Source organism: Cannabis sativa, chromosome 7 (genome assembly GCF_029168945.1).
Source record: "Cannabis sativa cultivar Pink pepper isolate KNU-18-1 chromosome 7, ASM2916894v1, whole genome shotgun sequence".
Lineage (NCBI taxonomy): Eukaryota > Viridiplantae > Streptophyta > Magnoliopsida > Rosales > Cannabaceae > Cannabis > Cannabis sativa.
The window spans coordinates 4,410,721-4,526,394 of NC_083607.1; the positions used below are offsets into that span (position 1 = coordinate 4,410,721).

Here is a 115,674-nt window from a genome sequence, read left to right on the forward strand (position 1 = left end):
GTTCTGCAGCTTGAATTAGATCGTCTCCTAGTATGCTCACCAGCACTTCTGTCTTTGTTGCTCTAGTTGTCTGCTCAAATATCGGGAAAATCCCACAAGATGGATAAAATAAGTAAGAAACAATGGATCGAGATGAACAAAATTCCATCAAAACATTTATCTGATTATCATTTCTCCAGTATGAAAACTACTCACCTGATTGTGATCCTTCTGAATCTGTTCCATAATATTAAATACTCGCTCGATTCCAAGACTTACACCAACTGCTGGAACTTGCTTTGTACCAAACATGCCTATTAAGTTGTCATAACGTCCTCCAGCCGCAATTGAACCAACCTAAGGACAATCAACAGATAGTTTTACATGAAAAATAAGGCCTTTTTCTTCAGAGTAAAGGCATCTGAAAGTTAAAAAAGGAAAAAGAAAAAGCTGAATTGCTTGCGTACAGTACATAAACAAGCTCACCTGTGCACCTCCTTTGAAAACAGCTTCATAAATTACTCCAGTATAATAATCGAGACCTCTGGCAAGACTCAAATCAAAAGTCACCTTGTTGATACACTTTGATTTATCCAAAGCTTTGAATAAAATCTCCAGATCATTCAAAGCATCAACCGATGCATTATTATTCAAGAATTCGCTCCCCTCGCTTTTAAGTTTACTTAACAATTCAAGAGGAGATCCCCTCTCTTTCACAAAATCACCAATTTTATCTGCTGCCTCTATAGTCAATCCCTTCTCTTCAACCTATCAAACATTCACCATGACAGATAGTAGGAAAAAACATTATAAAAGATCCACCAGATTAAATTACATCAAAAACATAAGGAGCATAGATAGCTTCTCTTTTCAACAAGCATTTTTCCTAACAATGTTTTGGGGTACAAGTAACAAATGCTACTTTAGTTCAACTATGTAGGACTCCATGATCATAAACATATCAGTAGATCTGCCTAATTATACTTACTCTTTCTATTGATTTATTTATTTATTTTGTTGTGTGGCCCTGGAAGCTCGACCAGGAGACCTCCCAGTGGCCCCAAGTTTTTGAGTCTTAGGGGGATTCAAACCTTGGAAATTTACCTATCAGCACTTTCCAGTATCTCCTTACCACTGGACCACCCCTTGGGATTGATAACTTGCTCTTTCAAATGAAGAGTAGTTATAAATACAGAAAATATTAACACAAATCAACCTTTCAAGATACATCACACAAATATACACCCCGAACAAAAGGAGCAAGAAATTGTTTTAACTCACACCAAATATACTTATGCGTGTGTCTGTGGAGAAGAGAGAGATTAAAGCACTCAAAATCAATTGCAGGTAAAGTAAAAAGATATATGCAATAAAAATGGCAACAAATGCAGCATCAAAACACCTGCATATGCATTGAGTTATATAAGAGCAACCTGCAACGCAAAAATATGTGCAGAAGTCCTTACCATTTCTGTCTTAATCTGGTCAAAGGGTTGCTTGTCTAACTTGTCAATGCTTGAACAAATAGTTCTAAACTTCTCAGGGGGAACTCCACAAATTTCTAACATTCCATCTAGTAACTTCCGATGATTCAATTTTATCTGTGATCATTAAGAAAGCAATAACAAGCATTCTAAGTAAAAATGTAAAAATGTAATTAAAAATTCCATGTAACAAGTCAGAGAATTTTTTTTAACAGAAATGCACAAGTATAGCAGTTAAAATTGATACTTTACCAAGATAAGGAGATTATTAATGGATTGGGACTAATATTCCATTTTACATTACACCAGAATTATTAAATATGTAGAAATGAAATTTAATTCATTACTGTCATGACTAAAGATAGGTAATGATATTCCATCACTAACAACATATTATGGTAACATCTACTATAAAACCTACCTTGACATGTTTGGCTATAAGATTTTTTTTATGTTGAATATAGAAAAAGCACTTTTGGAAGTGTTTTGGTGAAAAATAAAAAGACCTTTTTGATAAACTATGCCAAACAGAACCATTATTTATGGTTCAAACCCTGGGACAAGAACCTTGAGTAAGAATAGATAGCAAAATTCAAGCGTTTAAATATCAAGTAGTGCAATCCATAGAGAACACAAAATTGCTGATAGCGCGTACTAATCAAAAGTGGATAGAAGAACAGGAAGATAGGAATGAGAAGTTACCTCATATTTTCCAATTTCCAGTTCATCCAGTAATTCAGTCAAAATCTTAATAATTTCAAAATCTGGCCCCATTCTTTCATATTGACCAGCAATATCAAAATCGCATTGATAAAATTCACGATATCTTCCCTTAGATGGGTTGTCTCTTCTGTAAACCTTTGCTATTTGATACCTTTTGAAGGATGTTATGCCATTCATAGCCACAAATCTAGCAAAAGGAACAGTTAAGTCGTAGCGCAAAGAACAGAGCTCCCCACCCTGTCAACCAATTAGACCATTACAAAACCTCAGTTGTGACAAATTAGAAGCAATTAATTCATATTAAGTGTAATAAATGCAGAGGCAATAGACTTCATGGGAATAAAAATTTAGAAAACAGTTTGAAAGTTAATGTCATAAATCAGTGCAAACCTGGTCAGCAAGATCAAATATCAACTTCGAGTCTTCCCCATATTTTCCCATAAGAGTCTCTCTTAGTTCAAATACCGGAGTATCCAAGGCTGTAGCACCATGCCTCTCAAAAACATCCTCTATAATTGAAAATGCTTTTTTTCTTATAGCCATTTGTTCTTTTGCGAAATCACGAGTACCCTGAAATGTAACAGATATCCAAGTCAGAAATGTCATTCGATCAAATGACACCATTTTTTTTTCTTCTGTTAACTAAAATTGTACAATATATCTTTTTTTTTCTTTTCTTGAAGAACTAAAACAGAACTGCTCATTAAATGATGAAGAGTCAAATAACTCAAAAGTGTAGATCCATACAAACTTTATATATACATATATATATATATATTTATATATTAGGCAACATCACCAAATATCAATGACTACAAAATAGTAGAAATTTACAAAGGAATATAAAAATAATTAGTTTAAAAACCAAACAATACAATTGAAGAACCTCTAACATTTATACCAAAATAGAACACAGAATAGAATAAAAATAATCAGTGGCATTTAAAATAAGGATGTAAAGTTTATCAATAGACACAAAAATATAGATGGAAGTACGTTCTAAATAACATTGAAACTCTAGCTTTCCAAATAGAGAGAGGAAAGCAATAAAAAAATTTAGTCTAAAAGGTCAAAACCAAATGGAATTAGGTAAATTAATCTTTTTTGTTAAATCTAGTATGGAATATCACTGATGCTACCAGCTTCATGTTTTCAACTTTCAGCAGGGAGTATTTAGCGTAGTTATTTTGGGTTAGAATATTTTCAATAATTAGATAGTCTAGATACTCATAATGATGCCAAGTTGAACTATTTTGAATTTGTTTTTAGTAAATACTTGGCTTAGTTTTTGTTTGCAATTTTGAGTTGATACAAGTATGGAATTAATTCTCTACGTGCAATAGGTGCACTTTTAAATTTTTTAACACGTTGAACATCACAAGGCTTGGAAACTCAGTTACAGTGCTGATCTAATTGAATGCCAAAACAAATGTCAATGGAGGAGTAGTAAAATGAAAACAATAAAGAAAAAGAAACTAGTTAAGGAGAGCGAACTATTGACATCATTAAACTTATATAGTTTCCAATAACATAAATAACAAATGTAGTTGTCCTTTGAAGCAACAAACAATAAACAACCTGGAAAAGAACGAGAATAATATACTCTGCTACTATTACATAATCTAGCAAACAATAACTAAGTAGCAAAGTATTTATATATTACATCTTTTGATTTGATTATACTAAAACTGCAAAGGAGGCCGGTTATGCTTGTGAGTCTTTATTCCACAACACGCATTTTATCATACAGTTTGTATGCATTATAAATCTAAACATTTTTAGCATATAATTCAATCAAAATCATTCCCTCATCACTTACACCTACTTCCCAAAACAGAACCTATAATTATTAATAAAAGGAAACAAATTATATACAGAGTAATAAACTATCAAACAACTAAATATGATGTATATATTCAAGTAGGATATTTACCTTTGGAAGCTTGGGAAGTCTTCTAGTTTCATTGCTTTCCACAATCTCCTTCACTTTGATCAACAAACTATCAAACTCAATGTCCTTTGGATCCATAAAGGATAAAAGATCTTCAACCCATTTCTCCAATAACCCTGGACTGCCACAAGCATCTAACTTACTCAATCTACTCTTAATCAACTGGATCATAACACTGGTCCCTTTCCCCATAACCACCTTCTTTTTCTTCTCACTCTTCTTATCAACTTTCACTTTCTCTTCTCCATTGACCTCCACACTTTTACTTTCATTCAATTCAGCACCTTCAAGGGAAACATATGCAGTTATGGCCTCCCAAGCCACAATTTTCCACACAAGGCCCAGCAAAACATTCACTTGATGCGCTAATTTGTCATAATTCTCTTCCCCTTCGAAAACCAGTTCCGAGACCAGCTTAAACTCATTTTTCAAGGAATCATTACTCGGGCATTTCTTCTCAAACAAACTTCCCAAACTCGACCGCAAATCATTGCTACCCATTGAATCTAAATTTGATTTACAACGGTCAAAGCTACAAGTACCCAAGTCCCACAACACTGCAGCCAATGGCAATATCGTAGTCCGGACCATCCCGGCTGCCCCCGCAACGCTCCCAGGCCCTCCTCTGCCAGCTTTAACAGCAGAATTCAACTCAACCCGAGTCTTGGAATGAACCAATTTAGCTTGCTCCCTCAAACAGCCGTGAACTTTGGGGATTTTCGAAACTGCGTTAATCTCAACCTTCCCCGTCAACTTAGACCCATTCAGCAGTACCTTCATATCGCCAGAAACACCAATCTCATCCTTCGCAGTATAGCCATCCCCAGAATCCATCAAATTAAACCCTGTCACATCAGCTTTCAAAGCTTCACATGATATCGCCGCCACTGCATCAGCAATCGTCGAAAGCGCCGCCGTTTGGTGGTCCAAAAGAGCTAAAACTCCGTACAGAGAAGAGGTAAGCCCCAATGTTTCCAAAGTAGTAACCTCCTCTTCGGTCAAATCCAACGATTCAATCTCTAGCTTCTGCGAGTTCTTCGTGTTCAATGCTTCAGCAATTCGAACTGGGAGAACTGTACGGATGCTGGCCGAGCCGGAGATGATGAGAAGCTTGTTGAGGAGTACCGCGACAAAGGCCCTGGACTCTTCCGCGGTTAAGTGATTGGAGAATTTGAATTTGTAGTCCTTGATGGTCGGGGTACGGTTATCGAAGGCGGCAAGCCTGCTAAGCACCGAGGAGTCGATTCGTACTTGTGCAAAGCCATTGGCAATGGCATAGACGGAGGATGAGGACAGAGACGATCCCTTGCCCCCTAACGTGGTAACAAAGGCTTGGACTTTCTCCTCCGCCATTGCCGGAGCTCAGAGAGTGACAACGAAGGGGGTATTAGTTTTCCCTGCTCCTGATATTTTAGGGTTTCTGGTTTCTGAAGGAAACGACAACTTCTATTTCCACATGAAACGACTTGTCGTAAACTACTATGATGATCTTTCACACAATTTATCGAACACTTGCAATGAATTACTCACTAAAATTAATGGGGATTTAACACAATTATACAACAATATCTACTTAATTACAAAAACATGTTAGAAAAAATATTACAACATAATAATAAACTTTATTATGTATATACCTAATCTTTAAGATTTTTAACTTACATTCTCATCAAATTTATTCAAAAAAAAATTTGTAACTGACACCCTAAAAAATTTTAATAACAAACTAAATGTTATATTTAAATATATGATCATAATTAGTAGTTACTATAACTAAAAAAAGATATTGGCGGCTAAACCACCTGAATTTTACGGTTTGTAACACTTAACTACAAAAACTGAATTTTTGGCAGCTAAACTACCTAAACCCTGGTTTCGTTTTGCTCTACACACCTCCGTCCAAAAATCACCGTTAAGTGCCACAGTAGACTGTCCACGTGTACGCACTTGTACACGTGGCAAATTTTTAGTAGTCCACATAATTTTTAATTTTAAAAAATAATTATAAATATTTAAAAAAATTAAAAAAAAAAACAATTTATAAAAATTAAAAAAAAATCTTTTTTTTTTTTCTCTTTTTCTTTTCATTTCTCTTTCTCTATATCTTCATTCTCATTTCTCCTCGTTCTTTTACAATAAAAGTAGATGAAAAGAACAAAAAACACCAAAGATGTTAATGAAGTAAGAACAAGAATCAATTTGAGCATCAGGGTGTTCACCATTTTTGTTTTGTAAGAAGGAAAAAATCAATACTGATTGATTCTAATGAAGACCTAGATACAGATTGTTGTTACATAAGAGAAGGGAAGCTCATTTTTGGAGTTTGGAATAAACAGGGGAGAGAGAGAATATGGAATTAGTGTCAGTCAAGAGATCATGATGAGGATATAGGCTGGGAGAAGGGTAGGACCTGCTGGTGGTTTTGTACAGCGAGGTTAATCTCCTCATCGAAGGCAGCGGAAATGGGTTGACGAAGCTTTTTGAGCTCATCGATGAGCGCGGAGAGGTCCGTCAGAGACATATGCGAGGCCTCCATTATCGTGCTATGAAAGAGAGGATTTTATTTTTGGGGGGGATTGGGTTGATCGATTGGGAGCCCCACCAGATTAGGGTGGTGGCGGTGGTTGAGGTCGAATCAAGGGCTTTCGGTTTTGAGGGGTTTTGAATGAACATAGAGAGAGAGAGAGAGAGAGAGAGAGAGAGAGAGAGAGAGAGAGAGAGAAAGAGTGATGAGAGTGAGACTAAGTCGAGCTTGAGTGAGGAAGGTGCTCAAAATGTTTATAAAAATTAATCTTTTTTTTTTTTTCTGATTGTAGTAATGGCAGAAGAAGAAGAAGAAGAAGAAGAAGAAAGAGAAAGAAAAAGAAAAAGAGAAAAAAAAAAGAATTTTTTTTTTATTTTTTTAAATATTTATAATTATTTTTTAAAATTAAAATTACGTGGACCACTAAAAATTTGCCACGTGTACAATTGCGTACACGTGGACAGTCCACCGTGTCACTTAACGGTGATTTTTGGACGGAAGTGTGCAAAGCAAAACGGAACCAGGGTTTAGGTAGTTTAGCCGTCAAAAATTCGGTTTTTGTGGTTAAGTGTTACAAACCGTAAAGTTCAAGTGGTTTAGCCGCCAATATCCCACTAAAAAAATTATAAAAATGGAAAGAGCTTGGTTGGAATTTATACTCGGAGGTATTTATTAGTATTATTATTTTTCTTTTTTTTTTACTACAAATTCTAATTGAGTATATATTATATATTTATATTTTGAAGTATTAAATGACAACCTGATATTACATGAATATCATTATATACTATGACGTGTTATCTGTATATATTAATATGTATTAAGTTTTTTTTAATTATTTTTATTAACATATATTAGAAAAAGATTTTTATTTTAACCAAATAATTTAAAATGTATGCAATTTCTTATGGATATCCATTATAATATTATTGTTCAACTTGGTATTATATAAAAATATATTTTCATGTATAATTATTATTATTTTAAACCATTTATTTGAAAATTTTGCATTTATTATAATTTATAACACAATTAAATTAAGTTATAAACAAAATAAAAAATATAAAAAAATAAGGCTTTTTTCATAAATGTACAACAAAAATAAAATAATTACAAAAAATGTGCAAAAAAAAATTATTTTAAAAACTTATACATTTTGAAAACTTATTACATGAAATCATACATTTTAATCATTAAATAATAAAACATGTTTATTAAAACTCAAAATAAACAATTTAAACAGTCTTATAAAAATAAACAAATTAAATATTTTTTTTATTAAAAGATAAATATTTATTATTTATTTTAGTATGAATTATTATAATTTAATAATTTTTTTTAAATAAAATACAATATCAAAATTATAAACACTAATGTATATAAATATAATCAATACTTAAAATTACTAAAAATAAACATGACACATAGAGTGATATAATAAACATGTGTGAATATTATTATTTTGTTTATTAAATTAGTATGTTTAATAGATAGAAAACAAAATAAACATATATATACAAAGTATTTTATATTATTATTATGTTTATTATTATTGTAAACATAAAAATAGACATAACCAATTTATACTATATTAAAATAAGTATATTTTTTTTCTATTGTTTATATATATTGATTATTTTTTAATGAGTTAGTGAACGAATTTTCTATTGAAATATAATTCTTACATCAAAAAATAAATAAACAAACATAACTTTATAAACTCCAAAAATTATTTAATTAGAAAAAATAAACATGACACAATAAACAAAGAAAAAGATAAAGATAAACAATTTTTTTATATATATATTATTTATTTTTTAAAAAATTACTAGAAAATAAACATAACACACATAAAGTGATATAATAAACCTATGTGAATATTATTATTTTGTTTATTAAATTAGTATGTTTAATTAATAAAAAATAAAATAAACACATATATAAAATATTTTATATTATTGGTATGTTTATTATAATGATAAACATAAAAATAAACATAGCTAATATTACCATATATATAATAATCAATAATTATTACCATATATATTATAAAAAAAATTAAAAAAAAGTTTTTAGTTATATATAAAAATGTATGAGAAAATGATAATAAGTTTTTTTTGCACATATTTTGTAATTAATTAAAATAATGTATATAAAATAGTAATACTATAAAAATATAAATTAAAAATAAGAGAAAGTAATAATTAAGAGATTAATGTAATAGAGTTATATTATATGTACTAACATGAAATTTTTCCTTATTTTTTCCAACTATTGTGGAAAATAAATGGTGGTGGGTGATGAATTATTTGTAAGGAGGAGCGAATTATGTACATAAAGATGATTAGGATTTTTGTCAAGTCTTTGATCATATCTCGTCTTCAAGTTGGTTGACTGCATTGATTGTCATTAGACATGAATGCACATCAATGGCTCCCTACATGACTAAACCACACTACATCACTTGAAATGTGTATATTAGACCCAAGTGCTTATCAGTTTTATGACATGACATGTTATAATTTATTAATAATTTTTTATAATTTTTATTAAAATAAGTATAGTATCAATAGAAATATTACATCTCATAAAAGTGTTAGGCGCCATAATATACTTTAGTATTTCTTAAAATAGATATTTTTCTGAATTTTATATTAAGAATTTGTAAAAATATGTGCATTTAAGTTCTGCACTTTTTTTATTTAAATTATTGATTTTTATAAAATTTTAACTTCTTCAATGCCATTTGTCGTTTTTTTTTTAAGACATTGCTTCGGTCTATCACTTCATTTTACACAATCCTAAAGAAAACTTTAGTATATGTGCAATAAAAAATGCTTGTTACATAATGAATGATACTATCTACATACAAACATGTAAAAAATTTGAAGATCCAAGATTGTTCTTGGATTATATTAGCATTGTATTTAAGATTGTTCTTCAGTTGAATCAACCAAGATTGCTGATCACTAAGGCATTGACCTGAAACTACATCTTCATCAAGACTAAGTAATATCAAGCAAAAAGGGCATGAAGAAAAACCATGAAAACAGATGATTTCTCATTCAAAACAAAACAAAAACTTCATTCAAGTTGGGTCAAGCACTGAAGTGCTGTCACCAATATTATTGTAACATTTGTCTGACTTGGAATTTTTGATTTTGTGTTCTAAACGTAATTTATAAATTATAACTTAGAACAATATTTGAGTTTTATTATTGTTCTTTTTCTGTAGTTGAAAAGAGAGAGGAAAAAGATATTAGGGAGGAAAAAAGGGGCATTCCGAGAATCGAACTCGGGACCTCTCGCACCCAAAGCGAGAATCATACCACTAGACCAAATGCCCACATGGTTTTACTGATATAATTTAAATATTAGGAATAAATCAAATTATAATTGCTCATGCTATTAATACTGGTTTTTGTTAAAAGTTAAATAATTTCTAAGGTGTATGAAAAATAGCATCAACTATCTGTTTAAATTTTATAATTTAATTATTGAACTTCTATTTGCTTACAAATGTATAAACAGTATTATATTATAATTTAGGGATTAATACTAATAGTAGGAAACTAAAATAAAAAACAAAAAATGGGACAAAATAGTACTGAATACTTCAAGTCAATAAATGAAAATTTATTAATTTTGTTCAAGTCGACAGCTACCTAAGAGGTGGGCCAATGTAAAGGTTAAGCATACCCAAATAAGTCATAACACTTCATTTACTATTTTACTTCTTCCATATCCGACCTATGTTTTTAGACACTCAAAAAAAAAATCCATATTGATTTGTCAATACAATAATACCTTATAAATAATAATAATAAAAAAAATGAAACATATATCTCAAATTAGGGAAAGAGAAAAGAAAAATGAATCACTAGAAAATTTTGTAAAGTAAATGAAAATGCATAGGAAAATAGATAGATAGCTTTATAAGTTTGGTTCCTTGTCCCAATACAATAATAGATGGTATATCATGGTATGAAGATCAACAAAATGGGCCACCACATGAAACAAACATTTGGTAGTGACCCATGTTATAAATTATTATTAATTATTATCAGGAAAATTATAACTTAATATATACAAGAAAAAATGACAAATTTCTAAAAGAAAAGAAAAAAAAAAGAGAGAAAAGAATGAGAGAACACATGTTCTCATGTGGAAGCAAAATTAGCATCATTTACTCACTCACTCACTCTCACCTCTGCATAAATCCTCCACAACCCCCCTTCCCCTCCAAAAAGAATGATTTCCAATCAGGAGAGGTAATTAAAAAAAATAATCAATGTAATTTGCTTGAACAAAACTTCCTTTTATTTTCTTAAACTTGAAGTGATTTCTCTACTGCCCCCACCACCACCACCGGCAGAAACTTTCCTGTGCCGTCTGGAGCCAGACCTCCTATCTCTCCCACGCCGAGTTGTGACCCTTCGAACTGGTGCATTTACAACATTTTCATTTTGTGAGGGTGTTTCGAATAATGACATTGGTGGTTCATTGATTGGAGTAGGCGGTGGTGGCGGTGGCAGTGTTGGTGGCGGTGGCGGTGGCGGTGGCAGTACTGGTGTTGGTGGAGGAGGTGCATGAGCAGCCAATAGCTGCTCCATGACCTCTCTATGATATTTCTGCAAGAAGAAAATAAAAATGTCAAACCACTATTCCAGGTTGGACTTTTAACTATAAATCGAAGAGGCATGAATAATCGAATCACTAAGTTTGGGAAAGACAACCCCATATAACACAACAGAATGTTATGAAAGAAATTGAGCTTATATAATAAGGTTTATATTGTGATATAAATTCATGAAATCAGACTGGACTTGTACAAATGTCAGTGCTCAACTTAGTTGTGTAAAAATATAAATTTTCAAACGAAAGATTCATTTATGCAAAGTAATTACCTGCACAACAAAGTTGCGCCTCTCGCAGTCCAGGAACATGTTGATAGTGTAATTTGTTTTTGCCTTGATCTTGTCCCTGACAGTGGAAAAACTAATTTGATCCCTGGAAGTAAATCGATCAACTTCGTTGAACCAAAGACAAGTAAATAGATTGCTTATAGGAATATGCTCCCTTATTATAACACATCCTTCAGGAACATCTGCATACCACAAATATATCAGAGCTTAATCTAACAAACATTCACAAAAAATTAGCAGTAAAAGGAAGACAAAAGAAGCAGCACCAACCACTTGTTATGGGAAGCTTTTCCTCGGTGTATGGGGTCAAACCCTCCTTTCTGTAGAAATCAACCTGAAAGTCTATAGATGCATTATCGTATTTTCCAGCAGCTTTATTTGCCTCAGCTTCAACAAATACATCAAAGCGTTTATAATGTTTAGATATAGCAAATGATGCATTTTTCCTCCACAAGAACCTGAAGCGAATTATGAAAAAGAAAAATGAAGGATTCAGATTCTAAACACGGATGTCAATAATACAAATAAATAATTAAGACTATCATAAACCACCTTGTCCATTTGAAGAGTGCATATGTAAATTTCCACTAAGCATTTGTATGTTTGGAACAGTGCAACATTTTCACAGGTTTTACACCATTCCAACTAGAAGGCTAACTAAAACCCGAAACACATGCATCATTTTATGGTCTTTACCACATGCAATATAAAATAATATTTGGGCTTAAAATTTAAATATAACTAGGATAATACTTATTGCTGTGAACTTAGTTGATTCGCTCGTACCTTCAATGCAAAGTTCTGCAGAATAGAGGTAATCATTTGAAGCAAAACTTGCAAGCATTGCAAAAAATGCTGATTAGTTAGTTGTCTTCATTTGTATCAAACAGCACCCATTACAGCAATTTAAATTAAATCCTAGTAGTACCACATGATAACCATAGATACACTACACATTATGTATATGGGAAAAGATGCGTAAAAGTTTTACCATTAAAAAATTCACTCAAGCTTTCTTGTAATGAGATGGGACCCTTTAATATAAGAATCAACCAGTTGAACTTGCTAAGTGAATTTGTAAGGAGATATATATATATATCTACTGATTCCTGTCTTTTGTAAGGAAATGAAAGCATAAAACCAGACTTACCTTTCAAGAACTTGGTATGGATCGACCACGAGCTCAAGCTTTCCATCAACCCACAAGGAAAAGCGAGCATAGGGAAACAGCCTATGCATCAAAAGCTTGGGAATCTGTAACCAAAAAAATACATATCAACGTGCTTGTAAATCCTAATTGTTTATCCCCTTTGAGACATTAAAATAATCAAGCTTGGCAAAATATTTCAAGAAAACAACCTTTCCCGTGCGCCTGCCATCAGAATAAGGAAGGTTACGTACAACGACAATCCTCCATACCCCAATCTTCCTGTTGCTGTCCATTGTACCAGCAGTCTTCACATAAGCTTCTGTCACTTCATCTATGAACATGAAGAAGCAAACAGTCTCCTTGGAATATTCACTAATGTTCTTTGGCTGGTTTATTTCATCAAAATTGCCTAAAGAAAAAAGGAAATAAGTGATTAGAAATTGTATTAGCTAGTTAAGAAATGTTCAATCAATCAAATAAGACAGAGGATTACCAAATATAGCAGATGCAACAACAACACCTTGACATTGCTCCATAGCAAGGAGATCAGTCTCATCTATATCAAATCCCGTATTTCGACCAGGTCTAATTCCTCGAACGAATCTGATTCATATACAACACATAAATCAAATTCATAAAACATAACATATTCTTAAGAAAATACATAAAAAAGAAAAACAGATAAACAAAACATACCCACAATGCATGCTCATCGACTCTCTTATATCATAAGAATCAGTTCTTTGAGCTAAAGTAGGATAGCCACCGAACTCCGAGCCCCCGAATTCTGTTTCTTTAGATAAATTTTCTTCATAAATATAAGTTAAATTCTTAAGAATTGGAGAAGGTGAAGGGACCTTTGGCATTAAAGCCACTGCTTCTTCCACAGGAAGGTAACATACTGGACAAGCTGATAAGACAAACAAGCAAATTCAATAGCATACAAAAGCAATGAAGAAGAATGTATCAACAACATAAGCTAATTTCTTTATGTATCAATGGAGAAAGGCGGTACTTACGCCGAGGTCCAGTTCTTTTCTTATCAGCTGGTGGAGGAGGCAATGTGAAACTATTACAAGGATGCCCTGGTGGAAGAGTATAGCCCAGAAAAACAGCAGGAGGAGGTGGTGGAAAAACCAAGCTGGGATTCTCTACTGGGATTATTGGGGTATTCAATTGAGAAGAAGAAGAAGAAAAAGAAGAAGAAGAAGAAGAAGAAGAAGTAATGTTGTTTGTGGCTTTGTCCTCATATGGAGGTGAAGATTGAGACAAAAATAAAGTCATCGAATTGTTCATAGTAATGATCTGAACATGATCACTTTGTGAATCTTCACCTAATTTTAAAAATTAATAAGACAATTCAAACAAAGAAATTCTAAGTCAATACAATACATCGTATTATATCAAATCAAATGAAGATTAGATCAGTGTGATCATATCAAACAAAACATGTAGAATTGAATAAAATAAAAAGAGAACCTTTTCCAACGTACAAAACCCAGACGAAAACGGCGGCGGAAATTAAACAGAGGAGGAGCATTCCGACCTTTTTCCGGCCGGCGAACTTGCAGATCCAATGAAATAAAGTCTCTCTCTCCTTTAACATCTTGGAAGGCTTTCGTGAAGCTTGAATTGGAATTATTACACCGTTCTGAAGCTGTTTATCCAAAGAGCCATAACTTCCAGAACGAATTCCCAAACCCAATGACCCTCCACCTCCAGCCATTGTCATTGCTCCGCCACACCCAGATATGCTTCTCTCATTTCATTCAGTCAAGTCACTCAGAGATCAGATTTAAACACACTCCACCACCCAAATTATCATTGCTCCGCCACACCCAGATGCGGTTCTCTCATTTCGTTCAGTCAAGTCACTCAGATCAGATTGAAACCCACTACCTTAAATCCCAAGAAATCAAATACCCACTTACCCAAAACTCAAAATTCACACCTGAAACTCTCTCACTGAATTGACACAAGCCTTTCTCTTCTGTAAAGAGAGAACCTTTGGTCTTAGAATCTGATAACAAGGGCACTGTGAGAGAGGGAAGGAAGAAAAGGAATTATTTTTTTTTAGGGTTTCTTTGAAATCTCAAAAATGAGATCATAGAAATGATTTTTCGTATTTAATTTATAATATAGTTATTATTATTATTATTGAACATGATATAATATAAATTCTATTTATTTTTTTTCTTTATACAAGAAAATATATACTATGTATTAATTAAAATTAAAAACATTGATATTGTATAAATTATTATAATAATTAATATCAAAAAAATAAATAGATGAAATGATAAGCTTAACGTGCGCCATGTGGCGATGGTTAGGATGAGATTATGATGTCTCTCCTTAGATTTGCATAACATTTATTTTTTAATATAAAAGTTAGCATAAAAAAAAATGAAAATTCATAAAGTATTTATACATTGGTAAATAAATTAGAGCTTCTCTACCCAAAAAAACTAGAGATTTTAACTGAAAATAGTTACTAAAATATTTTCAGGTTTTTTGAATATCCAAATTAAAATATATGAAAAACTTTTAAGAGGTTAGTTATAAAGGAGAAAATAATTAACAAAGAAATTCATAACAATAACAAAGATTTTGGTGGTTGGAATACTTTTTTTTTCCTTTAACAAATCTTATGTGGCATGTTTTTGTTTCTGCCGACTATAAATTTTAATTTTATTATTAATTTTTGATGGAAATATAGTTATTGTATTTATGTATCTTTTCATATTATTGAACAACAAGTTATTTTTCTTTAAAAAAATATATATATATATTTTGTTTGGAAATATATGTGAGTTTTTTTCTTTCTTTCTTTCTTTTTTTTTTTAATATAAATTTCATTAAAAAAAAATCAAACATAACACAAACTCACTGGTGCCACAGGAATGCAACCTTCCGAAAGAAATTAAACGAGACACAACCCCCTCAGCCACCCAAGAGGCAATTCGGTGAGCCTTTAAATTCAAAGACCGAGAGATCCAACAAACATTTAGAACAAAATTATTCGAGACTTTAGAAGTCTTCAAAGCAGTGACCACTACTTTACAATCTGAGAAAAACTTAACCCGCTTCCAATCTCGATATAAACAAAGGGACACTGCCTAGAAAATAGCAAAAGCTTCAGCCTCGAGCTGAGAAGACACTAAAGACATGATCGTTAAAGCCTCAACAAACTCATAGCAGTGGTTCGACCAAGATTGTAGCGAAAGACCCACGTCCACAAATTGCAGCAACAACATTGATTAAAAAATTGACACCATCCTCAATCTCACCAAGGGAAACCTCCTCCTCCAAACACGGATCCACCACAACCCTCTCAGAAGTCACCCTCAACTCTTTCATAGCATAATAAACTTTCTACAACAAAGAAAAAGGTGACACAATCACATTCTCATGGAAGGCTAAGTTTCTAGCCTCCCATAAGAAGTAACAAAGTAAAGCAACCCATGTTGACAATATATCAATCTGGGCGTTGGGCCTAGTGCCAAGTGTCAAGTTGGGCGCTAGGTCTAGTTTCAGGCTACTTGGAAGTTCTGTTTGCTCCCCAAAAATAGTTGAATCTTAATCTTTGATGAAAATAGAGAATATGCCTGGAAGACTTTTCAGGACAAACTCCTCAAATTTTTGTCACCTTGGCTGTTGGGCCAGCACTAGGTTTTAACTTGGGCATTGGACCAACACTAGGTGTCAACTTGGGCATTGGTCCCTTGTTTTGGCCTCTAGGTTGGTTTATTTCTTCCTTCGAAAACACTTGTTTTCCCATTTTTGATGAAGACAAATAAGAAGCACGGGTCGAATTTTATGTTTGATGCTTGGAAGTGGCCTAGGTTGAAAAAATGTCGACCTGGGCACTAGATGCTCGGGCACCAGGTGCTCAAAAATGAAAATTCTCTAATCAGATTCTGATGCCTCAAATATGTTCGTGGTATGTCTAGTTCATGTACCAATATAAAGTTTGACCCATTTGCAATAAAACGGTCCTGAAAACTGAAACCCTAGTTAGGTTGTCAGCTTGGGCGTTGGGTGAAACCCTAAGCGCCCGAGTTGAATTCTGAGGTGTAATTTCGTGTATTTTCAGCTCCCATGGCATGAAGTTCGATGCGCCATGTCTTCATGCTACAGAATACTGAAAGATAGTGAGTTGGAAACGACTAATCAGAATCTGAATACCCATTCCGGAGTTCCTAGAGTCAACTTAGGCGCAAAGCTAGGGATCCCTCCCAGGTTTATTGCTATGCCTCGCGACTACTCAACTCTGAGATATTATCTTTCTTGCTACGTGTCAAATATTGATGTCCACGTTATTAGAATTTTTTTTTTTTTTTTTATTAACAGGAAGAAAGAGAAAATATTCATGAGTGTGTTGTATTAAGAAAAAGGGTAGAGCAAAAACACTATTATTGAGAAACTTATTATGCTGGAAACTTGTAGACGATAAATGCATATCTTGTAATCTAAACTTGAGCATTATAGTACCAGCAAGTTAAATATAGGAGACACACTATCTTTGAATTAGGGTAAAACGTTTTGGTAGTGCTCTTTACGTTTCTGCGCATTACATTTTTTTTTTTTTTTGTCTATTTTGTCATATGTGACAAGTAATTTAAACTAATTATCTTTCATCTAGTAAACTACAATGAGTTTACACCACTCACTTGTCAAACTACAGTGAGTGAGTAAACTTAATTGCATATTTGGGCTTCATTGCACTTTAACCATTGTGAATAGTAGGGTTGGCATCCGATCTAATCAAATATTATGGAAAATTTGTAAAAATACTAGAATTTTGGGTAACTTTTACAAAAATACTATCATACGGAAAAGTTTACAAAAATACTGTGTTTTTATAAAACACCAATAGAACACAAAACAGAACAACTCAAAACACCAGTAGAACAACTAAAAAATACCAGTAGAACACCAGTGAAAACTTATAAAAGAAACACAGTAAAAAAGTAAAAAATACTACATGACAGTATTTTTGTAAAAAAAATGGCAAAAGTTAGTATACCATGTAAATTTTCCAATATTTTTCTCCTCATCTAATCTAATCCAATTAGTAATTGGATTTAGAAAATTATCATCTGATCCAATCTAATTAGACCTCAAAATCTAATCCAATCCACTCCAATTACTAATTAGATTAGATCAAATTTTTAATTAGATATCTAATTACACACTTAAATTTTAATATTAATTTAAAAATATGAAGAAAAATACATAAAAACTACATATCACATTTTATTTAAATTTAATACTCCATAAAAATATTATTACAAGTGTAATGCAACTAAAAGTTTGAAATAATTAAAAGAACAACATTACTAAGTAATAAAATAAAACGAAACATCATTAAAATAAATACAGAAAATAATCCAGTGTTACAAATTCAACAACAAAAAAAAAAACCAATAAAAATATAATTAATATATATTTTATTTTTAATATTTTTATTATATAAATAATTTTTTAACATATATAAATGTAATTGAATTGGATCGATTTTTAATTAGATTTTGAGATTAACATCCAATAATCGATTCAATCCAATTAAAATTTATCTTTTAACATCTAATTATATTAGATTGGATTAGATCGATACGATTCAATTGGATTGGATTAGATATTATCCACCGCTAGTTGTAACGTGCATGCCAAGATGGCACGTTACAAGCTAAGTGATGCCCACAAGTTGTCCAAGTGGTGGTCAAGTGGTGGCGCATGTTGAGGCAGCTGGTGGCATGTTGATGCTTAGTTTGTATGCAGTGGCATTTTCGTAAATATCTTCAATATTGTCTGGATTGGGACGGGACTTGGAATTCGCCATTTATTTGGGTCTACAAATACAATGGTGCAATCGATTTGGCAAAACTATGTGATTTGGTATGCGGCTTGGCCATATGTCTACAGAGCCAAAATCATGTATGTTCCTAGTAGAAGGCTAAAAGCTCAGAATGCTCTTTAAGGGAGTACCCTGGTGCCAGCTCTCCACCACCCCCTGGCACCTTAGTGCTAAGTGAGCTGCTACTAGTCAGCGGGACTAGTAGGACGGGCATATGAGGACTACGAGGGGACTCATATGTCTCCATGAGTTGGAGTACTCATGAACATTATCGGGCCGACCCGATAGTGCGTTTAAGAAGCTGCCAGAGGTTAACGGGTACGTTTCTATTGGCTTGCCGGTATGCTGCTTGCATGGGACGTGGCCCAAACCTCCAAGAGATGTTGTGGTGCGCCTTGGCTATGAGTCTCAACACGAGATGACATGGGTAGTCATTCGTGGGCTAGTTTGTATACGTGCATGGGACGGATGCACCATGTTGCAAAGGGACAAAGGTCTAATGTATGCAACTAGTTTGGTAGCTTGTCTCGAGGGCCTGCCAACATGCGTGGAGGTATGGCACCTTGAGAATTGGTCCATGGACGTATGGGAGTCCTTAGGCGACGAGGGAGACTGTTCGGACAGTATCGAACGGGGCATGATAAAAGCGTTGGCACGTCGGCTTGGTGTTGGCATCTTGCCACACATGCTACCTTGGTCACGAGTGACAAGGTGAGCGTCGGTGTTGGAATTTGCCTTATCATAGTGGGAACCTACGGACAGTGCGAGTATCTTGGCTAGAGAGACTCGATGCATGGATACACTCATGGATACTTGTGAGCATGACTCGGCAGGAGTTGTTTGAGAGACGGAAGTGTGCACGAGGCACACGGACACGCGAAAAATGAGCCCATTGTTACTCAGATGGTTGGAAGGATGACCTTGGCTTAGAGAAATCAAGGTGCCACACGAGTGTTCCGCTGCCTAAAAAGGTGAGCCCGTGACACTAGTCATTATCTCTGTTCTCAATCTAATCAATATATATGTATATATACATATATATATATATATAAATATTTTGAATTTTTTTTTTTGGAGAATGGCAATTGAAACTTTAGGGTACGTTTGGTTTGGTAAAGAGGACAATTAAAACATTACGTGGAATACAATAAAATAAAATTTAAAATGCATAAAAAATATTGGTAAAAAATTAAATATTTTTTTCCATTATGCATTAGAATGATATTTACTTCTATTTCAAGATGGAATATCATTCCACCAAAATAGTAAAAAAGTCATTCTAAAACTTTAAAGATCTGTTTGGTACACTGTATTACATTGTATCGTTTGTATAATATTATGTGAAATTTATGTTATGTTTATATATAATACTATATGCTTGGTGTTAACTTGTATTGTTGCTATATTTTTATAAACACTACGCAAGTATACGCAATCAAGTAGTAAATCTCACACAGGTGAGGTCGATCCCACAGGGAATTGGATTAAGTACCACTAAATTATACTTATGATTCTATTCGGTAAATCGAAAGCAAATATGATTTAAAAACAGTAAAATATGAAAGAAATTCAGAAAACTAAATAACACAATTTAAAGTTGAGCAAGATGAGACAATAGGGAGGAGAATCCTGTTGTTGTTTACCCAAATCGTTAATGATTAATTACTATCCTATTCTTGAAGTGAATGACAGATTATGAAATAACCTAGCTCCTTTCAGATCTTCTAGATTCTAAATCACATGTTATCTAATTAATTCCTTAATTAAACTAACATGAAATCAGCATTAAGTAATAATCTACTTGTCACATAAGTCATGCAAATACTTTCGTTTCACATAGAACATCGATTATCTTAATTTTAGCATTCTCAATTCTCACTTTTCAGATTTCGAATTGAGATCATAGAGCATGCACAAGGTGATCAATCTTAAACATGAAATTAAGAACAAACTAAGATAATTTCACACACAAGAATTGAGGAATGGTAATTAAACATTAACTAGGCAAAACATTAAACAACAATCATCATCCTCCCTAAATGGGAAATTTAGTTCAGAAACAAATCCATAACCATTCCTAAAGCAATATTCAACATAAATAAATTAAAGAGGAATAGAGAAAGAAACTGTTGGTGGATGAATCTGGATCTTCACTTTGATTTCCTTTGCTCTTCTTGCCTCTTTCTGCTGTGTTTTAGGGTTCCAAATCGCTTCCCTTGACTTCCAATCGCAGTTTTCTATTTATATCTAATTTTTAGGGTTCGTCGGACAAAAATACCCCTGACCGTACGGACGCTCGCCGCGGCCAAAAGTGGTCTCGCCGCGGCCAAAAGTGCATCAAAAAACTATGTTTCTGCCCAGACTTTCTAGCCGCGGCCATGGAAATCTCGCCGCGGCGAGATGGAATTTTCAGCTTCGACATCTTTTAGTAAAATAGGCATAACTTTCTCATACAAACTCCAAATGGGCTGATTCAAGATGCGTTGGAAAGATAAGAAAGAGATCTAAAACTTTTATGTTTTGACTTTTTCCAAAATATGATCAGAACATAGTCGAATTTAGACTTGAAGTTTCAGCTTTATTCTCTTTTAAAATTTTCTCTATTTTATAGATCACTGTTTTCTGAAATTTGTCCAATTTATACATTCCAAGTGTTGAAACCTGAAATCAAAGAAAACAAGCGTAATTCTATTCCAAAAATAATAATAAAGAAGAAAAACAACTATAAAATGTGACCCGAAACTTAGGCTAAAAATAGCCTAACAAATTCCCCCAAACTGAATCTTTACTCGCCCCCGAGTAAAGCTAAAACTCAACTAAACTAAAAAAAACAATGTAATAGATAACTAAACCTTCCAATGATTGAACTACCACTACCACCTGCACAACTTCAAGCAATCAATAACCAGAATTTCAACTCAATAACTCTAAGAACTAACTTGGATGTACAATTTAGAAGTAAGCAATTCATACAGGCACAAAATATCGCTTTTGACATTCATATCACAACCATTCTACACTTTCCGACATTCCGCTAACCCATGTTCAATAAGTTTGGATGACATACCTCTCTCCACTAATGTTGACAATTTTTGCTCAGAATCAAAAGGTCTTTTTCGGTTATAATAGCATGGCTTAGGCAAAATGGGTAGATGAGAAGTCATTTAGGTTCCATTATACCATAAGCACAATTATACCAAACAAGCACCCACACTTATCCATTTTTTCTTTTTCATATATCCCAAAGAAGATAGTAAGAGATTGCATATTTTTTTCCTATGTGCCTACCCCATTGTTCACAATTGATTCTCAAGAAGAAATTATCACATGTCATTGTTCTCTTTTTTTTTCTTCTTTCTCTTTTTTTCAATAGAGGCACAACACATGACAACTATTTAATTTTTTTTTTTAATCTCTTACTGCAAAAATTATTCCCCACTTACACACTTCATTCCCCCCAAACTTGATTAAAAGCTTATGGCATAATAAGGTACGTTGAGAATGAAAGTAGTTAAAGATAACGAATTAAGCTTAGTTAAGTGGTGAATATATATATATATATATATATTTTTTTTTTTTTTAAAATAGGCTAAGGCTCAACTTTGGGTAAACTAAGGATAAAACTTTTCAGGTAGGCTTGAAAGGCTCAATCGATCCAAAGAAAATTTGCCTAAATCACTTTCCAAACAAAAATCAACAAGAATTTCGCTTCAAGAGAGTATGTCAAACAAATTCTATTCCATGTTAAACCAATCATTCCACAAACCAAATAGAACAGAAGTGATATGCGAGAATAACAAATGTTTTACATCTACATGAGCAACCTTCTAATACACATCCAATTTAATTCAAAAAGTTATGAGTCAAGCACACAATTAAGATTTTAATCCATTGCACAAGTGAATAACAGTAGTTCAATCAATATTCCAGCTCAGATATCAATACATGACACTAACAAAAAACTAACTAAACGAAAAAAAAAAACCGAAATAAATCGAAAAATTAAATCTCCCCCCAAACTAAAGATGCACATTGTCCCCAATGTGTTATTATAAAATTGTGGTTGAGAGAGACTTACCTGAGCGCCACATCAACAAGCGGTTGACGCCCGTAATAAGCGTCATGCAAGACAACTTGAAAATTGTTGTTGTACTTGCCTTCAAGCTTGGCAAGTGATGAGTTTGAACCAAAATCAGCACCAACAACATAAGACTTTGGATGATGAGCTTGGGGAGAAGCCTTTCGTAGCTCGTAGAGGATATGATATGATGTAGATGAAATATATGGATTCATTGGTGGTTTATCAGTCAATATCATTGATGAAGTCGAAACAATGATGTCATGTTCTTCTTCATCCTCCAATGTCACAGTTTCTACACTTTCATCTAACAACCCTTCTTCTTGTTGCTCACTCTCCACTTGGCTATCCATACCCTCACTTGTGATTTCATATTCAATGATTTCCTCTTCACAAGGATCTTGATCTTCAATTGTAGGCTCATTATCCTCCTTGTATTCAAATAATGACCCTTCTTCATTGTACCAACAACTCTCATAACTTTCATCATTGGAGTTATTACATTCTGAATCATGAGTCATTGAATTATCACATAAGGATCTCACCATGTCAGTTAAGCGGTTAATCTCTCCTGGAAGTGATTGTAGAAGTGATAGAAGTTGCTCCTCTTTTTCAGTTTGTTGGGATGAATTCGGGCAATAAGGTGGATATTGGTGACTCCAACCCTGAAGTGATGGATCCCAATGCCAGTCGTAATCAAAATCTGCCATATCGTTCAACAGATTTATTACGTCATAACCTCTCATTAATAGAGGCGCTCCAGTGACCTCTGCTCCATAATCAACCCAGTTTCTTGTTTCATCATTAAGTCCGTTATAAAAGAGCCACGTAAAACATCCACTTGAGAAAGTGGGATAACATCTCTCTCCAAGCTCTTTAAATCTCCTCCAAGCAGAATAGAATGGTTCATTGTGTTGTTGGGCAAAATCCTCAAGATATAGCATCTGGATTTATCTTGCAGGTCAAACTCATAAGTAACACATTAGTAAAATTAAAAGAAAAATAAAACTAAATTAGTACTAAAAAGAATAAACATTTAAAACAACAAAATTAATACTAAAATCAAAAAGAAAAACTAAATTAGACAAAATTTAATTTTTAATAATATTACAAAATTTAATCTAAAAGAAACAGATTAGAAATAAGCAAAAAAAATTAACCAAAGTAGAAGTTAGTATAATTTTATGTAATATCAATCTTTATACAATTCCCCGGCAACGGCGCCAAAAACTTGTTGCTATATTTTTATAAACACTACGCAAGTATACGCAATCAAGTAGTAAATCTCACACAGGTGAGGTCGATCCCACAGGGAATTGGATTAAGTACCACTAAATTATACTTATGATTCTATTCGGTAAATCGAAAGCAAATATGATTTAAAAACAGTAAAATATGAAAGAAATTCAGAAAACTAAATAACACAATTTAAAGTTGAGCAAGATGAGACAATAGGGAGGAGAATCCTGTTGTTGTTTACCCAAATCGTTAATGATTAATTACTATCCTATTCTTGAAGTGAATGACAGATTATGAAATAACCTAGCTCCTTTCAGATCTTCTAGATTCTAAATCACATGTTATCTAATTAATTCCTTAATTAAACTAACATGAAATCAGCATTAAGTAATAATCTACTTGTCACATAAGTCATGCAAATACTTTCGTTTCACATAGAACATCGATTATCTTAATTTTAGCATTCTCAATTCTCACTTTTCAGATTTCGAATTGAGATCATAGAGCATGCACAAGGTGATCAATCTTAAACATGAAATTAAGAACAAACTAAGATAATTTCACACACAAGAATTGAGGAATGGTAATTAAACATTAACTAGGCAAAACATTAAACAACAATCATCATCCTCCCTAAATGGGAAATTTAGTTCAGAAACAAATCCATAACCATTCCTAAAGCAATATTCAACATAAATAAATTAAAGAGGAATAGAGAAAGAAACTGTTGGTGGATGAATCTGGATCTTCACTTTGATTTCCTTTGCTCTTCTTGCCTCTTTCTGCTGTGTTTTAGGGTTCCAAATCGCTTCCCTTGACTTCCAATCGCAGTTTTCTATTTATATCTAATTTTTAGGGTTCGTCGGACAAAAATACCCCTGACCGTACGGACGCTCGCCGCGGCCAAAAGTGCATCAAAAAACTATGTTTCTGCCCAGACTTTCTAGCCGCGGCCATGGAAATCTCGCCGCGGCGAGATGGAATTTTCAGCTTCGACATCTTTTAGTAAAATAGGCATAACTTTCTCATACAAACTCCAAATGGGCTGATTCAAGATGCGTTGGAAAGATAAGAAAGAGATCTAAAACTTTTATGTTTTGACTTTTTCCAAAATATGATCAGAACATAGTCGAATTTAGACTTGAAGTTTCAGCTTTATTCTCTTTTAAAATTTTCTCTATTTTATAGATCACTGTTTTCTGAAATTTGTCCAATTTATACATTCCAAGTGTTGAAACCTGAAATCAAAGAAAACAAGCGTAATTCTATTCCAAAAATAATAATAAAGAAGAAAAACAACTATAAAATGTGACCCGAAACTTAGGCTAAAAATAGCCTAACATGTATATGTATAGAATATATAATATTTAGATATAAATCAAAATTTAATATAGTATTGTATACAAATATAATATATAATATAATTTAATATAATATTATACACAGTCTAATATGGTGTATCAAACAAGCTCTAAAATACAACAAAATAAAGGAATGAAATAAAAATTATTCTATTTTCATTCTATTTCATTACCTACCTCTAACCCAACGCAACACCAATATTTAGTTGGAATGAATGAAAACATAAAAATAGTAATGCGAATAGAATAGAATAAAATTTAAAATGTACAAAAAAAATTGATAAACAAATTATTAAGTTTTTTTTTTCATCTTGCATTGGAATGATTTTTCCTTCATTTAAAAAAAATAGTCATTCTACTAAAATAATAAAAAAGTCATTTTATTAAAATAACATTCCAATATTTTAAATGACATATTTACTAAACTATAATTAGAATCGAAATTAATAAATGGAGAAATATAACAAAATAAATGGGAAAGAATCATAATCATTATTTGTAATATGTTCTTTGCTAAAATTATTTGGAAACATAATCATAATGGTTTTATCTTTGTCTACTTTATCATAAAACGTAATCAAAATACTTAAATAGACCAAAATATCTTTCTAATGACAAAATTGTCAGCTAAGACCATTCCAATGCTCTTTTTTCACCATGCATAAATGAACTAAATATTAGAATAAGTACGAAAATTAAAATTTCTATAAATACGAATACTCCCAATACATCAAAACTCATTTCCCATGTATAAGTAAAACCGTTTTAACATCAAAAACAACAAAATGTAGAGCAAACATATAATCATAGATTCCAAATTATTTTTACTATATATTTTTTTTAAAAAATAAATAAATAAATAGAAGTCATTACCCTTGACATTAGGGAAAAGTTTTCCATTTCTTTTACCCCTTACTTAACCAAATTTTCCCATTCTTTATTTTAGTAAACAATAGAATAAGAATTGTTACCATAATTCCCTTTACAAGTAAATAAACATGAATATGCAACCAAATAAAAGAACAGAATAAAAATTGATTCATTTTTATTTCATTACTTCCAACCATACACAACCTCGTAAACATTCCAGCACAACCTATGATTACTTGAAACTTTAATTCCTTTCAACAAGTGAAAGAAAGTTGATTAAAGTTTATAGTTATGATTACTACTATGACAACTTGCTTCAAACCTTAAAATAATATTTGTAGATATGCTAAAATCAACAATAGTAAACAGAACATAACTTCCTCCATCTCTTGTAAAACACCAGCAGCAAAAATTAGTCTCAGCTCCAAACCACTCAATAGATTCCTACAAGTTCAATTTGGAATTTCCTATTAGTATTGTATAATTTGTATTCAACTTTAAGTAATCAATTTAAGAAAAAAGCAAACTAGTCTATTACTATATGATATATTTTTCAACAGAAATTATATGTTAACAGCTATAAAGAAAAATTCTTACATGTCTTTAAGAAACAATATCAAGATGAGTGCCTTCTTCTTCTTTCTCTTCTGTTCTTGTTGTAATTGGTTATATACAATTGAGGAAAGAGTTTCACACCAACATCATCAATGCACTCAAAATACTTAATCCTCCATCTTTTGCAAAACACAAGTGGTAAAATCACAGCTCCAAAGCCAACAATTAATCCAATTTCAGCACTTATGAGATTCCAATCAATCTCATTATCATTTTCAACTTCTGAACCATTCTTCTTTGTTGTGTTTCGAGGAGCCACTCTCTTCCCACAATCATCTGTCAAAGGACATCCCCGCAGTCCTTTATTTCCAACGAAAGATTCGGGTGGAAATGTTTGGATTTGATTACCGGATGGAATTAGTCCGGTTAGATCATTGTATGAAAGGTTCAAAAAGGCAAGGAAGTTAAGGTTTGCAAGAGATACCGGAATTGATCCATTCAGCTTGTTACTTGAAAGGTCTAGGGACTCAAGTTGTGCCATGTTTCCAATAGATGATGGGATTTGGCCAATGAGAGCATTGTTGGATAAGTTGAGAAAATAAAGTGCTTGAAGCTGTCCTAACTCCTCTGGTATTGCTCCAACAAAATGGTTGAATGACAAATCAATAGAAGTGAAGACTGTTAAGATTTTCACTAACTCCATCTCCCTACCCTTAAAGGAAACTGTAACTGAATCTTGATAATACATTCCATTATCATATTGAACATCAAGGTGAGCACGATTAATTTTCGAAGAGGGTTGTAGCATTGCCTGCAATTTTATGAAACTCCCATCTGGTATTGTACCATCAAAATCATTATTAGCTAAATCCATAATCTGTAACACCTTCCAGCTTTCATTTGAGTTTAAACATCTAATACTTCCATGAAATTTGTTGGACTGAAGAACAAGGACTTGTAGTGTAGATATGTTCCTTAACAAGCAAGGAAACTCACCAATAAAGAAATTGTTCCCAAGATCCAAGACCTCTAATTTGTTGCAAGAAGATAGAGAATTTGGAATCTTCCCTTGTAATGAATTCCCATTTAGATCAAGTGTCTCTAAAGAACAATTAACTGGAAAGGCATTAGGAATTGAGCCTCTGAAGTTGTTGTTTCTTAGATTCAACACCTCAAGATTTTGAGTCATATCATACAAACATTCAGGTATTTCTTTGTCTAAATTATTGTATGATAAGTCAAGCACTTTAATTAAGGATGATGCATTACATATGGATTCTGGTATAATACCTGTAAGATGGTTTTTTGAGACAGAGAAGAACAGAATGCCATTAAGATGGTTACCAATGTCTACAGGAATTGAGGAAGTGAAGTTATTGATAGACAAATCTATATAGGTTGAAGCTGGGGGTAAAATGGGAATCTTCCCATGAAGCTGGTTGGAATGTAAGTCAAGGATAAAGAGAAAAGGAGAAAGAGCATAAGGTTCTTGTAGACTCATTAGAGAATTATGGGAGAGATTCAGAACCATAAGACTTTCAAGTCCCCAAATCCAATTAGGTATCTCCCCATGAAATTGGTTGTTTGAGAGGTCCAAAATGGCTAACTTTGATTGATTCTTAAGATCAGGAAAAGTGGTCAATTTACAAGAAGCAAGCATTAATGTGTTAAATTGTGGAAATGAAAGAAATTTAGAGTATTTACCACTTGTATTGATTGACAAGTTGTTGTAAGAAAGGTCAAGTGATGTAAGATTTACCAATCTTTGAATCACATCGAATTGCAAGGTGCCATTGAATTTGTTTGAGGACAGTGATAGAATTTTGAGATTTCTGAGTTTGAAGATGGACTTTGGAAGAGGCCCTTCAAGATTATTGCTGCTCAAATCAAGAGTATCCAAAAGTGATGAACTAGGATTTGAAAACCCAACAACTTGTCCACTGAAATTATTGTTGGAAAGTTGAATCTTCTGCAATGATGGAAGTGCAAACAATGCAGCAGGAATAGTCCCGCCATGAGAATTATGAGATAGATTTATTTCTGTTAAGTTCTTGGCCATATTGAAAGATGGGATTTGACCAGTGAACTTGTTATAAGATAAACCCAAGTACATCAGTTGGTTGAGCTTAGCCAGTGAACTTGGAAGTTCTCCACTGAAATTGCATGCAGAAATGTCTAACTTAGACAAGTTCTTAAGGTTGCCAATGGATGTTGGCAATGCCCCTGAAAAATTACTGCTAAGCAGTTCAAGTGTTTGGAGAGAATTACTTTGGGGAAAGTCTGGCAAAACACCATGAAGTAAGGAATTCATTGATAAGTCAATATTTTGTAAGGTTGGTATCTGAAAAATCTTTTCAGGAAAGTTCCCATACAACTTATTCGAGTTGAGAATCAAGGAAGTCAGATTTGAGAAATTAGAAAAAGATGTGGGAACTGTGGAAGACAAGTTATTATAATCGAGGCGAATCACTGACAAAGAGTGAAGATTCCCAAGAGATTCATCAAGAGGGCCTGAAAGATCACAGCTTGACAAGCTCAAAACTCTCAATTTAGGCACAGAAGATGACAAGGCCTTACACCAGTCATTACTTGATGATGATAAATTCACACCATCAAAATACATTTCTTCAAGCTTGGAAAGGTTCTGAACCATTACCCCAAAATCTATGCTGTCAAGATTTAGCTTCCCTTGTAGTGTGGTGATATCAAGAGTGACCAAGTTTGTTAAGTGTGATATGGTAAATGGGACTTGCCCAACAAAGCCTGCATATGCCAAATTTAAATGACTTAGATTTGAGAGTTTACCAATCTCATTTGGGATAAGAATGTTGTTGAAAATGTTCCATGATAAATCAAGGCTTTTGAGATGTTGTAGATTGAATAGAGTTGAATTGTTGTGTAATCCACCAGAGATCCACTCAAGGCTCAAGTTAAGACCTGTGACAAGTCCTTCACCATTAAATGTTACACCTTTCCAAGCTTTGCAATCTGAACTTTGATCACTACTCCATGTGACCAACTTGGTTGATAATATTGTGTTGAAAGTAAGATTGTTTTTCAGTTGAAGCAACAAGGATTTTTGGTCGTTAAGGCATTGGCTAGAAACAGTATGCAAATTCACAGTGAGTAATAATATCAAGCTAAAGGGTATGAAAAAAAGCCATGAAAATTGATGAATAACTCTCATCTTGGAAGGAAAGGATGGGTTCAATGTGGATTAATTAAGGTTGAAATGAAACAACATGATCTTTTCTTTTGTGCTATATAGTGTGGTTGGTTACTAAATTTTGCTCCCAACAAAGTCTAAGAATTGAATTCAAAACTAACTACGACGACTCTTCGTCTCACATTAATTTATTGCTACAGATATTATCTAAAATTTGAAAAGTATTTACTCTATTCAAAAGTTTATCAAAAGAAAAAAAAAAAGAAATTACTCTATCAAAAAAATATATATATATAGTGCATCAGCGTTTTGTGCTATAGTATCCACTTGTGGAGGGCTTATTTAAACCAGCAATAAATTAATAACTACCAATTTACCATTTTTATCACTAAAAATGTCACTAATTTATCTCATTTTCTACCATGAATAATGAGAGAAAATGAGTAGACTTGGTCAAAACCAGAGAAAAATATCAACATCAATGAACTTTATTTGGTGAGAAATATTTGACAGATTCGTTGCTAATAAATTGATGTTGATCTTGGCCTGAAATATTAAATGTGAATTTTTGACTTTATATAGGTGATCAGTTACTGGTGAGTTGGGTGTGTGGGCAACTGGGCATTAATGATATGCTTATACTGAGCTGTAAGTGTTAATTATAATCTTTTATTATAATTTTTTAGTGGACTTTTATATTTGAAATTACATGTTAAAATATTTTTTTTTTCGTAGCAGTACTCGTTATAGTTACTATATTATTCTTGCAAATTTTTAAATAATTTACAGTATCGAAAACAGAGTGCTGATATTTCAGTTTACCACCTGTGTTCAAAAATCTTCAAACCTATTTTCGGTACTGTAAACTATTCAAAGTTTTTCAAAAATTTACAAAGGTGATATTGTAACTATAACAAACACTCCCATAAAAAAAAATTAAAATATTCAGGCATGTATTTTTGGATACGGAAATTGATTAAGAAATTATAATAGGGTAAATACTATTTTGGACTATGTGTTTTGCAAAAGTTACTAATTAGAACCTTTGTTTTGTTAAATGATAAAATAGACTTTATATTTTCCAAAATAGTAAAAATAGGACCCTGAGCTCAATTTTCAACAATTTTATTTTTTAATATAACCAACTTTAAGACAATTTCTAACACGAATAGATACAGAAAATGTAACCAATTTCGTCATAACATCTTTAGATTAGATTATTATTAAGTTTTATTTTGACAAAAAAATAGTTCATGGTTCCTATTTGTACAATTTTGAAAAATACAGGGTTTATTTTGTCATTTAACAAAACAGAGGGTCTAATTAGTAACTTTTGTAAAACACATGGTCTAAAATGATATTTACCCATTATAATATGAAATTGATGATATTAGTCCTCTTGCTATTAAACACCAACAATTGCTTAGCACCACAATGAGCAGTTACAGAGAGAGAAACTACATTAGGGGTATGTTTATTATACGTGAAATATATACAAACACTAAATTGAGGGAAGGTTACAACCCCCCATAGTGTGCATGTCCCTCCCTCATTGATCGTGAGGTGTCATCTTGCAAATGGTTAGCGATAATTTATGATAGTTATTAAATTAAATTATGTGGAACCTAATACATAATTCTATCAATAACAATATGACACGTTAGCGGGTGTTAAACACCATTGATACATTTTAGTATTTTTCTAAATTCATAAGTAACAAGTATTAGCTCCATAATAAAATTTTAATAATTGAATAAGTATTACGTGTATGGTTGAAATCTATTAAGATACATAAATAAATAATGTTATACCAAATATTTTTTAAGAATATCTTTTTGTTCTATTTGATGAAGAGAAAAAAATAATTACATGGAAAATACAAATTGTTACTTTATTTATAAAAATACCTCCATAAGGCGTGGACAATATTATACCTTTTATGTGCTTTTAATTACTAAAATACCTCTTACACTATCAATTACACAATCAAACGATAGTTGTTGGATGATTGGCTGAAGGTTGCATCAGACGAAGGTTTCAATCAGACGAAAGTTGATGGATGGTTGGTCGAAGGTTGCATTAGACAAAGCTTTCAATCAGACGAAGGTTGCTGGGTGGTTGGTCGAAGGTTGCATCAGACGAAAGTTTCAATCAGACGAAGGTTGCTGGGTGGTTGGCCGAAGGTTGCATCAGACGAAGGTTACAATCAAATGAAATAACTGTTAGCAACATGTTTATGCAACTGTTATGAAACATTAAAAATTATAACAGTGTTTCTACGTATGTAACTCTATCTACATGTCTCTTCATGATTTAATAGGAACAAATTTATCATTAGAAATTTGGAAAACAACGAATAAACATCAGGATAAATATTTTACTATAGTATTGATGTAATTTTTTTTTGGGATTATACTTGAGGTAGATTGTTTGGGAACTCCAGTTCAACTTTCTGAGATCTGCATTTCATGGATCTGAAAATTGAAGTCAGTACATTAGTTTTATGCAAATTAAACTGGATTTCTGGTTGAATTTTAGTTTCATAGTAGTTTTTCTACACTTTTTTTTCATGAATTCGCAAACAACTCCTATTTTGATTGATTCTGGTCGTCTTCTCATGTGAAGTCGTCAGAATTAATGGTGGTTCTTTTTCTCGTTGAATTTTTATTTCAGTTGTGTTGGGTTGCTGCGTGGTTGCGCGATAGTTGCCCGGGAAGCATGGATCTTGAGTTGAAGGTGTGTGTAAGTGGTATTTGGGCAATTTTTTTATTTGGACTGTATATTTGTTTATTTAGCCAGCTTGAAATATTTTAATAATATTATTACTTTTTTTGGTTAAAACTGAAAAAAAAAGCCCAAAAAAAAATTGGGATTCAACCTTTTTCGTTTAGTGTGAATCAAGTACACTATAAACAAAAAGAATACATATTGAATTAGATAAACACTTTATTTATTAGGTATGATTATTTATTTATTTATTTATTAAGTATGAGTATTCTATTTTTCTATTTCTAGTACCTAGATCTTAATTTTTTTTTTAGGGTATCTTAATTTTTTTATTTGACAATTTATATTATAGTTATAGTAGATATCTTTTTGAGATATTCTAAATAAATTACTGTTATCCATGTTTCTAGATAGGTGACATATATATTTCTAAGACCTAAGATTAAGTAAAGCATGCCCATTTGTAGACCCAATTACACTAGTGGGTTAGCCCACAACGAAGTTAGACTATGGCTCTCCGAGTCTAATTGTAATCTCATTCCATTCACGATAAAGCCAGACCTTCTTGGTCTTGGAAGAGCGACTCACCCAAAAAATGGAAGACTCAGCGAAGCATACCTGAATACCCCTCACGAGGTAATCTAAGAAGGGATATTGAAGAGACATCTAGAGACATTCGGGTGTCATCCTACGTGGCACCCAACTAACACTGAATCCTACAATATCAGGGGTTTGTCCCTTGTGCCAAGCCTGAGAAATACGCACAACACCTAAAGGGACATGTTTTTTGTCCAACACCCATTATTCTGATGGATAATGTACAATTGGTGGCGCATGCTACTTGTCACTGTTATGTGGTCTCCTTCCGTATAATTGATTGTTGTCTCATGTATTGGGCCTCACTTGAAATAATTATTTTTATTTTTAAAATAATTTATTTTTTATTTTTAATTAATTTTTTTTAATTTTTAAATAATTATTTATATGGACTAATAAAATTGTGCCACATGTATACTATGTACACGTGGATGATACAACATGGCAGTTAAAAGGTAAAAATAGATGGAAATGGCAAATTGCTAACATAATATAGTTTTGGAGATTTTGGTGCCAAAAAATAAATTTTAAGAGTTAATTGCTAGCGAAGTGAAAATATTGGAGATTATGTCGCAATTTACTTTAATGTATTTTACCCTATGAGTGGACTTAATTAATGCAACTAAACCCTAGCGGGTCCGAATTTACCCATGAACCCGACTCTAGCCCATAAATATTACTTCATCCCTTTGTACAAAAGGTTCGAGAGGGTTCTAAAACTTTGGCAAGAGAAATTCTTGTGTAAAGATATTTCACAGCCTTTGAGCTTAATAATATTGACTCATGGACTAAGGCTCATTAACGCCCCAATCAAATAAAAATCGTTGTTGCATCATCTTTTAATTATTCTTCTTTAAGCTTAATTTATTTTTTATTCAACTTCCAAAAATCCCTGTAAACATTTACAATGTCAAAAGTAAAATTTAAAATAATTAGTTAAACGTACATAAAATAAAATAGGTACGAATGCTACTTTTTTTTTTTTTTTTGATAAAATCACACCAAACATAGCTTTTATCTTAATAACAAAATTCTGTTATGGGGTTATAAGTGTAATATAAATCACTTACACATAAGAGATGTGGTACAAAACTCACAATAATTTTTTTAATAAAATTACACCAAATAAAGCTTCATTTAATTACTAATTTCCTATATAGGGAGTGCTACTTATTGTTTGAATCTTATTTTCAGTACTATAAATTATTTACAATTTTTTTTAAAAAAAAATTAGGCAAGATACTTTAGTAACTAACTATTATTAAAAGAGCATAAGAAAATCATCAACCATTTCCCCCAAACATTATCCCCTTTTAATTTATTATTTACTTACTTTTATACCTCTTACTTTATTTTATTTACCAAAATATCACTTGCATACATAATTCTCTTAATGATAATGTCATTGTTCTTCCATCATATTCAACCAACTTATATTTTCAATTTCTTTTTTTTTTTTTTCATTTTCAACTACACATTTAAACTTCTCTACATGGTTTAAAGAAAAAATATCTCCAAAAAAATTGAAATCTCATGATCTTCAACTGCTATTGAAGAATCAGCCCATATTTTTTTCTCTTTTTTTTTTCTACAATTTTCTATATATAATTCGTTCTTCATCTTCTCCATCTCCCTCTGTAGAAAAGTTTCAATTACAAGCCCTAAAGCTTTAGAAATAGGGTTGAAATCTATCTCCAAAAAAGGTAAAGAGAAAGGGAGAAGGAAGTTAGATGATAGTTTTTCTTATGATGATTTTGTTGAGCCCATACCCAAATAGGGAAAGGCTCCTGCTAAGAATAAATCTAATATCGTCAAAAGAGAGAAAATAGAGAGGAGTCCTATTGTTGTTGGTTAAAAGGGGAAGAATCAAGATTCTCGTTTGATTGAAGTTTGATATGAAATACAACTTTAAATCAACTGTTATGTAACTATTTAAAAAATTAATATGCACAATGTATTAAAAAAAACATTTCTCCCTGTATAAGTTCTAAAAAAATTAAAAAAGTCAAATAAATTTTCCTTTAATATATAATTGTATGGATGTAGAAGAATAGGCTTAGATCGTCTTTTATCTCAACAGTTGGTAATTAACTTTCTTTCAGTTAATATTTCAGTTGTAGTTGAGTGTTTTCTTTGCTGCATTCCAATACTTGTTTCAACTTGTCTACAAGTTCTTCATATTTTTCAATCCATTGAGATGAATTCGCCACTAACTTTGTAATTTACACAATTCATTCCTCGATCAAACTGCCCATTGTAAAATATGAAAAATGAAATTACGTTCCTTTTTTGACATTTTGAAAATTTATTTATGGTCAGTCTATTATGAGAAAACTGTAAAGAAACTCTAATACAACAATTATATCTGTTGCGAGCCAACTAACATAAAACCATAAAACAACTAATAATTTCACATATTTAATACAAACGAATATTACAACAATCATGTTTTATCTGTTCAGGTCGCGTATTTGACAATTTCGAGCCCTGTTTTATAATACTATGATATTATAGTAGCAAAATCAGTATTCAACTAACGTGCAACTTAATTGCAACTAGAAATGTTAAATGTGAATTTGTATCTATAAGAAACTATTTGTCAGTATTTTTTTTGTCACTGATCGATAATTAATTGTACCTTAATAGTAATATGTGGAGAAACAATTGTTAAACCTCTGTAATCTAACTTTATATCAACTAATTTAGTATATTAATAAAACTAAACACGTTATAAAAATTTCTTTAAAGAGTTTTGTATTGTATTGACGATATGAAACACTTGTAAATATGATAAAATCTATTGTATCGTTATCAATTTATAATAATTAATGTGTCAAGTTTTAGAGAGTTAGCAAAATATTTTTGCAACTGTAATGAAACTGTTATGAAACATAAAAAATTAGAATAGTGTTTGCACGTACGTAACTCTGTCTACATGTGAATTTACTATTCTAATCGTGATTTAATATGAACAAATTCAACATTGGAAATCTGAAAAATAACAAAAATGCATCGAGATAAATATTTAACTATAGTATTGATGTATTTTTTTTAATTATACATGAGTTGGATTGTTTGGGAACTCCAATTTAACTTTTTGAGATCTGCCTTTCATGGATCTGAAAATTAAAGTCAGGACATTAATTTTATTCGAATTAAACTAGATTTTTGGTTGAATTTTAGTTTTGTAGTAATTTTTCTGAATTTTTTTTCTTCATGAATTCGAAATAACCCATGTTTTAATTGATTACGGTCGAGTCGTCGGAATTAATAGTGGTTCTCTTTTTGGTTGGTTGTATTTTTAAAATAACAAGAATATAACATAAAAATAAAATAAAAAAAATCATATTTTATGTAAATAAAATCTGAAAATCGTAAAAAAATATTGAAAATTCTGTACAAATTGTATTTTTGTATTTTTTTTAAAAAATTATCCAAATATTTTTCCAATCCATACTCTTTCATTTCGACTAAAAACTATTCTTTCTTCTTGCCACTAACCAATAATATTGAACTACTTACTATTAACAAATGGCCACGTTTAGCTCTACTACTAGCCCAGCCTTAGGATCAGGCTCATCTCCTCTGATAATATCATCCATCCCCACTACTAACAACAACATCCAATTTTCAGTATTCATCAAACTTCCAAAACCCAACAAATTTCCCACTCCCAAGCTTCAATTCCAACTTTATTTTGGTGGTAGAACAAGTAGAAGAACTTGGGTCTCTTCTGCAGCCATGGCTACTGGGTATGTGAAAGTTCTCTCTTTTATATTTGAAGTTTTGAACCCATATGAAATAAAGTGCATAATAATATTTGGGCTTTTTTTTTTTTTTTTTTTTTTTTTTTTGGGATTGTGAAGGAGTGTGCAAGAGGTTCGTACACCTGCTCTTACTTCTAGCTCTGATCCCCCAACAATCTTCGATGGCAAAACAAGGTTAGACAAAAACCACACACTATTTCAGTTATTGTGTTTTGATATAATTCTGTGTGTGTGTGTGACTATAACTCATTGATGTGTCTGTTGAATTGAATTTTTCTGTGTTGATGAAGGTTGTATATATCTTATGTATGCCCATATGCACAGCGCGTCTGGATTACGCGCAACTGTAAGGTTGTCTTCAATTCATACTATGATATGGGTTTTGTTCCTTTCTGAGTGACCAAACGAAATGTTAATGTTTTCTTATTGTACTGTTGGGGTTGCTATCTTTTTTGGGTACACAGGAATTGCTGGAAAAGATAGAACTGGTTCCCATTGATCTACAAGACAGGCCTGCCTGGTACAAGGAGAAAGTTTACCCACCTAACAAGGTACAAAGAATTAAGCTTTTGGAACCCAATTGAGAAATTCAAAACCACCAAAAACTTTTAACTATAGGCATTGTGTCACAAGAGTTTGTGTTGTTCTGATATCAAGTCAATGGCTATGTGTTGTTCTTTTCTCTTCAATGTATTTCTGATGTGGAATTGTAATGTAGGTGCCAGCATTGGAACACAAAAATGAAGTCATAGGAGAGAGTTTGGACTTGATCAAATATCTTGACAGTAACTTTGAAGGGCCTTCACTTTGGCCTGAATATGTGAGAGTTTGAAGCTGAAGGGCATATTTTATTATTATCATTATTATTAGTTTTGATATTGAATAAATGCAAACTCCACAGGATCCTGCAAAGAAGGAGTATGCAGAGGAGTTGCTTTCTCATACTGACACATTCAATAAATCTGTCTATTCTTCATTCAAAGGAGACGTGAATGAAGCTGGTGAGCTGCAAATTTTTCTTTTCTTGATGCTGTTTGACTTGGAAACAATTAATTTAACCTGGTTATTATATATTGCAACAGTTTCTGCATTTGATTTTATTGAAACTGCTCTTTCCAAATTTGAAGATGGACCATTCTTTCTTGGTCAGTTCAGTCTGGTAATGTGGCACACATTTCAATCTCCCTTTTATTAAACCAAGGTTCACATTACTCTTTTTCATGAATTATTTACTAATTTCGTTTTTAATCTTCAGGTGGACATTGCTTATGCACCATTCATTGAAAGATTTCAACCTTTCTTAGCAGATGTCATGAATTATGACATCACTGCAGGCAGGCCTAACCTGAAAGTTTGGATTGAGGTATGAATGTATCTAAAGTAGAATTCCTTTTTTTTTATGCAGTAAAACAAAGCATATATCTCAAACTTCAGCTGTCACTTGCATAAAGTGATGGAGCCAAGGTTAAAATATAAAGGGGGCCAACATTTTTTCTTTTCAACAAGAATTATACTAATATACATATATATATATATATATATTATATATCCATATATATGGAAATATCTATAGTATACACTTTAAAGGATTGTTTCAGTAGATCTCCTTAATTGTTTTGACATTTAGCAAGATTTTTAGTCTATTTTTTTAATGGTTGCGTACGTTGTACCTATTTAGGATTATCTGTAAATTTTTTTTTTTTTTTTTGAATATTTCACATTGCCGGAAATAAAGTTCAAACAGTTATTTACCACGCCTAACGAGTATAAGAAAAAAGAGTCACGCATGCAGCAAAATATTTGAACTTTATTTTCGATACTGTAAACTATTCAAAATATTCTCAAAATTTACAGGTGACTCTAAATAATACAATATACACGCCCATAAAATTAAATTAGACTAAAAATCTCTCCTGATACTAAAACAGAGGAATAGACATAGACCCCTTTAGGAGGGTCTACTATAAACCTTTTTTATACATATAAACTATTTTAATATCTATTTTTTGAAAGGGAGTCAATATATCCTTTACCACAATCTGTCCCCCTAGTTCTGCCATTGCTTGCATAGTCCAGACTTTGAGACTTCTCTTGAAGTTAAGTCCAAGTCTAATAATCCTAAGCATTGATAGCAAAGTACTTTTAGATGAGCACAAAAGGGTAGGGAAGTGCATCTCTAAGAGTGAAGTGTGCTCTGAGTTTTATTTTCCCTGAAACTGAAACTGCAAAGAGTGTCCAAACATAGCTGTTGATCAGTTGCATATGGGACTCTTGTAGATCCCAGTTGATCAGCAACTCATAAGCTCTACAACACACTTTCAGGCTGTTCAATATTATCATGTTTTGCAGGAGATTAACAAAGTTGAGGGTTACAAACCAACTCGAAGCGATCCTAAGGAGATAGTTGCTTCCATCAAGAAGCGCTTCTCGGTAAATTTATTCTCACCACTCTCTCAAATTTTGAAAAGGCTAATAGGTTTAATGCATAAATTAACTAAGGCAGGTCTAATTCTTTGCCAAATCCTTCACTACTATGCAGATGTCAAACTGAAATCGGTGCTTCAAACCATGGTCTTTTAAGATGTTCTTATTTGGCCTTTGTCTTCGAGTTGTAGCTATAGCTTAGAACAGCTAAATAATGAAATTGTTTATAAGTTGTAAAGGACTAAATAATGCTAACTCAGTGGCCATTGTAATAATGCAGTTGAGGAGATTTCATCTGTGTCTTTTTTCTCTTCTGATTATTGATCGTTTTTGTCCAGTCTAAATGAAAATTGGCCAGGCATTGGTTTAAGAAGAAAGAAAGTGCTTATATTGATAAACATTTTCTAACGTACAAGTAATTTGTTTTATAAAATAAATTTTAAAATAATCTTACATCTATTTTGCATAAAATTCATATAAAAAACCAGATTTATATTGAGTGTAAAAGAAAATATAAAAATTCATACCTTTCACAGGGCCCTTACTTCTCATGTTGAAACTTGAAACTTAGTTTGTTTGGTACTGCTGAGGAAAAAGCCTCACACCATTGTCATCAATTACCATTTTCTCCATCTTACACAAAACAAATAAGAAATCCAATTTCAACACTCATGAGATTCTAAACATTAAATAAAATACAACTGCGGTTTGTTTCTTAATTTCTTATGATTTTGACAATATAATTTTTCATTATACTAGCAGTCTTTTTCCAAGCAAATTTTGTTTCTTTTTTTGCAAATGTCACGTTGAAGATACTTGTTATCTTTCCTTTTCATTTCTTTTATCTTTTTCCTATTTTATTTACTACTACTTTTATCTTAAAATTGTATTTTTTTTTACAGATATTATCTTTCATTTTAAGATTTTTAAAATCTCTTTATAATTTAACATTATATATCTTTATTATTTTTTGGAACTACAACATTTCTTATAAAGAGAGTTCTATTTACACTCCATAAAATAATAAATACACCATATTATTAAAAAAAATATATGAATTTAAATAATTTTTAAAAATTACTCTTGATATTTTTTTAATTTTTTTTTCTCACATTATTTTATATTAATTTCAATACTTATTTCGATTTTATTTTCATAATCTTTTTAACTCATGTATACATATTTTTATTTTTTTCTAAAAAAATTTCATATAATTTTTTATTTTAATTTTTTTGTCATAATATTTAAAATATAATTTATTTTTGTTCGATAGGTATATTTTTTAAGAATATGAATTGGAAGAAAAAAGTTAAAAAAAATTTGTACAATTAAAGATATAAATTTTTTATAAAATAAAAATTATTAAAATAAAGTGTTTTTAAAAATTTTTGGGGTGAATAAAATTTCCCTTGCTTCTTTTACTACTGATGCCCTCATAATTAAAAGAAAAATGTTTTCTACTATGGTTTGCTTGAAGCATAATAATGCTTGAGAATTCTTTTGTTGATTCTCTTTCAAGACTTTCTTTTTTATTTTTTGAGATAAACCAAGTATATTCTGGAATAATAAATCATTTTTCAATCATTTTATGATCGAAAATAAGTCTTAATTTTTATAGACTAAATATTATAATTTTCTCCATGAAAAATTAAAAAAGGTAAAGAAAAGCAGTTGACATCAAAATACATAGTGATGAGTAGCAAAGATTACATTGATTAAACAAGGCTACGATACTGCTGATTGTTTAAAAATTAGGAACAAAAAAGAAATTGGGTTATGATATGAAGAGTTGATAGGTTGGATGCTTGAAGAGTTGACAGGTTTGGGGTTATTCCCGTTGATTCCATTCCTCTTGAACTGTTATGTAATGACCGTGAGGTTTAACGGTTTCTTTTAAGTAATATAATCGCGCTTTTTTTCAAAAAAAAAAAAATATTTAGTTTGTAAAGATTGTTGTTTTTGCTACACAGGTGAGCTTTTATATAGAAGCTCAATGTTGGTTGGAAACAACCAATTCATTTCAAGAAATTTCTAGCATTCTTTAGTTCTTCAACCATTCTTAGTTTACAAGGTGGTTTTCTAAGTCCCCTAGAAAATTATTTTGAAAATATGTAGCAACAAAACCTATTGAATTATTCTATAAATGATTAGTTGTTCAATATTGCAATTCTCTTCAGCTGATTAATATATCTACAAATTCAGTACTATAACATATTAAGCTTACTTGCATTAATTGTTACATCAATTGTCACATACATAACTCTAGACTCAAAACACAAGCATAAAGACAAAGTAACTCATTCACTCACTTATATCATATATTTAAACAATATTATATTAACTACTCTTTGTCCATAGAAACCACTTATTTGACACAGCTAAGGGAAAGAACCTATCAACAATGTCATCAACACATTTATAGTGCCATTGTCTCCATCTCTTGCAGAACAAAAGTGGTCCAAATACAATACCAAACCCAACAACAAATCCAAGTTCAACACTCAATACATTCCAATCAATGCTATGTTCTTTCCTTGTATTAGGCAACAAAGTTCCACTTCCCTCTTCATCATCCAAGCATTTATTCATCAAGGGGAATCCACAAAGTCTTTTGTTACCAACAAAAGAATCCTCTGAAAATGTTCTAAATTGATTAGCCATTGGTATCCTACCAACAAGATTATTGTAGGAAAGATTAAGGAATGATAGGAAAGTGAGTTGCTCTAGTGAGGTTGGAATTGAACCAATGAGATTGTTTCTTGAGAGATCTAATGACTCCAATTGCCTCAAATCACCTATAGAAGATGGGATTTTTCCAGTGTGAGCATTGTTGGACAAGTTGAGAACTGTTAGAGCTTGAAGCTCTCCCAATGCAGCTGGTATTGGTCCTTGGAGATTGTTGCTTGAAAGGTCAATGGAAATGAAGATATTAAGGATCTTTGGCAGCTTCATTTCTTGGCCTTTGGATGTAACTGTCACTGTATACCGATAATATACACCTAAAATGCTCATTTGGTTTAGATTCAATGTGACAGAATAGAGATGAGTGAAGCCAAGAACATTAGAATTTGTGGTATTGACATTTGCTTGGAGATTTTCATTATGAGTCATCATTGCCTGCATTGTTTTTAACCATTGTCCTGGTATTACTCCACTGAAATTGTTTTGAGCTAGATCCAATATTTGAAGCATTTCCCAAGTTCCATTTGTGTTGGGACATCCAATGGTACCTGCAAAGTTGTTGGATCTAAGAACAAGGACTTGCAAAGTTGTTGTGTTCTTCAACAAGCAAGGAAATTCGCCGACCATGTTATTGTGGCCGAGGTCTAAAACCTCTAATGCAGCACAATTGGCTAGAGATTTCGGTATCTTTCCTTGGATGGAATTGCCATTGAGATCCAGGGTCTTCAAATCACAATCTGTTGGGAAAAAGGCGTCTTGAATCGAGCCTCTTAAGTTGTTCTGTCGCAGATTAAGTACCTCTAATGAAACACCTATTTCAAACAAACATCTTGGAATTTTACCACTTAATTTGTTGTGAGACAAATCAAGAACTTGAAGGCCACTAGCACTGCAAATGGATTCAGGAATGACCCCATTAAAGCTGTTATTTGATATGGAGAAAAATCCAAGAGATGAGAGGTCATTGAAAAAGTGAATTGGAATGGAAGAAGTGAAGTTATTGTTGGACAAATCTACATATCCAATAGAAGCCGGTACAACAGGTATCTTTCCTCCTAGATAGTTTGAATTCAGGTCTAGAAGACTGAGAGAACTAGGAAGAGAATAAGGTTCCTCCATACCAACTAGGTGGTTATGTGAAAGGTTCAAAAAAGCAAGATTTGTATTGTTTCCAACTTCCCAAATCCAGTTAGGTATCTCGCCATGAATTCGGTTGTTTGAAAGATCCAAAGCAACCATTCCTAATTGGTTCTTCAAAAGATTAGGAAATGCCCTTATGTTGCAAGAAGCAAGTGTTAACTTTTCAAACTGAGGAAAGGACTTGAGAGTAAACTTAGTCACACTTGCATTTACTGACCAATTATTGTATGAAAGGTCAAGAACAGCAAGTTGGTCTAGCTCTTGAAATATGTCAAGTTGTAGAGTTCCATTGAGCTTGTTATAAGAGAGATCAAGTGAGCTAAGATTTTTGAGTTTAAGGATAGACAATAGGAATGGCCCTTCAAGATTGTTGCTACTCAAATCTAGAGTAGTCAAAATTGAGGAAGATGCAGTTTGAAACTCAAGATTGTTAAATTGGTTTTTGGCTAGTGAGATTTTTTTCAATAATGGTAGTTCAAACAATGTTGAGGGAATACTACCCTTGAGAAAATTATCCTCTAAATCAATCTCAACTAAGTTCAAAAGGCCTTCAAAATGAGCTGAAGGAATTTCACCAGTAAGACTATTATGATTGAGATCTATTTGAGTGAGTTTCTTGGACTTATTGAAAGAGGGTATTGGACCTGTAAAGTTATTAAAAGACAATTGAAGATTACTAAGTTGGGTGAGTTTTGAAATGGAGCTTGGAATTGTTCCACTAAAGTGGCAAAAGGAAAGGTCTAATGTGGACAAGTTCCAAAGGTTACCAATAGATGATGGCAATTCCTTTGAAAAATTTGTGAATGGAAGCATCAATTTTTGGAGAGAATTATTTCTAGGAAATTCTGGCAAAGAACCACAGAGTAATACATTGTCTGTAAGATCAAGAGTCATTAGTGTAGGTACCTTGAAAAGTTCATCTGGAAATGCTCCATACAATTGACAAGAATGAAGACTCAAAGTACTCAACCATGAGAAATTTGCAAGGAATTCAGGGACAGGAGAAAGCAAATCATTGTTATCCAGTCGAATCACCGAAAGGGATTGAAGCTTCACAAGTGACTGATCAAAAGGTCCAGAAAGAGAGCAATCAGAGAAGCTCAACACTCTCAGATTAGGCAAAGAAGATGACAAGTCTTGGCACCATTCACTCCCACTTGTTGACATATTAACACCATCAAAATACAGTTCTTCAAGCATAGAAAGATTCTGAACAAGCATTTTCAAAGTGGGATTCTCAAGTTTGAGCTCATTAGCTGCAAGAACTATGGTTGGATCATAATTGAAAGTGGTTGATAAATCAAGTGTGATCAATCTTCTTAGGTGTGACATCTCACTTGGTATTTGCCCCAAAAAGCCAGCACTTGATAAATTCAGATAATTCAACTTTTTGAGATTACCAATCCCAGTTGGTATCATAGAACTGAAAAAGTTACAAGACAAATCAAGACGGTTGAGATGTTGAAGACCGAAAAGGCTGCTTGAATTTCCAAGTTCACCAGAGATTCCTTCATTGCTCAAGTTCAGATCCACAACATGGCCTTCTTTGCAGGATACACCTTCCCAATGACAGCAATCAGAATTTTGGGCATTCCATTTCACAAGCTTTGTAGAGATTTCAGGGTCGAATTCGAGGCTCTTTCTCAGTTGCAGCAACAATGCTTGCTGGTGATCAAGACACTGGCTTGAAACCAAAAACACATTGACACCAAGTAGAATTGAAAACATGTAAAGCCATGTGAATAGTGAATTAGTTCTCATTGGTGAATATATCAAAGACAAAGTTTAATACTCACTAAACCATGTAAACTCTCTATTTAGCTTGTGCATATTAGAATATTTTTATTTATGGAAATTATTTTCTAATTAAGGAAATGATTTTCTATTTAAGGAAATAAATAAATAATTGATTTTCTGATAAATGAATATTTTATATTCATTGAATCTGGACAAAATCAATTATGTAATATTCTATATATGGTCAGATTTCTATATTCATTACCTGATTTGATTTCCTGAATTAATTGTCAAAATATTCTGACAATTAATGTGGCGCGTATATCGATGGAGTATCTCACCTATAAATATAGGGTCTCGGTCCCCGAGCTCCTCACTCATTCTGAATCCATTCAGCAAATTCCATCTAAAGAGAGTTGAGAGAGCGAGGAAGCCCGAACTCCAATACTGAAGCTATCGCAGGGATTGAAGCTCAAAGATCAATGGCTGGAGGTACATCGATCTTTTCATTGCATATATTATTGATATGATTTCATTATATTTTCCGCATTTTCATATCATTGTATATGCTATATTATATACACTATATATATAGTCTAACAGTTGGTATCAGAGCGGATTTATCTCTGCCTTGATTTTATTTGAGTTTCATATATATATATATACATACATATACTGTTCATATATATACATATTTGTTTTCGGTTCTGTATATATATATATATTTATATTCATACCATTTAATATATATCAGTATATACATATATATATATTTTATTGTTCATATATACATATATATTATATACTCATACATTCGTACGTGTATATATATATTTTATATGTATATATGTTTATATATATATTGTATATTATATATATGTTTTGTCACATAATAATAATCATAATATTCATTTTTTATTATGTTATATATACATGCATATATATATATATACATGCGTATATATAATCACGATCGGTCCATGGTTTTGTTTTTTCCTTTTTTCATTTTTCGGTGTTTATTTTGAATTCTATATACATTACTATATTCGTATAGTATTATAGATCGATCTAAGCATTGAAAATCCATTGAAAAACTTAAAGATGGAAAAAATTTTCAGTTAAAACTTTTTCGGACCCGATTAGTTTCGTGATATTAAAGTATATATTTTTTCGTGTTTTCGTGCATAAAATCTATGTGGATCTCTTTATTATTTGATTTAGAACATTTTAGATTTGAAAACACGCAATTTGGTCGTCGGAAACGCAATTTCCGATCGGGTTTGGGTCGGGTTCGACGGACCCGCGTGCAGAAAAACGGGTCAAATTCGACCCGGTTTGGCTGAAGAAGACGACGCAAACGACATGTCGTTTGCCAAAAAACGACGTGTCGTTTGCCCAAAAACGACGTGTAGTTTGCCAAAAAACGACGTGTCGTTTTCCCAAAAACTACGTGTCGTTTGCCCCAAAACGACGTGTCGTTTGAAGGCATTCATTTCAGCTGTCGTTGTAGTAAACGACATGTCGTTTTTCATACTGTGAAAAACGACATGTCGTTTTTCGTTTTTTTGGCAGCTCTTCATTGTACAAAACGACGTGTCGTTTTTCCCTTTAGGGAAAACGACGTGTCGTTTATTCATTCTTTTTCAGCGCCCGTAAGAGTAAAAACGACGTGTCGTTTTTGCGTTTTGCAAAAACGACATGTCGTTTACAGGCAGTGGTTTTTTCAAAAAAAAAAAAAAAAAAAAAAAAAAAAAAAGGAAAAATTCCGAATTTTTGATAAATTTTTTATTTATTTGGAATATTAATTATTTTCCTATTTTGTGTGTTAATTTAGTCAATAAATTGCATTTAATTAATTTTCCATTTTTGTTTAATACATATATTTAGTATAAATTGAAAATGGAAATTTGTTTAAATTTGGTAATTTATTACATGATTTATTTAGGCATGTAAAAATTGTGCTAATTTGTGCATTTAATTAAATATTACCAAATTTATGCAATTTATTGTCTAAATTAATTTTGAAAAATCTGTCATTAATTTCATATTAAGGAATTTGCATTTAATTAATGATCATACATTAATTGTATTATTTTGTATTTAATTGACAAATTTATGTTTAATGCAATTAATTTAGATTTGTATGATTTAAATGCTATACATAAATTCCTTTTATAGTGCTAGATATATTTAGAAATATTCAAACATTAAGATAGGTTGAATATTTTATTTAGCAATTAAGTTTCATAAAACTTCATAAAATTATTCATAAAATATTCATAAAACTTTATAAAATGAATAAAATATGAATAAAATGTAAGTAGTTTTGTGGTTTGACATAAGAAAACATGAACACCCCTGGGACAAATGCTCATATCTGTAACGGTTTTTAATGATCTTCGGACGACCACACTAGGAGCACTAATCTCAGTGATTGTCTATTATGTTAATAACGAAATTACTTTTAGGTAGAGCCCAATACCTAATGTCTAAAGTGAAAATATAATTTTTTTATAATTAGGGAGTAGCCACAGCATCTTTAATTATATAAAATTATATATTAATTAAAATTCACCTTAATGGACAAAACTTGTAATTAATTATTTGGATATAATAATTTTACCCCACAGGGATTTTATTATATTTTTATAATTAATTAGGATAATATATTAAGTTAAATTCTCTTAATTTACCCCACAGGGAGTTATGAGGATTTGAATTAATAGTGTTATCACAAATTTTAATTAAAGATAGATTTCATTCCTCCATTATTTCTAAATTAAATACTTCATTAAATCTATCATAAAGTTCATCTAATTTTATTAGATTTAAAATTTAGCCCACAGCAATTTTAGATTTAATAAAATTTTCATCTTCATCATGTTTCTACATTGGTAAAACATGAATTCATTAAAGCCTCAATTCTTTTAACATCTAAATTTTTTGTAATCCTATTCTTGCAGCTATTTCATCCACCTCTAAATATGCTGAAATCACTAGTGAAATCCCTGAGCTTAGGAGTGACAACTTCAAAATCTGGAAGGAACGAGTTCTTCTCCACCTAGCTTGCACTGACATGGATTATGCAATAAGGAAAGATGAACCACCGCTATCATCGATACTAGCACCGTCTGTCGAGATTGCACCGCGTGAAAAGTGGGAGCAATCTAATCGTCTCTCGCATCATGTTCATTATGTCCGGAATTCCTATGGGAATGCGTGGATCGGTGGAGCCACCCGAGAAGGTGAAAGACTTTATCAAAGTTATGGATGAGCGAGTTTGACACTTCGCATAAATCCTTGTTCATCAACCTCATCCAAGAGTTCTCGTCCACAAAACTCACCGGTGTTAAAGGAGTTCGAGAACACATTTCTAAAATGAGGGACATCACTGCTCATTTGAAGAAACTCGACGTTATCATTCCTGATACCTTCCTGGTTCATTACATCCTTCACAATCTTCCTCCACAGTATGGGCCTTTCAAAATTTCCTACAACACACATAAAGAAAAATGGACTATCAATGAATTGATGACCATGTGTGTTCAAGAGGGAAGCCGTGCTCCTACAGGAGCAAGGAGAAAGTGTTCACCTGACCACTCAACCTAAGAAACGCAAGCCATTCAAGAAGAACAAAGGGAAAAAGCCCATGGCTCCTAAGGCTGCCATAAAGAAAGATTCCATCAAATGTTTCTTTTGTAAACAAAAGGGACATGCGAAAAGGGAGTGCAATGCTTCAAGAAATGGATGGATGACAAAGGTAATCCAATTTCCTTAGTATGTTATGAATCTAATATGGCTAATGTTAATCTTAACACATGGTGGATTGATTCCGGTTCAACAAGTCACATAACAAATTCCTTGCGGGATATTCAAAATCTAAGGAAGCCGGTGGCAAGTGAGCAAAGCATCTTATCCGGAAACAAGATGGGCTCACATGTGGAAGCTATTGGAACATGCAATTTAGTTTTAAGTAATGGTTTTATTTTAAAGTTAGAAAAGACCTTTTATGTACCAAGTTTCTCTAGAAACTTGATTTCGATTTCAAGACTTATACCCTTTGGTTTTTCCTTTACATTTTCGTACAAATATTTTAATTTATATTATAAATCCGAATGTGTTGGAAATGGTATTTTGTCTGATGGTCTTTACTGCCTTAATTTACAAAATAATACCACTAATAATGTTATGCATGTTCACGCTGGCACTAAAAGATGTGTTATGAAAGAGGATTCCTGTACATTGTGGCACCGGAGATTGGGACATATCTCCATTGATAGAATTAAAAGGTTGGTAAAAGATGGGGTACTCAATACCTTAGATTTTACTGACTTTGGTACTTGTGTGGATTGCATTAAGGGAAAGCAAACCTCCAAGTCTCGTCAAAACCGGTGTCCATAGGAGTTCCGAAATATTAGAAATCATACATACCGATATATGTAGTCCGTATATGGAATCACATGGTCAGAAATACTTCATCTCATTCATAGATGATTACTCACGCTACATGTATATCTACTTACTTCATAATAAAAGTGAAGCATTAGATGTCTTTAAGATATTTAAAGTCAAGTAGAGAAACAATGCAACAAGCAAATTAAGATAGTGAGATCGGATAGAGGAGGTGAGTATTATGGTAGATACACGAGAAGATGGACAAGCACACAGTGCATTTGCGAAGTTTCTTGAAGAAAATGGGATTGTTGCCCATTACACTTTGCCGTACACCCGAGCAAAATGGTGTTGCGTAAAGAAGAAACCGAACATTAATGGACATGGTGCGGAGTATGCTTAGTAGCAACTCTAACCTTCCTAAATCCTTGTGGATCGAAGCATTAAAGACATCCGTGTACATATTAAACCGAGTTCCAACAAAGGCAGCCTCAAAAACTCCTTTTGAATTATGGAAAGGTTGGAAACCAAGTTTGAATCATGTACGCATTTGGGGATGTCCATCCGAAGTCGAATATATAATCCACAAGAGAAGAAATTGGACCCAAGGACCATAAGCGGATTCTTTATAGGGTACGCTGAAAAGTCTAAAGGTTACAAGTTTTATTGTCCATCTCATAGCACAAGAATTGTGGAATCAAGGAATGCAAAATTTCTTGAGAATGCCTTGATCAGTGGGAGTGATCAATCAAAGGACTTAGGTCCTGAGAAAGATCCTTCGTAACCTTCCACTTCAAAGGCAAGATTGATAATGGTTAACACTCCCGTCGTTCAAACGAATGTTGAACAACCATTACCAATCACCGAAGATCCACAAGTTGGTAATGATAATCCGGTAGATCAAAATGTTCAAGAGTTGCTCGCAAATGTTGAACAACCCGCCGAACTCCGCCGTCGCTCCACAAGAGCTCGTTGGTGAAGTCTTAAGAAGATCTACTAGACCTATCAAACCAAGGATTTATAAAGACTATGTTGTGTATTTATTAGAATATGATATTGGAATTGGAAATGATCCAGAAACGTTTTTACAAGCTATGAACAGTAGAGAATCAAAATTGTGGTACAATGCTATGGATGATGAAATGAATTCTATGAGGTGCAACAGAGTCCGGAACTTGTAAAGTTGCCTAATGGGGCGAGAGCCATTGGCCGTAAATGGGTCTATAAAACTAAGAAAGACTCATTAGGCAACACCGAGAGGTACAAAGCGAGACTTGTTGCTAAAGGATTCACTCAAGAGGAAGGAAATGACTATACGGAGACTTTTTCTCCGTATCAAAGAAAGATTCCCTCGCAGTCATCTTGGCGTTAGTTGCTCATTTTGATTTAGAGCCGGAGCGGATGGATGTAAAACCGCTTTTCCGAATGGTGATCTAGAGGAGGAGGTATACATGAAACAACCGAAGGATTCTCCTCTAGTGAAGGCCGGGATTTGGTATGCAAGCTCGAAGTCCATCTATGGATTAAAACAAGCATCCCGCCAATGGTATTTAAAATTTCATGATGTCATCTCTTCCTTTGGATTTGAAGAGAATGTCATGGATCAATGCATATACCTGAAGGAAAGTGGGAGTAAGATCTGTTTTCTTGTTTTATATGTGGACGATATTCTTCTTGCATCCAATGATAAAGGGTTGCTACGTGAAGTGAAACAATTTCTTTCAAAGAACTTTGAGATGAAAGACATGGGTGAAGCATCCTATGTCATAGGCATTAAGATTCATAGAGATAGATACCGAGGTATCTTAGGTTTATCTCAAGAAGCCTACATCAACAGTAGTTTTAGAAAGATTTCATATGAAAGATTGTTCACCGAGCGTTGCTCCAATTATGAAGGGTGATAAATTAAATTTGAGCCGATTGCCCAAAGAATGATTTTGAAAGAGAACAAATGAAGAACATTCCTTATGCTTCGCCTGTCGGAAGCCTAATGTATGCTCGGGTGTGCACAAGACCCGACATTGCTTATTCTGTCGGAATGTTAGGAAGATTTCGCAGTAACCCGGGATAGACCACCGGAAAGCCGCAAAGAAAGTTATGAGGTATCTTCGTGGTACTAAGGATTACAAACCGATGTTCAAACGAACCGACAATCTAGAAGTAGTTGGCTACTCGGACTCGCATTTCGTTGGTTGTACCGATTCACGTAAATCTACATCCGGTTACGTGTTTATGTTTCGGTGGAGCCGTGTCCCGAGGAGTAACAAACAATCTTTGATCGCTACTTCTACTATGGAGGCCGAGTTCGTTTCTTGTTTTGAGGCTACATCACATGGTGTATGGCTAAAGAGTTTCATTTCGAGCCTTAGAGTGGTTGATTCCATTGCAAGGCCGCTAAAGATGTTCTGTGACAATTCACGTTTTCATGGCTAAGAACAACAAAAGTGGAAGTCGAAGCAAGCACATCGACATTAAGTACTTAGCTATTAGAGAACGTGTTAAGGAAAATAAAGTGGTCATTCAACACATTAGCACTGAATTGATGATTGCCGATCCTATGACAAAAGGCTTGCCACCTCATAAATACAAGGATCATGTAGAGAACATGGGACTTGGTTCCCTTATGTAATTTGTACAAATAAAGTTATTATTAATGAAACTCTTATTTTGATTTTTCTCATATTTATGCGCATCTTAATTTTACATTTGAGAAAAATTTCGGAAGGACTCGAATAAACATAAGGTTTAGGGTTTATTCACTTAAGTACATTGCCACATAAAGTACATTGTTATATAATAAATGTATTGTAATACATGGAAGATAATACTCGATTCATAATGAGGACATGTCGCTATGATTCGTATGTTTATTATATAATGAGGAACGTTGGGTTTGAATATTTTAGTTTAAATGCTGACCAAGTGGGAGAATATTAGAATATTTTTATTTATGGAAATTATTTTCTAATTAAGGAAATGATTTTCTATTTAAGGAAATAAATAAATAATTGATTTTCTGATAAATGAATATTTTATATTCATTGAATCTGGACAAAATCAATTATGTAATATTCTATATATGGTCAGATTTCTATATTCATTACCTGATTTGATTTCCTGAATTAATTGTCAAAATATTCTGACAATTAATGTGGCGCAGATACTGATGGAGTATCTCACCTATAAATATAGGGTCTCGGTCCCCGAGCTCCTCACTCATTCTGAATCCATTCAGCAAATTCCATCTAAAGAGAGTTGAGAGAGCGAGGAAGCCCGAACTCCAATACTGAAGCTATCGCAGGGATTGAAGCTCAAAGATCAATGGCTGGAGGTACATCGATCTTTTCATTGCATATATTATTGATATGATTTCATTATATTTTCCGCATTTTCATATCATTGTATATGCTATATTATATACACTATATATATAGTCTAACAGTGCAGAAATATATTTCATTGCCCAAGTATAGAAAAATATCTATTAATTATATGCAGCTCAATTTGACAATAAAAAAAGGGGATAAGCTAAAGCCATAGACATAGGAAACATTTGTCTTTAGTGTCATATGCCTTGTAGTGGTTGGTTTCATTGATTTTAAGCCTCAAATATCTATGCAGGCTGGGGTCCTTACTCTATGACCTCATATAGTGATTGAGGTGTGGCCTCCACTATATATTAAGTAAAAGATATATAAGGAAACTTACTATTTCCTGAAATGGGCCTAGAAAACAGTCACTAGTCGAAAATGTGAAAACGTTTCTGTCAAAGATTTCTGCATATATATCACTGGCTTCCTTCAAAGTCAATGACCCTTGTTCTTGAAAGTGATAACACATTGTTTTCTGATCATTCATTTACAAGAAAAGGACACATTATTTGGTGGGTGATGGTGAATACTTACACTTACTCAAGTGTCCTAAATTTGAGTATGTAATCAGGTTTTGTTTAAGTTTGTTTTTGAAAAGAAATGAAGAAAGACCACAAGTCGTTTCTGAGATATTTAAGCTAGAGATTTTTCATTTGATGTTTTGGGGATTCAACTTTGAGCTACCTTGTTTTATTATACTTTTACATTGAGCCTAACCTAAGACTAAGACTTGCACTTTAATATTCTTCACTTTAAAATGTAAAACACATTACAACTCATCTTAATGAATTCTCCTATACAAAACCTTGATATGATCTTAGTTAGGAATCTCACCGATCTCATATACAATGATATTGTATATCTATAATCAAACTTGGATACTCATGAAAACTAAATCTTTTTTTGGCAATTTTTTTTTTTTTTGATGAAATTTGGCAAAATTTTTAACAAGTGAGAAATTTGACAAATTTTTTATTATCATATTGAGCACCTTAGCACCTTCTAAATGTGTCACTTTACAATTAGTTAACGATTGGATTAATTGGTACTTTTTAAGATTTATATTGGTTTATTGATGTCTTTCAGTAAGGTGCTTAGCACTTTTATGACATGGTATCTTATAATTGGTTAGCGATTATTTATAATCTTTATTAAATTAAAATAAGTGGAATGTATCAATAACGAGACTACACCTTATAAGAGTGCTAGGCACCATCGAGAGTGCCTTTTACCATATTTCTATGTAAAAAAGGGTATACTCAGCTAAGTGGGCTACCATATATTTAATTATTTTTTATAAAAAGAAATGCTAAAAAGTAATAAAAATTGAAGATATATTTACAGCGAAATTTTTTAATATTTACAATTGTTACACATATGACTCTAAGTAAAAAAAGTAGTTGTAAAGTACTTTATTTTACGATTTTTTTGCAGTCGTATTATTTTTTGGCCATTAAATGTCAGTTCAGAAATATAGGGCGACATATTAAATAAGCTAAAAAAAATATATTACTGCATTTAACAGGTATAATTAGACACTTAACAGCTAAAAAAATATATGACTGCAATAAAATCATAAAATAAAATATCTATTTTTTTATTAAAGTTATATATATAGAATAATTATAAATAGGCTAATTAGTAATTTTTTCTCCTGAACTTTGACATGTATTAAGTAGTGCCCTTAAACTTTTTTTGCTGTTAAAAATTCTCCCTGAACTATTAAGATTGTTAAATTTAAGGACTTTTGTCTAATTTTAATAAAAAAATTCTAACATGGATGAAAGTTCAAGGGGCATGATTTAGTACATAGGGGCATGATTTGGTAGATATCAAAGTCTGGGGAGCATGGTTTAGTACATAAACAATCACTGAAACAGTAAAATTGAATGAAATTAGATAAAAGTCCTTAAATTTAACAATCTCAATAGTTCGAGGGGAATTTTTAACGGTCAAAAAAGTTCAGGGAAAAAAATTACTAATTAGCCTAATAAATATTACAAAAATTTCGAGGCAAACATCTCAAAATTAAATGAGATCACAATAACAAATAGGAAAGCAAAACATCAAAGTTCAAATATTTGCAACTGACAAACAAGTGTTCAGTCACTCAAAAAGAAAAAAAAAAAAGTGTTTGAGACCGTATATGCAATCTCCAGGTGAAGAAAAATGGCGGACATGGATATCGATACTTGTTCAAAACCAGAAGGTATAAATATTTATTTATATATATATATATGTCTACTTACTGTTATTGGGTTAAACTCGAATATGATCAATATTCTATCATTTTAACATTGCTCATCAAAAAAAAAAAAATTGATTATGTTTGAAGGCGAAGAACAGCAAGGCAAAGGGAATGCTATGGTGGTAATCTTGATTGGTCCACCGGGCAGCGGGAAAAGTACTTTCTGTGAAGAAGTCATGCGCTTCTCCACTCGACCATGGGTTCGCATTTGCCAGGTTTTGTTTGATGGGTTCTTACCTGTTTGATGAAATGCTCCAATGGGTTTATGTTTCGTCTTTTTAAAACCCCATTTGTTTTGAACTTCAAATTATTATATTTCAGTGATTATCATTAATACGTATGTAGAATGAAGTGAAGACTACGTCTTTTTTTCAGAGTTTTGCCGGGTTTTTTTGGATGTTCTTTGTGTTATCTTTGAAATTGGGGTCTTTATAAAGTGATATATTGTTAGCTTGCTGTCTTGTCTTACATCCAGAATGGTGAATAGGTTTTCTTTTCATCGTTTGATGTTTTAATGTTTGTCAGTTTTTTTGTAAGACTGTGTATCAACAGACATTTGCTCAGAGATGTTTGTGAGTGTTGGACTGTTGGTATTGAACTTCTAGTATTGTGATGTTCATGATCTTTTGTTTTTTGAATCAGGATTATGTCTTATTAAGATCATGCAGTTACATTAGGGCCCATTGGAAATTTTGGATATTGGGTGAGAGACAAAGTGACTATGGTCAATCGTGTGACAGTATAGACTTTGATGAGATTTTTGTACTTCACTTTACATTATTTGTGTTCTTTTTCTGGTTTATCTTAGCTTCTTTGTAATAATAGTTTAACCAAGTCAGCGAAAAAGTTGGAGGCATATCTCGATTGTTACTTTTTACTATAAGTTTGGTCATTCAGAATAATGTGTTTAATATGGTAAATAAAACTTCATTATATGTTACAGGACAATATTGCAAATGGTAAAGCTGGGAGTAAAGCTCAATGCATAAAGAGTGCAACTGCTGCTCTGAATGATGGAAAAAGTGTGTTTATTGACAGATGCAACTTGGACAGGGAACAGCGTGCAGAATTTGTTAAGCTTGGTAGCCCCAAAATCGACATACATGCTGTCGTACTTGATCTGCCTGCTCGTCTTTGTATATCTAGATCTGTCAAACGAACAGGCCATGAGGGAAACTTGCAAGGTGGAAGAGCTGCCGCTGTTGTAAACAAAATGCTGCAAAATAAAGAATTTCCTAAGCTTACTGAAGGATTTACTAGAATAACTTTCTGCCAAAATGAGACTGAGGTTCAAGATGCCATTAATACATACAGTGCACTTGGTCCTTTGGAATCTCTGTCTCAAGGTGTGTTTGGTCAGAAGAAGTCAGATGCTAAAGTTCAGCTCGGTATAATGAAGTTCTTTAAAAAATCAGGAACAGCTGAATCTGGTAATGTTGGATCTGTTGCAACTAGTGATCAGAATTCTGCTTCTCTGGAAAAAACAGAGGATAAAGGTTCCTGCTCCAAAGCAGCTGTATCGTTTTCAGATAATGCTGTTACAGAGATAAATGAACATAAAGACCAAATGAAAGGCATGGTTAAGGATGCTTCTGCTTCTCTGGGTGATGCTCCCACATTGGCATTTCCATCTATTTCCACATCAGATTTCCAATTCAATCACGAGAAGGCATCTGACATTATTATTGAGAAAGTCGAGGAATTTCTGGATAAGATTGGAAATGCTAGACTTGTCTTTGTAGACTTGACTCATAGATCAAAGATTTTGACGTTGGTTAAGGAAAAAGCTTCAAAGAGAAACATTGACCCCAACAAGTTCTTTACTTTTGTAGGAGATATTACTCAACTTTATTCACAAGGTGGTCTACGCTGCAACGTAATAGCTAATGCTGCCAATTGGTAAGCTACTCTGACTGCATATATTTAAGCTTGATTGCCATGTTTTATTCGTTGTAAATGCAGTAGGTTGAAACAATGATGCCAGGAAAATAAAATATAAATGCAGAACTGTCTCATACCATTGGCATAACAAATGTCTAAATTTCAACTAAGATCTGTTTAATAATGTCTAGATGTAAGCATAGACAATTGACCAAGTTTAATTCATGACATAATTATGCCATTGTTTAGGAGTTAGTTGACTTGAATTGGCCATGATTTAGCTGACCAGAAGGTTCTCTGCCTATTTGTGTTGTTAAGACAATTGCGGAGTAACGGATGCCTGTTGGTTGGTGGATTAATAACTTCTAACTCCTGTAATTTATTAAGCTGGAACAGTCACAAAAACGTATGGGTCATTCATTAGCCTTTCTTTCACCCTTGTAATGGGGGAAGTAAGTTGTGTTCATGTGATTATTTGCATCTCAGGAAAAATCAAATGAACCATATTTCGGTGCAGGCGACTGAAACCAGGAGGTGGAGGTGTGAATGCTGCAATTTTCAGTGCTGCAGGTGCAGCCCTAGAGGTTGCAACTAAAGAACAGGCAAACACTCTTCTTCCTGGGAGGGCTTTAGTAGTTTCTCTCCCTTCAAATTCTCCCTTGTTTGGTAAGGAAGGAGTAACCCATGTCATACATGTTCTTGGACCAAATATGAACCCACAGAGACCAAACTGTTTGAAAAATGACTATGCTACCGGCTGCAAAATTCTCCGCGATGCTTACACATCGCTATTTGAAGGTTTTGTGTCAATAGTAAGGAAGTTACCCCCGGGAAGTAATGATAATCTTGGTTCAAAGCAGTCGGAGATACAAATACGCAATGAAACTGCCTCAAAGAATAGTGAGCAAAAATTTAGAAGAGATGATGATGACCATGAATCTGATAGGACTAAAAAGTACAAGGGATCTCATGTTGAAACTAAGATTTCTAATTCTAGTGTTGGAAAGACAATTCAGAGTGGTGAAAAGTTTGATAGAACAGCAACTAAAGCCTGGGGATCATGGGCACAGGCTCTTTACCACATTGCCAAGCAACCAGAGAAGCATAAGGAAGTTGTGCTAGAGATGTCTGATGATATTGTTGTACTAAATGATCTTTACCCAAAGGTTAAATTTGACTTCTTTTTTATGTGCTCTGCTCTGCAATTTATGTTTGATCTAAACTAAGATATTGAGATTTGTCCAGGCACGGAAGCATCTTTTGGTGTTGACACGATTGGAAGGTCTTGAGCAACTAGCTGATGCCCGTGAGGAGCATCTCCCATTGTTGAGAAAAATGCACGATGTTGGTTTGAAGTGGACTGAAACATTACTGCAAGAAGATACATCTTTGATTTTTCGCATTGGCTATCACTCGGTATCTTGCTCAAAAGCCCATCATTATTATTTTATTATGTTCAAATATTTGATAGGAACCATAGTAGCATATTTTGTTATTTTAGGAAGATAAAAATTGATTGCTGAAAGATGGAGAAAGGTACTTTGGAAATTCTTAAAGCAATTACCTCTTGGCGCCAAAAATATCATTTTCCATGTAAAATAACTTCATATGTTCATCTTATAGAGTCAGATCTAATTTAGAAAATTAACTGAGTTGACTGGATAGGAAAGATTATATGCCATTAAGCTATTGAGCTGTGTTTTGCTGCACTTTATTATTATTATTATTATTATTATAATTATTGTTCAGACACTCCTGCAATTTCCAATATATTTTTTTTTTTATGAATCTATACCATCTGTCTTCTGATCAGTAAAGAATGAAATCTATAAAGTTAACATTTGGTAATAAGCCTTCTCGACCATCTTTATTGCAGGCTCCATCAATGCGACAACTTCACCTACACGTTATCAGCCAAGATTTCAACTCAAAACATCTGAAGAAGAAGCAACACTGGAATTCATTCACCACTGCTTTCTTCCGTGATTCTGTGGATGTAATGGAGGAAGTCAGCAGCCACGGAAAAGCAAAACTAGAAGATGATGAAAAGCTGTTGTCTATGGAGTTACGCTGCCACCGTTGTAGAAGTGCCCACCCCAACATCCCCCGCTTAAAGTCACACATCACTAACTGCAACGCACCATTTCCTGCCAACCTTCTTCAAAAAGGCCGTCTAGTGAGCGCTCCAAACAACACCATCATCAGTCCATAAAAGAAGGAATCATATCCAAGTTTTATTCTAGGAAAGTTTCTTTTTCGATGGCATTGAACACTGTCAATGTCTATTTTGGTGCAATTGTTATAATGTTCTATAATATGGTCTGTTAATATTTTGATGGGGGAGGATTGCCCTTCTTAAAGGCCATGTTGCTTTGGTATATGCTTTATAATGGATGCTTAGAACAATCTTTTTAAGCCATAATTAGTTGAATTTTGATTCTTGTCCCTTAAAAGAGTGGATAGAAAGCTGAGAAATGTGATTTGAGAGAAATAAAGCATAAAAAGTGACGGGGTTTAAGGGCACTTGTTTTATGTCAATTACTTGTAAATTTTAATGTATTTGATTCTCTTTCGGATTTATCAAACTAAATCAGTGGTACAAAATAATACAAACTATGGTGCTGTCAGGCAAATATAACCTCTGAACGTGATAGTACAATGAAGTGAAATGCACTTATCACCCTAAGAGGAGGCATGCTACTATGTATTTTAATTTTGGGTTTTATAAAGTGACCATGGTTATTTAGGGTGATTTCGGCTTGGAGCTCGTTTGGTATACCGTATTGTACTGTATTGTATAATATTGTATTAGATTATATTGTATTGTGTTAGTATTATTTAATACAAGACTATATTTTATATTGACTTGTATTAATAAATTGTTTAAAGTTACACAATATTTGCCATAAACTCGACCCAATCTCGACTCGCGACCCAACCTTGAACCCCTGAACCGGTTTGGGTCAAGTCAGGTTTGGGTCCTGTTCTGAGTTGGAGTTTGGGTCCGAGTCCGGGTCCGAGTCAGGATTCGGGTCTCGGTTTGGATTTGGGTCGAGGTTTGTGTATGAGTCTGGATTCGAACCTGATCATTATACGACCTACCAAACAAGCCCAATATATATTAAAATTGTACATGTTTAATAAAATTTATAAAATTAATAGTCGACAAGATATAATTTGATTAACATCTAATTTTTTTCCGGACTAATCTTGTGGTAGTTACTGAAAAAATAATAAAAAAGATGTTAAAGTAAATATTTTCTTAAGATTCCATAAAAAAAAAAAATTAAGAAAAAATATATTTTCTGTAAAATCTTCACACGCACTTCTTAATTAACTAAATTGGACAAGAATTTTAAGCATTTATATTATTACCAAAATATATATTTGTTGTTTATATATATAATTAGATATATAATTAGAATATTGAAAGGAATAAGATATATATATTTTACAAAAAGGGTGTTCTTCCAACTGCCTCTTTCCTCTATTAGCCATTAAAATTGGCTTATCCAACTTGAAGAGGGTGAATAGAGATTAACTCAAAACATAATAGAGATTAGAGATGTGGATTAGTATTTTAGGTGATATTGAGTCTACTTGTTTGTTGTAATTTGAGTCATTAATTTTTGTTTTTAGTGTAGAGAACCTTCTTGCTCATATTGTGTTGCCAAGTATAGTTTGAATACTAAAGCATTATTTGCTATTTAGAATGGGGCCTTTGCCCTATGAAATATGAATAGACTTGTCTTTCCTTGTGTGATTTGTTTGAGTTCCTTTATAATAAGGGTAAATACCATTTTGGACCCTCTGTTTTGCAAAAGTTACCAATTGGACCCTGTGTTTTGTTAAATGATAAAATGGACCCTGTATTTTCTAAAATAGTACAAATAGGACCCTGAATTGATTTTTTTGTCAAAATAAAGTTTAATTATAAACCGATCTAAAAGTGCTATGACAAAATTGTTTACATTTTTTGTATCTATTCGTATTAAGTATTGTATTCAAGTTGGTTGTATTAAAAAAAAAGTTGTCAAAAATTAAGCTCAGGGTCCTATTTTTACTATTTTAGAAAATACAGGGTCCATTTTGTCATTTAACAAAACACAGGGTCCAATCTGTAACTTTTGCAAAACACAGGGTCCAAAATAGTATTTACCTTATAATAATAGTAATAGATATTTTAGGAACAATGAATGAATATAAGGAGTGGAGTACAAGTGGATTATACTCCGACATATTATGTCAATTATTTAACCTCAGAAACAAGGGAATATTGCATTTCTACTCATACACATATTAAAGTGACAAACATCCAAAATCAAATTTAGGAATCTGTCAATAAATAAATAAAAAGAATTTGGGAAAGAACATTTTGAGTATGATGTATGTATATCTACCAACTCACTTATTACTTCTCTCCAATAAAAACAAATAAAAAATAAGTGGCCATTACATGACTAGTTAGATGTAAATAAGTGTTCGTATAGTTCACTTGTATATGCATTTCTCAGCCAATATTTATAATATTTAACTCTAATAATTGTATATCTATAACTATAATAAAAGTGAGAATGTTTATGGGTTTCTCCTAATTGAATTACCAAAATAACCTTTATTAATTATGAAATTACAAAAAAAAAATTCTCTTTTAACAAATATATATATTTATTCAATACTTTGTATTGTTTTGGTCTCCAAACTTAATTTTTGTTATGTAAAATTTTGATATTTATAAATTTGAGTAATTTGCGGCATAAATACTTAAGTTTAATTTTTAATTATAAATAAATATTCAAATTTAATTTTTGGCGGCAATAATACCTAAGTTATATTTCTGGAACTCTATAGGTATATAATTATTATTACCGCCAAAAATTAAACTTAGGTATTTATTTACAACTGAGAGTTAAACTTTAATATTTATACCGCAAATTACTCTATAAACTTCTACTAATTGAATTACTAAATAACTTTTATTATTGAAAAAAAAAAACTCCCATTTATAGCAAATATGTATTTATATATTTAATATTGTTTAGTCTCAAAACTCATATTTTTTTTATTTATTTGAAAATTTTGTCTCATTTTTTTAATATATATATATATTTAATAAGTGATGAATAGTAATTTGATATCTTTGAATTATTATTTTGTAATTTTGATTCCTTCTATTTTTTAAATATTAATAATTTAATGAACTAATTTATGTATTTTTCTTAACATTTTGTAAGATAGTTTAAACTTTTACATATAAAGTTTAATTATTGTCTTTTTTTTAAAAAAAAAAAATTTGGTAGAGTTCAATGTATATTCAAAGTTCATTAATTATATGTGTTCTTTTCTTTTTTCTTTTTCTTCTTTTTTTTTTTTTAAAAAAAAAAAACTATTTACAATGGATGTAATGATATTTTTAAATTAATATTTTGTAATTTTAATTTTTTTTAATTAATAATTAATGAAATATTTATTCATTTTTCTTGCAGTAATTTATACATATAGTTTAAATTTAAAGATATAAAAATGAAATTAAGTTGTCGTAATTTTTATTTTAATCTTAATTTTTTATGAAGATTCGTTTTAATTTTACGTATAATTTGGAGTATTTTGCGTAATTTGATATTCTTGGTTTTATTTAAAAATATTTGTTCGGTTCTATTATTTTAACAAATGTTAAGTATACTATTTTTATTTTTTTCTTAGACTATGTAAAAATATATATTGTTTTATAGGCAAATACATTATCATCAGTACTATTTTATAGTGAAGTATTGAGATAAATCATTTCTTTATTTATATATAAATATATATATATATATATATGCATATAAAACTTAAAAAGAGCAAAACATCCAACACTAAATCAAATTTTTTTTTTTTTTTGACAAAGTGATTAAAATCACTCATGAATTTATGACGCCCACGTCCGCCACCGGCGCTGGAACCTCCTCGAACCAGGATAGCTCATCGTCTAACCGCAGAGCATGCTTTGCCAACCATGGGCCGCTAAAATTTTAGAGCGAGCCCCATGAGACAAAACTGCCCCCGGAAATTTAGACAATAAAGCTATAACATCTTCAAGCAACGCTCCTAACTCAATAAAATACTGAAGTTGCACCTGAAAAAAAACATCATAAAACAGCATAAAACTTTAATTAGAAAACTATTCAAATTGAAGAGAATCAACCAACCACCAAGACTAATCAACTAGAGCTCCCTATAAAATACTAGAACTAGCCAAAGGGATTACCCTTTGGCTAGTAACAACTAAATTATAGAATTCTACTTCATAACACTAAATCAAATTTGTATAGTAGTATATTTAATTTTGTCGCTTAATAATTCGTTAACTCATTAGTTTAATAATTAAATCTATATAAAGATAATATAAACTCTATCATATTAAAATGTGTATATAGCTAAATGTATATATGTATAATTATTTTTAAAAAATATTTATTTATTTTTTATTTTTTTTGAACAAGAAGAAGATCTTTATTCAAACAGACAAAACAAACAAGCAAACAACACCAGCTGCAGACCGAAATCTGCCATTAAAACCAGCTGGAAATTACATTAAAAATGTGATTATCTAGCTTCCCTTTTCCCCCATAATAATATTTATTTAATTATTATAAGAATTAAGTAATATGTCTTCTTTCAAAATAATTATTTTTTAAAGAAAAACTAAAAAATGCCTCACGTGCATAGCACGAGTACTCTCACTAGTATAGTAAAAATTATGTTAAATTTGACATAAAATATAGTATAGAATATTATGAATTAAATTTTACACCACAATAAATATTAATAACTTTTTACCCCTAATGTATTAAAGTACAATTATAAAATTTAAATCAAATATTATATTAACTTATTTTTTAAGCTAAATTTAACACTGATTTTATACCAAAAAATTACATATGAGAAAAAATATTATTTTCTTCACTCTATCCCATTCCAATTCATTATTTAATAATATACCTTCATTATAAATTTCATTGGGTGAAATTAAATTTGTACTTAATTAATACAAACATTACTATCGGAGATCAATTCCAATAATTACACCAATTTAGTATAGAATTTACACTTATTTACACTTAATTTGGTGTAAAATCTATACCAATTTAGTGTAAAAATTTTTATATTTTGGCAACAACTCTAATAATTCATATCAAATATTTTATTAAATAAATATATTTACTTAATAAATCTCGCATTTTATATAACTTACATTAATAATCTAAAATAACTCATTTATGATATAATTATATATCATAACTATTAGTAAAAATTTAAAATTTTAAAATAACTCAGTAAAATAAAATATTTATTAAATCAATTAAGCGTTACACATTTTTTTCAAAAAAAAAAAAAAAAAACTTAAATAAAATCACACTTAATGTTTATTAAATTGTTATTTTACTTAATATTATTTTTATTTATGTTGTTCTTTTTAGTTCCATAATTTAGAGCACTCACAACAACTTCTCCAAAATAAAGAAGCTTAAGATATTTAAAGAACCATACTAAAAACACACTACATCATATGCTCTAAACTCTTTCATTTTAAAGTTTCTTTAAAATTTACTATTCACGTTCTACATTATAGTATACTATTCATTGCTCTAAATACAAATTTTATTATTTGTTTTGGGTTTTAATAATTATTTTGTATGAGAATATATGTGTATATATATATTAATATTATATATTTGATAAATAAAATATATATATATAAAAAAAAAAGTTGTGTTTTAGTGATGTATTTTAAAAGATAGGATAGAGAAGCTGTTGAGAGTGCTCTTATGGGGCGTTTGGAATAAAATGTTCAAAATAATTTGATTATAAGAAATATTATGAAGGAGAATATAATTATAGAGAAATGTGTAAACTCTGTTTGGTTGTGTAGGGTAATATGTAATCATATTCCCGTTAATTGAATTACACTATTTAATTGAGTACAGAAATCTTATATAGTATTATAAAAAATAAAAATAAAAATAATTTTTTTATTATATCTGTTTAATGTTAATTATATATAAAAATAAAATAATTATTCATTAAAAAAATATATTTATTATTTAGTAAATATTAAATTTTATTGTATTTTTTCTTAATTAAAATGAACTTTTTTTATATATTTTGTCACTATGTTATTTATTTTTGTTCGCTATGTCATTTATGTACACCATCCACATAAAATTTGTGTATAACGTATATATATTATTGCTAATAACATAAAAATAACTCAGTTAAAAATAAAAAATTGATCTCACAGACTAAATATATATCGTAATATATTTTTTGTAATAATCAAAATATTGATGGTATTTAAATTTATTTATTAATTTAAAAATAGTATTCAAATTAATAATGGAAAGAAATAATGCAATCCCACTTTTTTTTAAAAAAAAAATTTATCAACATTATTAAGGGAATAACATTGTAAGGTTAAACCCTCAAAACAAACAGGTAATATTTTACAATGCTATTCTCTTACTAGTGTTAATTCATTCCAAGTAGCTCTTAGTGTTATGCTGTTTTATTATTTCATATTAGTATTTTTATTATTGTTATTTTGTATTTTCTAATATGTTGAGTATTTCAAATTAATTATTATTTTTGTAATAAATTTTTATTTCAACACTAGAAAGTAAGATTATTTTTAAAAATAAAGACTAGAATGAAAAAGAAAAATCTTATACTAAGTGTAAACTCAAAATCTAATATAATTAATGGTGTAAAATTTGAAACACACCAATTTCATATGCTATTGGAGTAAAATGGTATGAATGTTCCACGGTGCACATTGATGAAGTCTTGGTCTTTGTTCTATTGTGTGTGTGGTGGTCCTCACTCTTAGGAAAAATCTATGAAGTAATAAAAAGTGTATGGCTTATTATTTTTACACGTGAGTCATCATGAATGGACTCACCTATCTCTATCAAATGCATCCCACTTTTTCTCTTTCCTCTTAGAAAACACATGAAAATAGCCTCATTCATAATACAACCATGAAAATGAAAAATGAACCCAAAAATGATATATATTTGAGAATACGCCAACGGGAAAACAAAATAATAATCTACTTGATTGAACATATTAAGAGACAGAGAAAAATACAAGGAATGTACTCTTATGGAATGCACAATAATAAACCATTGCAAAAAGAACACAGATAATTTGAAAACTTTGATCACTAAGAAATCTTCAAACTTTTTAAAGCTAAAATCACTCAAGCTTAATTAAGGGAAAATCTTATTTTTTTAATGTTGTTCTTCTTTTCTTCGTTTACTGAGGATTAGGCGGGCGGCTGTTGGCTGCAGAGACCCGGGAGCCCCATTCGAGTAGTTCTTTGCTAGTATCATCCTTGTGAAGAATCACCTCAATGAAGCACAATGACTCCTTTTGGGGACCATTTGCTGTCTCAATTGCTTGAATTAGTTCCTCTTCACAGAATACCTGAAATGAGATATGGTATTAGTTAATAGATTGTTCTCAAATCAGCAGCATTGCATTGCTTCTTTCAAGAGATTTTCAAGCAATGTTTACCTTGGCAGTCCAGCATTTGCCTTCTCCGTTATGGATGGCATCGACCAAGGCAGTGTAGTTCCAGTTCTTGATCACATTGTAAGGCCCGTCGTGGATCTCAACTTCGATTGTGTATCCTCCGTTGTTTATCAGGAAAATGATTGTCCTCTGCCCACATCGGATCATGGTTGAAATATCTTGAGCAGTCACCTGTAAGGCATACAACAACAACAACATAAACATTTGAACAGAGGTTAAAAGATTTCACATGGCTAAGTAGTTGAGTAAGTAGATTTATACCTGGAAACTTCCATCACCAATGCAAGCAATCACTCTCTTTTCAGGTACAGCCTGAGCATAACCAAGAGTAGCTCCAACTGACCAACCAATGGATCCATACTGCATTTGGAATTCATACCTGCAAAACCATCTTCAGATTATTACCTTTAAATCATAAATTTTAATATAATGGAATCGAAAAAAGCAAATCTAAATCATTTTTTCAGATTTATTTACCCGCAGCCCCTTGGCAGCTTCAGCTTCTGGCAATTAAACCAAGAATCCCCAGTCTCAGCAATGACAGCAGTTTCACTTGAAAGCATCTTCTGAATATGTTGAAACATAACATTAACTCTCAAAGGTTCTTTAGGCTGACACTTGAGAGGCAACCCATCAGGGACAAAGATCCTACTGTAGTTTTCATAAGCAGTAGGATTATGCTTGACCCTCTTTGCGAGTGCTCTGAGGAAATCCGTCATCAGAATACATCCAAAAGCAGGACCATTAGCTATTGTCACCCGATCAGGCTGCACAATTATCGCCTTCTCCTTCTTCAGAAGAAGGGAATACCCAACAGAACTGTAGTCATTGAAAATAGGCCCTACAAAGATATAAGCATCAGCAGACTCAACAATTTCAGCACAGAAGGCAGTGCTGACTGCCCCCCAATAAGTCCCTATGAAATGTGGATGGTGTTCGGGGACAAGCCCTTTGGCCGATGGCATCACAGCAAGGGCGTAACCACATGCATCAGCGAGCTCAACAAAGGCGTCTGAAGCGTGGGCAACTCGGAGTTTAGGCCCACCAACCATGACTGGCTTCACAGCCTTGTTTAAGAACTCTGCTGCAGCCTCAACTGCAGCATCTAATCCCATTTTATTACTCAATCTACATAAAGATTAAATCATATCAGAACTAACATTACATTAATTAAAGATTATCAACATGAACATAAAGATTATCAATCTTATTATACCTTGGAGAAAGGGAAAATGGAACAGGTTCCCTACTAAAAGTAGGATGAGGAATACCAGGCAAATTACAGCTTATACTAATGTAAACAGGTTTGCTTTCCTTCAAAGATGTTGAAATGGCCGTATCAATCAATTCATGTGCATCTTCCAAATTATTCACCACAGCCTAAAAAAACAATCATTGATTAAATCTTAATCAACACAGATATTAATACAAAAAACCCATTTAATAACAATTAATATCAAACAGCTTCAAATCAAAAACCCATAATTATAGAAATGGAAACGAACCTGAAAACAAGTAACAGTCTGAAAACACCTAAGCTCCTGAGAAAAATCAGGTAAGCCAATAGTATGATGAAGGATTCGATTAGTTCCATAATCGTTAGAGTTAGGACCTCCAACGATACAGATCAGAGGCAAATTCTCACTATAAGCACCGGCAATGGCGTTAAGAACGCTGAGTCCTCCAACAGTGAAAGTGACAACACAAGCGCCAACGCCACGGCACCTGGCGTAGCCATCAGCAGCGTATCCGGCATTGAGCTCGTTACAGCAGCCAACGTTGTTAAGCCCCGGCTCAGCTATGAGATGATCGAGAAGAGTGAGGTTAAAGTCACCGGGAACGGTGAAGACATCGGTGACCCCAATTTGAACGAGTCGACGAGCCAGGTGACGACCGAGAGTGGCATCGACGGAGTTGAAGACGGTGGTGGAAGGAAGATGGTTTTGGAGAGAAGAAACGGTGCCGTTTGGAGGACAACCCACGTCGCCAGTGGGTGGTTTACAGGTGTCGAGAGCTCCAATTTTGGTGTCCATTGGAAGAAGTTGGTGGTGGAAAATGATTGGGTTTGGAGAAATGGTTATGGTGGTGAGAAGGGTTTTATAGGTGGAAAAAGAGTGAGCTTTTGTTTCTGTGATTATTCTATGGGCGGTTTCTTGAGAGAGGGGCTTTCACAACAAGCCTTGGGCGTCTATGGATTCTCATTTATTTTTTATTTTTTATTTTTTATAAAATCTCATACTAATTATTATTACTGATTTTTTTTTTTTTGAGAAATTAATTATTAGTGATAATGGTTAATTTTTGAACATCGTTATTGGATATCAAATTATCAATGGTACTCGGTGTTTTTTAAAAGATGACACTTACAATTAGTTAGCGATATATTAATTTTGAGATTTTTTTTTTAGTTTTTTTTTTTTGTATTTTTACGAAAATCTACACAGCAATTAATAAAACAATTTAAATTGTAATTGTAACAACCTACATTGAAACCACTAGATAAAAGAACCAAAACTATAAATTAAAAAAAAAAAATATTAAAAAATGACATATAAAATAATATTTCCCTTAATTTTTTGGGGATGGATTTGTTTTTGGAATAATATTCAAGAAGAGAATAAAAAAAAAATCCAACTTTTCTTTGTTCGTTTTTTTTTTTTTTTTCCTAAATCTCAAAATAATTATTAGTGATTGTTATGGTTATTATTTCGAGATTTGTTTTTGGAATTATTATTATTATTAAGAAGAGAAAAATTAATAATCCAACCTAAATCTCATCATACTAATTGTAAGTAACTTTTTCATTTTATTTTTTAGAATTATTTTTTAATAATAATTTTAGTTGATTTTTACAATTATTTAGGCCATGTTTGAAATTGAAATTTAATTATTATGGTATTATATTCTATTTTAACAAAAGTATGGTTGGATATCGAGCCTTACAAATTCTTATTTTTTGACAAATAAATTAGTAACTACATAAAAAAAAAAATAACAATATAATAATAATTTTTTTTGAAAGCAACAATATATAATAAATAATTGTTTAAAAATAATATATTTTGTAATTATAAAATATAAGTATACCTAATTATTTATGAGATTATAAGTATTGAAAAATACAATTGATGCCTATTAATTATTTTTAATTGCATTACTACTATGTAATTACATTGTTAAATAAAGACATCAAATTTAATAATTATTCTCAATAATATTTAATTTCAATTACTATATAACTAAGAGTTTTTTTTTTTTTTTTTAACGAACACTTATATTCACTCGAATTTTTATGATTACATAATTTAAGTTTCACAAACGTATTTATTTAAAAAAAAAAACCTCAAACATATAATATATTAAAATAGATTTTCATCATATTAAATTAAAGACCACCGTTTTCTTTCCTAAACATGTCACGTGCGCAAATGAGACAATAATTTTATGAAATGTCAGTGTCTCACTCATTATGTCTATAGATTTTATAAGGTTAATCAATTATAATTATTTTACGAAAAATATATATATATATTTAAAGTCATTAATTTAAAAATGATTTGTGTTGCTAATTATTATATAAAAAATTGAAAATGGCGTGAAGAGTTAATGGCGGAGGACCACACGGATCAAAATACAAAGCCTATAAAATAACTATTCAAAGGACTAAAATAGAATGTTCAAAGTTCGTGTTCAATTTTGCATACGTTGGATAATATTAGGACAATTTCCTTAACTTATAAAACGGCATAAGGGATAATATTATTTGGTAGGAAAAGGTATGTGGAGTTTATTTGTCCACTAAATTTTGACATATACCATATTTGAATTTAACAATCTTAATAGTTTAGCGGTATTTTTAACGACCTTAAAAGTTCAGGAGGCATGATTTAGTACATGTGAAAGCTCAGAGAGCAAAAATCCTAATTAGTCTTTTTTTAATATATGTCATTATTTTTATTTTATGTCCATTAAATATTATTTTTTTATTTATTTTATTTATATATAATTATTTGTTAAAAACAATATCATTCCCTTAAAAAAAAAATTATCATTCACTTCTCTCTTCTTCTTCTCCTCTTTTTTTTTCTCTAAAAGTTCTTAAAAGTTACTTATAAAAAAACCAAAACTAAGAACTTTGATTTTTTTTTTTAAAGAAAAATAGAGGTTGAGACTCAAAAATTCTTTAATGGCGAAGTTAAAAAAAAATGCAAAAAATTTTTTTTGTACTTATCTCTTCTCTCAGATCATATCCACCAAAAATTCAAATATTTTTGACAAATAATTATAAAAATAAATAAAAAATAAATAAAATTAAATATGGACATAAAATGAAGCAATGACACTATTAAAAAAATGACTCTATAAAAAATCATTTTCAATACCTTTATTGAAGCATTATCCTATTTTGTATTATGTTTTGTAAAAAGTATTGATAGGACTAATTTATATTAAATTACAATTTAGATTTAATATTTTTTAAAATATTATAAAATAGACGTTGAACTTAATTTTCGTCAAATTAAAACTTAATAATTATTTGTTTTAAGGTGTTAAGACGAAATTAGTTACATCTTTTGCTTCTATTAGTGTTAGAAATTGAATTCAAGTTAGTTATATTAATAATATTAATTGAAAAAAATTTAACTCAAAGTCTATTTTATACTATTTCGAAAAATATAAAAGTTAAATTGTCATTTAACAAAATAGAGAGATCAATTAATAATTTTTGTAAAGCTTAAGTTCCAAAATTATATTTATCTTATATAAATTTTAATAATAAAGTCAGATAGATTATAGGGCCAGACACCTGCAGTAAAATTGTGGAAAAAAATTGAGCTGAGTGTTTGGTAAATTATAAATTTTAAAATACTTTGAGTTGTTAAGATTTATTATAATGATAATAATTATGTTATAATCAAGTTTATTATAATCACAAATATATAAAAATTTATTTTATACAATATTTTATTTTTATATATTTTAAAATTTTTTTCAAATATAAATTTATATGCATTTGATAAAAATAATTTATAGTATTTTTATATTATATTTTATCAAAAAAAAAATAGAAACTCAAGTATATAAGAAAAATTCTAGTTATTTGTTGATATTAAAATAAAATATAAATTATTTTTTTTAAAAAAAAAAATAAGAGATTTAATAATTATTTATTTTATTATAATTAATTTATTTTTAAATATTTTTATTTTTTTTAATATATAATAAATAAGTAAATATGGTTTTAGTACAAATAAATTTATTATAGTATAGGGCACGGTTTAAAACTGTCACCTACACCTTGTTATAGGCGACGGTTATAGAAACTGACGGAAATACTTTAAACGAATGTTTTAAAACGTCGAGAAAAATCATTTTTGTAGTAGTGAAATAAAGTACTATTCGAAGAACTATATCCATTTATAGCTTATGAAAAGTAGAAGAAAATCAAACCGCCTACACTGCACAAATTTTCCACATCGCATCATACCGTATAAAAAATACAGTTTGAAATTCTTTGTAGTGCATGATTTGTATTTCTACCAAAAGCGCGTGGTACGGTATAATTGTGTTTTTGAATTTAATAATTACGGTTCAAACCACACATCACTATATATTACAAAGTTACTAACTTTTACAATGTGAATTTTATTATTATTTTTTATATAAAGACAAATATATGTGTATATTATAATTTTTTTTAGAGAATTTAATATAATGACTTGATGATTAGTATATATGTTATAATGTTAAAATTTTAATAAGATTTTTTTTGAGATTTTTACAAAAATATTGGATTTTGGGTAAAAGTTTACAATTTTACTGTCACAAGAATTTTTTATTACAAAAATACTGTTTTTTTTATATAAAACAATCGTAAAACAACAAAAAAGAACAATTAAAATAACAGTGGAACAACTAAAAAATAATCGTGGAACAACCGTAAGAACTTAACACAGTACACAATACACAGTATAAAACTTACATAGTATTTTTTAAAAAAAATTCCATCCACATTAAAAAAGTAAAAGAGTTAGAAATTTCAGTATGTGGTGTAAAAATTATATATATTTTTTTGTATTGTTAAAATTTTATTAGATTGATTTTTAAATTTTCATTATAATGTTTGATAGTGTAAACCGCTCAAACCATACTGCATCACACTGTATTTTCGTAATGTGGCTTTTGCTATTTTAAGATCTCGCCGTGTGATTATGGTTTAAAAAATGGGTTAATTTCACAAATGCACAAAAACAATAAAAAAAAACAACAAAAATACGGTTTCACGGAATTTTAAATATTTTTACGATTTTTTTGATTTTATTTACATAAAATACGATCTTTTTATGTTGAAATTTTGTTCATTTGTTGTTAATTTTTTGTTATATGTATGTTATTTTTTGTTGTTTTTTTGTTATTATTTTCATGTTACTTTTATGTTGTTTTCTTGTTGATTTTATGTTGTTTTCATGTTATTTTTTGGAAAACCGTAAAAATGTAAAAAAAATATTCTTTGAACGTAAAAATGTAAATATTTTACAAAAAATGGTACCTTATGTAATTATTCCTTAAAAAATTACAAAAACATATATGTAGTTTATTTTGAAGAAAAAAAAAAGATTACAACTCGCACTATTCGCACCGCGAATATCCCTAATGAAAAGTATTTAATTCTTCACTTAATAGTTTCAACTTGATTAAAACATAGTTGAAAAATGATAATGATGTAAGAATTAACATTTTTTATTTTGGTAATTGACTAAATTTTGTACTTAATTAGTGTGATTAAATTTATTAAAAAAAATTGTGTATATTTTGTTTTGTATTTGTGGGGTATATATTACACTTATAAAACTTTTAGTATGAGGATTAGATACTAAATAAGAAATATGAATAAGAATGTCGAACCTATCCATATTTGGCAAATTAAATTTTAATGACCTTGAAGTTTGTATTTCTAAATGGATCTCACTTTTTAAATTTACCCTCAAATTTTTGTTATAAAGGATTTTTGTTGATAAAAATTTGCTAATCTTTTATGATAATTTTAATTTTGAACTCATGTGATGATTTATTATATAGAAGTTTTGTTAGGAAAAAAAAATAATAAAGAAGAAGAAGAATTTAGATAGTAATTTAATGACTTTCAAAAAAGAAAATATAATTCACGTGAAAAAAAATATATATATATATATATATATATTTAGATATATGTGGCTAAAAAATGGAAATGTGGATTGTGGAGAGATGTATATTTTGGTGGTGATTAAGAAAATAAGGTATTTAATTATTAGAATAATAATTATGGGGTTAATTACATTGTTAACAAATGAAAATTGAATTTCTTCACTTGCAGCATCATTGAGTTCGTTTTAAGGTGATCAATCCTCGTTTTGATATTAAACCACGATCCAAACTCTAATACCACTCACACCAACTAATACAAAATTAATTAATTATTATTATTATGTAGCTTTTTATAGATCCTACTAGTGAAAGCAAAGCAAACCAAATTATTAGAAATGAGTGTCATGTAATTAACTTTATAGAATAGTACTTAATTAATTAATTAGTAGATTCTTGAAAAAGAGTTTTCAGAATCAGTTGAATCCGCTGGTTTTGGAAACGACCATTTTGACCCCAAAACCAGAATGAGTAGCTTAGCTGGTAATGAGAAACAATTTAATAAAATAAAAACAAAAACAATTTGGTCAAAGCAGTCAACACTGAGAAACATGCCAATATGCCTATTTGGCTATAGTATTGACACGTGTACTTGCCAACACACTCTATAGAATATTACATGAATGCCATCATTTTTAATCATATTGACATAAGTATATAATATATATTACTTTTTGAATAATAGTTTGGTATATATTCATGATTATTTAATTTTATATAGGAAGACTCATACGATATCAAGGATTTGTATGTAGAAATAAACAAATGTAAAAGTCATAATATATACGCACACGATTTTGTCCCATTAATGTATTTCACGGAATGTATTTCGTGATGTACCGCAACCGTTAGATGGGATAGTTATTTGATCTGAAGGATGGAGTTGATCTAAGAGTAATTAGAGTGAAATACTCCGGGACACATTATTATATACCTTGAGACACATTATTCTATACCTGTCGTACAACGGAATACATTCTGTGTTATGTATTTCTGGGTACAAAATCGGCTGCCAATATATATATACTCCAATAAAAAATTTATGAGGACTGAAGTAGATTGAACTTTATTATATATAATCAAATTATTATAATTGAGTATTGGGGTCACCGGCTCAATATTTATTATTGAAATGAACTTAAAAAATTGTTTTATGAATAAGATTTGTTTCAACATTTATGGGTATATGTTTATGAGTGTTGTGACATTATAACATAATGCATGCATAGCTATAGAGTCGGTTAGTAGTTAGTGGCTGTTATCTTTTCTGTTGGGATTCTGTTTTGGTTTGTTAGCTTATTTTTGTCTTCTTTGATGTATATAAAGAACTGTTGTACAAGCTCAATACAATGAATGAGATTCATTCCTTCTTTCACTCTGTTTGCTCTGTCTTTCTTCTCTTTCTTCTTCTTCTTTCATTTACTTTCTTTGATCTCTGTTACTCTACAACTATGGTGAGAAAGGCTTCAAACACTTACATAGTATCAGAGCCATTCCCACCATTGGTGGCGAATATGGCTAATGTTGGAACCAACAATTCCAGCTCCAACACCACTGGTCCTCCACCAGGTTTCTCGAATGCAACTCGATCTAAATCCAGGGAAGATGAATCCTCACCGGTGTACTTCAATCATTCGATTTCGATCAGATTGAATGATCACAATTTCCTTTTATGGAAACAACATATCCTTGTGGCTATCAGAGGCAACAGATTGATGAGATACATTCAAGATCAGGCTCCTCCTCCGCAGTTCTTGAGTGAAGCTGATAGATCAGCTCGAAATTACAATCCTGAGTTCGTGGAATGGGAGGTTCAAGATCAGCTGTTGGTGTCTTGGCTCCTATCCTCCATGACTGAAAGCTTGTTGACTCGGATGGTGGGGTGTAATACAGCCAGGTAGATCTGGAGTGCCTTGGAAAAGCACTTCACTCTTCAAGTTTCATCCAAGATCTTGGAGTTCAGAACAAAATTACAGAATCTGAAGAAAGGATCACTATCTTTGAACGATTACATGCTGAAGGTGAAGCAACATGTTGATCTCTTGGCATCTGTTGGTGAAGTCATGTCTGCGCGCGATCACATAGCTTCTATCTTCAAAGGATTGCCAAGTGAATGATACATTCATAATCTCTTCGAATACTCGAATTGAAGGGTACTCAGTTGCTGAAATAGAAGCTCTCCTGCTTGCCTCTGAATCCAAAATTGAGAAGACAGACAAAGAGTTTGATCTGAATGCAAATCTTGCTGCAACAAATGTTGGATCAGATCTGGAAAATCAATGGTCATATGAAGCCTTGCTAGCTCACTACAATCGTAATTTCAGGGGCTCTAATGCCCCTCGAGGTCAGTTTCCCTTCAATACTCCTCAATATCCTTCTTTTTATCCACCAGGATTTTATTACAATAGGTGCTAATTCTGGTTTTAACTCTCGAGGTGGATCAAGCAATGTTAATCATGGGAGAGGAAACTACTCCAATCATTTTGGAGGAAGGCCTCAAACTACTCAAATCAAACCACAATGTCAGATCTGTCATAAGACAGGACACTTGGCTTTGGAATATTTTTACAGGTTCAATAAAAGCTATACTGGTGTGCTTCCTACTCCAGATAGCAACAAATCTATGCAGGCTCATGCTGCTCAGGCTTCTATGCCAACTCCAAGTACAGATCCAAAATGGTACCCTGATTCAGGAGCTACCAATCACTGTACTCCAGATGTTACCAACCTGGTGCAAAATGCAGATTACACTGGTCAAGAAAGATTGTATGTCGACAATGGTTCAGGTCTGACAATTCAACATACTGGTAATGCATTTTTTAAATCTCAGAATTCTACCAAGACTTTGGTTCTTAAAAAGCTTTTGCATATACTAATCACTAAGAATTTGCTAAGTGTTTCCAAGTTTGCTCAAGATAACAATGTTTTCTTTGAATTTCATCCTTTTGTTTGTTATGTTAAGGCTCTGAGGACCAAAGCCATAATCTTGACTGGGACACTCCACAATGGCCTATATATATTCTTACAACTATTAAAAAAAATCACATCTCTTACTAATTTTTGACCATTCAAAATTTAATTATTGATGAGATAAAGTCATTATAAATTAAAAAAATAAAGTATTTATGCTGAAAATATATGTATAAAACTTATTAAGGGTGCGTTTGGAAAGCCACAATGTAATTAGATTTGTGTGTAATTGGAGGTAATTACACAATTTGACATGTTTGCCCATGTAATTACACTGTAACTGTGTAATTGGAAGTAATTGAGGGGTTCCAATTACACTCTCCAATTCTCATGGCCCCCTATGAGAATTGAATGTAATTACACTGTGTAATTGCTAAAAACTTTCCATATTAAACATTAGCTGCTAAAAAATATTATTTTCCCATGTAATTACTAACTATTTTACCAAACAAGATATTAGGAATTCATATGTAATTACCACCTCATAACATCTTACATTTTAAAATATAGTGTAATTACTACACTGTGTAATTACCACCCTAATAATTACTCTACCTAGTAATTACACAGTTACTTCCAAACGCACCCTAAATAATAATAATTGTTATAATATGTCAGTAATATATATATACATATATATATTTATTTAATCGAAGAAACAATAGAGACCTCCAATAAGTATTTTTTTTAATTATTATCTCTAGTTTTTTTTTTTTTAATTATAGGTTTGGCCACTGAAATTTTTATTTTTAATTTTTGAGTCCTGAAAAATATATTTGCCTCATTCCCTGCATAATTAGAGGCAAAGTTTAAGTGCACTGAACAATAATTTGTAGGCATCTTAGTGAGCTTTCACGGTTTATAGTACAAATTTTTAGGTCATTGCATTGCATGTTTTCAATTGAAAATGCTTTATATTTGTTATCAAAAGTCATTTTTGTCAAGCAACATGTGATATCAATTAAAGCTGCAGAGACATGTGTCCACACTTTTCTGATTTTTTATGGCATGGTTATTGGTTGTTAACTAATCCTCCATATATTCTTATTTAAATATTGAGTGTCAGTATAATTATTTTTAATAAGATAGTATCATATAAATAATTTAATACAATAATTTTTATGAAATATCACTAATCAATAGCAAGACATTACTTCTAAATGGTGCTCAAAATCACTGATGTCTTATAATACTACTCTATACAAAAGAGAAAAATGCTAAAAACAGTGCTAGAACTAGACGACGAAACAAGGAGAGACCAAATAAAGTGCATTTCCACTTAATTTTGGTTTAGTATGTAGTATTTTAACAATTTAATTTAAGAAAATAATTAGTTTTATACAACGCATATAAAATAATAACAAATACTGAGGGACACCTTATAGTGTCCAGTACTACAAAAAGTAGCATGCTGCTATTGGTGTAAAATAATATAAAGTCAAGTATTTTGATTTGATAAATAATATGAAAAATTACTAATCACTTGTAACCCGCCACATCGGTATAGTGTTAGACACTATAAAGACACATATAAATATATATTATACAAAAGTACTCTTCCAAATTAAAATTATATTATTCATTTTTTTGTCACTTTTTATTATAAAATAGATAACTAATTTAAATGAACTAATGGGTTTGAGATATTTTCAATTTCAATTTTATAATTTATTATTAGGCTTAGTAATAAGAAAATTATCTCATTTTTCTAATAAGTAAAATAATTTAATTTATATCTTATCTATACTTCTTTTCTTTTTCTAAAAAGTTAGGGGGCCATAGCCACCCGATAAATGATGTATGTATAGATTTCCAAAATCAAATATTTTATTTAAGGCATTTATATAATAATAAACATGCCTCATAAATTCCATTTTGGTTCTCTAATGTCATCTTAAACTTTCTTTATCATCAAATCTATCCAAGAAAACAACAACATAGAATTGAAGAGCAAGAGAGAGCTAATGGTGAGCAGCCCCTTCAAAACTCTTACCACCTTATCACCTTATGATCTCATATCTTTCAACATATCCCAAACTCTTATTATATGTTTAAATACACTAAGAGTTAAATGGTAATATTTGGGCTCATAACACTAGCAGTGGTAGACTATGATTTAATGGGCCAATTTATAATTATTAAGACGTTACCATGCACCTCAAATATCATTAATATAACCGATCATCCTATTATGGTCTAAATTACATAAATATATAGTTATCCTTATATACCAATAATGACACTATGTGAATGGTGTTTAATTTTGCCGGCCCATATAAATATTCTAACATTCTCCTGCTTAAACTACATAATTATACTAACACTAGTATTCACTAAACAATAGTGTCTCCACTCAAAAATCTCAAGAAACATAAATGTCTAAAAAAAACTAAGTATGCATTATATTGTATCGATAGGATACAAATATAATACATAACGAGACATTGGAGATTCAACATGAGCATGAAGATAACTACTAATCTGGATCCACTCATAACATATCACGGAGACTAAGCCTTTGGCTCACATCAACTAGTGTGGACACACAAATCAAAGAGTGATCCACAATATATGTATGTATTCAACAAACAATTGTAATCCTTAATGTTAATGCAGATTTTTGTTAACTAAATATATAAACTTTTTACGTAATAAATTTACTACAGAATTTAATAATAATAAACGCAAGATATTTTACGTGATTTTGTAGTTAAATCTACATATTCCACGAGTCCTTCTTATTAGGGATCTTTATATGTATACACAGGGCCGGCCCTGAAAATATATGGGCCCAAGACAAATTAAATTTTGGGACCCTAAAAAATATATAAAAAAAAATTAAAAGAAGAGTGTTATAGGATTTGAACCCATGACCTTGGACTTTATGCCATCCACCTCAACCAACTAAGCTATAAATATTTATTGTTTATAATACACTTAAATTTTACTTAAATAAAAGGCTAATAATTTTTTTTATTTTTTTTATTTCGGGCCCCCGGAAAGTGTGGGCCCTAGGCACGGGCCTAGCCCGCCTATGCCTAGGGCCGGCCCTGTGTATACAGAATACAATTCTCTTTAATATATGTAAAGTATAGTTTTTCTCTCAAGTTTGTTGTCCCTTTTTCCTTAGATTCTGTCCCTATTTATAAGTGTATAGGATGACAATTATTTTTATTGGGATCTATCCATTTATAATTGTTCATGAAACATGGATATTTCCCACATTTTATTTTTATGCACATGGAATAATATAATAACTACCCAATCGCTCTTTGTTTTTATCCTTAAACGGTTATGCTAACTAACAAGGTTGTTTCTCGTTGAATGTGAGTTGTCATTCTTCACCGTCTTTATAGGAAAAAATGCTAAGTATGAATATACTTCTCCTAGCAGTGTTCTTCATATTGTAAGGATATTAGCGAGGTGGTTACTCCGTCGTGTAAAGGGTGAGATGGATGAATGCAATTATTTTCTTCATGTACCAATACGTGGATCAATAAGTTGCAAGCTCTTATTCCCAAGTATGTGGGTCAATGAGCTGCAAGCTCCTTAATATCTCGTCTTGCATACCTCTAGCATATATTCTATCTATCCTGAGATAGACATATTGTCTCGTCAATCACATCTGTTAATAGTTATTACTCTTATCATGCATATGCTTATGTGGCAGCGAGTTTGAATATTTTTATCAACTATAATTAATTGAGACGAGTTATTTAAGTCACATTTAATAATTCAATTTAATATAACAATCATTGGGATGATTCGTATTCCTTGTGTAGTACACGTGTCAGCAACTGGTAAATGTCGAATTTCGAATATAACAATTGTCCCCTAAAAAGTACTTTTTAATTATAAAGAACTTTTTAGATGTCTTCAGGGGTATAACCGTATTTTTTCCGTTTAAGATTTGCATGCTTAGAATTTGGCGGTTCAAAACTTCGAGGCACACCATTTCTCATTTAATGCTCTGACTGTTCCTTTCTTGTAAAGTTCCCATCCGTTAGATTAGATTTATCTTGATCGAATGGTGGCGACCTTTTAGGTATAAATTTGAAATCGTGCCTTATTTTTGCAATTTTAAGCCTTCAAACCTTTGAGCTTTTCATCAAAATCTCAATCACTCTCTCTTTCAAATTTCCATGCCCTCTTTGTCTTTTATATTTTTCCTGCGAGTTTTTTTATTGCATTCTCCCTAACAATCATCAAGACCCAGCTTTTCGATCTTCAGAATTTCAATCGTGAAGTTCGTCTTGCCCAGAATTTTTCATCCGAACAGTAAACAAAATTCTTTTCTTCTGATTTTTCCTCTGTGCTTTCAATTTCAATTTTTTTAGTAAGCGTTTTTCTTGTCTGCATCTTGCTATTTGGGTATTTTGATTTTGAGTGTTTGAATAATTCTAAGGCTAAAAAATTTAAGGTTATGCGATTCGTAGATTTTTAAATTTTATTTGTTGTTTTTTTAGAAATTAGGATATTATTAGTTATAATCATGTCTCAATTTATCCCAGAAATCACAATCCCTGAATCCTTAGAATCAGTTTGTTCTCAAATTTCTACCATAAAATTTAGACCCAAAACTCTTAGAGCCCAAACCAATCTTAAAATAAATAATGAAAAAATTAGGGATCACCTCGTTAAGTCTAGTCAAGATGAAACTTCTAGCCGTTATAGGCGATTCTTACAAGAAATAATTGAGGGTAGACGTCACTTTTTGCGAGAAGCAGCTTGACTTGAACCCTTCAGCTTAATTGATATTCCCTTAGTGAGGCCAATGCTTTTACCTCTAGTCACTATTGTTTTTTCACCAGGTGACTTAGATTTTGAAATTATGGCTCAAAAAGTAAGCAAACCAAAGAGCCCTTAAGATCCTACAGTTACTTTCGAGGCTGAGCTAATCGAGTCCAAAATCAGGTCCATTGGACTTTATGTTGGGGATGTCTTAAGGTCATGCGGCATCAGGAATGAACATGGATGCCGCATTAGGTCTGTTGCTTAGGGGGAGTTCAGTTTTTGCCCCCCTGAATGTCTATCTTGAGATGAAGGTTGCAGCACTAGTGAACCTTCTTGGATAGGCGCTTGGAGCCTAGAACATATAAGAGCTAGGGCAGTTCTCCCACTTAGGGACTATTTCAAGGATATCCTCGGCATTGTTCCATTCTAGTTAGCTCCAAAATCATACAGGATACTGGCCTATTTAAAGTCTTTATATCACATTCTGATGTGGGAGTGTCCGACCCCACTAAAAATTCTTTATTTTTACTCCGTAAAGGCCTGTCGTGCAAGGAAGCGAGGTGCAAGTATTACTCGTAAGTATAGATTTTTTCATAAACTTGGTTTTGAGTTTTAATTCAATGTACATTGGTCATACTTTACTAATTTTATTTTTGTTATGTTAACAGCTATTACAAAGAGACTTATTCTAACTCCTGAGATCGAGAAAAGGCACAGGATTCTTCTTGGCCTTCCTTTCGGATTGCGAGCAACTAACTTCTTGTTGCACGAGAACAACCTGAAGGCTTGCGCTCTTCTCGGCAAAGACCAATCTACTAATGACTTCAAGGTCCCAAAGTTTTTAGATTGGCAAAAAGTGTCAGTACCTGCTGACGAGGAAGATAGAGATTATGTGGTTCGCAACCACTATTTGAAGAACATGACCCCTTAGTAAGCTGAAGATGATGCCTCCCAAAATAATAAGAGACCATGGACGTCGTTTTTTCTAAAAATTTGCTGACAAATATAAAGTTGATCCACCAAGAATACAATTTTTTTTGCTAAGGCACCAAGAATACAATTGTATGTATGGTGGTTCTTTTTTTTCCTTTAATTTGTTTTGTTGATTCTTGATTGATTAATCAGTATGTCAAATTAACAAGATAATCATAATGATGTTAAATGCTGCCGATGCCTACATTGGGATAAAACACCAAAATAATAATAATAACAATAATAAACATTTATATATATATAAAAAAAAATTATTTAGGTATTTTATCAATGTAATAAACAAACAATATACCATGTTGGGAATTATAGGGTTCCATCTCAAAACCAATTGGTGATGAGTGGAGTAGCTCATGTTCTTATATATGGCTCAGTATTTTCACATTAGCTATTTTTACTCACCAATCTTGAATCACCTTATCATAAGTAGTGCCATTTGCTCGCTTATTTTTTTGTTTTGCGGCTGGGAGTTCCATTTGCTCGCTTATTCTTGTTCGCGGCTGGGAGTATCATTTTGCTCGCTTGCGGCTGGCTAACTCTTTGATAGGTGTGGATCGAAAGCCCGCTAAGGATATGACTCTGATACTATGTTGGGAATCATAGGGTTCCATCTCAAAGCCAATTGGTTTTGAGATGGAACCCCATAATTCTTAACAGACATATAAATGCTATGATATGAGCCACGTATAGTATTCTTCAAATTAATACTCAAAAATATAAAGAGTTTATATTTGTATGAATTTATATATATCTATATATCTATACTAGCAAAAACTACGTGCGAGGCACGTATACTAAATTTTATGGTAGTTTTTTTTTTATGTTATTTGAAAGTGATACAATTAAAAATTAAAGAAAAAATATTATTAGTTATTAGGTGAGATTATTATTATGTGTACCTAAATATTATAGTTTATAATGTTGTCAATTAAAAGTTTTTTACCGAATGCAATATATTAGTGTTTAAGAAAGATTAATGATTTAAATATGTTCTTAAGTTAATCCAAAAATAAATTAAAAATTGTTGTTCAAATACTTAAAGAAACATTACTTAAATGGGTGTAAGATAAAAAGAAAATTAAAAATCAATCTCTAAATAATTGTTGATAATTGAAGATAACATTTGTTTGAAAATTGTAGATAAGAAAACTAATGATAGTCATTGGTGGATTTCAATCTTCATTTGCTTCGATAGAGACAATATTGTAATTTTTGTATGTTGCACTTTTCATTTTAGCCGGTCCGCATATATGTGGATTGTCTATTTTTTTGTTGATACATTGAATATGATAGTGTCAACAAAAAGTGAAAACCATGTTTAACAAAAAGTGATAGTATTCTATAACAAAATACTATTAAATTATTTTAAAATACTATATTTTATTAAAATAAAACTCTATACGATTAAAATTTCATATTTATTTTTATTCAAAAAGAAAAAAAATTGATAAGAAAACTCAATCATATTTTTTTTGGATTTAATAGGATTTATTTTATTATATATAAATAAAAAGACACATGAATTTCTCATAAACCATTTTATTTTTAATAATAAACTATTTTATTTTTTAATATAAATAAAAAGTCACCCATGAATTTCTCATAAACCAAGAATTCTGTTATATAGACACACTTTATATAGAACAGATATATTTTTTTTTTGAGATGATTATTAAAAACGTATTTATATGCCAATAACTCCCCCATGAATACAAACCATTTTAGTTTCTTTTTACTAGTCACGATTTATGGATTGATTCATAAATAAATAATAAATATTGCTAATTAAAATCAAATATCTTTTTTAATTAATTACAATCAAATCTAAAAATTACCTAATTGATATTTTTGATGTTTATTTTACAATTTAGAATTTGATTGGATTTGAGCTTAAAAAGAAAAAAAAAATATATATATATATATACTAGGTGAATGTACGTGCCGAGCCACGTATTGCTAATTTCATTTAAGATTTTAGTCTTTTTAAGATTTTAAATATATTTTATTTTTAAAGATTACAAATTTTTTTCTTGAAAAAATTAAATATTTATATTTGAAATATCTTTATGTATTTGAAATATCTTTATATTTGAAAAAATTAAAGATAGAAATGGTATATGATTTAGATATTTTTAATTAATCTATTTAATATTTAATAATTATTTAGTAAAAAAAAATATCTTCAAATGAAAAAAATAATAACAATAAAAAAAATAGTTATCCTTATATGATAGAAAAATAGAAAAATTAAATTTTATCACCAATTAAAATTAATAATTATACCTGTATAATTAATAGGTTAAAAAAAAGAGTAATGACCTATATTATAGATAGATATATAGATTATGGAGTGCAAACACTTGGACTAATTTGATGACTCTCTATTGCCAAAAATTTATTCACATTAGAATAGAAAAGAAATTAATAAAGCAATTAATATTCTCCCTATATAGGTTTGTTAGAGAGATATGTGGTTAAGATGATTTTTTTAATTTAAAAATAAATTATTAATATTTAAAAGATTGTTTAATTTTTTGGTTTAATTATTGGGTTTATTTGTTAACGGGAGATCAAACCTAATCGTTAAATTTAACAGAATATTCTAAGTATATGGCACTTTTAATATATAAAGATATATTTTACATTTTTATAAATTTTAGTTTTTCTTGAGAAAAATATGGGAGACTGTTTTTCCGCTATTTTTATGTTACTGCTATGTAAATTTACCCTATCAACACTATGAAATTTGAGAGATTACTCTTTAAATCAAAAGAGCTATTTCTGAAGATTCTATGGTAATTTAATTAGATCCTTCCATAAATTAGAGGAACCAATAACTTGTAGCTGAGAATTGAATACATTACATTCCAAGATGATGTGAATAATTTGGATAAGTAATGTGGATTTCTGATTTCTAAATCATGCAACAAAGATACCTCTCAACTCCATAAAATAATTATTGAGTTTATATTGTTTACAAATCAAAAACTTTGGATACTTAAATAAGAATCCGAAAATGTGCATATCACTACACAGGATCTTTCTTACATCATTATATAGATCAGCCAATTTATATCCACCAAGAAAATTATTTCTTTCTAAAAGAAAAAAAAAATAGAAAAATAGAAAAAAGCCCATATTTCCATCTTCATCTCACAAGCGGTATAAGTAGATATTCGGCATAAAATAACTGGAAAAATAAAAAAACATAAATAAAATAAATTAGTGAATCAACAAAGTTCACAAAAATAAATAAATAAATAATAATAAACAAAACAAATTAATTAATCAACAAAGTCTACATCTATAATACATAAATAAAAATAAAATAAGCTTACATCTATGATATTTTATTTAAAATATTACTTTTACAAAATGTACTAAAAATTTCGTGCAGGTCGTACTGATTCGTTTTATATTTTTTCGTGCTTTTTAAAATATGAGTCGTGATGTGTCATATAAATATTTTCAAAAATAAGCTCAGTATTTTCGTATCGTGCTTTGCTCGTGTCGATCTGTTTTTCTTAAAAAGGTCAACCCGTTTTTATATGCGAACTCAAATTATAGTTTCAATTATATTTAATAATTTTTCAACAGTATTTAACAGACAGTCATATAAAAAATTATTAAAATTTAAATATTTACTTAAAAATACTCAAATTTTAATATTGGTTAATTAAAATTTTTATCCCCTAAATTTTGATATGTACCAAATCATGTTTTCTAAACTTTCATCCATGATAGACTTTCCTTACTAAAATTAGAGAAAAGTCTTTAAATCCAATAATTCTAATAATTCAGAGGAATTTTTAACAACCTTAAAAATTCAAGAGACATGATTTGGTACATGTCAAAATTCGAAGAGTAAAAATTCTAATTAACCTTTTATATTACACTATAAATAAATTAATATATAGTTTTAGTTTTATATTTTTTTTTAATAGTTTTAATTATAAAAATATAATATTCAGTGTTATATTTAAATTATGAATAGTTTAATATATTTATAATTGACAAATACATATATTATTATAATTATTAAATAATAGAGTTTTTTAATGTTTCGTGCAATACTTTTTGAGTTTATCGCGTATCGTGTCTTTCGTACTTCTCGTATCGTGTTGTGCTTAATCACATATTTTTTGTGATGTGTCGTGCTAATTTATAGCATGATGTCATGTCATTGTCATGCCCAAACCCATATTTTTTCATGCCTAGTCATGCTCATGCCTTCCGAACTTATACCGATTTCGTGCTATGTCAAGTCCAACCCGTATTTACAACACTACTAAAAATGTTTTTTCAGAAATTCTATGCTCCACCCTTAGAAATAAGGGTACCAATGTAGGTATGGTGTTTATAATACTTAAATAGTTTGATCTTAATTTTTTATATGGCATTCTATATTGTAGTTAATTAAAATATGACTCAATTTTTTTTGAGAAATTTAAGATAATTAACAATTTGTTGTACGTGTACCTCTTTTATTTGATAAGTGTGTGTAAGAGACTTTTTGAATATACTTTTTATATTATAAATTATTCTAAAATTTTTAAAATTTTAAATGATATTTTAAATAACTATAATATACACTATTAAATATATAATTAAAATTATAACTATTCGAATACAAAAACATGAAAGGGTTGGATTGATACACGTTTAAGGAGTGGACCATAAAAGCACCCTAATTCTTTTTTTAGTAAAAATAGATTTCTAGAAAATCTATAGTATATGCCAAAAGGGTTGTTTCAATACTCCCTATCTATTTTGCCATCTAGAAAAACTTTTCAACTAATTCTTTTACATTATCATGTATGTTATAGCCATTAAAGACAGCTTGTAAATTTTTAAATCTTTTTTAATAGTTTACAATGTTAAAAAAAAAGTTCAAATATTTTTTTACTCGTGCGATTGTTTGAACTATATTTTTGGCAATATAAATTTGTTTGAGGCAAGGGATGTTGATTTGATAATGCAGGTTCCTCTAAGTGATAATGTTAATGTTGATTCTTAGTTTTGAGGTAAAGAGTCGAATGGGTTTTACTCGGTTAAGAGTTCCTACCGCTATCTCCAAGAACTGAAAGGAGAATGGGGTATTCAATTAGAGTCTGAATTGTGGAGGGTTCTCTGGAAACTTAAAGTCCCTACCAAGGTTCTTCATTTTGCTTGGAAAGCTATTTCGGGGTGTCTCCCAACTCGTACCCAATTGCGTACAAAACATGTTCTTGTTGATCCTCGCTGTGTGTTTTGTAATTCTGATGAAGAAACCATTATTCATGTTTTGGTTGGCTGTCATTTTGCGCAATCATGTTGGCATAGGTCCAGTGTGGGGTTGCATTTTTTTGCAGAAGCTACTTTCGCCGATTAGTTTAAGGCGTTTCCGACAGGGGGTAGAGTGGCTTTGGTGGATGAGCTCTTGATGGTAGCATGGGGTATTTGGAAAGCTCGAAATGAGCTTCTTTGGCAGGGTCGTTCTTCTCAAGCTGCAGATGTGGTTCGAGTGGCAAGGTCATGTCATTCTAGTTGGCTGTTGGCTCAAGAGAACAGGTTTGAACCGCTGTTGTTTGGTGCTACTGTTGTTGGTAGCAGTGCTTGTTGGGTGAAGCCACTTGCTGGGAAGCTGAAGATCAACACTGATGGGGCGATTTTTGAAGCAACAACTCAATATGGTACGGGCATGGTCATTAGAGATTGTCATGGGAAGTTAATCGAAGCTAGTTCCTCTTTGCATTTTGGGGTTTGTCAGCCGGTTGTGGCTGAAGTATTGAGCGTCAAGGAGGCACTTAGTTGGTTGAAGTCGAAGAATTTGTCCAATGTGCTAGTTGAGACAGATTGTATTGTTGTTGTTCAAGCTCTTAATAGCTCGGTTGCTCTTCCATCGGTCTTTGGTTTGTTTATTCAGGAGTGTCAATTGATTCTTTCTTCTTTACATAATATTTTTATTTGTCATGTTAAACGATCTGCTAACAAAGTCGCACATTGTGTTGCTCGTGGTGCTTGTTTTTGGTCTAATTGTCTTTTTACTGAGAGCAATGTTCCTTCTGCTTTTCAATCTATTGTAATGGTGGATATTGATATTTAATGAATTACTTTTATTCAAAAAAAAATGTATACGATCATGAAGAAAAAAATATAGAATAAAACTCCTAAATACCAAAACAAATAAGGGTAGGTGTTCATTGGATCACATCCAATGTTTTTAGGCCTATCCAGATCTGATCCAATCATATATTGGATGTCAAATTTTACCATCCGATCCGATACAATTCATTTCGGTCATTCAATCGATCCAACATCCATTTGATGTTGGATTAGATCGGTTCTATCCATTGGATGTATTTCATATATATTTATTGGTTTAATTTGAGTTTATCCAATATTTCAGACTTAGTATTTTTTAGATCGGATCGGATCCATCCAATATTTTAGGTCTAGTATGTATTGGATTGGACTGGATCCATTCAATCCAAGAAAAAAAAAAGTAAAATTTTAATGTTAATTTTCATATATACATATAGATTTGACGTATTATAATATAAAATCTAATTACTCATCCAAACTAAATAAAAATACTAACTAGTTCGATTGGATGTTGGATATATTGAATTTTTAGACACTCCATCTACCATCTGATCCGATCCAATTGGATATTTAAAAATAACATCCAATCCGACCCGATCACAATTGGATATCCAATGTATGGCAGTCGGTTGTAATTGGATTAGTCGGTTCTCATTGAATTGGATTGATTTATGCACACCCCTAACCGAAACACTATTTTAAAAAAATAAAAATGTGTTTATATTTTAATTTTAAAAACAAAAAAAAAAAAAAAAAGTGTGTTCTATAACTTTTATTTTTATTTTTTTATTTTATAGTCAGATCTAGGTCTAGGTTTGGGTCAGAGTTGTGGTCAGAGTTCGGGATTACAGCCAAGGCTAGAGTGTGGACCCCAAGGTCCAAGTTGGGATTGGAGTCCAAAACATTAATTAAGACAAAAAAAACTTTAAAAAAAAATAAAAGTGATTTTTTTTTTGTTTTTAAAATTTTTAAAATTTTAATTTTCAATTAAAAATTAAAAAGTAAAACTAATTTTATAGAACATGTTTTTTTATAAAAAAAATTTTCTCGTAAAAAATAAAAAATTGAATAAAAAAATATTACAAAAGACATCGTGAAAAAAAAAAAAAAATTGTCAAATCTACATAACTAGACAGGAACCACTTCCCTACAATATTGAATCAAGATCTCCTGTTAAAAAATTGTGTATTATACTGTGTTAAACCAATTTAAGTTTGACACGTTAACTAATTTTTCATTTATTAAAAAAATTAAACATTTATACAGATTTTTTTTTTTTAAAATGATCAAATTAATTGATGTGTCACAATAAGATTCTATTAATTCAAACACAATCTTTTAAATCTTGATTCTACAATATTTCTACAAATGTCTGTCCCTCTCTCCTCCACGTCACCCTACACTGTTTGCAGAATGACCTCAGTCTGAAATCTAACAATGTTTATGATTTTGCAAATAGGCGTCTGCAATTTCTGACACACTGTGTTTGGAATTATATGTCCGGAGGGCCATTTTGCAAATTAATAAAATCAAGGCCGTTGGACAAAATAATGATAAAAATAAGTGCCAAAAACCCAAAAATTACTCAACAACAACCCAAACCAACCTCATAAAGAAGTGCCTAATCAACAAAATTTTAATGACAATTTTAAAATCATAACTAAGAGATTGAATTAGAGGGAACTCCCACTTTTATTAATAATTTAATATAATAATCATTTTTGGAAACAATAAAAGAAAAAAAAAAATTGACAAATGTATCATACTAAAAATCATTATTTATGAATAATATTACAATTGAGGGAAATGCTATGTAAAAATAAATATAATGAAAAAGTTTTGTACAATAATTTTCAAAAGAACTATTTGCAAAACTAGCTTCTAATTTTAGGGATTTATGCTAATAAATTCCTTGCAAAGTAGTCTTCTCAACAACACTTTAGACATATTGAGGGTGCGTGAAACCGAGACTTTAAACATTTTTAGGGTGCGTGAAACCGAACTCGTCTTTGGTGTAACACCGTGACAAGTGTGTTGAGAAGACTATTTCGAAAATAATCTTTTAACATGGCCTATTTTGGCAAAGTGATGTTTTAAAAAAGTTTATTTTCATAAATAAGCCAAAACAGCTAGTTCAAAAATACAGCATAAAATATAAAAACTATCGAAGAGAAAACAAGCAAATCCATAACACAAGAGAGTTCTAAAGTTCATTTTTCTACAAAAAGTTTGATTATAATTCAGATTTCTAAAGTTCCAATAAAAATTTCATGCTATAACTATTTATGTTAATCATATTAAAAGAAAGGACTAGACTAGTATTTTAATATCAACTGATGTGGTATATTTGTTGAAAATGTATAACAAACTCAACTGCCACATCAATTGGTATCAAAATTCAGAATCCTCTGCATTATTTACAGTTAAAATGACATCCAAACACCGAGTATTTTTAAATTTTTTGTAAGTAATCTAACGCTCGAATCAATCGACGATTCATATATCATGTCCCCATTTTTTGCTTCTCACCATTCAATAGCAGCCAACTCATTTAAAATGACAATTAATGGACATTTAAATGAGTTAGTTACTATTCAGTGATAAGACAGAAAAATGGGAACAAGAGATTTGAGTCCTAAATGATTGCAGTTCGAACCAATGCATAAAAAATTGAGGGACTACCCAAGAATGAGCGCGAAACAAACAAGGTAAGTTCGGGAGCATAGTTACTTACCTTCCATATGAACATGTAAAAAGATGTTATTGCAGCTTTGCTGCTCAAATCAACTGACTTGGCATTAGTCCAGAGTATTGAAGCCAAAATTGTGTGTCCCAATACCTAAACATTGAAATTCATAGTACTATCACCATTGAGCCCTTGCCATTATATCAACAAGAAAAACGAAAAAGTAATATTTTTTAAAAAGGAAATTAGTTAGACGATCAGTAAATCGAGCTGCCCACTATGCTGCTAGGCACGATCAATTCTTATCTGGTCGTAGCATTCTTGGGACTTTTATTCCCTCTGAGTTTCAGACTATTTTGTATTCGGAATGCTAAATTAATGAAGTTGCAATTTCATGTCAAAAAAAAAAGGAAACTAGTTACTCAAACATTTACCGTAACAACTTTGCTCCACAAGAAGCCGGATGATGCTCCCACTAAAAGTGCAACTGTATAAGCAATTTCAAGTAGTGAAATGCATATCCAAAACACCTGCACAATGTGATTTAGTATGGGAACAAAATAAGATTTCCAAAAAGTAGTAACTAAATAGGTTAAAAATATTTAACACTGACCCGCTTTTGACCTAAGCGCACTGTAAAAGATCGGATGCCATATATCCTGTCTCCGTCAATATCAGGTATATCCTATACATTATTAAACAACAGAAGAAAATTGAGCTATTGTGCCCAAGCAAGCAGAGATAGAAAGCACAAAACATAGTTCAATGGAGAAAGAACAAAATGGTTGATACCTTAAATAATGCTATAACAACCGAGAAGAAGCTCATAAATGCAGTTGCGAAAATGAGGGGCCTTGAGAAGACAGCTGGTCTTTTAAAGACATGCGTCTGAAAATCAATGCATATTTCAGTACTTAGAATCATTGAAATCTGAAAGTACATTACTATCATAGTTTACATGATCACAGTAAGTTAGTAACTAAAGACTCAAATATGCAGCTATTTGGTAAAACAGATTACCATATAAACATTGTTCCTTCCCTTAAATATGAGTTTGTTGGAAAAGTAAGGTTCAGGCATTGAAACAAGTTTTGAAGAGACTCAAATATCTATGTAATGGGTAATTTAGTTATCTTTTGTCTATCAGTTAATGGGATAATGATAACTTATTTCTTCATTAGAAGACAATCAGCTTTGGGCACGAAAAATAAGAATGTTTGGATCGTAATTAGACATATCATAACCTGAATGTGAAGAAAAAAAGCTAGTTGAACAATCACTGCTCGAACAGCAAGAATGCACATTGCTGCAACTAAAGCAAATCTCTTCCATCTCAAAAGGGGTACCTGACATGAAAGGTGTTAAAGCTGACAAGTGAGAATCAAATTTGTGAAGTTTCCATCTTAAACTTTTGTCATAATTTGACAATAAAACCGAGCAATACTTTTCAAAATATCCGCTAATTAGGCATTGTATATGAAAGCTTATGTGAGATTAGATCAACTCACATTGATTGAGTAAGCAGTACCCAATACAAAACTGATGAAGAGGGCCCAAAATAATGGCCATGACCCGACGAGCCATCCAACGCCAAAACTCTGAAAAATAATGTGATAGGTCAGAACATTATAGGCTTCAAATACAAAATGACAAATTTGCAATACTTAACACAATACATTTTTGTGCAAAAAGCTTAATCCCATACCAGAATAGAGAAAGATGCAACAATCATAACGCCAGTTTGAATTGAATATTCCCCTGACGCCAACGGCAGATATGGCTTGTTAACCTGTGATGAAATATGCAATAGATATCGAGTTACACAATTCTCGATATATCCCATATTACCATGTAAAATTGTAGATAGTCTGCCTCTATAAAAAAAATAATAAGGCAAAGAACTAGGCACTGATGTAGTGACCTTTATGATCAAATATAAGAATAAAAAATTTGTGTTTTCTTCGTTAAAACAAATTTAAAAAGAATGCAAAATTAAGAAAATATTTAGGATAAGACAGTAAAAGCTACCTTGTCTATATCAATGTCATACAGCTGATTCAAACCAACAATGTAAATGTTCATTAAGAGGGCAGCTACGATAGCCTGAATTGAAAAGATCAAATGCATAAGAACAAAACTTATGATGTGAATTCAAAAAAAGTAGTTCAAAATATTTTATGCTTCACCTCCAACATCCCAACAAAAAATAATGGAGAAAAGTCGGAAAGCTTCTCAATTGCAAGTAAGGAAACTGAGACAATGCTCAATGCCTGCTTCCTGAAAAGATACGATGAGTCTCCAAAAATGATGGGAAACAAAGTCCAAACAAATTCGATTAAGCTGGGACTGCTCCCATTAAATTTAAATAAGTTACCGTGCCTATGACTGTATGTGGCCGAGAAAACCTATAGAAAGCATCTAAGGCATCTTTAGCAGAGTTCATATCATTTTTTGCCTCCGATTCAAGAGGTTGTCCACCGGCAGCCTTAACCAGGAATCTTTCATTTGGTCTCTGGTAAAATACAAACGTTTCACTACCTTTCGCACAATGCTTCAATGAACTGGGTTGGAACACAGCAGAGCAAGGTTTTTCTCTGACTTTCCAAACTCTAAGCCTTGAAACATTGTATGCCACGTATGAACCTGTATTCTCAAACAAAAAGAAAGAGAAGAAGAAAAATCTCACTTATAGCATATTGAAAATTGTTAATTACTTATTCCCATAAGCAAAACTATATTTTTTTTCAAAACCAAAGACAAAACATATATCAAAAGCAAAACCTTTAGTAAAAAGTTCATGTTTTTATTCAAGGATAACAGATGACCTGACCTGTTCATCAAAGACCAATGCCCTCTAATCAGAGAGAGAGAAAGAGAGAGCAACAAAATTTACAGTGGGCTAATTAAGATGTGTGAGTGAAGGGGGAAACTCAAATGGTTGGATAAAGTTCCTACAAGAAAGAGGGCCAAAAAAAGGCACAGATTCTGCTGTCTGCTACAGTAAAAGGGAAGAAAAAGGTATGTGAAATGATTCAACTACTGAACTGATTGCTCAACAGTTAAAAGCTAAGAAAAAACAAAAGCTAGAATCAAATAGTAGAGAGTTACACTGAAACTCTACAAACAACAGAGATTGGCTTATATTATTATGTATACATATAAAGCAGCCACCATGTGAAATGTTGTGAATCATAAACCATACCAGGAAACTCAACATTCTTGAGATTACACCTTCTCCAATTATTCCCACCTGTGGATAAATATATATATAATATGTATATAATGAGCATTAAACTAAACATACCAAAATCAGGTCCCATCTACAGAAACTTTGAAATCATGAGCTGAAAAGCCCAAATTTGTGCATTAACAGACTAAACTTAGTGTCCCTCAGCCTAGTCAAATGCTCAAAAATAGAAGAATGGGTGAATTTGGATAAAGTACAAAAAAAAAAAGACAATAAGAAAAAAAAAATGAAATTAGTATAAGAAATTTTCTAAATTTTTCAGAAAACTGGAATATATCATCATCTAAACAAATTTGACATTATATATGTGTCGAAATTTTCCTAAAAATTTATTTATAAATAACAAATTTTGATTCAATCTACAAAAACATAGAGTCACAATGCTAATAAACGATTTTGCCCAAAAACCCACAAGCAAAAATGAATCAAATAATAGAAAAATGTGAGTCCAACATAGCCCTTTTCTACAAAACAGAGGTCAAATAGGGAAAACAAACCTTTTGAGAGTACAGAAGGAGTGGAAAAGGAACTCAGAAGCAAAGAATCCATGTACCAGAAAACTTGGTCAGTTCATTTACAAACCAAAATATGAAAAAGAAAAAAAGATTGTGATGGTGATTATTGTAAGCCTCCGTTGGTGAATCTGACTACTGGGTTTTTCGAAAGATTCGATTTTGGACAAGTGGAGCGTGTGTTAGAAACAGCGGAGTTATTATATATAATAACAATTTCCTCTGCTGAGCTGACTGAATGAGAGAGACTGAATGAGTGAACCTTTCTGTGTAGACTGTCACATACCCCTTTTTGTTTGGTGGTTACACACTTACACTTCATCCCAAATAAACAAATTTATAGCGTAACGGCATCACCATGTCTTATATATAATGGGAAATTTCAATTTTTGACCCTAATAAAATATCCCATTTCAAAATATATACCCTCCACTAATTTATACAAATTTGTTGTGGACATTGTCCCACATAGAATAAATGGTAGAGAATTGAGCCATATATAAGAACATTGGCTACTCCACTCATTGCCAATTGGTTTTGAGATGGAACACCATGATTCTCAACATGGTATCAGAGCCATATCCCTTGCGGGCAAGTGATCATATCTGATCCGCACCTATACAGATAGTGACCATGTCCACTCTGATACGGTTCAAGATTGATGAGCAAAAAATAGCCATCATCTTGAGGGGGAATGTTGTGGACATTGTCCCACATAGAATAAATGGTAGAGAATTGAGCCATATATAAGAACATGGGCTACTCCACTCATTGCCAATTGGTTTTGAGATGGAACACCATGATTCTCAACAAAATTAATTCCACTATTACTCATTTGTACCCAAAATACCCCTCAAATTTAATTTTCCTATTCACACTCTCTTTCCGTCTTTCCCTCTCTTTCACTCTCTCTCTCTCTCTCTCTCTCTCTCTCTCTCTCTCTCTCTCTCTCTCTCTCTCTCTCTCTCTCTCTCTCTCTCTCTCTCTCTCTCTCTCTCTCTCTCTCTCTCTCTCTCTCTCTCTCTCTCTCTCTCTCTCTCTGTCGTTCCCTATCCCTCTTCGACATTGACCCAGTCCCAACAACACCCCACCACGACCAGTGAGCACCACGAACCACCACGACCCAGTGACCACCACGAACCACCACGACCAGTGACCAGTGAGCACCACCACGACCCATTGACCACCACGAACACGAACCACCACGGACCACCACAAAACGTCGCCACCACCACCACCCGTGATCGTCGACACCGAACAGAGGCCATCGCCACCACGAGCAGTACCCGTCGCCACCACCACCCGTGATCATTAAAAGGTAATGTTTATTTTTGAGAAAAAAATACATTTTTCATAGATTTGGATGCCAATTATTGCATGTTGTTGAGATTAGTGGATTTTGTGTAGCTTTTGTGATCTTTAGGTTGTAGATTGTAGTGTTTCAATGAAATCTGTGTAAATTACAGGGTTGTCGATGACATGTCGATAGGTTGTCGATAGGATGTCGATAGATTGAGTGTCTGTTTGAATTTTGCTGTAATTTGTATGTCGATAGGATATCGCTTGTATGTCGATAGGATATTGCTTATATGTCGATAGGATGTCGACTGGTAGTTTAAGTGTTTTTCTGCCCTATATTGTCGACGACTTGTCGACAGTATGTCGATGGTATGTCGATTAAATTAACTTGTTGATTGTTAGGTTGTATTGTCGACTGAATGTCGACAGTATGTCGATATATTGTGTAATTGTTATTTGATTGAATTGTCGACTGAATGTCGACAGGATGTCGATATTTTGTCGACATGAAAGTATTTTGTCTGATTTTGATAATGTCGACATAATGTCGACGGTATGTCGACATAATGTCGACATGTTTGTTTTGAAATTTTTGTGTGCTTACTGTTAGATGATGTCGACTGAATATCGACATGATGTCGATGTTATGTCGACCATTTTAAATTTTTTTGGCAGCTTTATTTATTTGTTTTTTTTGTTTTTTCAGATGGCTCCCAGACTCATTATTCCAGCACCCGAGCATTTCACTGGCCGCGTCACATATAGGGGCACTGGAATTTTTGCAAAAATTAAAGCTCGGTTTGAGGAGTTCAACCTTAATAACACGGCAAAGGAAAGCCGTTTCGGGAGCTTCTGGAATGCCGTACCACTGACATTCTCCTCGGTGTTATTTCACCAGCTGATGCTCCACAAAATGAAAGTGGATGCTCAGGAGGAGTTGAGGATGAGGTTTTATGTTGGTCGGAAGGAGGTCCGATTCGGTCGGAGTTTGCACTCATTACGGGTTTGGACTTCTCCTCGGGGCCAACAGAAGAGGAGAAGGCTGCGCAGGTCGCGCGCTCGGGGTCAGACCGATTGATCAACAAATATTTCAACCGGTCTGATAGTGTGAAGACAGAAGCACTCCAACTTCAGTTCACAAACTGCCAGAACCCGGAAGACTTGTACAAGCTCGGCTTGTGCTTGTTTGTGGAGTCAGTGCTTCTGGGCCGCGAGGCCAACGCGCTGATCACGCCTCACATACTTAGATATGTGGAAGACCTCGAGTTCTTCTTCCGGATTCCTTGGGGGAAGCACTCATTCGCCAGACTCATGCACTCGCTTCAGAAAGACATGTTGAAACAGAAGGCCAACTACGAGAAGAAGCTGAGTTCGGATGTTCAGCACGAGTGCAAATACACAGCATATGGCTTCGCACTGCCGGTCCAATATTGGGCGTACGAGGCCATTTTGGAGGTTGGCAAGAGGTATGGCACGAACCACGGGATTCGGTTCCCAGGATGCTTACCGGACGAGCAAAGGCGATATTGGGAAGAAAGACGTCAGCGCATTATTTTCTAGACGGGTATGATTTTCACTTATGTTCTGAATAATTATTTAACATAAATGCTTGTAATAAATGCTAAATGGTTTTATTTTGATATTTTTTAAACCATAAACGAATCCTGGAAGTGGTGAAGGGGCTACTTCCACGGACGGAGGAGGAGGCATTTGTGAGGACAATATCTTACGATGGTGTGGAGAACCTGGTTGATGATGTTGTGGATGACACAGAGGCTGAGGCAGGTAGTCAGGTACCAGAGACTCAGGTCCCAGACACTCAGGAAAGAGACACTCAGGTACCAATTTTTGGAACTTTTTTTTTATGTCTTTATTTTTTATTATTTTTGTTTTATGATATTTGTTACATTGTGGAATTATCGTATGCTTACCGTATTTTTTTTATATATATTTTTTCAGGCCACTGGTTCAGAACCTCAGCCCAGTGCACCATCTTCATCAGGCGTTCGGGGTGCCGAGTACACTGATTTAGTGGCTCGGTTGGATAGGATCGAGGCTGACACTCGTGTCCGTATGCCGCTCATGTCGAGCCGAAGAAGGCATACGAGACCGGCCATGTAGAGCCGAAGGGTGGTCGAACGTAATTATGGAGCGGCTCGGAGACATATTGGCCATGTTGAATCGTCCGCCAACGATGCCTTCAGCACCGGAGGCCCCAGCAGATCCATCTACCCCACCACCAGCTGCTTCACCCCCAGTAGAAGAGGATGAGGTCTTCCCCGACGATTACGATCCTTATGAGGGAGCTCCAGCGACTCCGATCGAGGCACAACCTCTTATCCATGTACATGACACCGAGTCGCAGGGTGAGATTCTGTCCATAGAGGCACAACCTGCAGTGGTTAAGAGTCGGAAGAGGAAGAGAAAGCCTCCTGTATGGTTCGGTGACTATACGGAGATGAAGAGGAGACATAGGCCATCTTCGACTTTTGATCCCCTGGAGCCACCGGATGAGAAATTGTTAACCACTTTCCGAAAGTGGTGTGTTGGACTCATTCTGAACCACCGACTTCGGGATTTGAGAAGTGGTGATTACGGTCCAGGATTCTTTTGGATAATGCTCACACCAAAGGAATGGCTTACAGATGACGTAAGTAAAGTATTTTATAATATTACTTCACTTTTCAACTTTATGTACAATGCAATTAATATATTTTTTTGTGTAACTGACATTTCCGTTTATATGCAGCATATAGATGCAGCAATGCATATGCTGAGGAGGCGACGCACCGACTATCCACTGACATTTCCTCAAAAGGGTATCATTCTCTCCACATTCGTGACTGCCATGATCAGCAGTGCATGGACGAGCCACAAGGGTCCGAGGAAAAACTTTAAATGGGAGGCTTATATCCTGGACTACTGCACAGGGGCTCATAAGGTATTGTTTTAGTAAGATTTTAAATGTCAATTGTTTGGGAAGATTATTATGGTTTGTTAATTGTTTCGTTGTTCTCTGTAATTACAGTCCCAAGTCTTTGAGAGATGGAGGGGTAACGAGTTTATTTACTTCGTTCTGAACCTTCCCACGGCAAGGCACTGGGTCACAGTTGAAGTCGACATAGAGCTGTGGAAAATTAATGTCTACGACTGTGATTCCAGCGTCTGTCATTGGACCGCCTTGGAACCCATCATGAAGGTTTGGGCAGAACTGCTGCCCTCGCTACTCCTTGCAACCGGGGAATTTCCACATAACAACCAGATCATGGCGTTAGCTAACTGTGACATCACGGTGCTTCCAAAAATGCACGCGACTCGAGCCACTCACGACTTAGTTCCGAAGTCAGCAACCAGGTACATAGCGATAAAAAAGTACTATAGTATTAAAATATGTTTTACGTTAGACTGACTTTACATTTTATTTTGCATTTAGTGGTGATTGTGGCGTGTATTGCATTGAGTATGTGGAGCATCTCATGATGCAGCGTGGATTGACCGATGTGACGCCAGACCGGATAGCCATGTTTCGTCAACGGTGGTGTGTCGATTTATTTTACCAAAATGTCGGCTGATTATATGTGTAATTATTGGGACATTGTATATTTTGTGTAATTAACATTACAGTTATGTATATATAGATTTTCTTTTCGTTCAAATTTTGATAATTAAACCTAAAAATAATTAAAATATTTGAAAAATATTCAACCTCAACAAAAATAACTATGACAAAATATGCATCATTACAATATATCAAATTTCCCAACGAATACGTACAAGACGCCTCAGATGCGGGCTTTGCATGTTGCTGTTGTGGCTCGAATCGCCACGGCGGGCAGCTTCGTGGTACGAGAACCTTTTTATCACTCGGACGGAAACGGTTCTCCGTCTTCTTCCGCCGTTGCTTTTTCTTGGACGACCTACAGGCTTCTTTTCCACAGGTACCCCAACTTTCATATTCTTGATGTGTTCTGGGAGAACCCAATCATCCTCGTCACCAGCGAGATTGATGGTATCATCGTAAATCTTCCTCCACGTTTCTTTTGAATAATAAGGTGAGCAAAGCGTGTACACACTTGTGTTCGTTTTCAATGCCGCGGCACATGCATGAAGGCAAGGGAGTTTCAATAACGTGAACATGCCGCAGGTGCATGTTCTTTCAACTAGATTCACATCACCACCTCTTTCACCGTTAGGTCCCCTACCAACGTTATACAAATTGGCTCCATTTCGTTGGACGCGCCTGTACCTTGCATTTTCATGAATTTTTGCCAAGTTTTTTTCGAAGAGCGTGGCCAAAGGGGTGGCACATTTGTCAGCATTTTCGAGGCGATCAGCGAACCACGATTGGAGTGTGAACCTGATAAATTCAACCAAAGTAGTTATTGGATATTTCCTGAACTCTTCTGTGACACTATTGAAGCTTTCAGCAGCGTTGCTCGTCATGATGTTGTATCTATCGCCCAAACAATAAGGGTGAGCCCACTTCTCAAACCCTATACTCTCCACATATGCAGCAATGGCCGGATTCATCTTTCTAAGCTTCTCGAACTCTCTATCGCATTCAGTCTTCGACCATGCGTAAGCAACATTATATATTTGGTTGTGAAAAGCATCAGTCTTGAATTTGGCGTTCACGTTCATAACAATGTGGTGATAGCATGCACGGTGGACCGCTTCGGAAAAACGAGTTCAACGGCATGATCAATGCTTTGATGCCTATCCGACACAAACACTAAGTTCTCAACCACGCCAATTGCTACCCTCAACTTCTGTAAGAAATACGTCCAGGAGTCGTTATTCTCACTGTCAACGATACCATAAGCAACCGGCAACAATTGGTTGTTCGCATCGTATGCCACAGCAACTAACATTATACCACCGTACTTCGTCTTCAAGAAGTTGCCATCGATACTCAAAACAGGACGACAAAAAGAAAAGCCCCTTCTACATGCACCGAGTGATATAAAACAGTACTTGAACCGCTCATCCTCTAAGTACAAGTCAGTAATGGTACCTGGATTCTTCGTTCCGGCATGTACAAGTACCCGGGAAGCTTCATGTATGAAAACTCAGGCGTACCCCTAGCATACGTAAGTCCCATCTCCCTGCACCTCCACGCCTTCACATAACTCATACTGATACCGTAGTTGTCAAACATGTCCCTCTGTATGTCTTTAGCCTTGTACTTAGTTCCGTCTTGGGTGTACTTCCCCTTAATAAGGTGGCCAACTACCCATGGTGCTGCTTGACGGTGATCTGAACGTCTCGCATTCAAGTTACATGTGTGTTCATTGTGAAATACAGTGACCTCAAAGTTGTCAGAATGCATCTTCTTCCTCCCCCTCAATCTCCATTTACAATCTGGAGCCTTGCATGTAACGTACAACACATCAGGGGATGACTTCTTCACCATCCACTCGAAATTGTTATTAAGGGCAAACCTACCCACAACTTGTCTCAGTTCTTCCTTGTTTTCATAAAAATTACCAAGCTCTATCACCCCTGCTTCCTTACTTTGTAAACAAGTAGTTAGCTCATGATTTTCCATCATATCTTCCTTTGTCCACATGGGAGCTTTGAACTTGGTACAAACTTCGAAAGAGGAGAACGTTGAGAACGTTGCATGACGAGCATGTTCTTCGCCCGCCCGGTCGACTACTGCTAGTTCCAGGTGTAGTGCGATTTTCACTACGAGGTTGTCGTTCTCGCTGTGTACCTTGGTTACTAGGTACACACTCTAACCTCAACAATGGTCCCGCTACGGGTTCATCGACTGCTAAATCATGCTCATCGTCCATATTCAAATCTACAATAGGATCATTATTGTAGAAGGGTGTATCGAACTCTTCAAACTGATGAAATCCTGTCGCTTCTTGTTCTTGCCCTACATTGGTCGGAACATCAAAATTGGTCGGAACCTCTAAATTGGCCGGAACCTCCTCATTCACACCAATCCCAACATCTGTTTCGGGAACGCAAGACCCTACCACACTCCGAGGGAGAGGATTAGTAGGCGGCGTAGGCTCCGAATTCCCAACTTTTCTCACCTTGGTCACGAATAATGGCATAAACTCTTTATTTGACATTGTTGCCCTCATCTCTAAAAACGTTCTCAGTTGGCGTTCTCTCTTAATAACCTCTGGCGCAACCATTTTTCCCTTCATGTACAAGGAACAAATCTCCAACTTTAAATCATACGCTACCGGATCAACTTCCAACTCTTCATATAAAATTTGTCGCAGTTCTTGTAGGGTTGTCTCGGTTGTAACTGTCAACGTCAAGCTGCTATTTGCTTTGTAGATCCAATTATAATTCTCACATAACCAAACACCATCGTACGATACAACAAGGAACACTTTGTCTCCTGCAATTGCAAACCAAAAAAACAAGGTGAGTAAAGGAAAAAACACCCCAAAAAATATAAAAATCGACATCCCATCGATATCAATAGACATAATGTCGAGAAGCACAACATCAGAAATTAGGGCACTGACTGTCGACATTGTGTCGACATATTATCGACATACAATCGACAACAACAACAACCATGCTCGTCATCGACATAATATCGACATACCATCGACATTCAATCGACAATTAAAAACGGTTGCACATTTAATGTTAATAAATTTTACCTACGTTCCCAACAACCCTTCCCAACTGAAACGTTGCATGTCAGACACGTGTCCTATCGACAACATATCGACATGAAGTCGACATGTCGTCGACAAATGTGTTAGCAGTGACACTAAATTGGCATGTCGTCGACATGATGTCGACATAGTATCGACATTCAGTCGACAAATACGCCATTTCATGCGTTTTCCCTGTACAGTTACGCATTTAATGACCATTAAATTTTCATACATTCCCAACATTTTTACTGCTCTATAAAAGCAAAGGGAAATCTTATTCATAAGTGCTCTTGTCTTCTACCTATCTCTTACTCTTAAAAATTTCTCTTATTCTCTTAAGTTCGAAATATGGCCCCAAGAAAGAACGGCAAATTCCCCATCCTAACTCCTGAAGAGCTGAAGCATGAGCCTGATGTTGGCATAATTACTCCGGCAATGCAGAAAGTTTTGGACGCCGCTCAAGCTTTCGAAAGAGAACGAAATGGTAACGAGTTCAGGTTCATGCAACTTGAAAGAGAATTTTGCAAAACTGGTGTATGGCCGGCTCCACCACCAGGGTTCCCCGAAGGATGCCGTCGTTGCAAACTAGGCATCTTTAACGGTAAACCGGTGAAGCCTGGAACATTATGCAAGTATTGCAAGGCTCACCCACAAGCCAAAGAATTTAAAAAAAAATAATTTCTTATGTTATGGCTTGTGGTGAGTTTTATTTAATGTTTGTTTTTTTTTTTATGAACTTTTATTTTCTGTTTTTTTTTTATGTTTTTTTATGTTATTTTTAATGAACTTTATTTTATGTTAATGTTATGTTATGTTTATGTTTTATTCACGGTATTTTTCCATTGCATCGATATTTTGTCGACATGATGTCGACAAAATATCGACAACTTCTTAAAAAAAAAAGAAAAATGCTTGTTGTCGACATTCTGTCGACAAATAGTTAATACCATGTTGGTTGCATGATGTCGACAACATGTCGACATAATGTCGACATAACGTCGATAATGGTCGTCACTGACCTTTCCTTTGTAATCATCGACAAACCATCGACATATCATCGACATATCATCGATAACACTGGAAAACCCAGAAATCGACTGAAAACCAGATCTGCCAGATCTCAACAATTTCAGACCAAAAAACAGCAGTTCCAACAAAAAACACACATATAACAATATTAAACTACATAAAGTCAAACAAAATGCTTAAAATACAACTTACCCATTATAATGGTGTAAGATTCTTGAGTGATATTGAGTTGTGCTTCGGTTTTCCACCAACACCCACCGAGAAAACAACCATTCAACAGCAAATAAAGAGAGTGACAAGAGAGTGGGACGGATAGGGGGAAATTTTTTGATAAATTTTTTAGTTTTTTTCTAGAGAGAGAGAGTGGTGCACGAGAAAGAGGGAAGAGGGAAGAGAGAGAAACATCATTTCAGATTTTAGGTATTTTATTTTTTTTTTTAAAAAAAAAGGGTAAAATGGGAAGTTCATGTAATTAATGGACTAAATTTGTACAAATTAAGGAAAGGTATAAATTTTGATATGAGGTATATTATTAAGGGCAAATAGTGAAATTTCCCTATATAATTCTCCTTCATCTTATAGGTGGAATTAATTATTACATCGAGTGTCTAGCACCTTCTCAACATGTCACGTTGCGATTAGCTAGCGATATTTTCTAAAAATTATTGTATTAAACTATATGAGACTCGATATTTAGTTGGATCAATAGCGATACTGACACATAGGAAGTTGCCAAGCACCGCTGGTGCTCTTTATCATTTCTCCATATAACAACATCTCCAATTATAGCATTATTTAAAGATGCTTAAAATCTCTGAATCATTCAAAAATAAAATATTTTATTTTATATCTCTCTCACAATATTTTTTACACTCTTATGACACGTTTACTATACAGTAATCAGAATCGGAATAAATTAATGGAGAAATGTAACGGAATAAATGAAAAATAATCGGAATCAATATTTGTAATATGTTGTTTACTAATTTTTTTTAGAAATGGAATAGTTGTGATTTATCTTGTTTATTTTATTAGGAAACGTAATCGGAATGCTTAAATTGACTAAATTGCCCTTTTGAGTTAAACTATATTATATGGTAGTTATTTTGCAAGACATATTTTAAAGGACAAAATTGTCATTATATATTTAATATTAAAAAATAAAATAAAAATAATAAAAATTCATTACCCTTAATGGCATTCCTTACAAAATTGGTGGGGGAAGTTCTCCCTTTCTTTTCTCCCTTATTTAATCAACTTCTCCCTTTCCTAATTTTAATAGTGCAAGTAAACAAATGTAAGAGAATGATTACCTTACTATTGATTTCTATTACTTATTAGTAAACATGCCATTATTTCTAAAATCACTCCAATAGTATAACACTCTTTAAAAATACTATAATTATGATCTCACACATTATTATTTAATTTTTTAGCAACAATAATTATTTAGTTTTAATTTTTTATTAAAAATATAATAATAACATTAATGCTACTATATAGCATTCACACACATTCCTAGAATAACATTATTTTTCCTCCAATAATATAGCATCTCAACATTTTGTCACTTCATCTATCTACCTCAGCAAGTTTATTATATAGTATTTAAAATCAAAATAAATTAATAGAAAAATATAATAGAATAAATAAAGAATAATCAAAATTAATATTTATACTAAAATTATTTGAAATAAAATAATAATAATTTATATTATTTATTTTATCACGAAAACGAAACGTAATCAAAATGTTTAAATTGATTAAATTATCTTTTTTAATTAAACTATAATATACGATATTTATTTTGTAAGACATATTTTAAAGGTTAAAATTGTCATTGTATATTTAATATTAAAAATAAAATAAAAATAAATAAAAGTCATAATATCTTTCTTTAAAAAATTGGTAGGGGGAAGTATTCCTTTCTTTTATCTCATATTAATAAATTTCTCCTTTTTCTAATTTTAATAAAAGATAATTGCGACAAAAATCCTCAAAAACTTAAGGTTGATGCAGATAAGTCTCCAACATAAAAATTTGCAATAATAGTCTCCAATGTCACATTTTTTGTAAGTCCGTTGATCTCTCTTTCTAACTGATCTGTTAGATACTAATAAAATGTCACATGTTAATTTTTTATTAGTCTAAATAATAATTTTAATTAAAAATAAAATAAAATAAAAAATTATTTTAGAATCATAAAATTATTCCCAACCACGACCTTCACCCTCATCCCATTCCCAGCCACGACCTTCAATTATAGACAGATTCAAACACAAACACATACTGAATACACAATTATGGAAATTGAATAATGAATTAACATATCAAATCCAAACCAAACAATCAAAGAAATGTTTTTTTATTCAAAACCCAGATCACACTATGAACGAATATTAATACATTAGCTCTGCTCAAAGAGAAAGGAGATGATAAAGAAGAAGAAGTTGAAGGGAAATCCTTAGCAGTCAAGATCCTAGCATATTAACCTCTCAAACTTTGTTGAGCTTTCATAATAAAACTACTACTGAGGCTTAACCCAAGGCCCAACTCGAGCTCAGGCTCATTGGGGAAGAAAAATCCTCAGAAGAAAAAATCAAATTGTCATCTTTAGACACCTTAGAGATCGACCCACTTGTTGATGAAGCTTTGGAAAGACCACCACCCCAATCACCCAAAACAACACCCTGAATTGAAAAAACTTGTAACTTTCTTATTTTTTTTCGAAAGCCCAAAAGAAAAATTATCGCAAAAAGGGGGTTTAGAGAGTGTTAATTGAAAAGAAAGGCTATGGTGAAAGAATCAATTATCTGTTCATTTTTTTTTAATTTTCTTTTTTCGTTCTCTTTTTCTCTCTCGTTGTCTCTCTTTTTCTGCAAGGTAATGGATTTGGCCTTGGTTGGGGTCTTCGATCACATACGGGATGTGAGGGACGACTTGGGATTGAGACACCAGTGATTCAGACCTGGCAACCAAAGATGGGGAATAACTACAGTGAAATATATATAGGGTATTTTGGGTTTATTGGAATTTTTTTTACTTAATTATTTTTTTGCAGACAGGGTTTTGTTTTGTTTTCTGGTGGTCTTCGACGTCGACGGTAGACGACGACCGTGACTGGGAATGGGGGTGGGGTGAGGGTCGAGCTAGGGATGGGGATGGGTGAAGAAGACAAAGAATTAAAAAAAAAATATGATTTTAAAATAACTTTTTTAGTTTCTTTGTTTTATTATTTTTAATTAAAATTATGATTTGGACCAATAAAAAATTGACACATGTCATTGTATAAGTATCTAACAGATCAGTTAGAAAAAGAAATCAATGGACTTACAAAAAACGTGACCTTAGAGAATAATCTGCATCACTCCTAAGTTTTTGTAGATTTTTGCCGCAATTATCTCTTTTAATAAAGTAAGTAAACAAATGTATATGAATTAGGAGTGTAAATAGATTGGGTTGGATCTGATTCAACTATGGTCTGACCTGATCCGAATCATGTAATGATCCACCCCCGCTTCGCCCCGCTAGATCAATTACCCAAATCGGATTAGATCCCACATGTCTTATTTTTTTTAAAAAAAAAATTAATTTTATATCTAAACTTATATATTTTTTAGAGTACTATAATTATATTGATTTCCTAGGTCATGATTATCTGGGTGAACCAAGGAAAATAAGTGAGGCGGAGTGAGGCGGAGTGAATCTGATCCGAGATCCAATAAGTATTCAAATATTTTGGATCAGAAATGATCTGTCGGAGTGGAGCTCCAACCTGATTCGTATAAATAGATCTTTTTGACATACCTAAAGGGAATGATTGTCTTACCATTGATTTTCATTACTTATTAGTAAACATGCTATTAAGGTAATAACTTTTAGAGAATATTGTTAACCAATCGTAGGACGTCATCTCTAAGTGGTATTAGGTATTACTGGTGCCAAGTAACAATGCTCTTAATTTAATTATTATATAATGTTTTTAACCATTTAGAAAGTGTCACTTCTAGATAGTGTTAGGTACCAATGGTCCCTAATATGAATGTTCATGTAAAAATTACAAGAAATGCTAAAACACGTTAGTAGTGTCTAGCATCACCTATATAAGGTGTCATTTTAGTATTAGTATAATTAAGTATTGGGTCCCGGATAATTTAATTATATAATTATTATAAAATATCACTAACGAGTGTCACGGGCCGCCTATTTGGACACCCCCAAGTAGGTGGAACGTGCGACACTTGTTGGCACACCGAGCTAGCAAGTCAGCCTAAACGCGTCTGCATGCAAACAAGTTCAAAGGTTAGGCACGATACATGTCTCGCACATGTTGAGTGCAAACAATAAGCATGAGCAAGCAAACACAAAGCGTCCCCAAGGACCAATCTCACACAACCCACAAGCAAACATATAGACAAATGGCACGCAATGGCCCAACAAAGGCAACAAACAGGCATCACAAAGACCATATAGAAGCATACACAAGAAGCATGGATAAACATCGGTTTATTAATATATGGCCTTGATAGGGCAAGGGAGTACATAGCTGGGCCCCTGTCATGCTGGTGACAAGGTGCTTCATAAGTCACCTGGTCACCCCCCCTGAAGAGCTTATTGGGGTTTTAAGGGATTTCCAGGAACATAGATGATTTTAGCTCTGTAGACATATGTGAAGGAAATACAAAGAAAGAAAGCTAAACAACAAAAGGTTCCCAACCCCCATGAGGTGCTTGGTGCAAGACTTGACTAATGATCAAGCACCAAGGCATGCTCATGTTACAAAATACCCCAATGAGGTGCTTGGTGCGAGACTTGACTAATGATCAAGCACCAAGGCATGCTCATGTTACAAAATGGCCCTATTGTGGGTGTGCCATGGGGCAGCACGCCACATTCTCCCCCACTTAATTGTTCGGCGTCCTCGACGAACCTGCTGCATGATCTTCAATCTTCTGTATAAGCTGCTGCAAGTCCTCCGCGTTTTCCCAGCTGATCTCGTCATCAGCAAGGCCCTTCCATTTGACCAGGTACTCTTTTCTCTTCTTTTTCTTCACACGAACAGTTCTTTCGGCAAGGATTTCTTCTGGTTCTCTGCTGCTGCGTCGTTGAATGCTGATGTCGTCCCTGGTAGACTGGTTGCGCGCTGGATCTTCTGGATCTTCATGATACGGCTTGAGGTTGCTAACGTGCAGGACCGGGTGTATCTTCATCCATGAAGGTAGTTCGACTTTGTAGGATGCTAGGCCAATTTTAGAGATGACTTGAACAGGGCCCTCGTATTTGCGTACGAGTCTGATGTCCTTGTCCCCTCGGAATCTCAATTGTTCTGACCGCAGTTTGATCAACACTAAGTCACCTGTCTTGAACTCCAGCGGTCGGCGTTTCTGATCTGCCCACTTCTTCATTCTTCGTGAAGCTTTCTCTAAATATGCTTGGGCAATCTCTATGTTCTTCTTCCAATCTTTTGTAAAATTAAAGGCCCGCGGATTCCGTCCGTGGTATTCATCCACTGTGTAGGGTAACAGTGGTTGCTGTCCGTTCACAACTTCAAAAGGGCTCTTGTTTGATGAAGAACTTGTTGGAAATTATTTTACCAGGATCTTAGATCTACTCACAAGTATGTTTATTAACACCCTAAATATGAACTTTCTAAAACGATGAAATAAACACATATAAAGTTTAGGAAACCTTACATTGGGTGCAGCGGAACATAATGACTCCTTCCGTTCAGATATCTAGCCCTTGAGTCCTTTCTGTAGCAGAGCATTATCAATATCTGAACCTGGATCTCTTTCTCTGAATCTTTGATGCTGAAACTCCTTCTTGCTGAAAGTCTTTCTTCACGATCTTCCTCACTATGATTGAGGTATCACTTGCTGTGTGTGGGCACTACTCATACACTAAGAATTTCGAAATCTCAATGAGGAAGAGAGAGAGAGTGGGTTCAGCCAAAGATAGGGAGAGAGAGAGGCTCAGTTTTTTTTTGAATCAGAAGTGTGGAAAATTTAGTGTAATTTTCCTGAAGCCTTCACTATCTATTTATAACATTCCACTAGGGTTAGGTTTGAATTATTTGGCATTAAAATAATGAAAATATCAGTTTAAATTTCCTACAAAAGTGGCTGGCCCTATACTAGTGGATTTGGGCCTCACTTTTTGCAATTTTGCAGTTTTACCTTTTCTGCATCTGATTTTCTCAAAAACGCCAATTTTCTAATTCAACCATTTAAATGTCAATTCTAACTATTTAATAACTATAAATAATTATTAAATAATATTGTCATTTATCATATTTATTAATTGAACCATACAAAGTATCATAATTAACAAATATGCCCCTATAAACTCTTTCTTTACAATTTCGCCCTTACTTAGTGAAAAATTCACAAATAGACATAGTCTAATTTGAGAATTATAATTGATTAATCAAAACCAATTATATGAGTCTTACAAGCAATATTATCTCAACTAGTGCGGGGACCATGGGTCTATATAACCGAGCTTCCAATAAGTAGATCAAGAATTTAACACTAAAATTCACTAACTTATTAATTCTCCGTTGAATCCACGCATAGAACTTAGAATTGCACTCTCAGTATATAGAATGCTCTATATGTTCCACCATATAGACACATCATTAGTTATCCATTGTTATAATCCTAATTTGATCAATGATCCTCTATATGAATGATCTACATTGTAAAGGGATTAAATTACCGTTACACCCTACAATGTATTTATTCCTTAAAACACTTGACCCCGTATAAATGATATTTCAGCTTATGTGAAATGAGTACTCCACCATTTATGTTCGTTTGGTCAAGCTCGAAGGAGATCATCCTTTGCTTACTATTCGCCAGATAGAAGCTATAGATTCCATGTTTATGCTAGCGCTCCCACTCAATTGCACTACCGTGTTCCCAAAATGTACGTATCACCCTGACCTAAAAGTAGGCTTAACTAACAAATCAAAGAACACGAATAGCCTATCGAGATTGAGCCTAATCATATCAGGATTAAGATCATTTGATCTAGGATCAACTAGGCGATATTGACTTGAATAGATATTACGGTAAGTTTAATAAATCTAAGTCAAAGTTCAATATCGGTCCCTTCCGATGCATACTCCATGCATCCAACCTGAGCTTTACTTTAACCAATGCTCTGGAAAGAACATAGCACTTCTCCAAATGCAAGTAAACTCTGTTGTAGATTATCATATCAGTAAAACCCTATGTCTGATAAATCTAGGAAACTTTATTCACATAGTCATGTTTACTTTCCAATGTGTTGACAGCACAATAAACAGGATCAAGTATGTGAAAAGGGTTTCAGATGAATTTATACATTATGTACATATAATCATGAAATAAATCATGTGAACCATGCAACATTAAATGTTATTTCTGATCTATATTAATAAGTAAATCTGATTATATTGAAATGAGTTTTATTTAGGGCATAAAACCCAACAGAACTCTTCTGAGAGTTGAAACAAAATTGAGCTACGTCTAGTAGTTGCGGCCAATTCTTCTGGTTGGCATTGACAAAGTGCCGCAAATACTCCTCCAACATCCCATTGAATCTTTCTGTCTGTCCATCTGTCTGTGGATGGTAGCTCGAGGAGATGTTCATCTGTGACCCAAGAAGCTTAAATAATTCGGACCAGAAGGTCCCTGTGAATTTTTGATCTCGGTCACTTACTATATTCTGGGGTACTCCCCAGTACTTTACTATATGCTTGAAGAAAAGTTGAGCTGTCTCTTTAGCCGGACACTGCTTCGATACCGGGATGAAGGTTGCATACTTAGAAAATCTATCCACAATCACCAAGATTGCATTCAAGTCCCCAGTCTTCGGCAATCCTGAGATGAAATCAAGCGAGACACTCTCCCATGGCCTGCTTGGGACCGATAGAGGTTCTAACAACCCTGGCGTCTTATGCCTCTCCACTTTGTCTTGTTGGCAGACGAGACAGGTCCTTGTGTAGTCCACCACATCTTCCCGCATCTGCGGCCAATAGTACCCATGCTTCAAAAGGGCATGTGTCCTATGCCACCCTTGATGACCCGCCCACAACGTGTCATGACACTCACTCAGCAGCGTCCTCCTTAGATCGCCTGCCTTTGGAACGAACAACCGCCACCTTTGGCCCACAAGAGGTCATCCTCTACCCAAAACTGAGTTGTCTTTCCCTTTCTTGCGAGAGTCATGATGTTCTTTGCAACTGGGTCCTTCTCCAAGTTCTCCTTGATGCGCTCTTTGATTGGTGTACCCACTTGGCTAGCTGACATGCCCGCTAACACCTTTAGTGCCGCCAACTCTGCTTTACGACTAAGGGCATCAGCTTCCTGATTAAGACGTCCAGCCTTGTGCTCGAAGTAGAAGTCGAATTCTGCCAAGAATTCCTGCCATCTGGCCTACTTGGGAGCCAGTTTTGGCTGTGTGAGGAAATGACTAACAACAGTATTGTCCGTCTTCACCACAAACTTTGACCCCAGCAAGTAATGCCTCCACGTCCGTAAATAATGAATAACTGCCAAGAGCTCTTTCTCTTGCGCAGTGTACCGCCTCTCTGCTTCGGAAAGTTTGCGGCTCTCAAATGCCACGGGGTGGCCCTCCTGCACGAGTACCCCTCCTAAAGCATAATCTGACGCATCAATCTGTACTTCAAAAGGCTTGCATACATCGGGCAGGGCTAATACAGGATCTTCGACCATGGCTTCTTTCAGACTTCGAAAAGCTTCTTCGCACTTCTCAGACCACGTCCATGTAACACCCTTCTTCAATAACTCTGTTAAGGGTGTCGCTCTTCTCGAATAGCCCTCCACAAATCTTCTATAGTAATTGGCTAGACCGAGAAACGAGTGAAGTTGTTTCACGTTGGTTGGGGTCGTCCACTCTTGGATCGCCCGCACCTTTTCCATGTCCATACGGATTTTCCCGTGTTCCACAATATGACCCAGGAACTTGATACTTTTCTGAGCGAAAGAACACTTCTCGCGCTTTACATACAACTGTTCCTTCCTCAACTTTTGAAACACCGTTGTCAAGTGTTCCTGATGCTCTTCTAAAGTGGCGCTGTAGACCACGATATCATCCAAGTACACCACCACGAACTTGTCTAAGACATCATGGAAGACTTCATTCATCAGTGTACAGAATGTGGCTGGCGCATTTGTCAACCCAAACGGCATGACGCGAAACTCAAACGCCCCATACCGAGTAACACAAGTAGTCTTTGGTTCATCCCCTTCTGCGATCCGAACTTGATAGTATCCTGATCTCAAGTCCAACTTCGTGAAGTATTTTGCTCCACTTAGCTAGTCAAACAGATCCGCGATCAAGGGAATGGGGTATCTGTTGCGCACAGTCACCTTGTTGAGGGCGCGGTAGTCTATGCACAGTCTCAAGGTCCCGTCCTTCTTCTTTTGGAACAACACGGGGGCACCAAAAGGTGCCTTTGAGGGTTTGATGAATTCTGCCTCCAGCATCTCTGTTAGCTGACTCTTCAACTCCTTAAGTTCCAGAGGAGACATTCGATATGCTGCTTTAGCTGGGGCCTTTGCACCTGGCACCAGCTCGATTTGGTGATCAACTCCCCTCTTGGGAGGCAGTCTCTTTGGAAGCTCGTCTGGCATCACATCCTTGAATTCATCTAACACCTTCTTGATTACAGGTGGAGTGGACTCCTCCACTTTTTCGTCGTACACAGTGGGAGCGACGACAAATGTTGGCCTCTTCTTCTTCAGGCCCCTCTTCAGTTGCAGGGCTGATAGTAGCTTGACTTCTGGGGGCTGTCTCACTTTGGCAGGTACCATTGAAGGATTCTCACCCATGATCAGGAGATTCCCTGTTGCTGGAATTGGAATGGCCCCCTTCTCTGCTAGAAACTCCATTCCCAACACCATATCGAAGTCATCCATGCGAACCGCTACGAGGTCAAGTTGTCCCTCCCATCCGTCAATCTTGACATTCACCTTTCTGGCCACTCCAGTTGTAGCCATGGCCTTTGAATTGACTGCCTTCATGCGACCCGCATCTTTCTCCAGTTTTAGGCCCACCCTCTTAGCTTCAATTTCTGAGATGAAGTTGTGTGTTGCACCGGTGTCAATCAGTACGCTCTTGGCCTGCTTACCGTTTAAAGTGGCCTCCACAAACATCAATCCCTTCCCAAGGGCTTTCTTCCCTCCGACGCCATGCTTCTTAAGAGCAGCCATTAATCGAACAGCGCTCATGTGCGCACAGTCTTCATCCTCATCATCTTCCACACATCCTTGCTCCTCTTGAGCAATGGATGCCTTTATGGCACTCAACTTGGACTGGTGGGGGCAAGCAGCCGCCCTATGTGGGCCTTGGCAAAGCCAACACTTAAGGGGCTTCTTCCCCGTTGCAGCATCACTTTTAGAGATGGAAATAGATTCATGAGTCCTCTTGTCTCCTCCCCCACTTTTACTCGGCCACTGCTTTCCTGACTTCTTGCTCGCGGCATTGTTTGTTGCCTTTGTTCCAGTAGCAGCATCTCTTCTCTCGATCGCAGCTACCCTGGCCAACAAGTTAGCATAGTCTTGAGCCAACGAGGCAACTTGTTGTTGTGTCACTGTTGGCCCTGAGTTTTGATTGTTAGGGGCTAGATCCTTGACCCTCTCGTCCAGGCCATCTGATTCCCCTATGCGCCTCTCAAGCTCTTGAATCCTTTGGGTGTTGCTCACCATTATGTCGTGTTACCAAGCTTCCCTTTTCTCTTGGCTCTGATGCCAACTGTCACGGGCCGCCTATTTGGACACCCCCAAGTAGGTGGAACGTGCGGCACTTGCTGGCACACCGAGCTAGCAAGTCAGCCTAGCTAAACGCGCCTGCAGGCAAACAAGTTCAAAGGTTAGGCACGATACATGTCTCGCACATGTTGAGTGCAAACAAGAAGCATGAGCAAGCAAACACAAAGCGTTCCCAAGGACCAATCTCACACAACCCACAAGCAAACATATAGACAAATGGCACGCAATGGCCCAACAAAGGCAACAAACAGGCATCACAAAGACCGTATAGAACCATACACAAGAAGCATGGATAAACATCGTTTTATTAATATATGGCCTTGATAGGGCAAGGGAGTACACAGCTGGGCCCCTATCATGCTGGTGACAAGGTGCTTCATAAGTCACCTGGTCACCCCCCCCCCCCTGAAGAGCTTATTGGGGTTTTAAGGGATTTCCAGGAACATAGATGATTTTAGCTCTGTAGACATATGTGAAGGAAATACAAAGAAAGAAAGCTAAACAACAAAAGGTTCCCAACCCCCATGAGGTGCTTGGTGCAAGACTTGACTAATGATCAAGCACCAAGGCATGCTCATGTTACAAAATACCCCAATGAGGTGCTTGGTGCGAGACTTGACTAATGATCAAGCACCAAGGCATGCTCTTGTTACAAAATGGCCCTATTGTGGGTGTGCCATGGGGCAGCACGCCACAACGAGCATTGATAAAAAAATTATGTTATATTTGGCACAAAAAATAATTTTGTAATATATTTGCATTAATTTTTTAGCACTGTACTTCAATGTACAATTATAAAATTTGATGTGAAATTTAATATTTAATTAATATTTTTATTAAAAATATTTTTGAAAAATCTAATAACTTTACAATTAATTTTACTTGCTTTATCATACAAAACAATTAAAAAATAAATAAATTGTCCACAATTTAATTTTTTTAACTAAATATATTTATAATAAATTAATAAAAATGATATAAAAATAAATAAAAAATAATGAATTTATGGTGATATAAATTTTACGCTAAATTTGACACACTATTTGCATTATGTCAAATTTGCATTATATTTTGGCATGCACCATTGAAGCATATTCTTTTACCATGTGAGATATATTTTA

General features: G+C 32.9%; 10 protein-coding genes and 1 non-coding gene across 11 annotated transcripts in view; 4 read left to right on the top strand and 7 right to left on the bottom strand.

Moving 5' to 3' along the window:
* Positions 1 to 5,778, bottom strand: part of LOC115697030 (histidine--tRNA ligase, cytoplasmic) — a 6,210-nt gene extending 432 nt beyond the window's left edge. The window contains exons 1-7 of the mRNA XM_030623926.2: positions 4,120 to 5,778; positions 2,577 to 2,756; positions 2,166 to 2,423; positions 1,446 to 1,580; positions 466 to 747; positions 196 to 336; positions 1 to 70 (exon numbers count right to left, since the gene is read on the bottom strand). The exon at positions 1 to 70 is cut by the window's left edge and continues 432 nt beyond it. Of these exons, the coding sequence (XP_030479786.1) occupies positions 1 to 70; positions 196 to 336; positions 466 to 747; positions 1,446 to 1,580; positions 2,166 to 2,423; positions 2,577 to 2,756; positions 4,120 to 5,490 (2,437 nt within the window). The 5' untranslated portion in view covers positions 5,491 to 5,778. The remainder of the gene's footprint in view (positions 71 to 195; positions 337 to 465; positions 748 to 1,445; positions 1,581 to 2,165; positions 2,424 to 2,576; positions 2,757 to 4,119) is intronic.
* Positions 5,779 to 9,935: 4,157 nt separating this feature from the next.
* TRNAP-UGG (transfer RNA proline (anticodon UGG)) lies at positions 9,936 to 10,007 on the bottom strand. Its single transcript has one exon. It is a non-coding gene; the product is annotated as a tRNA-Pro (tRNA).
* Positions 10,008 to 10,569: 562 nt separating this feature from the next.
* On the bottom strand, positions 10,570 to 14,901 carry LOC115697035 (probable hexosyltransferase MUCI70). Its single transcript, XM_030623931.2, has 9 exons — positions 14,216 to 14,901; positions 13,756 to 14,070; positions 13,433 to 13,646; positions 13,230 to 13,339; positions 12,946 to 13,145; positions 12,737 to 12,840; positions 11,857 to 12,044; positions 11,569 to 11,768; positions 10,570 to 11,292 (listed from the first exon to the last, which is right to left on the bottom strand). The coding sequence occupies exons 1-9, from the start codon at positions 14,466 to 14,468 to the stop codon at positions 10,981 to 10,983; spliced, it is 1,896 nt and encodes a 631-aa protein (XP_030479791.1). The 5' UTR covers positions 14,469 to 14,901; the 3' UTR covers positions 10,570 to 10,980.
* Positions 14,902 to 26,298: 11,397 nt separating this feature from the next.
* On the bottom strand, positions 26,299 to 30,079 carry LOC115697028 (receptor-like protein 7). The gene is made up of 2 exons (XM_030623924.2): positions 26,742 to 30,079; positions 26,299 to 26,588 (listed from the first exon to the last, which is right to left on the bottom strand). The coding sequence occupies exon 1, from the start codon at positions 29,884 to 29,886 to the stop codon at positions 26,761 to 26,763; it is 3,126 nt and encodes a 1,041-aa protein (XP_030479784.1). The 5' UTR covers positions 29,887 to 30,079; the 3' UTR covers positions 26,299 to 26,588; positions 26,742 to 26,760.
* Positions 30,080 to 36,647: 6,568 nt separating this feature from the next.
* Positions 36,648 to 39,682, top strand: LOC115697053 (protein IN2-1 homolog B). Its single transcript, XM_030623957.2, has 10 exons — positions 36,648 to 36,941; positions 37,056 to 37,130; positions 37,247 to 37,307; positions 37,421 to 37,507; positions 37,675 to 37,776; positions 37,858 to 37,957; positions 38,039 to 38,115; positions 38,212 to 38,319; positions 39,306 to 39,386; positions 39,496 to 39,682. Exons 1-10 carry the CDS (start codon positions 36,721 to 36,723, stop codon positions 39,505 to 39,507), a joined length of 924 nt encoding a protein of 307 aa, XP_030479817.1. The 5' UTR covers positions 36,648 to 36,720; the 3' UTR covers positions 39,508 to 39,682.
* Positions 39,683 to 41,717: 2,035 nt separating this feature from the next.
* LOC115697027 (receptor-like protein 7) lies at positions 41,718 to 44,963 on the bottom strand. Its single transcript, XM_030623923.2, has one exon. It carries the CDS (start codon positions 44,961 to 44,963, stop codon positions 41,718 to 41,720), a length of 3,246 nt encoding a protein of 1,081 aa, XP_030479783.1.
* Positions 44,964 to 54,665: 9,702 nt separating this feature from the next.
* On the top strand, positions 54,666 to 59,369 carry LOC115697032 (transcription factor bHLH140). Its single transcript, XM_030623929.2, has 6 exons — positions 54,666 to 54,911; positions 55,038 to 55,165; positions 55,894 to 56,849; positions 57,349 to 57,997; positions 58,077 to 58,247; positions 58,708 to 59,369. Exons 1-6 carry the CDS (start codon positions 54,872 to 54,874, stop codon positions 59,041 to 59,043), a joined length of 2,280 nt encoding a protein of 759 aa, XP_030479789.1. The 5' UTR covers positions 54,666 to 54,871; the 3' UTR covers positions 59,044 to 59,369.
* Positions 59,370 to 65,865: 6,496 nt separating this feature from the next.
* LOC115697036 (pyruvate decarboxylase 2) lies at positions 65,866 to 68,604 on the bottom strand. Its single transcript, XM_030623932.2, has 6 exons — positions 67,913 to 68,604; positions 67,624 to 67,787; positions 66,885 to 67,535; positions 66,669 to 66,786; positions 66,390 to 66,578; positions 65,866 to 66,299 (listed from the first exon to the last, which is right to left on the bottom strand). The coding sequence occupies exons 1-6, from the start codon at positions 68,438 to 68,440 to the stop codon at positions 66,129 to 66,131; spliced, it is 1,821 nt and encodes a 606-aa protein (XP_030479792.1). The 5' UTR covers positions 68,441 to 68,604; the 3' UTR covers positions 65,866 to 66,128.
* A 16,590-nt stretch (positions 68,605 to 85,194) lies between these two features.
* On the bottom strand, positions 85,195 to 95,140 carry LOC115697044 (homogentisate phytyltransferase 1, chloroplastic). The gene is made up of 13 exons (XM_030623943.2): positions 94,798 to 95,140; positions 94,256 to 94,303; positions 93,428 to 93,696; positions 93,240 to 93,323; positions 93,082 to 93,156; positions 92,759 to 92,842; positions 92,562 to 92,651; positions 92,298 to 92,399; positions 91,846 to 91,941; positions 91,667 to 91,738; positions 91,488 to 91,583; positions 91,102 to 91,206; positions 85,195 to 85,473 (listed from the first exon to the last, which is right to left on the bottom strand). Exons 1-13 carry the CDS (start codon positions 94,847 to 94,849, stop codon positions 85,432 to 85,434), a joined length of 1,215 nt encoding a protein of 404 aa, XP_030479803.1. The 5' UTR covers positions 94,850 to 95,140; the 3' UTR covers positions 85,195 to 85,431.
* A 2,376-nt stretch (positions 95,141 to 97,516) lies between these two features.
* LOC133039578 (uncharacterized) lies at positions 97,517 to 98,232 on the top strand. Its single transcript, XM_061118468.1, has 3 exons — positions 97,517 to 97,651; positions 97,791 to 97,949; positions 98,071 to 98,232. The coding sequence occupies exons 1-3, from the start codon at positions 97,517 to 97,519 to the stop codon at positions 98,230 to 98,232; spliced, it is 456 nt and encodes a 151-aa protein (XP_060974451.1).
* A 25-nt stretch (positions 98,233 to 98,257) lies between these two features.
* On the top strand, positions 98,258 to 99,767 carry LOC133039579 (uncharacterized). The gene is made up of 3 exons (XM_061118469.1): positions 98,258 to 99,052; positions 99,140 to 99,465; positions 99,545 to 99,767. The coding sequence occupies exons 1-3, from the start codon at positions 98,258 to 98,260 to the stop codon at positions 99,681 to 99,683; spliced, it is 1,260 nt and encodes a 419-aa protein (XP_060974452.1). The 3' UTR covers positions 99,684 to 99,767.
* Positions 99,768 to 115,674: the final 15,907 nt, after the last annotated feature.

Coding starts and splice junctions, on each gene's coding strand:
- LOC133039579 (XM_061118469.1), top strand. CDS start 98,258: ATGGAGCGGCTCGGAGACATATTGGCCATGTTGAATCGTCCGCCAACG. Junction 99,053..99,139: donor ACTGCACAGGGGCTCATAAG/GTATTGTTTTAG, acceptor CTGTAATTACAG/TCCCAAGTCTTTGAGAGATG. Junction 99,466..99,544: donor GTTCCGAAGTCAGCAACCAG/GTACATAGCGAT, acceptor TTTTGCATTTAG/TGGTGATTGTGGCGTGTATT.
- LOC115697027 (XM_030623923.2), bottom strand. CDS start 44,963: ATGAGAACTAATTCACTATTCACATGGCTTTACATGTTTTCAATTCTA.
- LOC115697035 (XM_030623931.2), bottom strand. CDS start 14,468: ATGACAATGGCTGGAGGTGGAGGGTCATTGGGTTTGGGAATTCGTTCT. Junction 11,769..11,856: donor AAAGCTTCCCATAACAAGTG/GTTGGTGCTGCT, acceptor TGTGGTATGCAG/ATGTTCCTGAAGGATGTGTT. Junction 11,293..11,568: donor GGCGCAACTTTGTTGTGCAG/GTAATTACTTTG, acceptor TTCTTCTTGCAG/AAATATCATAGAGAGGTCAT.
- LOC133039578 (XM_061118468.1), top strand. CDS start 97,517: ATGGCTTCGCACTGCCGGTCCAATATTGGGCGTACGAGGCCATTTTGG. Junction 97,652..97,790: donor GCGATATTGGGAAGAAAGAC/GTCAGCGCATTA, acceptor GAAGTGGTGAAG/GGGCTACTTCCACGGACGGA. Junction 97,950..98,070: donor CTCAGGAAAGAGACACTCAG/GTACCAATTTTT, acceptor ATATTTTTTCAG/GCCACTGGTTCAGAACCTCA.
- LOC115697028 (XM_030623924.2), bottom strand. CDS start 29,886: ATGAGAGTTATTCATCAATTTTCATGGCTTTTTTTCATACCCTTTAGC.
- LOC115697053 (XM_030623957.2), top strand. CDS start 36,721: ATGGCCACGTTTAGCTCTACTACTAGCCCAGCCTTAGGATCAGGCTCA. Junction 36,942..37,055: donor TCTGCAGCCATGGCTACTGG/GTATGTGAAAGT, acceptor GGGATTGTGAAG/GAGTGTGCAAGAGGTTCGTA. Junction 38,320..39,305: donor ACCTGAAAGTTTGGATTGAG/GTATGAATGTAT, acceptor CATGTTTTGCAG/GAGATTAACAAAGTTGAGGG.
- LOC115697044 (XM_030623943.2), bottom strand. CDS start 94,849: ATGGATTCTTTGCTTCTGAGTTCCTTTTCCACTCCTTCTGTACTCTCA. Junction 93,697..94,255: donor CAAGAATGTTGAGTTTCCTG/GTATGGTTTATG, acceptor TTGAGAATACAG/GTTCATACGTGGCATACAAT. Junction 92,652..92,758: donor TTGCATCTTTCTCTATTCTG/GTATGGGATTAA, acceptor ATTATTTTTCAG/AGTTTTGGCGTTGGATGGCT.
- LOC115697032 (XM_030623929.2), top strand. CDS start 54,872: ATGGCGGACATGGATATCGATACTTGTTCAAAACCAGAAG. Junction 55,166..55,893: donor CATGGGTTCGCATTTGCCAG/GTTTTGTTTGAT, acceptor TATATGTTACAG/GACAATATTGCAAATGGTAA. Junction 57,998..58,076: donor TAAATGATCTTTACCCAAAG/GTTAAATTTGAC, acceptor AGATTTGTCCAG/GCACGGAAGCATCTTTTGGT.
- LOC115697036 (XM_030623932.2), bottom strand. CDS start 68,440: ATGGACACCAAAATTGGAGCTCTCGACACCTGTAAACCACCCACTGGC. Junction 66,787..66,884: donor AAGCTGCCAAGGGGCTGCGG/GTAAATAAATCT, acceptor ATGGTTTTGCAG/GTATGAATTCCAAATGCAGT. Junction 66,579..66,668: donor TTGGTGATGGAAGTTTCCAG/GTATAAATCTAC, acceptor TATGCCTTACAG/GTGACTGCTCAAGATATTTC.